The sequence below is a fragment of the Lutra lutra genome, chromosome 9 (genome assembly GCF_902655055.1).
Source record: "Lutra lutra chromosome 9, mLutLut1.2, whole genome shotgun sequence".
NCBI lineage: Eukaryota > Metazoa > Chordata > Mammalia > Carnivora > Mustelidae > Lutra > Lutra lutra.
The window spans coordinates 81,966,647-82,092,335 of NC_062286.1; the positions used below are offsets into that span (position 1 = coordinate 81,966,647).

Consider the following 125,689-nt stretch of genomic DNA (forward strand, 5'->3'; position numbering starts at 1 on the left):
GATTTCTTGGTTGACCCATTCATTGTTTAGTAGCATGCTATTTAACCTCCTTGTATTTGTACTCTCTTCAGATTTTTTCTTGTGGTTGATTTCTAGTTTCATAGTGTTGTGGTCAGAAAAGATGCATGGTATGACTTCAATCTTTTTGAATTTGTTAAGACTTGTTTTGTGCCTAATATGTGATATATTCTGGAGAATGTTCCACGTGCATTTGAAAAGAATGTGTATTTTGTAGAAGTTCTGAATATATCTGTTAAATCCATCTGGTCTGGCATATCATTCAAAACATATCATTGTTTCCTTATTGATTTTCTGTTTGGATGATCTGTCCATCCAGGTAGATTGATTATTTAAGTCCCCTACTATTATTGTGTTACTATATATTAGTTCCTTTATGTTTGTTATTAACTGTTTTATGTATTTGGGTGCTCCTATGTTGGGTATATAAATATTTATAATTGCTATGTCTTCTTGTTGGATTGTCCCCTTTCTTACTACTTAGTATCCTTCTTTTCCTCTTGTTACAGTATTTGTTTTAAAGTCCATTTTGTCTGATATAAGTAATGCTACCCGAGTTTTCTTTTGACATCATTTGCATGATATGTGTCTTTTCATCTCCTCACTTGTAGGCAACATATAGATGGGTCTTATTTATTTTATATTTTATATTTATTTTATTTATATTTTGTCTACTCTGTCATCCTATGTCTTTTGATTAGAACATTTAGTCCATTTACATCCAAAGTAATTATTGATAATATGTATTTATTCCCATCTTATTACTTGATTTGTGGTTGGTTTTATAGTTTTTCTCTGATCCTTTCTCCTCTTGCTCTCTTTCATGGTTTGTTGGCTTTCTTTAGTGATATACTTGGATTTCTTTCTCTTTATTCTTTGCATATCTATTATTGGTTTTTGATTTGTGGTTACCATTTGGTTTATATATAACATCTTCTGCAAGTTGCTTCTGTTTTATATACATATATATATATATATATATATATATATATAAAATCCATATATTACACACATATATAGGGTTATATATGGATGTATATATAATATATATATAGGTTATATATATACATATATATAGGGTTATATATGGGAGATATATATATATATATATATATATATATATATATATCTTGCAGAAGTTGTTATATATAACCCTATATATAGGTTATATGTATAAAAGGTTATATGTTGTTATATATAACCCTATATATATTATATATAACAACTTCTGCAAGTTCTGATGGTTGCTCAAGTTTGAACCCATTTCTTACTTCTCTCCCCACCCCATGTTCTAGGTGTATGGTGTCATAGTTAACATCCTTTTGTTTTATGAATTCCTTGACTGATTTTTACAGAAATACTTATTTTTACTGCTTTGGTGTTTTTTACTTCTCATACTCTCACTTATGGTCTTTCCTTTCCATTTAAAAGTCCCCTTTAATATTTCTTATAGGACTTATTTGTGGTCATGAACTCCTTTAGCTTTTGTTTGTCTTGGAAACTCTTTATGTCTCCTTCTCTTCTGATGATAGCCTTGTTGGGTAGAGTATTCTGGGCTGCAGAGTTTTTCCTTTCAGCACTCTGAATATATCATGCCAAGTTCTTCTGACCTGAAAAGTTTCTGCTGAAAAATCTGCTGACAACCTTTGGGATTTCCCCTTGTATTTAACTGTCTTTTCTCTTGCTTCCTTTAAAACTTTTTCTTTATCACTACTTTTAATTATTGTGTGTCATGTGGATCTTGTTGGGTCAAATTTTAGGGAGAATCTCTGTGCCTCCTGGATCTGGATATCTGTGTCCTTCCCCAGATTAGGAAATTTTTCAGCTATTATTTCTTCAAATGAATTTTCTACTCCCTTTTCTCTTTTCTTCTTCTTCTGGGACTCCTATAATATGAATGTTATTATGTATGATGAAATTACAAATTCCCTAAGACTATTCTCAGTTTGCATAACTCTAATTTGCTCAGATTTATTAATTTCCAATTCTCAGTCTTCCAGGTCATTAATTCATTCCTCTGTTTCATCTAGCTTTCTATTTATTTCATCAAGTGAAATAACTATCAGGCGTATTACTTATATCCTTTTCACTTTGGTCTTTTGTTGTGGTTTGGTCCTGTTTTTTCACTGGGGAGATATTCCTCTATCTTCTCATTTTGTCTAACTCTATGTCTGTTTTTCGTGTATTAGGAAAGTATGTTACATCTCTTGCCCTTGAAAGTAATAACTTTATGAAGAAAAGGTCCTGTAGTGCCCTGCAGTGCAGTGTGTCCTGTTCCCCAGGACATGGTACTTCAGAGTGATTCCTGTGTGTGTTGCTCATGCCCTACTATTTAGTCCTGGCATCTTTACCCTTCAATCCAGTTGTCTGGAGAGGCTCTCTTTGCCTGTTGTGAGCAGTGTTTGTTCCCTGGCCAAGTGGAGTACATTTTAACAAGATTTGTGCTGGTCTGCTTACAAAATGAGACCTGCTACCACTGCCACTGGAACTAAGGCCATGCCGAAATTGCAGGTGGGAAGTCAGGGTGCTGGCAAGTTTTGTGCTGCTTCTCAGGTAGGAACCCTGCAGCACCAGGACTGAGGCAAGCATGACTGGGAAGTGGGGATCTGCTGAAGCATCATGGGGGGGCTAACTTGGTGTAAGCAAGTCAGGTAGGAAATATTGGTGCCATGCTGGCTCCCACAAGTGTTTGTGCTTGTGGGCAGAGGAGGGAAATGGTGCCTGACAGTTCTTTTGTTCCTGGAGAGGTCTTCCTGTGATTCCTGCCTCTCTGGGCCACCCTCCGGGATGAGTAAACACTCTCCCTCCAGTCTGCCCATGACATTTTTTAAAACTGCTTCTTCCCTGCTGTATCTCTGCCATTTGAATGCTGTCTCCTTAACAATGGGGTCTCAGATTCTTAATGCCCTGTAGACTCACCCAGACCAAGCCCTCTGATTTTTAAAATTCTAGACTTTAAGTCCTGCTGATTATAAGAACTCATGAGATTTGGCCCCTCTCACTTTTCAAAACCAAATGTTATGGGGATTTGTTTTCCAAGTGCAGACTCCCTAGTGTGATAGTCTGTTTTGCCCTTCTCCGTGCCACCTGCTCCCTACACACCACGGACCACCACGGTCCATTTCAGTCCCAAACCATATCTTCACCTTCCTACTTTCCTTGATGTAGCCTCTTCTCTCTTTAGTTGTGGAGTTTGTTCTGCCAGCCTTCAGATCATTTTGGAGGTTATTTTGGAGTTATGTTCTATCCATGGGACAAGGTAAGTTTAGGGTCCTCTTACTTCACCATCTTCCCAACCTCTCACCCCCACCCCATCTAGTAATCTCAAGATTGTTTTTAATGTCTAGAAATTCCATTCGGTTCTTTTATATATTTTTCACTTCTTTCCTTAGTATATTAATCTATATTAATATTGTATTAACTTAAACAGAATTATAGTAGCTCTTTTAATGTACTTTAATGTCAATTCCATCATTTCTATAATTTCTGGACCTGCTTCTATTGTCTAATTTTTCTCCTAGTTATGGGTCACATTTTTCTGTTTCCTGGCATGTCTGGTAATTCTTAATTGGATGCTGGAAATTATAAATTTTATTTTGATGAGTATCTGGATTTTTGTTTGTTCTTAAATGTGTGTAGGGCATTTTTCTGATAGGTTATCTTCAACTCTTTTTGATGTTTCTTTTAAGTTTTGTCATGATTCATTTGGAGTTGCCTTTTATTTTAGGGATAGGGCAGCCTCATTTTTTTTTTTTTTTTTTTTATTTGACAGACAGAGATCACAAGTAGGCAGAGAGGCAGGCAGAGAAAGAGAGAGGAGGAAGCAGGCTCCCTGTGGAGCAGAGAGCCCGATGTGGGGCTCGATCCCAGGACCCCAGGATCATGACCTGAGCTGAAGGCAGAGGCTTTAACCCACTGAGCCACCCAGGTGCCCCAGGGCAGCCTCATTTTTTAAAAAAATATTTTTTAAAAGATTTTATTTATTTTTTTTAATTTTTATTTATTTTTTTATTTAAGGGCAGCCCTACTTCTAAGATGTGGCTCTTTTTAATGTTTCTTTTTATTTATTTATTTATTTATTTGACAGACAGAGATCATAAGTAGGCAGAGAGACAGGCAGAGAGAGAGAGAGGGAAGCAGGCTCCCCGCTGAGCAGAGAGCCCAATGCGGGGCTCGATCCCAGGACCCTGAGACCATGACCCAAGCTGAAGGCAGAGGCTTAACCCACTGAGCCACCCAGGCGCCCCTCTTTTTGAAGTTTCTATTGAATGGCTTGAATTATTAATGGTGAATTTGCATAATTTCTAGGACTGTCTAAATTTTGGGAACCATTCAGCTCATTACTCTCTGACTTTTGTCCTACCTCATGGAGTTTCATCCTGTTATTCAGGAAAGACTCAAGGAGACATCCATGCAAATTTCTGTGGCCCTTTGTCTCTTTCATTCTGTTACTCTCTTCTCTCTTGTACTCTGCCCCACAACCTCTAGTGGCCTATACTCCTATCTCTGTTTCCTAAACTCCATGAGAGTTTTCTTCTCTGTTTGGGATACCCTCCCTGTTCCATGATCCAAACAAGTAGATGGTTGGGATATTATGGGGATAAATATATACATACCTTTTGCATGAATGGAATAATACAGAATAAGCTGTCTCATATATACAATATTTACTATTGAAACAGAAACAACCCCTCTCCTATTTTAGAATCTAATTTTCTCTAAGATTTAGGTTAATCTGATGAGTAGATGAAGTAAGCCCCTAGAAGAAAGCTATTTAAGCAAACAACTTTTCTTCCCCCAGGCATTCCAGAAGAAAAGGAGGGAAAAAAAGAAACTGATATTTTAAAGTTTTCTTCAGTATCTTCACTCAGTAAGATTAATTTAAAACTATTTCAGTGTAGCATGGATGTTAAGTGAAATGACAATGCAGGAAACATGATGGGAAGATGACTAGCCTGAGAATAAAGAAACTTAGATTCTAGTTTCAATTATAAACTGTTACTCCGTGATTTATGGCTTCAATTCTCTTATCTATAAATGAGGCATTGACCAGTGTTCTGCCCAATCCCAAATTATTTTCAGGATTGAATAAGCTAGTATACACGGAAGTGCTTATAAACTATAAAGGGTCAGACTGAAAGATTATTAGAATGATCAAGATTAAATCATTTTGGGAGTAATTTAAGGCATCCATAGTGACACGTCCAGTTAGGAGAAGCCAGTCAGATTAAACATTGTGAACATGGCAAGGGTCAGTAGGTTTGACAAGGGTTTCAGAGTCTGAGCAGAGTGGTAGGCGAGTACTCCAAGGCCAGATTGTAGGTACCCCTATTTTTGTCATGATAGGACCCCTCAGAAGCCAACTTTCAGATATGTCTATTGAATCCTATCGCCTCTGTGATATATTTTTTAAAGATTTTTTATTTATTTCCTTGAGGGAGAGCATGAGAGGAGAGAGGTCAGAGGGAGAAGCAGACTCCCTGCTAAGCAGGAAGCCTGATGTGGGACTCCATCCCAGGACTCCAGGATCATGACCAGAGCAGAAGGCAGTCACTTAACCAACTGAGCCACCCAAGCACCCCTCCTCCATGTTGTTCTAAAGTCTCCTTTTGTCTCCTTTGCTACTATTGTAGCAAGCTCTGTCTTTCCCAATTAGTGCTCATGGCCCATCCCAGCTCCCTCCCACAACATCCTTGGCTGGCAGGGCTTCAGGTCCTCTCCTTGTTGTTCCGCCCCCATTAAGTATCATTCCTGGGCTGCCCACCCAACCAGTTGGCATTCTTCTGGACTGTGACAGTCAGAAACTCTAATTAACTGCTGCCTAATTATCAACCTAATTAAGGACACCTGCTAGGGAGATCGGCCCCTCTGATCCATGTTCCTGCTGTAGCTGTCACAGTTAATTTATTCCTGGATAATCAAGGGCTGACTATGGCCTTGTTTTCACCATGTTTGATTATCTGTAAATTGGCTCCCCCTTGGTAATCTGGATAATTGGGAATAGCCTATACTATAGGGAAATCAGAGTGGGGTTTCTCAAACTTTACTGCTCAGAAGGAGGGGTCTACAAAACATCATCACTGGCATCACCTGGAGTGACTTAGAAATGAAAGATCTCAGGTCCTGCCTCAGATATATTGAATCAGATTATGCATTTTAACCAGAGCTGCTGTGCTTTGAGTTTTAGAAGCTCTGTTCTAGACCAAGCCATACCCCTCAGAGAGCAGTGGGAAGTTGCCAGAGGCACCAGCAAGCATACAAGGACAGCATCTCCCACCATGTGAGAAGGAGATCAAATGGACAATGAACCACACTGGAGGAATGAAGGGGGAGACAGTTACCACCGATGTAGAGGGAAAGGCAGTGGATCACTCTCAAGGCCAGAACCAGAGGGCTCCAACTACCTGCAGAGGAAGTTCCCCTTATCAATAGTGGGGCAGTGACAGTTTGAGTAGGGCAGTCCGCCTACCCAAATAAGCTCTAAGACATATTAATATGAATAAACCCTGGTTTCTGAATAATTTTAATTTCACAACAGCAATCTAACACACTTAAACAAGATCAAAATGAGCAAGAGTGTACAGAATGAAGCAAGGATTTATACCAAAAAGCCAAGAAAGGTCAAAATCTAAGAATAAGAATACATTAAGATAGACGACAGTTACATACTCTATCGTTAAGTGTTTGTCGTCTTGGTATCAGGGAGAATAGACAAGAAGATGTCATCACAGAGGAATGGTGGGAAAATGTTGAGATAAGGAATTAAAAGATCTGGCTTTGAATTTGTTTCCACCTTAATACTTAATAGTTTCATGCCTTCAACTTTGTTGACAATCTTTGATAAAATAGGCTCAAAATACAAGTCTCAAGGGGGTGTTGTGAGAATCAGCCAGGACAGCTGCAAAACACCAGCTTTACCTGGCACCCTCATCAGTGTACAGTATATAATTCATTCCTTCATTCCTCAATGCAAGATGATGTTGCTCGTAACAGGGCATGGGGTTGGCAGCACTCCTGGGCATGGGAATGCTGCAGGACAAACTCCTGTCTCTTGTAACATCAAACAGTCTCTTTTAGAAAGGAGTCATTTTCAGGTCTTTGGGTGGAGTTCTGGTTAATGTGCCCAAGAGTAGGGACCCATCCCAGCCCTGTACTGGCCAGAAAGATCCAAGACAAAAGTGAAAATCATCTTTTCAATTTTGAAAAATATGAAACTCCCTCACTCTTCTCCAGGTATTTATATGTTTTTTGCAATATTGCTTAACATGGAGAACTTGCTTTTTCTCAACCCAAAGGGACCTAGATACATTCCTCTCAATTTTATTTTATAGCTAACTTGATCATATAAAAGGGATTCAGGTATTTCGATATATTGCAAGTCTCAGCAGAAAACCAGAAAAGAAAAGAAAAAAAAAATCAAGCGTATGAGGTGGATAGAAAATTTATATGTATTATTTTTAGTCGAGTGAAAAGGAAAGAAAAAAATAAACTGGAAGAAAAGAGGTAGATAAAATCACTGAGAGAAGTTCTGATTACAAAATAAGACTTAGGTAGCAGATTTTATAAACCTACATGCTGAGCCAGATGAATATTCATTCGTGCAGCCCATAATGCAACAACAGTGAGAGCAAGGAAGGTACAGGCCACAAATGAATGAGTCATTAATAAAACATTAAAAGCCTCTTCTCACTGGATAGTCAGTACAAGATGTGCTGAAGCATAAAAATGTGCAATTTAATAAATAGTATGGCTTAACAAGTGGGTGGAAAAAACACTCAAATCCATGTAAATCATGCTGAAGATATTGTTAAAAGATTTTATGAAATGCCTTATGAAAAAAATATGCTGATCTTCTCACAGATGTTGGTGGGCAATTTTGTACACATTTAGGGTTTTAAATTAGTTTTCCTTTTTTTTTTTTTTTTTTTTTTTTTGACAGAGAGATCACAAGCAGGCAGAGAGGCAGGCAGAGAGAGAGGAGGTAGCAGGCTCCCCAAGAGAGCAGAGAGCCCGATGCGGGGCTCGATCCCAGGACTCCGAGATCATGACCTGAGCCGAAGGCAGCGGCTTAACCCACTGAGCCACCCAGGCGCCCCTAGTTTTCCTTTTCTAAATCACTCACTTTGTTGTTTAAAAAGGGCTGGGGGAGGAATGCTCAGAAAAAAAAAAAAAGTGCACAAATGAGGAAGAAGGAAGGGGAAGAAGAGAAACTGTGGAAAAAAAAAAACAATTGGGACTTTCTTTCTATTTGAGATAACAAAAGAAAAGGATCTAGGGATCATAGTGAACCTCACACACAAAAAATTAAGGCAGTATTATGGTATACGTAGATAAAAGTTAAGTGTATTTATTGCCGTGGTTAAAAACAAGAATACAGTGTGTTTTAGAAAGAGCACTGGATAGGGGTTAGGAGTTTCTAAAAGTGACTGCCATGTACATTGTGTTCATGAGGATTTTGTGATTCTATTCAGGCTCAGTGGGAAGTAGTGCAGGACTGATTTCTGCCAGAGATTACTGGTTCATATTAGATAAACTAGTAAGTTAGTTCATATTGTTATGAAGAAACTCTGGGAATCTGCATTTTTTTCCTAATTTATTTAAGCCTAAATTTCCTCATCTATAAAGGAAGGAGAATAAATAAAATGATTCTTCCATGAGACTCAGAGGGAACCTGGGAGCATAGCTGAATTGGACAGGATACCCACTGTCAGAGCTGGGTTCTGTGGTGAAGTATTCAGAACAAGGGGCAACTCAAGTCTATCTACTTGAAATGGCCACCTTCAGGCTCTAGAAAGGCCAACATAAACACCATGTTTGAGGGATAAGGGCTAGAATTAAAGTTTGAATCTCAGGGTCAAAAATCCCAACTCAAGACTAAGTTCAGAATAATAAATTTGAGGAAAAAATAAAAAGAAGGATTTCTTATTCTGAAAGAAGGACGCAAAATTCTAATGACATCATAATTTTCTCTCTCCTTTAAATCTCCTCCTAAAAATGGATACAAAAATGAAGCCAGCAAAAGAAAATCCATGGACCACATCTTCAGTAAAACTAAGTGGCAAGATATCCCACAAGACCTAAAGTATGTATAAGTAGGACAGACCATCTGCCAAAAAGAAGGCCTTCACAGGTCCCACATGAGATACGCAGTTTGTGGAGGGGAAAGAAGAGTGCAACAATGGACCCCCACTTGTTTGGAAACCTGTACAGTGGGTCTGAAAACAATTGGCAGAATGGGAGTAGTCTCTACAGAATTAGAACAGAACAGTCTCAAAGTTCCTGAGTAAGCTCAGAGTATATTCTCTAATAGCATAGACGACAGGGGGTAGAACTGATAAATGTGAGGATAGATCCATAAAACTCTCCCAAACTAAACAGCGAAAAGTGACTCAGAAGAAGGGACAGAGTCTTACAGAATTATGAATAATAGAAGATCTGGCATTATTATCACTGGAGTCCCAAAGAGACAAGAAGGGAAGTGGAACTAAAAGAATAAAAGAAATAATCAGTGCACATTTGGTGAAAGATGCAAACTTGCAGATTCAAGAAACATAATGAATCTCAAATAAAATAAACCCAAAGAAAATGAAATCAAGACATATGGTATTAGTTTTCTATAGCTGTCATAACAAATTACCACAAATTAAAAACATAACAAGCTTATTACCTTATAGTTCTATAAGTCAGAAATCCAGTATAAATTTCATCAGACTAAAATCAGGTTGCTACGTTCTGGAGACTGGGGGAGAATGTGTTTCCTTGCCTTTTCCAGATTCTAGAGGCTGCCCAGTTACTTGGCTCCATCTTCAAAGCCAGCAATGTCACATTTCTCTGTGCCTTCTTTAGCTGTTACATTGTTCTCTGACTATAGCTTGGAAAATTTGGTTGTACTCACCCAGATAAACCAGGATAATCTTCCCACTTCAGAGACCTTAACCTAATAAATACATCTACAAAGTCCCTTTGCCATGTAAGGTAATACATTCACAGGTAATAGGCATTAGAGCCTGGATGTCTTTGGAGGTGTTATTTTGCCTACCACAGGCATTGTAATTAAACTTCTGAAAACCAAAAGCAAAGAAAAAAAGTCTTGAAAGCACAATAAATGAAGCACTTCCTACGGGGATGCACCAATTAAAATGACAGTGGGTCTCATCTGCCACCATGGAGACCAGAAGAAAGTGACACATATTTTTCAAGTGATGAAAGAAAAAAAAAAAAAAAGTCAGCTGCAAGTTCATTACCACCAGTGAGATATTCCTAAAGAATAAAGGGGAAATAAAGACATCAGATGAAGGACAACTAAAGGAATTTGTCACTAGCAAATATACTATCCAACATCAGAAAATGGCAGAATGTCTGAAAAAAAAGATTAACTATATGCTGTTTAAAAGAAATTCACTTCAAATTCAATAACATTAAGCAGGTTGACAGTAAAAGGATGTAAAAATATATCCCATGGAAACATCAATTTAAAAATTAAAGTTTAATAATTAAGATTATTAAAAATATGTGTAGTGATATCTCCTATTTCATTCTTGATATTACATTTAAATGATTAAAATTTACTTATTTTTAATTTAGAATTTTAGTTTTTTAGACAGTGGACTTTACTAATATGTGATGAAGTAGGATTGGAGCAAAGAAAATTCCCAGATACAAAGAGAGGCATTGCATAACGATAAAAGAATCAATTCACCAAAAGATGTAACTATCCTAAGTGTGAGTCAACCAAACCACAGAGCCTTAGAAGAAGTGAGACAAAAACTTAGCTAAAAAAAAAAAAAAAAAAAAGAAACTGACAAATCCACAGTTATATTTAGAAACTTTAACATCCTTCTTCAGCAACTAATAGAACTGCCAGACTAAAAATTAGCAGGGATACAGAAAATCTGAATAATGCAATCAACCAATGAATCTAATTGATATATGTATTGCATACTGTACCCAATAACAGCAGAATACACATTTCCCCCCCCCAAAACCCATGGATATTCATAATTTAGACCATAATCTTGGTCATAAAACAAATTTCAACAAACTTAAAATAAATTGCATCATAAAGAATATATTTTCTGACTATAATAGAATCAAGGTACAAATTAGAACAATAGAAAAAGTTATAAACATGAGGAAATTAAATATAGGTCGGGTAATTTTGAAGTGTGTTGTTTAATTTTTCTGTTGTTCTAATTTGTACCTTGAGTCTATTATGGTCAGAAAATATATTCTTTATGCTGCAATTTATTTTAGGTTTGTTGAATGGATAAAGAAGATGTGGTGTATATACACAATGGAATACCATGCAGCCATCAAAAGAAATGAAATCTTGCCATTTGCAATGATGTGGATGTAACTAGAGGTATTATGCTGAGTGAAATAAGTCAATCAGAGAAAGACAATTTTCATATGAGCTCCCTGATATGAGGAATTTGAGAGGCAGAGTTGGGGGCTTGGGGGTAGGAAAGGAAAAAATGAAACAAGATGGGATTGGGACGGAGACAAACCATAAGAGACTCCTAATCTCACAAAACAAACTGAGGATTGCTGGGGGGACGGGGGTAGGGATAGGGTGGTTGGGTTATGGACATTGGGAAGGGTATGTGCTATGTATGGTGGGTGCTGTGAAGTGTATAAGCCTGATGTTTCACAGACCTGTACCCCTGGGGCAAATAACACATTATATGTTAATAAAAAAATTGTTTTTAAATTACCCATAGGTCAAAGAGAAAGTCTCAAAGAAAATTTAAAATAAATATGCAGAACTGAAAATAAATTAAAACACATATCAAAATACATGGGATGCATTGAAAACAGTTCTCTCTCTTTTTTTTTTAAGATTTTATTTATTTATTTGACAGAGAGCGCAAGTAAGCAGAGTGGCAGGCAGAGGGAGAGGGAGAAGCAGGCTCCTTGGCAAGCAAGGAACACAATGTGGGGCTCAATCCCAGGACCCCGGGATCTCGACCTCAGCCAAAAGCAGATGCTTAACCAACTGAGCCACTCAGGCACCCTGGAAACAATTCTGAGAGGAAATTTCATAGTACTAAAGTGGTGACACTAGAAAAGAGTAAAGGTCTCAAATCAGTTATTTGAGTTCTTATCTCAAAAAAAACAAAGACAAAAAAAGAAAGAGGAGAAAAATAACCAGAAAATGTATAAGAAAGGCAAAAATAAAGATCAGAGTAGAAGATGATGAAATTGAAAATAGGAAAACAAGAGAAAAATCAATGAAACAAAAAATGTTTAATTTGGAAAAAGTCATTAACATTAATAAAGCTCTAGCAAGATGGACAACAATAAAAAGAAGGAAGACACACATCAGAAATTAGGTAGGGACTATCACTACAGATTCTACAGCCATTAAACAGCTAATAAGAGGGTGACATGAAGGGAAATATATAGTAAGTACCTTCAAACACTATCTTCTCCATAAAAGCAATGAGAAAACTGGCAAAAAAAAAAAAAAAAATTCAGAATCAACTCTTTTTTGGAACTTTGGCAAAGTTTTGCAGCAATCCAGGATGTATTTAAGATAAATGTTGGAATCTCAGTAAGAACAGTGAGCTCTTTGGTGTTTTAGCTTGGTCTACTCTCCTCCCTCCTTTTTTATTTAATTAATTAATTAATTAATTTTTAAGATTTTGCCTCTTTATTTGAGGGCGAGAGAGATCTCAGGCAGAGGAGGAGGCAGAGGGAAAGGGAGAATCAGGCTCCCTGCTGAGCAGGAAGCCCGACTTGGGGGTTCAATCCCAGGATGCTGAGATCATGAGCCAAACTGAAGGCAAATGCCTAACTGACTGGGCCACCAAGGTGTCCCTGGTCCCCTCTGCTCTTGTTAGCCCCAGAGTAACCTTGAAAAGCAAGAGCCCACAATCACAGTGAAACCTAGCACCCGCCAGCCATTGAAGAAGGAAGAATGGGATTAGGGAGTTCCTTTAAAGCCTTATTCACAGGGAACTGTCATTATTTGATAGTCTGATGGTTCTCTAGAAGATGCTACTTATAAGATTATCTTTATTTGACATGATTTGTAGCTCACCCAGTACAGAAAAGCCTGTCCTCTATGGGCAGTTGTAGAAAACATTTAGAAGCAATTGCTCAATTTACAGCTGCCTAAGGAAGTCAGCAGACTAACCATAAAGCCTAAAAGTAAAATCTGGCGAATGAGATATCTGTAAGGCTTAAGTACAGATACAGAAAAGATTTTTAAATTAGAAATACATATTACTTTACTTCATTAACTTTAAAAGTTGGATGAAAGAGATACATGATCATAGAAATTATCAAAGTTGGCTGAAAGTAAAGTGAAAAGTTTGTATAGACCAATAACCATAGGAAAAAAATGAAATAAAATTCAAAATGCTATTCTCCCTGCCAAAGGTTTAAGGTACATTTAGTGGTTTAGGTGTAGTTTCTGAAATCTCTGGGGAACAAAGATCTTATACAAATTATTCCAGGGCACAGAAAATAATGGGCAACATTGCTTTATGCTCAGATGAGACAAAGAAAGATAAGAAAACTATCTTTCTTGCTTTCAATCATTGGTTTAAAATATTAGCTGTCAGGGGGGCCTGGGTGGCTCAGTCAGTTAAGCGCATGACTCTTGATTTCAGCTCAGGTCATGATCTCAGGGTCGTGAGATTGAGCCCTCCATTGGGCTCCACGCTGGGCATGGAGCTTGCTTAAGATTTTCTCTCCCTCTCCCCCTGCCCCAACTCATACTCTCTCTCTCTGGCATTACTATTGATTTGTCCTATAAATATATAATTTTTTCTGTTATTGTTAGGGAATTTGGTTTCCCCTTGATTGTGCGTTTTCTTCCAAGTATCTGATGTTTCTTGATTATATACCCATTCATCGTTAGGTTCCTTATTCACATGTCAGTAGCCGCTGTTCTTGTTTACGGTACTCTGCCTCTAATAGAGGAAGGAGGAAAACTTGCTCATTGGGTTGCTGGGCAAGAAGGAAGTTGGAGAGAAATAATGAAAGAAGTGGGAAGGAGGGGTAAGTGTGTGTGCTGTCAGCCCTCTTGATCCAATCTTTATGTCTATTCTTATTTCAACTACTTTAACTTCATCCCACTACAGACTTATGGTGCTGGCATTTAAATAGCAATCCTGAGATTACTTCCTATAAGAGGTTTGACTTCTCCAAAAATATATTTGCTTAATTTTACACTTTTCTCATTTACCCAAAGGACACTGTTAGTTGATTTAGAGTGTATGTTCCCTGAAGATAGGCTCTATCACTAGATAACAAGTTCTTTGTGGATCTTATGTTGAGCGTTCCAAAATGATTCCTATTTGATGGTAACAATGGCAAGAATATTGGGATGCTCTATTCAATGCGTCCTTCTGTTTCTGATAGGGTCACTGAGCTGATAGTACTTTGGAAAGCCTATTGGTGTGTCCATTTATCAACCTTAAAGTGAAGAATGCTTTCATTATAAATTCTATAGCTTTATTATCTATTAAAGCATCCAAGGTCTTCCTGATAGTATTTTTAGCCTGTATCTCCTCTTATATACTAACACTTGAGGAAATGTCATTGGGTTTCATAGCATCACATCCCAGCATTGTAGCTGGCATTATTATTCTTACTGAAAAACAAAAACAAAAAACAAAAGGAACACACAGTGGTGAGGTAATTAATCATATGCTAATGGAGGGAAAGAAACAAAACAAGATGTTTTGTATGGCGAAACCCTTATTCTACCCAATAGACTCTGATGCCAGCCCTTGATGAGCACCGAGTATACTTGCTCCTTATTCTCACAATTATACCTACACTACAATTGTATTGCAAAAACACGCTGATGCCAAAATGAGTAGGACTCTCTATGCATTAAAGCTGAATGATGGATGAGGAATTCCTATAGGACAGTGATGTGAAAGCTGGTCAACACAGTTAACATCCCCCATCACTTCATTTATATACTGGCCCTTAGCAGATGTTTTTTGGTTTGTGTGTTGTTGTTGTTTTTTTTTTTAAATCAGGCACAGACTTTACAGGCTTCATAGAGTATAAAAATAAACTATGGGAAACATTGCAACCATCTGGGACACAGATGCACAGTGAGTAGGAGATAGTGTGGATGCCTGTAGATAGTGACCATCAGTCATTCTTCAAACTTAGAACTTGTTGCCAAAAGCGGAAACCAGCTCTCAGTGTTAATGGAGTTATTGGCTGAGCAGTAATGAGGCTATTGATTGGACAAAAACTCCGTGGCCTTTTTCTTCTTCGGAAACTCTGAGCCTGAGCTTGCACAGCGTTAAAATGGACATTTCTCTTCACAAATACTTTCCAAAATGCCCTAGCAAATCTTCTTCACAAAATAGTCTTTAAATATATAACTCGGTTTCATATGCCACCTAGCAATTGATTTCCATTCTCCAGAATCATCTGGTAAAAAACAAGCAAGTAGGCTAAGAAGAAATTAAAGGCATAAAACCATCATACCTATTCTATATTGTCTTCATTCACAGCTCTTTCTGAAAAAGCCATGTCCCCACTTCTTGGACTCACTATACACCTCTCTCCTCTTTACTTTATGGCATTAAAGGATTGTATCCACCAGGCCTCTCAGGGTGACTGCATTCACTTTCAGGTTCCCACCTACATTTTTAAAGCCACCTTCCATTAATATTGGGAAGGCAAAATCAACAGGATGCTGTGACTTCCGTGCGCAGGAAACAATTATTTTAGGTGGTGCAGGTTGAAGGTTGTCAGTGAAGTGTGTATGCAGTAACAGGGGAAGCAACACACCAGCCAATGTGTGGAGCACATAGCTTTTACAGAAGGAAAACCCCAGTGAGCACATGAAAGTAAAGCATGCATTTCCTATCTGTTTGCCAAGACTGGAACCTATAGGCCTACTGAAATGAACCTAAATTACACATAACTACAGATAGATGGATATGTGCATATGTTTACAGATAGACGCACATGCACACACAGACAAACACACAGAAAGCTTTTACTGCATATATTATTTTTACTGGTTGCTGGGCTCTTGTTAAGCAGGAAAGCCTTTCTGTAGAATGATTAGTTTAACTGTAAGTTTGAGAAGCTGTCGAATAAGAAAACTGCTCACAACTACATGCCTAACCATTCATTGCTCGGTTTCAGTTAGCTGGGTTTTATCAATGTCAGTGAGTATGCAATTGTTGACAGATATGGGGAAAGATTTCTTTTGAAACTCACACCAAAGCCTTGAGGAGTGTCTGTTTGGACAGAGGCATCTTTTTAAAGGTTGTATTTATTTATTTGACAGAGAGAGGCACAGAGAGAGAGGGAACACAAGCGGGGGGAGTTCGAAAGGGAGAAGCAGGCTTCTCGGGGAGGAGGGAGCCCGATGCGGGGCTCCATGTGGGGGGTCGATCCCGGGACTCTGGGATCATGACTTGAGCCAAAAGCAGGTCTGCTCAACCCACTGAGCCACTCAGGCGTCCCAGGCAGGGGCAGGTTGAGCCCTCCGCAGTGGACTGTCAGTTTCTCCACTGCAGTTGAAAACCAGCCTCCACAAACAGAACAGCTGCTCTGGACTCACAGTCGGTCCCCATTCCTTTCTGAACAAGACATACAGTTAGCTTGATTTGCACCAACTATCCCTGGGGTGAGCGTGAGTAAAATCACAGGGGAATCGTATGAAGACCGAAAGCAAGGGGTTCCAGATTTAAAATGAACCACTACCATTGCCTCCCCCACCCAACAACAACAACTGCAAGCTTCAGCAGTTTCTACTAAGAATAACCTCCTGAGAAGGGAAGATTCCACTCTTTGTTTCTAGAGCTTACCATTTAATGAAATAGATAAGATTTCTGTTTCCATGGCTCAGAGATTTTCCATGATCCCTCAGTTGATTTGACCTCTTATTCTCTACGGGTAATTTAGCAGAGAGAAATATGTCCATGTACATCCTGGGCCTAATTTCTGTACAGTAGTGTTTTGAACAGTCATCACTGTGCTAGAATCTTAGGAACTTCCCTGCTTACATAAAGGGAACCTAGGTTTTGGGCAGGCAGGGGCGCAGGGGATCGAGAATAGGAAACAGCGCCCCCTGGAGGAAGATGGTGAAACAAAGCTGGCGGAGAAACTGCTGGTGAATGAGGGGTGGCCCTAAAGCCCCCTTAACTTTTGCAGCCCTTGTTCTGTGATATCCCCAACTGTAAAATAGGTGTTTTCACATCAGTCTTCCTGTTCATCTTCTTATACTCGAGAGTGTAATAATACCATGCAGGTCAGAGGCTCTTGACCTTTTCCTTCTAAGGAACCACTTGCGATTTATCCAAAAATTTATGTGTTCCCATATTTGGCTGTTTTTAAGATCAGTAAGAGATACCATCAATGGGAATGCCAAAATTGTGAAACATCAGGAAATTAATGAATCATGAGGTTTCGTGCGTATATATTGGGGGAGGTGAAGCAGGTTTTCACTTCTGCCATAGCGGATTGAAGGTATTGGGGTTTCCCCCGACTTCCTGACCTACAGGGGGGTGACCACGCCTTCCTCTGGGGTGGTCCCTGGCCTGAAAGTCCACAGCTTTTGGTCACAACGGTCTAGTATCTACTGACCCACTGGAGACTGGGGAATACACCACTGCTATTTTTCTTATCATCCTTCTAGTTTCCAGATAATTTCTCAGAGCAATATGCTTACGGCTAGTTCTTTAGTCTTATTCTATTTTATCTCTTCTCTTAGAATATCAATTACATTTGCTTTTTAAACTGTTTAGCAGTTTTCCTTAAATTTGTTTGCATATACATGAATAAATAACCTAAGTCTGCCTTTAAACAGCACCATAGAGCTGCAGATACCTTTCAGGGTCTACTGATGAGCCCTTCAAAGGCATTCTTAATTTGTTACATTGTTGTGGATTCCTAGCATTTTCTTCATATTTTTCTTAGTTTCCATCTCCAAGCTTACATTACCCATCTGTTCTTTCATGGGGTCTACTTTTTTCCATTGGAGCCCTCAGTGTATTAATCAGTTGTTTTAAATTCCTTGTTTGAAAATTCCAACATCCGTGTCATATCTGAGTTTGGTGTCAATGCCCTCAGATTGTGGGTTTTTTTCCTTGTTTGTTTAGCATGCCCTGTGATTTTTTGTTAAACTCCAGCCCTAAAGGCCTATACTGTGAGAGTTTATGTTAATCTGGCTAGGAGCTGGACTGTGTTTAACTTTTGTTGTAACTGTAGGGTCAGAGGCTTCAGCTTCCTCTAGGGTCCCTGCTTGTGTGTCCTCTGTTGTTTTGGGTCTTCCCTAAGACTTCCTCCTCACAGTCTACACCTTGTTCTTTCCGCTCTTTCAGTTTTAACTCATTTACATTTGATTCCTGTTGATATGGTGGCAAGCTGTAGCGGAGTGGAAGCATTCTACAATTCTAATAATTAAATCTGTCTTTTAGGGCCTGTGTCTCTGGGCTTTGACCTTCACAAGGGATTTTTGGTATTATTACTATTATTGATGTTGTTGTTTTACCATTAAGGTGAGATAGGAAGGCTTGAGGGGGTTGGAATTGGATTAAAGCCCTTCTTCCCTGCAGGAAGTCAGGAAAGGCTCTGCTCAAGTCTCTTCCCCTAGAAAGTAGGGCTTTCTCATGGAGAATGTTTAGGGCATATCTCAAAATGGTTATCTTTCTCCTCCACCTGCCAGAGCAGGCAGGAAGTATCTATTGACTCTTTGCCTTAAGAAACTGATGGAATTCCTGGAGGTAAAACCCTTGAAACTCTGGAAAATCCCCTATGACTGTGGCCTCCAGGAGTTTCTCACACTCAGCCCACACTCAGCACCCAGTAATTTGTTAAAATTGCCATCTGAGTGATCCTGCCAGTTTGACTCAGGTAGCCTCTACCCTAGGTAAGGAGAGCTCAGCTGTGAATTTCTGTATTCACCCTTCCCTACAAATTTCACGACAGCAGTTTGTCTTGCAACCTCACATCTCTGATGAGTACAAGAAAAGGTATTGATTTTCAGGGGGGTTTTTCTTTCATTTTTTACTATTATTGTCTTAAGGGTAGGAGTGATAACTTGCAAGCTCTTTACACATTGGATCTGAAACCAGCAGTCTGGTTGTATAATCCTGCACCAGTTAACATCTCTGAATCCATTTCTCCCTTTATGAAATGGAGATAATAAACCTTTTAGGCCTACTTCATGTTATTATTTACTTTACAATGCTTTATAAATGGTAAAGCACTAAGTTACATAGGGGTTATTACCAACTTGTCAACATCCCCCACAAATTTGTGGAGTTGTCACCAGGCAATAACTATTAAGCCAGGAATAACATTTCATAGCTCCCTTGATGACATGGAGATAATAAACCTTTTAGGCCTACTTCATGTTATTATTTACTTTACAATGCTTTATAAATGGTAAAGCACTAAGTTACATAGGGGTTATTACCAACTTGTCAACATCCCCCACAAATTTGTGGAGTTGTCACCAGGCAATAACTATTAAGCCAGGAATAACATTTCCTAGCTCCCTTGAAATTGTTCTGTTCCCAAAGAATAAAGTAGGAGACATGTGCCCAATTGGTCCATAATAATGTCTCCAACGCTCCTCCATGCTCATTACCCTTCTCCTAGAAGGAGAGGATGAGACCCTGGAAATGATGGAACCATATAATGGAAGAAAAATCCCTGCCTACAAGGAAGACTATTGGTTGTTATGTGTGCAAGAAAATCATTTTATTGTCTTAAACCACTGAAATCTTGGTGTTTGTTACAAAAGCTAGTGTTATCCTATCTAATAAAGAAATTAATACCTTAATACTAGAGCTAGTTACTTATATATATGACCTACTAGTTAGGTGCTGAGTAGTGCAAAAAAAAAAAAAAAAAGATATTGTAGACTAGAAGGATTGAGACTCAGGTCACACTGTGGTACAATATTGAGTGAAACTGTCACCTGGGATAAGAATGACAAAGAGAAAATAGACTGTTTTGTTATAAAAATTGAGTGTTTAAAGATTCCAGACAATAGGAAATAAGATTCAAAAATACCTGAAACAAAGGCCCATTAAGATTTGTCAGGTAAACAGTGACTCAGCTTGAGGAGAAAGATTATGGATGTGATATTCTCATCCAAGCCTTGTTTAAGATGGCTTTAGGGTAACAACTATTGACAGGGAGACTGCCCTGGGGGCAAGGAAGCAAAGCTATACTTTCTGCTCCCTACACCTTCCCTGATCCTTCCCATACACCTGCCACTTCCACTGAAACTTTCCCCACTTACCAGGGGGCCTGTGCTGCCCTGTTCCACCACTTCCCACGCCTCTCCTCTCTTGTGAGCTTGTTGTCCTGGGTTCAGGTCTGGAACCTCACAACCCTGGTGGTAAGGCTCAGAAAATGTACCTTGAACAACTTAAATTTCATCCAGTGGGGTGGCAAGGCCTGCTTCTTCTCACATAGCCACCATCTTGATTATTCCCCTCTCCTAATCCAGGTTTCTGCTGTTTCCTGCTTCTGGAGATTCCAGCTGAACAGGACATACTGGGGTTTAGAGGGGGGAAGCAGGGGTATGGTAGGGGTGTGGGGGAGTAGGGTGAAGTGTCGAGTGTGGGGCATGGGAAACCAACATCCCTGAGAACCTTCTGGGACCCCTCCCTGGTCAGAGGCTCCTCCTCCCACACCCCTGCGTTAAAGGCTGCCTGCATGTGGTGATCTGCTGCATCTCTATGTACAGTTAGCCACTATGAAAATCAAATTTCATCTTGGCTCTCAACCCTTCACTGTAATGGTTTTTGGAGCTAAGACCAATAAAACTAAAATGTGTGAGGAGAGAAATCCAGTAAGAGAAAGCAACTTAAGATACAACCCTATTAAGTCAGCCTACGATCATTAAACTTTTAAACTTAAGATAGGGATTGCCCTTCCTATCTTAAACCACTCCTGGGACGCAGAGTGGCTTCTTACTTCTTTTAAATCCAGGCTTAATGTTCTCACCTAGACTTTCCCAGGGGCTGCCCTCTGGCTGCCCATCTCTTCCTTACCCAGAGGCAGAGGACATGCTCCCTGGCAGGTGGGGCACCCCTCTGGCCTGGCCTCGCCCCACCCCCACAGCAGTGGTGGGGTGGGGGAGTGTGGGGGGCTGCGGAGAAGGGTCCCATTGATTGGGACTGTTGGGAGAGGGAGGTCCTGGCTGTTGCCAGTAAGGACACCAGGAAAGAGGCAGTCAGGTTTGCTCCAGGTTTCTGCCATTAATCTCCCTCTGAGCAGTGTGGGGGGGATAAAGCTGCTTCAGGAGACAGAGGCATGGACACTGTCTCAGGCTCCAAAGGGAGGCAGTGAGTTCTGGAGGTGGAAGGAAGCCAGACGTCCTCAGTGAGTGGTGAGGGCTGAGGGGCTGCATAGTTCCAGGGGGCCGTGCAGGGTCAGGAGCCCTGCTGGGTAGGGAGGGCTGCAGGAATGCAGGTTTTGGACACACTGTGGAATGCCCAGGAGAGGTTGTGGTGGCAGTCTCTACTCCTTTGGCAAAATGTTAGGAAAATGAACGAAATGCTAGAGAAAAATGACCTAAATCTAAATGCCAGAAGTAGGGGGTGGGGCTGGCACCCCAGTGTCCAACCTTTTGTTTCTAAAAGGAAGTGCTATCTTTTTAAATTAGGACTGACTTTAAGGCCTTAAATTCATATGTTATTCAGACTTACGTTTCAAACAGAAAGAGGTAATCAGCTCATCAGGTATGAGATGATTTTAACAAGACTCCACTAAAACTTCCTAGAAAATAACTCCTTTACATCCTTTGTGTGTCAGTTGAGGATGAAAGGCTACCACACTGGCTGCCCTTCATCAACGCAGCCAACGGTCACACTCAAGCCATGCCTCCCCTCCACAGTCCTGTCACCAGCAGCCATCTAAGCAGCCAGAGCTGCCCCTCACTTTCGCCGGGCCTCAAGGACCACATGTAGCCACAGAGCACGTTCCCTGGAACTGCAGCACATGGCAGGTTTGGCACATATTTTTTATTTCCTTTTACTTTCACATTTACAAACTCAGGAAGCCATTTGGAGAAGGGGGAGGTTGAGGCTGCCTTAAGAAAACCTGGGCTCGTGGGCACCACACAGACTCGGGCACTCAGGACTTCTCACAGGGAAGCCTGGCCGGTCTCCCTGGAGCCCTCACTGTTCACAGACATCTGAAACAGTAGCTATGGCCTGGAAGCCTCCATGCCTGGAAGACGCCTCGGCCCGGGGTTTTATTGCTGGTGAATTTGATTATCCAACTTAAGAGTCCAGGACGATGGCCTTATCAGAAATGGGTCCAGTGGTAAGCCTTTTGAGGAGATGAAAGGAAACTGGCATGTGTACACTGCACTGATTCTGCGGTGCCGGCCTGGGGCCCAGGCTTGCCTCTGGCCTCAGAGGGCCCTGCAGATAGGCATTGTCCATCCAGAGGCGACAAAGAGGAGAATAATCAGAGTAGGCGTGCTCAATCCCACAGCAGCTGGAGCACCAGAACCCAACCAGCATTTCCTTTCCCGCTGCTACATGTCCCTTAAGGCCCCCCAAGATGTTCCCTCTCTCAGGTGGAAAGAATATACACAAGAATATACACACCCCTTTCCAAAGTTGCGTCTCTTGGGCTGAGGGGAGACAACTGTTTGGCAGGCAGTTTAGAAACATGGACTAGAGGTACCCAGGCATAGATCCTGGAAAGATGGACTGCCGAAAAGTACCCTCGGGTCACCTCTGAGTTTCACAGGAACAAAAGAGTCATGGAAAGAATGGTTTGCCTCTGTGATTACAGCAGCGCCAAGATGAAAGCAGGTGTAATTTTATTACTCAGATTTGATCCTGTATTAGCCCCCTGTGATTTTTGCAGACCATTAGCTTCTCCATCTCTCCTCAAAGTGCTGGGTGCCATTCTTGCAATCCTTCAGTGACCACTCCCTCTCCAGGGGAGCCTCTAGTGGGTCTGACAAAGGAGGGAAATGACTCCTCCACCATGTAATTTTTCTTCCTAGACTGTTGGATTGCAAACGTTTGGTCCCATTCCCCTTCTGAGGAGTAAAGGCCTAATGGCATTGATAGGGGAGGGGACCGAGGGGGGATCTGCCAGGGCCCTCAGTGCACCTTATGTCCAAACTAAGTTGTAACGGTCAGGGTCCAGCTTCATCGGCCGAGGCATGCCCAGGTCCATGGGAGGCTGCGGCGTCTCCAGAAAGAGTGGAGTGGAGGACAGGAATTTTCTGTGCTCACATCTCCCACCTGGTTAGCCTCTGGTCTAACAGATATTTGAATTCACAGTTCTATACATTAGTTTAACAAAAAATCTGGCTTCTGATACCCGAAGAGTTTAAAGTCCCCTTCAAAACGTGCATACAAGCGCCGGATGTCCCGTTTGCTGATGCCCAGGAAGTAGCGCTCCACCTTGGTTTTATTGTACACGGTAATGCCCGGAGGGATGGTGGGGTAAGACACCAGGTGGTCTATGCCGGCTTCTTTTAAGATGTAGGGGGCATCGTCCTCCAGGGTCTCATGGTGACCGATCACACTGTACTTTATCTCGCAGGGTGCGCACAGTTCAACATACGTCACCCAGTGAATGATGTGGTCCCCAAACTGAAGGTCCAGCCATCTGTGGTTTGGATCGCCCAAGTACCGTACAAAATCTTCGAACTGGATGCCCCTGGTCTCTGTGCGGTTCTTCCTGTATTTCCTGATGATGCCCGGGGCAATCTCGTGCCTGTACCATGGCTCAAAGCGGGGGTTGTGAACAAACTTATCTTTAAATGCAGAAATCAGTCTTTCGAAGGGATCTCTGACAATAAAAAACTTAAAATACGTTTTCAAGCTAAGAAGAGAAATGAAGAGAAACATGCAGTTAGGCCACTGGCTGCCAGTGGTAGCCAGGGTGAGGGGGCACGAGGACAGAGTGCCTGCTGGAGCGGCAGTGGCCGCGGCGGCCAGAACGCGCCCTCTGGTGAAGAGCGAGTTCCACGCATTTCTGAATCCACCCAGCCGCCTTCGGCAGCAGAGCCTGTTAATGGCCCACCTTATGGTGAGGAAAGAGAGGTTCAGAAACCATTAACTGTCCCAGGCTACAAGACTCATCACCCTAGAGGGCCACCGTGAAGACACTACTTAGCTCAACTGATACTCAAATATTTCAAAACTTCAAAGATGTTTGAAAGACTTGTTTTGGGGTACAGACCTGATAAGGTCAGGAACCCTGAGTGAGGTAGGAATGGTGGAGACCAGAGGAAGATACTTTAAGGGACCTCTGTGTAAACACAATTCGCAGTTGCCAGGGGAAGGGCCAGCCAGAGTAGGGGGCAGTTGAGAGGGGGAGCGGCAAGGTTGTAGCTCTAGCTAGCAGGAAGGTGGCCCAGGGCGCTGCCCACAGTGGTGGGGGTGGCGCAGAGGCAGCCGTGGGACAGGCCTGTTATGGTGCCGACAGAATAATGACAACATTGGCCACCGCCATAATTACAGTGCCTACTCTATGCCGGAAAATGGCTCATGGCCCTATACGCCTGAGCTCATCTTCTCTCACAAGAGCCCCCAAGACACCAGCGCTCACCCGGACAGACAGGCCCGCACTTAGCTGAAGACCTCTCAGATGCCGCATCTAACACCTGCGTTCTACAGGTTTTGCACAAACTGGGAAGACTAAACAACCAGCACTAGAAGTAATGAGAATCAAATAGCCAAAAAGCAAGGGAGGTCAAAGTTCCTTTGGTGCCCTGACATCGACTTGCCACTCATGGGTTCAGATCCTTCTGAGCCTTGTTCTGCAGTGTCATTTCACAGCTAATAACAAGAAATTTTCAGTTTCCTAGCTAAGTCATTTTTAACATGCCTAGTCTCTATCCTCGCTGTGATCAGTGAAGTCTGACTCTCTTTGCCTGTGTTAGGTCCAGTCCCCACCACCTGTCCTCCGGGCAGCTACCACGGAAGCAGATGCAAGGCTTCTGGAAGAAAATTAAAAAAATTAAGTGGGGTTCCCCTGTAATCCAAATCCCCTCCCTGTGACCTAAAGGTTATATTCAGTAAAGAATCCATAAAACTTAACAGAATCAAAGCAGAACAAAAATGACTATTCATTCTATTAAGAAAATTATATAACCTTTGTTTTAATGGACTGTATGAAGGTAAGGGTGGAGAAGATTTTCTGAAATTCTCACAAAGGTTTGTGAATTTAAATGCACTGAACATGGGGCATGTGCTCAGCTGCCTCTCACAAATGTAAACCAAAAGCCCCCAGCCGTCCTTGGAGCAATCTGAGGCATATGGCAAAGACAGACATGAGCCTCGGGTTTTACCCAAATTCCCCTCCCCTTAGGAACCTACTCCTACCGCTTCTGAATTTCTGCATCACTGAAGGAAGATAGACGAGGGAGGCCATTCTTCTCATGGTCATGAACCACATTTTCAGGGATCTCTTCAATGGAAGGAAAAGCTCCTGGGAAGGAAACATGGGAGAACAGGTTGGCTGCCTCAGTGCTACCCTTAAAGGAAGATGCCTGGTCTCTTACCTTGGCCCCCATGTTCCCTGCAAGCTCCCCTTAAGTCCCAGTTTAGGTCCTTTAATTCCAACTGCTTCTGCCAGCAGGATGAGAGAGTGAAGAAAAGCTTCTGGTAATCCATAAGCCAACTAGAGGAAACAGACAAGTTGGGGTGGGGAGAGCAGGAAACAAGGGGGGGGGGCGGTAAACACTGCTAATACCTACTCCTGGCAAAACACCTAAATTAGGTGAAATTGTACATTTAAAAAAAAGATCCCTGTGTGCAGAAAGGATTCCTAAAATGAGCAATACTCATTCTACTTTGAAACTGGGGGGAAATGCCAGAGCAGCAGGACCAAGAAACATACTGCTGGCTGATGCCCCCATTGGGGGCCCATCATCCCCAATGGGCTTGGGTCTCCAGCTCCACATCCCTAAGCCTAAGGTGGTTCCTAGGCAATGTCACCACATTCCAGACTACAAGTGGAAAAGCCAACTGGTGCTGGGAAAACATGGCCAATGCTGTGGGAATAGTGTGATATAGCTGAGGCAGGGGACGAGGAGGACAAAGTGTCTAGGAAGGCAGGACAGGATCAAAGCCACAGCGCCCAGGTCAGTGCTGGGGTCTTGGGTGGACCCCATCCTCAGGTTGGTGGACTGGGCGGGTTTTTCATTCTCTTACAAATAGACACAAAGCATCGATATCCACGAAGGTTCTAGCCAAGCCTCCACAAACCTTCCCATCTATCGTTGTGTTAATCCTGTCGTGTTGCAGTCTGGCAGGGAAGGATCTCTGTTGGGCCATCTACCAGCAGCCACTGGCTTGACTGTTTGATTCACCCCTCCTCCCAAGGATGTAAGCACCACTCCAGAACTCTGTGCTAAGTGCTATGGATGGCCACAAAATGAGCCAGACAAACATCTGCTCTTGAGGGGTAATGGAAGAACCAGCTCTGGACCTGCTCAAGTACTTGTCCCCATGCAGGCATCTCTAGGGATGACCGAAGAGAGCCACAAGGCCCATCTTCTATTTTATGACCTGGCAAACCTGCCCCCATTTTTTTTTTAATAAACATATATTTTTATCCCCAGGGGTACAGGTCTGTGAATCGCCAGGTTTACACACTTCACAGCACTCACCATAGCACATACCCTCCCCAATGTCCATAACCCCACCCCCCCCCACCCAACCCCCCTCCCCCCATCAACCCTCAGTTTATTTTGTGAGATTAAGAGTCACTTATGGTTTGTCTCCTTCCCAATCCCATCTTGTTTCATTTACTCTTCTCCTACCCCCTTAACCCCCCATGTATACCTGCCCCCATTTTTATCCTGTACTTCTAAATTGGTGTTTACTTCTTTAATCTAATGCTTTGAACTGTGGTGGCAGATTTATAAGACTTTTGTGTATTCATTGTTTTAAATTTGATTTGTCACCTCATTTTTTTGATATCAAAAATCCAATACACTGTCAGATTACTCAAGAAACACATTAGTTATACACCAGAAGATGAGGCAAGTATCTCCCCACCACCCACCGCCCAACAACCACAAAAAGGCCAAATGAAGCAACCAGGAAAAGGACCATGGACCACCAACTCTGAGCACAGCAGCAGGGGTGGTGGGCTGGAGGACAGAGACCACAGGGCCGCCTCCCACGGAGCTCTGAGGGCTGATCCTGGCCTGGAGTCAACTGCTGCTGAAGGGAATTATGTTCCTTTTGAGGCTGAAGTTAACAGACAGAGCCCATAATTATCTTGGACCAATGCAGGGTAATTGGGGTTTAAACAAACAAACATGGTATCTGAAAAGAGCAGTGAGTAATCAAAACCAGTAGAGTATGAGGTCACTTTTCAACGACCTAATTTGTTCCCAAATAAACATCTGATTTCCTGAAGCAAGTTGATTCAATCTTCTGAATATGGAAGCTCAGTATAAAATGGGGACCCTTCTTTCTAGCCATGTGGCACAGAATACTTCATCTGTGGTTGAAGGGGCCCCCAGGTCCACCTGGTAGGGCTCCCTTCCCAGGCATGGGTGCAGGCGCTTCCCCTACAGAGGGGCAGCCGGGAGGCCAGTGAGTGTGGAGCCTCGACGTAACAGGACAGAGCCAACCACCAGTAAGGTGCCAAGGCAGTGCACCTAAGAGAAGAAAAGTGATCAACCCAGGGGAGGGGGCTGGTGAAGGGGGATGGACAGACTGCTTGAGACAGGAATTCCACTCTGGAAAGTGAGGAAAGGAGATTCTGACCACAGATGTGGCCCTTTGAAAACCTCAGTATCTAAAACTTTCAAGCCACCAGCTTTGAAAGTGTTGGGCTGGCAGGGCTACTTAAGATGGCGAAAGTTCCCGCCACAAGACCTGAGCTCAGACAGGAGAACAAAGGCCCAAGCAGGAATCTGAGACCCCCGCCCTGGGTTCCTATGGACCAATGGGACCTCAACGAGCAGGTGAAATATCCGGATAAGGGAAACTTGCCAAAAGACCCCTGAGCTCCCCTCGAAACCCCTTAAAAGCCCCCTCCTCCCTGCCTTAGGCACGACTTCCGCCACTCTGCTTTCCAGAGTCCCGGAACCTCGCCGAGGGTGCCCACCTCCTCCCGGCGCAACTTTCCTGGCTCCCCTCCTCCTGAGCCCTGAAACTTCGCTGGAGAGTGCCTTTAATAAATCTTGCCTTGCACCCACTTTGCCTGGTGTTGTGTTTATCTCGCCGGAAAAACTTTACAGAAAGTACACCACCAACAGGGGAAACACTCCAGAGAACCATCCATAAGGTTACCAGCCCTTCCACAACTGTCCCTGCCTTTGGCCCTGCTCTGCTGCCTCCATTGCCCAGCCCCAGGCTGCTGCCTCCCAGCCCCCACACCCCCAGCCAGTCAAACCCTGCTGTCCACTGACCACAGACATCCACCCAGCCCTGCACGCACCATTTAACACGATCAACACTTTCTTCCACTGGGTGTTGCCCACTTTAGGAGTCTGGCAGAAAAGAATCTTGTGCTTGTCACAGACGAATATCCGGTCCAGGACAAACTTGGAGACCGCGGTGTGCGAGAGATTCTTCAGGGCTTCATCCCTGCAGACGTTTCTGATGAGTTCCAGGCGCTCCACATAGACGAGGGGTTGAACAAGCCGGCTGTCTGAAAGCACCTTCCCAGTGGGCTGCAGGTAACAAGGAGACAGAAGCAGCCCAAGGGCTCAGTCAAAAGCAAACAGCAGGGGCACCTGGGTGGCTCAGTCGTTAAGCGTCTGCCTTCGGCTCAGGTCATGATCCTGGGGTTCTGGGATCAAGCCCCGCATTGGGCTCCTGGCTTGGTGGGAAGCCTGCTTCTCCCTCTCTCACTCCCCCTGCTTGTGTTCCCTCTCTCGCTGTGTCTCCCTGTCAAATAAATAAATATTAAAAAAAAAAAAAAAAAAAAAGCAAACAGCAGTGAGCCCGCAGGAGCCCCCTGGGGAGGCCCTGACCCCTGACCTCATGCTGCCTGCTGAAACGCAAGGGCTAGAACCAGAGCTTGGGGGAGAGGACGGGGGAGACTCCTTCAGGGGCCTGGCATTCAGGCACCATGGATGGGCTGGACCAAAGCTCAGCCAGAGACACGAGGAGGCTCCTTCACCCTCAGCGGCTCAGACGGAGGAGGAGGAGGCGCGGCTGAGAGGTCTGCCGGCCACTTTGCTGATGGCAGGCATTAGGGCCCATAGTGGGACACAGCAGGATACTTTGCATTCCGGGATTTCAGTGAAGGCCAGGTTCCACCCCCTTCCTTCTCCCTAGCACTTCCCTCCACATAATTCTGAATGTACATGTGCGGACAGTATGTGAGGACCAGTCATCTACACAGGTGCAGTTTCAGACTCTGGTACACTGGTAGAATGGTTTATTAACTAGAGAAACACACCCTAGGTCATTCAGTACAGGTTTTCAAAATGCTGAAGCCATTATTCCATCTCCTCAGTGACAAGCACGTGGTTATGCCTCTCTGGCATGCAGTTTAAGGAGAGAGCTCTGTGTGGTAGTGGCGTCTGCTGTCCTGGAAGCATGGCCCCTGTGGGCAAGTGCTGGAGCATGCCGGCGCTGGTTTCTGCCGTGTCCTCCCACCAGGCGGGAAGTCCATGTGAGCACTGGGCAAAGACTCTGATCCAGAAACCCTGTCTCCCAGGAAAGCGGGCCTGGGAGTGAGCAGATGTCGACCACAGGGCCTGGGGGTGAGGGGCGTGGTCTCCGGCTGGGTTTGAGGTTGGGTGCACCTGCTGGGGTACACTGCTGGGGCACTACTGGGGCTGTGTTTACTCTGTGACGTCTCGATTCTGAAGTGTTTGATCACCTCGGAGTTATCTGAAATAGGTCTCTCAGAAGCTTTTCCCCTCAAAACCAGTGTAATTTTGTGTGTGTGTGTGTGTGTGTGTGTGTGTGTGTGTGTGTGTGTAGAGCTAGGATGGTTCCTCTGCAGCCTTCACACACGGAGTCATCACTCTCCCTACGTGGGCTCCAGCTGGCACCCAACACTGCAGCTGTTGTCCATAGCTCACCCTACCCACCCCTGCCTCAACTGCCACTCTTTGTGGGCAACCCATTTTTAATACCTGGGTGCTGGTCAGATTTTCTCCATAATGTTTCAGCACATTACACATTTTACCAGGATAAGTCAGTGTGGGCTTCTCTGCGGATTTGCCTGGAAGGCAGGGAGCTCTGTCTACCTGCATCCTCAGCTCAGAAAATGTCCTTTTTCCTCAGGACGCTTAGGCAGGAGTGGAGCTCACATGTGACAGTGTGTGGAAGTCATGTGAGGTTAGGAGGTAGACGGGGGCTTCTGGGTCAGAGTGTCCCGCAGCTCACACAGATTTTCCCACCTGGTAGGAGGACTCTTTAGAGCAGAAACCAGGACCAATGTGCCCCAGCATTTGCTCACATTGGCTATGCTTACATACGACGGACACTACTACTAAGTATAACCCGTCCCCTCTGATTACAAATAGTTTAAGAGGTATAATTGTGTGCTTCCTCAGGAGATGGGAGTCTTATACCATATATTTGTTATACCTCAATGAATGTCTTTAAAAAAGGAGACATACAAAAGTTCTGACGGTGGTTGAAGAGAGCTATGGATTGCAATGGGCCATAGTTGCTGTTTTTTCCTTATAATGCAGCATATTTCTTTAAAATAATGAGTATATCTTCCTTCTTCATAAAAAAAAAAACCTTGGTTTAAAAATATTGGCTGGTGGGGGAGCACCTATAAAGACTTCTACAAAGTTCTATTAAACTGTTTCAAGTCCTCTGTGAGTGATTTCTACCACATTTGGGTACTTTTTGTATCCAAAGGTGGCTCTGCAAACACATTTATGTCTCTCTTCCTTCAGCATGATCTGCAGCAACTAAAAGCCACAACTCTGCCAGAACACCCTCTGAATTTCCTTCCAGGGCTTACCTGTCCCTTTCTTAATATCCCTTTCTTCTCATCTTTCCTTCCTCCCCTTTTCTACAGAAAGACAGCCACTATTTCTAGCCACTTCCTGAAGTGCCCCATAAATCAAAGATGAGTCAGTATGGTTGGCAAGGAAAGGAGACGCAAAATGGGTTTGACTTTCCTTCTTATGAGAAAGTTGACTTAAAAAAACAAAAAAGACGAAAAAGCTCAAGTTCCAAATCATGCCAGATACACTTTGGGACTGCTTTAGAACCCAACACAGTATCTATAACAGAAAAGGGCTTTTGTTAACACTTGACTTAAAACTCTACTGCTCTGTCACTCGGCAGAATGAACTGTTTGACAAATATTTATCGAGTCTTTACTCTGTGCTTGGATGTAGTTGCAAGTGTTCTGTGGAGACAGTGGGAAAGCCTCAGCTGAGGAAGAACATGTGGCACTGTCCACATATGTGTGTGTACATGCAGAAGTGGGGGTAGGAGGTGAGGAAGACAGAGTGGTCAGCGGGAGACATGCCAGCAGTTCAGTGCCACTGTGTCCTCAGTGACTTACTAACCCCTCCCCGTTTACATTACGGTGGAATGTCTGCCCACAGAGATCTTCTGGCTTTCCAAGAAGCATCCCAAAAGGTAGTTCTGAATAAAGAGTCTGTTCCTCCAAGTCCACTCCTTTGGCCACCTCAGTCATGGCCCTTTCCCTCAGCCCTTTTCCTTGAAATGTTTCTGCTGCTGTTTATTGTCTATTCATTCCCTTTAAGTTACACAGAATTTCTTCCCAAGAATTCAAACCAGACGGTCCCCTAACTTAACTTTACTAAATGGACCTAAATGCCCTTTTGTCTGTTAAAATGCACTAGGGTTTAAAAAAAAAATGCACTAGTGTATTTAGGCAATCCATTTATGGGGCAGTTGTAAAACTAGTCCTCCCCCAGGGACTGGGTCAGTTACAAAATGGGGAGAAGAGCATGGCTGGGATAACAGAGGTTTCCACCCCTCCACCCCAGCTCCCTGGTCTTCCCTCATGGATCTGCCATAACCAAACTCCCTGACATAGTTTCTCACATGTATGACAATTTCTTGGGTTACCCTGGTGAAGGGAAGTGTCTTCCTTAGGTCAACACATTCTGGAAGTGAGGGTGGGCACCCGCAGACTTGCCTGGCTCTGATCCTTCACGGGGACCTCCCTTCCTCCCCAGGGCGCACGAGCACAAGCCTGCCACACTGGTCCCTGCCTTCCTGCTTTCATAAATGGAGTCTAATTTAACCTCATTCCCTCCTTCACCCCAACTCTTGCTCCCTTCTCTCCTCTCCTCACTCCATTCCAATTGCTTCAAACCTCAGCTCTAACCTGGATTGCGGATGATACTCAGGAGCTGTGCATCTCAGGGTACCTCCAAACAAGAACTCTTGAGAAACTGCAGAAAAATCTCCCTCATTTTCAAAGCTGTTCTTCAAGCTTAAGCATTGTATATAAAGAAAAACCATTTCTCATTCAGTTGTGCTTATAGACTGGCATGGTTTTGTTTTCTTCCTTTGCAAATATACTAAGTGAAATGCATTATATTAGTTTCAGGTATACAAACACATTGATTCGACAGCTGCACAAAATAGACTTTTAAAGGCAAGCAACACAACCTAATTACATTTATAAGTCTCCTTTCTTTTGGAAAGACAGATGCTGAGTTTAAACATCTAATGACCCCTGGTTTCAGAGAATCATGTCTGACCGCTGCTTCCTACTCTCTTTACCTTGCATCTGAGTTTCGTGAGCATCAAGGGGACAGGGAAGCAAGAACAGGGGACAGAGGACATGTAGTTGAAAGTCCCAGCCCACTACTTGCTGTCCCTGACATACTGGCTCTGTTCCTTGAGCCTCACACTTTCCAAATGCAAAATGAGAGTAAAATACTTACAGCACAGGGGTGACTGGGTGGCTCAGTTAGTTAAGCGTCTGCCTTCTGCCCAGGTCATGATCCCACGGTCCTGGGATCGAGCCCCACATGGGCTCCTTGCTCAGCTGGAAGCCTGCTTTACCCTCACCTCCCTACTCGTACTTACTCTCTCTCTCTCTATCTCTCTCTCAAATAAATAAATAAAATCTTAAAAAAAAAATACTTACAGCTCAGAGGGCTGTTTTTGAGGACCAGTAAGATTAAAACCCAGTGAAGTCTTCTGTGGACTGCAAGGCATGTTCTGGTGCAGTATTTCCAACCACGATTACTTCCGCAGGCCCACAGTCTTTGCAGGAAAAGTGCTCCTCCGTCCCTCAAGAGTGACCTCCCAGGATGGTCACTTTTGCTCTTCATGAGCCTCAGCAGCCTAGCAGCACCCTGGTCTCCGAGCACCTCATTCCTCTTGTGAAGCTCTTGCCCCACCTCCTTGTCACTACTGATCCCAGTAACTAAACATTTATTTCCTTACCTCCTTCTATTAAGGCCACCCTCCTACTTCCTACAGGTTTTTCTGGTTTCCTGTCTCTGGGGTTTATCCACTCTCTTTCCTTGTCCTGGAAAGCCTCAACCTAAAAGCAACATTCCAAGCCTGCTTCACGGAATTCTGCAGACTTAACCCATCAATCAGTGACTTGCAACCTATAAACTCCAACAGCATGTCACTCTGACCACATGCAAACTCACTAGACTTTGTTGGGTTCTAATCTGTTGTCCTTACCCTGCAAATCAAGGACGGGAACTATCTCTTTCTCTGTGGCTTAATGCTGGGCTGGTAAATGTCTTATAGCTCGATCTACCCATTTCATTCCTTTAGACATACCTGCAACCCAAACTTTCCAGACCCAGAATGGGGGGTAGTGAGCGAGAGGGGAATCTCAAGAGTGTGCCCCCCATCTCGGCTGGGGAACAATTAGGAATTTTTGTGAAAAAGGAGACTGAGGAGAAAGAGTCAGAATACCAAGGAAGGTGAGCCCTGGGTAAAAGTCAGCAGCCTTGGGCCCTGCCACTAAGTCCCACACAATTTGGAATCATTAGCCTTTTCCCCAAACCCTGTTCTCTCATCCATGACATCCAGAGGTGAGATTAGCTGCTCTTCTGTCCAAGAACCCTTCTAATTTGAAAAGTCCATGATTGTGGGTCACAGACCTTTCCCCACTCCCTTGGTTTTCTCCTGACCTAGCCCAACATCCTCCATTCCCCCACAAGGCTCCTCCGCTGGTTAGGGATTCAACACAATCAACATTTACAGAGGATCCATGATGTACAAAGCGCTGTGAGGAACATAAAAATAGATGTGACCATACCACCTCCTAAGAGAAGCTAAAAAGATGAGCGGAAATGTGCCGAAGTGACACAAGGCACAACTCCACAGCAGCAGAATGTGACAGTCAAAGGACACCAGCTGATGTGAGCATAGACAGAGGGGAGGCTAGTTCCATGTGATGGGAGTACCCACTGGGGCCACAGGGGGTGAGAAGGGGCCACCACAGCTCACTTAAGAAGCAGCAACCCTACTCCTCCCCCAACGCTGACCATGTCACAGAGGACAGTGCCCTCTGCCTTGCTGTGCCCACCTTCAGTTCCTCAGGAAAGTGCTTCTCTCCGGGCAACTTCCCCGCATCTGGCACAGCTGTCAGGAACAGGAACTCCTGTTTGGCGCTGTATGCTAAGAGACAGAGAGGTTAAAGCGTCTTCTCATGGAGGAACAGACACACAGATCAGCAGGACAGAACAAAGGCCCCAGAAATAGGCCCACACAAATATGCCCAACAGACATTTGACAAAGGTGCCAAATCAGTTCAGTGGAGGAGAGTCCTTTCAACAAATGGTGCTCCAGCAACTAGACATCTATAGAAAAAAAGAACCTTTACTTGACCTCACACTTTATTTAAGAACAAACTCAAAATGGATCATCACTTCAATGTAATAAAACTTTTTTAAAACATAGAAAATCTCTGGAAAAGATTTCCACCTTTTCTGGGTTCTCGTCAAAATCTAAAACTTATATTCTGCAAAAGACCCTATGAAGAGGACGGAAAGACAAGCTACATGCTGGGGGAAAATATTTGCAAATCAAGTATCTGACAAAGGTCTCATACCTAGAATATATAAAGAATTCTCAAACTCTACTGAAAACAATCAATCTAATTAGACCCTCTCACACTGTTGGTGGGAATCCAAGTTGGTGCAGCCACTTTGGAAAACAGCGTGGAGGTTCCTCAAAAAGTTAAAAATAGAGCTATTCCATGACCCAGCAATTGCACTACTGGGTATTTACCCCAAAGATACAGATGTAGTGAAAAGAAGGGCCATATGCACTCCAATGTTCACAGCAGCAATGGCTACAATCACTAAACTGTGGAAAGAGACAAGATGAATGGATAAAGAAGATGTGGTCCATATATACAATGGACTATTACTCAGTCATCAGAAAGGATGAATATCCAACTTTTGCATCAACATGGATGGAACTGGAGGAGATTATGTTAAGTGAAATAAGTCAAATAGAGAAAGTCAATTATCTTATGGTTTCACTTATTTGTGGAAGATAAAGAATAGCATGGAGAACATTAAGAGAAGGAAAGGAAAAATAAAGGGGGGGGGGAATCAGAGGGGGAGACGAATCATGAGAGACCACGGACTCCAGGAAACAAACTGAGGGTTTTAGAGAGGAGGGGGTTGGGGGGATGGGTTAGCCTGGTGATGGGTACAAAGGAGGGTACCTATTGCATGGAGCAATGGGTATTATAAGCAAACAATGAATCATGGAACACTACATCAAAAACTAGTGATGTACTGTATGGTGACTAACATAATAAAAAAAAAAAAATAAAGGGGCACTTGGGTGGCTCAGTGGGTTAAAGCCTCTGCCTTCAGCTCGGGTCATGATCCCAAGGTCCTGGGATTGAGCCCCACAACGGGCCCTCTGCTCAGCAGGGAGCCTGCTTCCCCCTCTCTCTCTGCCTGCCTCTCTGCCTACTTGTGATCTCTCTCTCTCTGTCAAATAAATAAATAAAATCTTTTAAAAAAATAATAAAAAAAATAAAAACAAGAAAATGGGTAAGACATGGACTGACATTTTACCAAAGAGGATCTACAGATGACAAATAAAACATGAAGAGATATTCAATGTCATTAGTCATCAGGCAAATATAAATGAAAACCACAATGAGATACTACTACACACCTATCAAAATGGCTGAAATAAAACATAGCAAAAACTCCAAATGCTAATGAAGATTCAGAGAAACTGAAGAACTTACATGGCTGGTGGAAATGTAAAATGGAATAGGCGCTCTAGAAAAGTTTGGTAGTTTCTTTAAAAACTAAGCATTTAGGGGTGCCTGGGTGGCTCAGTCCTTAAGAGTCTGCCTTTGGCTAGGGTAGTAATCCCAGGGTCCTGGGATCGAGCCCCACATCAGGTTCCCTGCTCCATGGGAAGCCTGCTTCTTCCTCTCCCATTCCCCTGCTTGTGTTCCCTCTCTCATTGTGTCTCTCTCTGTCAAATAAATAAATAAAATCTTAAAACAAACAAACAAACAAACAAACAAACAAAACCCCTAAGCCTTTAACTGCCCTATGACTTAGTAATTGCATTCCTGGGCACTTATCCCAGAAAAATGAAAACTTATATCCACATAAAAACCTATACACAAATGTGTATAGCAACTTCATTTGTAATAGCCCCAAACTGGAAAAAAACCCAAATGTCCTTCAACAGGTGAATGGATAAACAACAGTGGGACATCCATATGATGAACTACTACTCAGCAATAAAAAGGGACAAAGTATCGAGACACACAGTAATAGCTGGATGAATCTTCAGGAAATTATGTTGAATAAACAGAGCCAAGGCGAAAAGGTCATATACTGTATATAACATTCTTTTTTTTTTTTTTAAGATTTTATTTATTTTTTTGACAGACAGAAATCACAAGTAGACAGAGAGGCAGGCAGAGAGAGAGAGGGAAACAGGCTCCCTGCTGAGCAGAGAGCCCTATGCGGGGCTCGATCCCAGGACCCCAAGATCACGATCCAAGCCGAAGGCAGAGGCTTTAACCCACTAAGCCACCCAGGTGCCCCTGTATATAACATTCTTAAAAAATATATTAGGGAGAGATTAAACTAGTTGTTTCCAAGGCGAGTAGGAGCTACGGGATGGAAACAGGGAGAGGGAGGTAGATATGGCTACAGGGCACCTGGGTGGCTCATTTTGCTGCGTGTCTGTGGTTGGCTTGGGTCATGGTCCCATGGTCCTGGGATCAGGCCCCGCATGGGGCTCACTGCTCAGAGGGAGTCTGTTTCTGCCTCCCTCCTCATGCTCTCTTGCTCTCAAATAAATAAATAAATAAATCTTTAAAAAAAAAAAAAAAAGGGCAACCCAGGGCTCCTTGTGGCGATGGAGATGTTCTACATTTGACTATATTAATGTCAATACTGTGATTCCAACTCTGCACTACAGTTCTGGAACATGTTACTGCTGGGGTAAAGTGAGTAAAGGGTACATAAGATTCTGCATTCTCACAACTGCATATGACTCTACAGTAATCTCAAAATTAAAGGTGTAATTTTAAAAAACCAAGTTATGGGCTCCTTGATGGCTTAGTTGGTTAAATGTCTGACTCTTGGTTCTGGCTCAGGTCATGATCTGAGTTGTGAGATGGGCTCTGTGCTGAGAGTCTCTTCCTCTGCCCCTCCCCCACTCTTCTCTCTCTCTCTCTCTCTCTCATAAAAATCTTAAAAAAAAAAAAAACCAGAAACCCAAGTTAGCAGTCAAGTTAGTATTTACACATTAGTTTAAAAATTCATGCAAAGTGATATGAGATCAGACCAATCTCATAAAATTCTAGTCCAGAGTAATAATTTACAAAAAATTGCTTTGGGAGAAAGACTTGGGTAGAATTTGAAGATAATTTTCAGATCTCTACAACCAAAGGAACATTTACTTTGAAAATTCTGCGTGTCTAAAAACATAATTAGAAAAAGTAGGTAGCAAAAGAAAGCATAAAAAATCAGCGTAACAGAGCATGGACAAAGGCACATTTATTTCATTTAAAAAACAATCAAAACCTCCTCCTCTTGGTCATGAACACACACTGGCCTGCAGCCCTCCACCTGCACAGGTTGGGCGGCTACACCTCCCCGAGGCCCCAGCTGCATGCTGTAAGTACACACCATGGCCTGGTGTCCTCCCTGCTAAGGGAGGGTAAAGACGTCTTCCAAGTATCCGACAACAATAATAATCCCATCTCCCTGCTCATTAAATACTTTTGGGTTATCGAACTCCAATATAAACACTTGCCACACACCTTTAGCAATGCCACTAAAATCTCTGGTCTATTCTATGTCTGATTCAAAACACCATCCCAGCCAAAGCTGGACTCGGGAGCTGCGACAAGGTCAGAGAGCCCTATCTGCGGTATGAAATAGAAAAAGCATCAGTACCCTCAGGCCCCAGAGCTCCTAAATGCACTCTGAGGACTCCAAGAGACCACCCTCTATCCATTCTCCTTCCCTGCAACCTTGTCATCTTTGAGCACTCACATGCTAATGAGAAAATTCACATTCTAAGCTTGCCTGGTCACTTCGTGTTCTGACAGTGTCTTCTAAGACGAGCACTGCAATGCTTAGCTCTGCCCCAGGCCTGAATGGGTTTTGCAGAATCCTAACCTTCCTTAATAACATTTTAGATGGGACAATGTATCTTGAATTCTGAACAGCTGACTTATCAATGAGTTTCTGAACCAACCTGTTTCCAGTACTCGGGAGCACAGAGAACAGGCTTTGGCACCCGTGGAACATCTCATCTTCCAACACGACACACACCAGCCAGTCACCCACCAATTTTTACTGTTTATGATTTTGAACTTCTTGACCTTTGCTTCCCCCCTCCCCTGGGTCCTCATTCAAGTAGCTTCAAGTAAAAGTGGTAACACGGTTTACATTTGGTTTTGTTTGTTTCTGTTGCTCTGCTGACAACCATTTCTTTTCAGCTGATTCTGTTACCCCTGCTATGATCGAAAAGCAGTCTCTTTCCCCCCCTGACCCCTTAGGAGCAAGCCTCCAGCTCCAGAATCAAGGATTCTCAGCCTGTTGTTATGGCCAGGTGTCCTCAACGTTTCAGATCACTTTGTTACACTCATCGTTATATTTACAGTGTTCTATAAAATGTCTTTACATTTGCCAAGTGATGAACCACCTTGTTCCTCTAGAAGTGAACACATCTGCGAATCTCCCTAACTAGCCTGCATCAGTCCCCCAGGGTCAGTCACCTCCCCATCACATGCTTGGCAGAAGTCAGGCAAAGACATTCAAGGCATGGGCTCTGCCCTTAAGTAGCTTACAGCCAAAGTGAGGGGCTGAGTGGAGGCAAAAGATTGGATGAGGAAGTTGAACTGCGCTGAGAAGAAAAATCAGCGTCTACATATACATACCAGATTCACAACTGGATGTCGTTTTTAATTTCTAGTCTCACCATACCATGCCATCAAATTCCCATCACTGAATGGGCTTTATTTCCCTGTGATACAGTCTAGTTATAACACCCGAAACTTGGTTCCACATGACACTGAGGTTTGTTAAGCAAGGGTGAGTCGTTGCTACAAATAATTCTGTGGCTTCACTGCTGAGCTGAAGATAGACCATAACATTACGTAAAAATAAAAAATAAAAAAAGGTAAGCAAGGCTTTAAACAGCATTTCAAAACAAATCCCTTCCTATCAGTTTAAGTGGCAGGAAAATCACGAGGAACAGGTAGGTGAGAAGAAAACACACACGCACAGCGACAGACTGGAAGAGAGCCCTGCTTCCCAGAGGTCAGAGAGGCAAGAAGCAGCCCCACAGACACCGGAGTTACAATCGGCTCCCTGAAGCTGAGACCAAGATCTGCCATCTGCTTTACAGGAAATGGAACTTCACTATTTAGGAAGACTGCTGTGTTGTCAGTCTCTTCTTTGTGATGACACTTCACATTGGGCTTTTGAGTCCAAAACCAAAACATGGTGAACATGAGCGAAATAAATCCCAGCACCTGAGAAAAATCTCTTCCAAACACATGTTTACAAACATCTTTCAGTTTCCTGTATAACTCCCAGATCCACCAGGGGGCTTAAATGCTTCCCTGGACAAAGGGGGCCCCCTAAGGCTAAGTGGCTGTACCCCCGAAACCACAGCCCTAGAGGGGCAGGAGATGCCCTCTCAGACGACCTCCTCAGAGACTGTGTGTTTCACTTCTCATGGGTGCTCCATCCCTGCTCAGTCACTCAGACTGGCAACACACCCTGCATGCAAGCTCATTTCCTTCATTCAGAACTCAGCCAGTGAACAGCCATCTTCGTGATCCCCACCAGGAACTCAGGGACAATTAGATAAGTTTTGTGTGCTCAAGAAAGGCTGGGTAATGTTTTGGGCCTGACAACAAAGGGTTCTCACTCTTAAGTTTCCTGCACAGTATGGGGCTGACACTGTCCTCACTGGTAGCCGCCCTGCTTCCTGGAGGTGGGAGGGGGCAGTGGGGCAAGAGTGCACTGTCTCAAGGGTTCCTACCAGAAGCTGTCTGCATCACTGTGCTCCCATTCACTAACTCCAGGTCCACACTGAACATCCAAGGGTGCAAGAACTACTTGGTGAGCAGCACCCAAGATGGCCACAGATCTTTCCTCCAGCTTTAAAATCCTGAAGCTTTTCATCCTTCCCTGTAGGTTTCACCTTCTACCCCTTTAACTGTTTGCTCCACATGTCACAAAACCCTCTAGAGCTTCTACACTTTCCTGAAAGTGGTCAGCATAAAACTTGCCACATCCTAGCAGAATGACATGTCACTTCTCAGATACCACTGAGGAATGACATGCTCTTCAGAGGCAGTTCTGCCAGAAAACATTGTAATCCAAAGGCACACATCTCACTTAGTTATTTTTGGTTGAAGTCTCATAAAATACAATACCTATACTCCTAGTTTTTAAAACAAAGTAAACCATAAACAATATGACCTCATGACTTGCCTCTGAAATGCCTTCCTTACCAGGAAGTGACATTTAAGGGAATCATGAGGAAAACGTGTGGACTTGGGGTAACAACAAATTCATAGTCCCAGCAGCTGCAGCTTTTTCTACATTTGTGGTTCTCTAGAGCTGCACTCCTAGAGATTCTAACTCACTTGGTCTCTGGTTCAGCCAGGAGAGAAAGCTTTACGAAGTCCTGCAGATAGTTCTAAAGTGCCCTGGGGATGAGAACCACTGCTCTAACTCTTAATGAGGGATCTCCATCAGAGGTAAGTGGAACTGGACTGAAGCAGCTGGAGAAACATCTAAATGGTCAAGCTAAGATTATGGTCTCTGAGTCCAAGGACCCCCGCAGATCTGGTGCCTGCTGTTCTAACAAAGGCCCAGGTCCCTTGTGGGAGCCATCATTATCTGTGATTACCCACAATGCTCTGTGATGCTCCTGACCAACCCCTATACCTGCAGTTGACACACCCATTCCAAGGCTGTGAAAACCTTTCAGGTTCTCCCAAGAGCTCCTGGAAGGTGGGGGGGTATACCGGTCAGGCCTGTTGGGCCTGAGCATAAAGAGGCTGAGTTACTGAGTGGAAACCCTAGAGGTGATAACCACCTCTTGTGATTAATTTTAGGGCCTCCGTCTTTGGCCTACACATCTGCCTTCCAGCCCTGTTGTTCCTCTACAAACAGCGTGAGAGAGGGAGAGAGAAAGAGAATGAATGGGAGCAGGATGGGTGGGGCGCTGGGCAGCCTCGGCACAGAAGGGAGTTCTCTGGGCTGGAGTGGAGCCCAGAGCCTGAGGGCCACTCAGAGGGCACCGTTCGTGCAGCTGCTGGGAGAAAGCAGGGAAAATGGCTGGAATGGATGGATACTCTCCTGATCCCCCCTTCCTAAGGGCCATTGCCTACAGGAGGATGTGTGAAGATTGTACGGAGTGAAGATGCTGTGCACACGTCCGCAAGCATCCTCCCTACTAGGCAGAGGTGGTCAGGCCAGCCTGAAGCTGCTCATGAGTCTTTTCAACATCTCCTGTTTGCCTTGCCTCATTCTGCCATGGAAGGAGTCGCCTTGGGGTGGCAGGTGCATCTCCTTGGTACACCTGCAACCGCATAGATCAGAGAGCCTCACTGTACTCAGGTCAGTCTTGGGGCTGTCAGAGCAAGTCCATTTTGTAAGGAAAAAACCACTAACACCTAGGTAAGCAAAGGTCAAGGGCATAAACTAAAGTAAGTTCTTCTGAACCTGGGTTTGCTCTTTGGATGTCTTCATCTGACCACCTACATCATCAAGTCAAGGGGAGTTACCTCAAAGACTACCAGACACAATATTTAAATCACCTCTTCGTGAAGCGAAGGTGACTTTCAACCATGTGACTACCAGCATGCAGCACCAGCTAGAACATGGGGATGCTGGTCAATCATGGCAATATCTCATGATGATACTGAGCAGGGCAAAGTCCCAAGCCTGTGGCCCAGGAGATGACCTGGCAAATGGTACTGCAGGGAAGAGGCCACCAAAGAAGCCCACAGAGAAAGCATGCTCCACCCATCCCCAGGGGAGATGCAGGGAAGACACTTTTGTCTTTTTTCACCTCCTCTTCTGCACCTCTGTAACATGAAGGATTTGGACACCATGACCTTCGAGGTCACTTCTGGCATTAATGTTCTTTCGATTCTGTGACAAAGGTCATCTGTGCCTGTACCCAGGAACAATACCACAGCATTGTCTGGATTAGCTGAAATCCATTCCATGAGGAAGCATACCTACCATCAGGGTCTTTAAAGGTCAATGTGATAAATTTGCTAGCCACCATGAACATGAAAATCACCCAAAAGCATGCGGCCAACAGAAGCCACTGGTGGTGCATGTTGTCAAATGTCAGCCATTCAGTAATTCTTCCTGGAAAACAAAAGTGAGATGACCCTGGTGCTTATAAATAAATCAATTAAACAAAAAGTAATAAAAAGAATAGGTGACTTTAGTTAACAGCTTCAGTACAAATATTTGAAATAATTTTTCTATTGATACAGGGGTATTTTGACTGAGTATTTAAATTTTATTCTTAATAATATGAAGCCATCAATCTGATAATTCAAGCAAATTTAAAACACTCTAGTGGAAAGGAGCCATTTCTGTTTGTTTTTGGAATACACGGTAAGATTTTGCTTTTGCAGATTTGCCTTGGAACTCCTTTCTGGCCCAAGCTGACATCAAAGCATACTCTCAGTACCCAGCAATAGCCAGCACCTGGAAGCAGGAGGGCAGGAGTCTGCCAAGGGTCGGACCTTTGCTGTGGTAATTTGCAGAGGGCAGAAGCCATACTGAGACAATTACAAGCAGGCCTTGTGTAAAATCCTGACATGTTGACAAGATAGATGTAGCCACACCCAGAATCTCTACAACAGTGAAAATCAACACCAGAGCATCTCTGTCTCCATTCACTTGCCTGCAAGAGTCTGCGCAGAACCCTGGGGGTGGGTGTTTTTCATGCTGTCACTGCCCGGGAGTGAGGCACGGCGCGCCAATCCTCAGCAGGTCATGCTGCAGGAGACACAAAAAGACCCGGGAAGTCAGTCATTTCTTGGCAAGAGAGACAAAAAAAAGGGTTTCATTTCACCTTTAACACAGTGCTTCTCCAAGTCAAACCAAACCACTTAAAGAGACCATGCTGGGCTGGGCTGGTTTCCACTAGCCAACTGAGGCCACCATAACTCCTGGGCAGCAGGGAGAATTGGTCCTCTCAACGAGGTGCTGATGACGATTTCAGAAAGCTTCTGAATGCTAGATGGGACAGAGCGCAGTGGGGACCCAGGCAAGCAACTCTCCTCCTTGTCTCAACAACATTTACCTCCTAGAATCTCACTGGAACCAGGCATCTGAAACCTGAATTCCCTCCACCAAGTGGTTATCCACCTAGACTTGAATATATCCTGTAGTGGGGAGCTTACCACCTGAGATGCAGCCTGTACATTTACTGGGTGGTTTGGGAACCACCCTGGCACCCTTATGTGCCACACATTAGACCCAGAGTGTTTCCTGGGGTCTGCAAACAGGGTTGCCAGATTAACTGCATAAAAATGTAGGATACTGGTTAGCTTTGAATGTCAGATAAATACAGTAGCTTCCCTTTATCCAGTGGAGATACTTTCCAAGACCCCCAGTGGATGCCTGAAACTGCAGAATAGTACCGAACCCTGTATATTCTGTTTTTTTCCTATACATACATGCCTATGGGAAAGTTTAATTTATAAATGAGGCACAGTAAGAGTTTAACAATGATACCCAAAAATAAAACAGAATAATTACATCAATATACCATAAGGAAAGTAACATGAATGTGGACTCTCTAAATCTCTTATTGTGCTGTACTTACTCTCCTCCTGTGATGATGTAAGGTGGTAAACTGCTTATGAGATGAGAGGCAGTGAGAAGAAGGACGTGGGCACAGTGATGTAGCATTAGGCTACTACTACTGACCTTCTGACCATTCGTCAGAAGGAGGATCATCTGCTTCCAGACTGTGGCTGACCACAGGTAACTGAAACTATGGAGAGTGAAATCGCAGATAAGTGGGGACTACTGTGAATAATGTCTTAGTAGAAGTATGTCCCAAATATTTATGGGATATACTTACACTTTAAAGAGTGACTTGTTGTCTCTCTTGAGTTTCCAATTTTACTGGGAGTCCCAGATTCTCTCTGGCTGTAGTGCCCAACACGGGGCATGCCCACCCCTCTCTAGCTGCCTGAGGCCAGCCTGCCTGAGTTGAGTCTCCCTTCCTCCCTCAGTCCTGCTCCTCTGAGGCAGCAGGGCACAAAGGAGAGCGCCTAGAGCGCCCCACCACTCACCAGTTCTGTGACTCAGGAAGTCACTTAACCTCCCTAAGCCTTGATTTCCCACCTCTGAGACAAGGCCCTCCTCCTTCTAGGGTGGTTGTGAGGATTAAATGGCCTGTATCTGTGCCACTAGGAACAGAAACTGACCCTCTCTGACTTTCCAATTTGATCTGCAAAACAGCCTTCTAAGTGTAGTGGCGAGAAATTAATGTGACAGTGTAGTTTGCCCCAAGAAGAGGGGAAAAGAAAGCCAGACTCATTCCAGGGGACTCAGGTTCCTAATTTTTCTCTTCCAGAGATAAGTGAGGCACAGACTGTGCCCAGCAGCATAGGGCACTGCAGTCCTTTCCCTAAAAGACAGTGATACTCAGAGGGGTCCATCCCTATGGATCACAGTGGGAGCACTCCATTGAGAAACCCGAAATGCAGGCCTTTTCTTAACAAAAGGGCAGGGGGTAAAGGAGCCAGTGTGGACTGGAATGGGGAAAAAAGAGAAAGGAGGCAAGTACCAGGCAGGAGGTAGGCAACCAGAACACAGGGGTATTGTTCCCTTGTACCAGTTTTCGGGAAGCCTTAGAGGCTGAGGAACACTCTGGGTGCTGAGTAGCCTGGGGCTTGCAACCCATGCTTTGTTACAAGAAGTGCTGTGGACCAGCAAATACAGATGAGGGGAACCACCTGGGGCTGCCTCCCTCACACCCACTTACTCTGCAGAGCAAGAGAGCCTCCTGGCATTGCTGGCTCACGGTGCCCTGCTCTGCTCAGACCTAGACATCCGGCCCTTGAGCACCCCCCTGGGCATCAAGCCAGCACCTGGGAGGTATTTATCGCTTAAGAATCTAATCTTTCCAGTGGGAGCTAGTCCTCTGAAGGGATCTGAGTGTGCCCACTGAGCTCACCTCCACATAAAAGTAGGGATACCATGAATAAACAGATTTACATGAAAATGAAGGGTCATATCAACTGCTCTTCAGGAAGCCAAGCGGCTCAGGGATAGGATTTCTACATCTGGGCTCCGTTGAGATGTAAGATCTGCATCACGCTGAGGCCATGCCTGCCTTCCTAAGGCTTGGATTCTAATTTCAAGCCAGGAATGCTTTACTCTTTCACCCAGACCAGGGGTTGGGGGTGAGGAGGGTCTAATTCTCTTCTCCCAGAAAATCTGCCCAATTTTCACATCTGTAAGGATAAAACCACTGTATACCTACCTACCAGTGTGTTGTGAGGCCCCCATGAAAGAGATCCTGCCCAAGTACCTCCTCTACAACTTACAGTCCATCAAGCACATGTCTTCTTTCCGATGGGGAATTTTACTTCAAACACATTCAACTTTGAAAGTGAATTCAAGTAAACCCCTACTAAACTAGGACATCTAGAGTGCCCTTTCCTGCTCTGTGCCTGGCCGCTGCACTGAGTCAGGAGAAGGGAGGTCTGCAAGGGCCCCCACCTCCCTTTCATCCCTGTCACAGCCCCCCCGGGACAGGGCAGAGACAGCCCAAGACATCTGGGGCCCCTGATAATGGCAGCAGATGAGGAAAGGATCATGTGCATAAGCCCTAGCCCCTGCCAAAAAATGTTCTCTTGACAAGAGGACTATAAAGTCACAGGCCCTGACCAGTGTCTCGGGTAGGATTGCCCAGACTAGACAGAAGTCTGAAAATGACTCTGTGCCCTGTTGCCTGAGAGTGGTCACTGTGAAAGGCAGCTAGAGAGGGAGTGCTCTGTGCTGGCCAGCAGGCTTCTGTAAATGGGAAGTAAGCAAGGCCCACCCCTGCGCAGCACAGGAAGATGCAGCTCTCTCTACCGCCCACTCTGTTGGAACCCCCAAAGCCTCTCTCCATCACCCTACCTAGTTTCACATCCTGCACTGTACCTACCACAGCCTGTTTTCACTTGTTCACTTGTTCACTTGTTCACCATCTGTGCCCTCACCACCCCCCTAGAATGTTAAATGCCCCCGAGTCCACCAAGGACTAAAATAGTGCCCGGAACTCATTAAAACAACCATTATTTGCTGAATGCCTATATCCACCTAGAAACTTATTAGGAAAACTCAGGAGAGCTGAAAGGTACTTCTGAAGGCACCTTTTCCAACCTTCTATCTGAGAGTTCCCAAACTCTTTAAAGGATGAGGCCCCCAATTTCAACAACCTCAAAATATTTCTCCAGTATCCACATGAAAGTAGTTACATATTTAATACCTATTATCTGAGAATAGAAAACAATTAAAAGCTACTAGGACTTCAGTATTACTTGGAAATAAAATTACATTTTATAAATCACAGCACTTAACATGCATTTGAACAGATATACAACTGAAATATACTGACTGGAGGGGTGGTTAAGAAATCTCACTGGAGTCCAAAAAAATTTTTTTTTAATTTTAAATAAAACCATGTGCTGAAGGGCAAGCCAATTACAGAGATCCAAAATGTCAACTTATATCCATAAACGAAAAGGGCAACTTGCAAAATTGGACATATGAGCCTCTCTGTAAAAGTTATATTTGTGAATGTATGTGATTATATACATATCCATACACATACATGCATATAATGCACAGAATAAAATCTTGAGACAATGAAAGCAGTTATTTTTTTTTTTAAAGATTTTATTTATTTATTTGACAGAGAGAAATCACAAGTAAGCAGAGAGGCAGGCAGAGAGAGAGGAGGAAGCAGGCTCCCTGCTGAGCAGTAAGCCCGATGTGGGGCTCGAACCCAGGACCTGGGATCATGACCTGAGCCGAAGGCAGCGGCTTAACCCACTGAGCCACCCAGGCGCCCCGAAAGCAGTTATTTTTTGCTTTGTACACTTACATATTAAAAAAAATTTGCAACAAACATGTTTCCATTTTATAGTAGAAACTAATAAAATATAAAAGATGCCACTCATATACATGTCCCCTGGTGTTTTATTTATGCTGTTTATTTTTCCTACCTGATCACTACCGACTGCAGTTTCCTTACCACTTGGTAAAGTATGGGAAAGGATGGTAAATACTTTCCTAGCTGGGAGAAAATGTGGTTAAGTGACAAAATCAACATGTATCTGAATATTTAGTAAACACATCTCTGTCTTCATTAGTTTTTTTTTTTTTTTTTAAGATTTTATTTATTTGAGAGAGAGGGAAAGAGAGGGAGAATACAAGCAGGGTGAGAGGCTGAGGGAGAAGTAGACCTCCAACTGAGCAGGGAGCCCGATTTCTGGCTTGATCCCCAGGATCATGACCTGAGCCAAAGGCAGCTGCTTAACCAACTGAGCCACCCAGGCACCCCTGTCTTCATTAGTTTTTATTTAGCTTTTAAAAATAATCTAACATTTAAAACATAAAGTGCAGAGACTACTGTAACAAAAACAGATTCTTGGCTCAATAGTTTTGCTGTACTTACTTGAGTGATTTTTTTAAAGGAAAGGAAGTGTTAAGAAAAGAAGGTTGGAGCCCCTCTCTGCCCCCACCTGGCTCTAATCTCCTTGCACCCCAGACCTACTCCTCCATAAAGGCTTTTCACTTTGTCAGACTCAAGTCCTCTGACAGAAGCAGCAGCAGGGGTTTGGAAGATGGTCTTCCCTGCAGAGAGAAAGGCAGGGCCAGCTGCAGAAGCTGGGAAAGCATGTTCACCCAGGGCCTGGGTGCTTTCTAGGAGGCTCCTGCTGGGCGAAGAAAGCCTGGGGTGGAGAGATGCACTATTTTTAAGTGCCTACCTTTTCCCCCTCATGGTCTATAGTGAAAAAATTCACACATTACACAGAGAATTAAGAGAAAAAAGCTGCTGAGGCCAAATTTTAGATAAACCAGGACTTGTTCACGGAGTCATGTACTACGTGCCCCAACCAGAACCAGCAAGAATAAAGCCTGGTCCCTCTCAAGTACCCCTCCCCTTAGGCCCAATATCGCTACAGTTCATAACATATGACACACAAACACAAGTAGATGTATATCTGCATATACTTTTAAGGACACAATTAAAAAATAATTATTTGCCAAATTCATCATGAAAAGGTATATTCATCCACCACACAAAACAGGTGCCAGGGATATGACCCTGTTCCAAACCAAACACATATGCAGTTTATGTCCTTACAGAGCCTGCTATCTGACAGAGAGAACCCACATGCATCAAAGAGTCTATCCCAGAAGTGGTGTGAGGTGGACACATGGCTCTATGAGAGGGAAGAAAGGACAGAACCTGGGTGGAGAGGTCAGGGACAGCAGTTATGTAAGGAGGTACCCAGACCAGGGGACCAGCAGGGAATGGAGGCCTGGGTGTTGGGCAGGAGAAGTCAGGGGCCCTTGAGTAACCAAAGAAATCCCCAGTGGCTGGAGTTTCCAGGTCAACGTCAGAGATGAGCCAAAGCAGCTCTGGTCAGAAAACACTGATTCCTATAGGGCATTTATGGAGTTTGGTTTCACCTTGTGAGCAATAGAAAGCCAGTGAAGAGTTTTCTGTGAGAAGAGCGGTAGTAGTGTCATGATTCTGATTTAAATTTTGAAGGTATTTTTCCAACAGCACAGTCAAAAATGTAAAGCACTATCCACTTGGCCATTCCCCAGCCTCAACATCATTTCCATTAGTGCAGCAGGAGTGTTCTAACACAGCTAAGTGTTCCACATCACCACCTGGACCTAACCTCCTGGATGATGACAACCACCACCACCACTGCCACTCATCATCATCATCATCATCATCATCTCCATCAAGGTCTCTAAAAATTAGCATGTAAACTTGTAAGATCCACAATATCTGACAAGTTGGGTTTTCACAAATCCTGAGGACTAGGGGTTCCAGTTAGCCATAGCATGCTTCTGCTTTATAAATTCATGTACTCTGAACCTAGGTATCTACCTAACAGTGGCTAACTTTATGTGTAGGCCCGTGGTTCCAGCCCTGGGTGTACATTAGAATCACCTGGGGAGCTTTAAAAAAATATAGCAATGTGCTGGGCCCCAAGAACTCTGAACCCAAGACAACACATATCGCTGGAGATGGATCCAGGGCTTGTTTTATAAGCTCTGCACAGGATTCTTAATGAGCAGCCAGGGCTGAGAACTGCTGGTCCAAGCCCCCAGCCCTTTAAAATGCAGATTCTAGGCCTTCTGACATAGGAACCATTCTCCTTCCACCTCCTTCCTTTATAAGAATGAAAACTAGTAGCAAAAGAGTATCTGTCAAGGAGCGTCCTTTGATGCTATGATAAAACAGGTTAAGGAGGTTTAATTAGAATCAAAGACCTCCATCACCATTCCTACTTACTCTTCTTTCTAGCCCTCCTACCTATAGGTAACTAGATTCTGTAGAATTAGGATTTGGTCTGACTTGGAAAAATCATAATAATTTGCCCTATTTATTTGAACAAAATGAAAGGCATTTCAAATTCCCTTAGGCCCAGCCCCTCTAAACCCACCCCACTAACTGCGTTGTTTGCCTGAATATACCAGTTCTCCATGGGGTTTGCCTCCTATACAAAGATGACACCCTCAAGGCTCATGATTTCTGTGTGCAGAGACTGGGGCCTGAAATGAACAGTCCTTCCAACATGGCTCTGCCAAGGGCCACTGCTCTCCCTGCAGCCCAGTGACAAATGGCCTTTAAAAAGCTTGATATTTTCTGTAATTAACTCTCCTTTGTTCAAGGAGCCAAGACAACTCCCAAGTTGATACTTGCAGCTAATGGTGGCAAACCTGAGTGTGCCCCAGGCCCCCTGTTGGTCACGGTGTGCTGCCCTGAACTGAGCCCCTGGGGCCCCCAGGAGACAGCATACCCGTCTTCTGAGCTTTCCTATTTCCAGTCATTAAATGAGATTTTTCACTTGGAGATGTCAGGTTCTGAAACCAAGCCAGAGGGCTGGACTCTTAGAAAACCCACAAGTCAGAAATGATGGTTAAGGTGGTTTCCCTTCTTACGGGGAAAGCAGGGTTAGGGAAGCAAAAACATAGCTGAACCTACCAGAAATCTCAGTCTTTTTTTTTTTTTTTTTTGGTCCTCTAAACTAAAAGAAAGACAGCACACATTTTCATGTTTGTAATGACTACCAATGGGTTTAGTTTGGTATTGTTACCATCTTCTGGTGCAAATTCTCTCTCCTCTACATTTTCAAAAAGATGCTTGTAAATCCACTTTGGTCAGCTGCCAATAATATTTCTGGCAGTGGCTTTTCCTTGTGTTTGAGCTGTCCTCCAAAAGCACAAAACAAAACCTTTTTGGGTTTTTGCTGAAGAGCTTGACTTCCACCTGCCTTGTTCTACTTTTGCTATGCATACTCACTTATTAAAGGTTCTGCAAAGTTCTGCGGTAAATAAGCTCATTTAATTGTTTAAATAGCTTTTCTCCAAATGTCTGTCATTCATTCAGCATTATTGACCAAGGGCCCACTTTAAGCTAGGAGTTGTTCTAGGCCCTGGGGATATGGCAACATATATACGCCCTGCTCTCATGGTACTTCTATAGAGGCAGACAGGGAAATAAACAGAGCTGTTAATATATAAGATTACACAAAGTGAGAAGGGCCACGGTTAAGGGGAATCTTGAGAAGAGACGGAACAGAGTGAGGGAAATCATGCAGCAGCTTGGTCTGTGTCCCAGGGTCCCAAAAGCAGCAAGGAGACAGTGACCCTCATGCCGAGTAGCCCAGATAAAGAATCCTGTCAAGGGTCCTTTACTGAGTTGGAAACTCCTGGATCCCCCACCCCTACACATACATAACCCAGGGAAAGGACCACGTGTCTGGTGTTCAGTTTTTAATATTCATTCAAAATACAGCCAGGCACTAAAGGAAACTTCACAAAAAAAGCCTGGTAATGCACAAGGAGTTGGTAGCCCTGGGGTGGGGGATTAACAAGAAGGGAAACTTGGTAGTTAAGGGCTAGAGCAACCAGAGACATTCTACAATCAAACTTTCCGTATCTTTGGATTTTGAACTAAAATGTTACCACCTAATCAATAAAATTACTAAATTACAACGTGATAGAACACTGCATGTGAATTTATAAAATATGTAAAGTGCTATGACACTCGTGGTGATTTTTAAATTCATAGGGTTTCTGCGATCTAAGTTCAGGAACTTCGTCTACTTGGTCATAATCATTACAACTTACTGTCTTAGAATAACTGATCCTCCTTAGTTATCAGCATGGAAACATACTCCTTACTCTGTCCAGCTGAAGGATGTATCTGAGATTAAGACACATTCTCATGCAAGTGCCTGGGTGGCTCAGTTGGTTGAGCCTCTGCCTTCAGCTCAGGTCATGATCTCAGGGGCCTTGGGTCAGGATCCGTGCTCAGTGGGGAGTCTCCTTGTCCCTCTCCTACTGCCCCCCCCAACTCATGTTCTCTGTCTCTCTTTCTGCTCTCTCTCTCTCTCTCAAATGAATAAATAAAATCTTAAAAAAAAAAAAAAGATTTCATGAGTAACAATAATGAAGAATAATAAACTTCCCGGGGTAATCTACATGTCAGGTGCTGCTCTTAGCAAACCAAAGACACCTAATCCCCAGCCTGGGAGGATGCTTCTACTATTATATTTAAGAAAACATTTCTAAGTATAAGTGTACACACTCCTATTTAAGAATTTTAAATTTCATAAAATCTCCTTAAGAGCAAGAGGCAATGAGATCAGTAAATGACATGAATCTCAAATAACTAGTGAGCTCACATTCTCCTTCACATACCTTCTGAGGCCTGGGATCCACATTTGCTTGCAGTATTTGCTTTGCCTGAGATTCCTAGTTCCTCCTGTCACTGTACAGGAAAATTAAAAAAAAAAAAAAGCACCATTAGAAGTGATAAGATTGACCTACTTAGTACAACTTGGTTTATACTTGGGAAATAGTATAAGTGGTTTTTACCACTTATAATAGTATAAATGGTTAACTAACCACTTTGATTATTCAAGTGCATTTTGCACAACAGGTCTCTTACAGAGGTGGGTTATACCTAGAATTCCTGGCAAATGAATAAGTATTCTAAAAGTGCCAAAAGAGATACATGTTTAAAAGACTGTTCCCTGTAACTTCAAAGGAAAAATAAGTTTTGTAGCAAAAAGAATCAAATATGTTTGACATTGGGTAAAGAATTCCTGTACAGGATGATGGGATGATGAAATCTTCCAATGCAAGATGTTCTCTGGATTTTGAATTTCTTTAGGCTGTAACACCCTGGCAAATTCTAGCCAAATGACACATCATGAATGAATAACTGGAAACAAGCCGAACTTGTGGAATTAGAGAGATTACAGATTTAATAGAGTCGGCTGGCAAAATAAACATACAACTCATTTAACACATAATATAGCCCAAACTGCCTGGGATACATGTAGCACAGTCTAGCTGTGTTTCCTTTTACTCTGAAGAGCTCAGTGTTAAAACTAAAAGCAATTTCATGTTATGCAAATGGAAAGATTAAGCTTTATGTACTCAACATTCAGATTCTTCCAGACCTGTATCAGAAGAAAAGACTCTTCATTTCTGCAGTCTTGAAGGTCCTGAATTCATCCCTCTCGTTTCTATTCTGGCTCTCTCCCACCTTTTTATTGTCTAACCTCAAGCATTTGAATACTGATCTGAATATACCTGCAAACTGCCTGAGAGATTGCCTGATTCATTCTCTCCTTTGTTCAATTTTGCAAACCCTCCAGTTTTCATCTTGGGCAAGGAAAGGATTTTTCTCTCAGGTATTTCTTTGAGATTCTCTTCTTTGGGGTCAAGAGCAAAGATGGAAAGATTTTTCTTTCCATCTTGAAATTCCAATTTTGAGCCAAGATGGACTCATCATTACAGTGGTAGAAAAGAGAGAAGACTATTTTCTCTCCTTGTATCTTTTCTTTTTCACCCTGACCCTGAAAATTTCAGAGCGAATAGATACTGGAGATCAGCAAGGGGACCGAAACTGAGCTGCCTAATTTTAAGAATGTCTGAGACATTTCTCATCCTGGCAGTTAAAACTGACCAATACCCAACTCTTCATGGCCCAAAGCACCAGACTCTCTGGGTGTTTCAGACAAAAAAACCCTTTATGACAGTCCTCCCCCTTAGCTAACCAGACAGAACCTGGCTGCACTGCTTTCTATTCACTGCCCGGGCCCTTTCCTGCCTTCAGAGACTTGGAAAACAAAAACGACAGCTTTTGGAAAACCTGGTTCATCTTCCCAGCCAGAAGTGCAGAAATTTATACTTGAACCTCCAACTTCTGACCAGCCTCTCGACTGTCAAAATCAGGGCTGAGGGCACTTTGCAGCCTATCTGGCAGGAAACAAGTATTTCCGACCATCCTTTCCCCTGTCACCCACCAAAGACATACTTAACAGTGCACTTAGGAAAGGGTGTACACGTTCCTTCTTCCCTGCCCTCTCTCTCTCTCTGCATGTTCTTTGCCCCCAAGGGGAACATTTTCTTCCTCTCTGCACCCAATCACAAATGCAAATTCTCAGCCAAAAATGAAAGAAGTAAATTACAGATCACCAAGTACCTATCATTTCACCGGTCACACCACCCCGCAACAAGGACGCCGCCTTATTGCATAATTAACGTGATGGAGGTTCTTCTCATTAATCCCACCAACTAGAGAGGGGCTCAAGTCACCAAAACACACAGGGATGGTGCTCACAAAGAAACGCTGGTTCGCCCCGTTTTCCCATCCACCCGGGATGGGGTGGGGGCCGGGGCCCCGGGGTCCACGAAACCCACACCCGCCAATCCCAGAGCTCACCCACTGCGGAGCCCGAGCTCGCCGGGGTCCTCTAGCCCTTCCGCGCCGCTGGCGGCGAAGCTCAGCCAGGACCTCGCGGGCCCGGGGGCGAAGCGCGCGGGGTCCTGGCGTCCCGGGAGCGCTGGAGGCCCGCCCCGCCGCCCGGAGGCCTGGGCGCCGCCACCGGCGGCCTCCGCGCCGCGGCCCGCCCGGCCCGGGATGTGGCGGCGGCGCGCCGGAAGGAGAAAGCCCGGCGCGCGAGGTCCCCTCGGGGTGGAGGGGGCCGGGCCCGCCGCCGCCCCACGCGGCCCCCGCCCGCCGGCCAGCGCGCGCCCCCGCCGGGTGTGCGCGCCCCCGTCCCCGCCGCCGTCCTCCGCCCCCTTCCCCCACCGCGCGCGCGCCGCCCGAGGCCGCGCGGGGAGACGCGGCCCAGGGGCTCCAGGACCCGCTTTACCCCCGCGCGTATCCGCGGTCGATCGTGCGCCCAGTCCTTGTGCCTCTCGTCTTCCCCGCGGGAAAGAAATTCCATCCCGGAAAATTAGAGATGTGCGGCCGAACCAGATCCCGCCGGGGCTCCATTCAGAACACAGGTATGATGTTTGAGAAGAAGAAGAAGAAAAAAAAAAAAAAAAAAAAAAAAGCCGAACTTGGAAAAATGAAAAAAAAAAAAAAAAAAAAAATCCAAACTTGGAAAAAGACAAAACTGCTTGAGTTTGGGGTACATCCCAGCATTTTCTGATCACCCTTCCTAGTAAAAGCAGGACCTTCTGTTCTTTGCAGACCCCCCCTCAGCTGACAGTCTAGGGGATGTTAACTGTTGTCTGGGTCTGTAGTTAGTTAATGCACAGCTGAGAGAGGCCAGAGCAGTCCCCTGCCCTATAGCGCTGTGCCTTCTTAACCTGCAGAAGTAAGGCGTTGAGGTTTTAGAGCCTGGTAGAGAAGGCGGTCCCAAAGCTGGTTGCGGTGGCGCGGGGGGGAAGAGGTTATTGCCCTGGAAAAGGTAAACTAGTTTTGTTTTGATCTAACCTGCATGCTTGTTAACTCCCTAGTTGTATCCATTTAGCAAACGAAGTAGTATAGATATGTGAATGCACACATAAAACTTGTCAAGCTTTCAAGGTACCAGGTGTTTTTGTTTTCTGGGGTGTGTGTGTGTGTGTGTGTGTGTGTGTGGTGTGTGTGTGTGTGTGTGTGGTGTGTTGTTTTTTGCCTACCCTGTTGGTTCCCTTCTCAAGAAGTTAAACGTACTATGGATGGGGCACCCCATTTCAGAATTTCACTTTTAACATGGTTACTGACCCTTGTGGCTTCAGGATGGCAAGGTGGTTTACTTGGTCTTTTGCTCATTCATCCCGGTATTTATTCAGCCCTTTCTCTGGGCGCTATGGTGACATGAGACCGTTTCCTTTTTCCTTGAGGATTTGAACGGACACACAGACACGGGAGAAACATAATTAGTAAGTTTGGAGCTCAGATGAGACAGAACATAATGCAGGGTTGAAGGGTCCAGGCTCTGGGAATTAGGCCTTGCAGATTCAAATCTTTACTGCACCAAATACAGATTGTGACCCTGTCAAGTTCTTTTATTGTTCTTTGCCCCATTTTCTTCAGCTATGAAGTGAGGATATGGTACTAGAGAATATTGGAGATAATGCATTGAAAAATGCATAGCATAGTTCTCTCCCAATGGTAAATATTATGATAAACTACTTTTATTATTATTTATTTATTGCATTCCTAAGGTGCTGTTCAAATATTAAAAAATACAGTTCTTTTTAGGGCTTCCATATTGGTGACTAAAGTAACTGAGTATTTTTCTCTCTCTTTTTAAAAAGATTTTATTTGTTTATTTGACTCAGCGCAAGCACAAGCAGGGGGAGAGGCAGGCAGGGGAGAAGCAGGCTCCCTGCTGAGCAAGGAGCTCAGGACCCTGGGATCATGACCTGAGTGGAAGGCAGCTCCTTAACTGACTGAGCCACTCAGGCACCCCTAACTGAGTATTTTTCTTAGGGTATTTCCCAAATTATTTTAGTTTTTTGTTTGTTTGTTTCTATAAATGGACTTCAGGAAAGTATTAATATTTAGTCTTTATTACCGGAGGATAGTTTGTAATGTAGTGGTTCTCAGAGTGTGATCCTTGGACCCTTTGGTCTATAATGTCAAGACTGTTTTCCCAGTAATGCTATGACCTTGGTTGTCTTCACTATTTAGACATTTGTCCTGATGGCACAAAACTAATGGTGGGTGAAATTGATGACAGTTAACATGAATCTAGGCAATGGAATAAAATGGGATTGGTGGGCATTGCATTTGTCACCACCAAACACTTACAATAAAAACAAACAAAAAATGTCACTGAAGAATGTCCTCCATGAAGCAGTCATACCCTTTGGAACAGGATGGGAAGTACATACAAGGCCTCCTGCTGCATACCAAAAGTCTGGTGGTTGTCTGGAGGCAGAGCTCTTGGGTGATGGTTTGCAATGCCTTTTTTTTTTTTTTTTTCATGGAACACCATTTTTTCTTGAAAGAAGAACTGACAGACAAACTGTGGTTACACAGACTTGGGTATTTGGCAGACATTTTCTCCAAAATGAATTAAATGAGCCTGTCACTTCAGCAAAACAACTGATGGTATCTGTTACCAGTGATAAAATTCAGGCTTTCAAGTGAAAATTCAAGCTTTTGGAAAACCTGTGTCCGCCACTAGGAGTTTGACAGCATCCCAATATTTAACAGTTTTTCTGATAAAATCAGTGGTGATGCTAACAACCTTTTCTTTCATTCTTTTTTTCTTTCTTTCTTGGTATATTGTATGCTGGTAGATTGTGGCTCAGTAAGAAATATTTGTCCTTTTCCAGGGTTCCTGAGGCAGAGCTCCTGAAACTTGTAATTTCCTGAATGATGGAGTGAAAGGAGCATTTTTTGTTGTAATAGGTAGCCTTTGTTTCTGGTTCCTGACGCAAAGCTCCTAAAATTCTTGGAATTTCCTGGGTGATAGGAGCATCTTTTGTTCTAATGAGGCAACTCTAGCTAGCTGCAGATGGGGACTGGTCACTGCAAGGACCAAACCTTGATTAGAAGCCAAGGACTTTCAGCCCCACCTTCCCCAACCTGTGGGAAGAGGTGAGGGGCTGGAGAATAAGTTAATAATCGATCCTGCTGATGTGATGAAACCTCCATAAAAACACTTAAATGACAGGATTTAGAGAGCTTCCACATTGGTAAGCTCATTGAGGTGCTGGAAGGGTGGCCATATAGAAAGGGCCTGGAAGCTCTGTGCTCACAGCCCTCCATGACCTGACCTAGGAATCTCTTCCATTTGGCTGTTCCTGAGTTGTGTCCTTTATAATAAATCAGTAATAATAAGTAAACAATTCCCCTGTGTTTTGTGAGCCATTCTAGTATAATCAAAAGTGAGAAGAGGGTGTTGTGGGAACCTCTGATTTGTAGTCCTAAATTGGGGACCCAATATTTGTGACTAGCGTCTGAAATGGGAACATTCTTGTGGGACTGAGTCCTTAATCTTGTGGAGTTTGACGCTAACTCCAGGGAGTATCTGAATAGAATTGAATTGTAGGACATTCAGTTAGTGTCTGGAGAATCAGAGAATTGGTTTTTGGTGTTAGAAAACACCTAGGCTGATGAATTTTAATGTCACAGAGTGTGAAAGTTCATTGACAGGGTTTTAGATTCCACATCATAGCTGAACTTTAAGAAACTATGACTTGCTGAGTTCAGGTTTAGTATTAAAAACACTCAAAATTATCTGAAAGATTAAAATACTTCTTCTGGGGCGCCTGGGTGGCTCAGTGGGTTAAGCCGCTGCCTTCGGCTCAGGTCATGATCTCAGGGTCCTGGGATCGAGTCCCACATCGGGCTCTCTGCTCAGCAGGGAGCCTGCTTCCTCCCCTCTCTCTCTCTGCCTGCCTCTCTGCCTACTTGTGATCTCTCTCTCTCTCTCTGTCAAATAAATTAAAAAAAATAATAAATAAAGTCAAAGCTGGAGATGATACTATGAAATAAGGGACGTTAACCACTGACCCAAAATATTGCCATCTGTTTGAATCAAATCAGTGAAATAAGCAAATAGATAGATCTAGAGAAACCTAGGTGTCCTTGTTGGGATACGGGTTATATAGGAAGAAACATCCTATGAAAGTAAGAATTTGCCAGTTCCTCTAAGCATTCTATGGTAATAAGATTTTATAAATTTCTCTCCAGTACTTTGTTTTGGCCTAAGCACAAGTGGACTTGGGGTCCAAATGTCAGGTACATTGTTTTTCTTCTTACCACTTTCCCGTCTTCTCACTATGCCACAGGCATTGTCCATGTCAGCCCAGGCAGGAGACAGTTCCCACAATACTGGCTGTCCCCTTCCTGAGCTCTTATCTCAGTGTTCACAACTGACACCAGCCACTCACAGGCTTCCTGGGATTTTCTTTTAAAGAATGTGTTTGGATATTCTTTCTCAGCCACCCTGGACTGTAAAGACAATGAAAAATTGCACTTGGCTCCTTGGTGGGTATATGAGGAGAGTCAAAATGAGATTTTTTTAAATGGAGTCGAAGTGAGATTTTTTCCCCCCAGGCTGAGGCTTTAGAAGAGCTGTAGTGGCCACAACCAGGCATCTCTATGTAGCCCTAGAACTGCGAAATGTTCAATTACTTAGAGGGTTCTTCTCAGTAGACATGTTGCAGAGAGGTAGGGATTATACAGACCCCCAGAAGTTGGTGTCCCTTTCCAATTTATAGATGGCCCTGTAATTCAAAGGTTTTTCATTCGTTCGTCTGTTTACCAGGAGGCAGTGGAGTGAAATAGGCTGGATTCCATGCTCTGACCCTCAGAAAACCTCCAGTGAGCTTATTACAGTCTTTATGGGGGGTTGTTTTGTCTTGTTAATAGTTTCTCCTAAATTAGCTAAAATATGATAGGGCTTCCCGTTAGGAAAAATTTGCCAGGAGGATTTATTTCATATTTTAATTCTGAGGCATTTTTAAGACCTACATTTTGAATTATTGAAAATATATTTAAATATGATTAAAATGAGGAAAGCCAAAGAGATGCTGGACTCTTGAGAAGGGAAGGCACACAATGTTAGACTACATTCTCCATGTAATTGGCTAAAGGATAGGAGATTACATTGTAAGTAAGGTGGCCACCCAGAGTAGGTTTGGGCCCTGGACTAGGCCAACAGGATGTACACAGAAGTGATCTAAGCCACCATCTTAGGGCTCACCATTAAGAACATGCCAGGCGATCCTGAAGTTTTCTTCCCCTAACATGTGCCCCAGAAGGCAGGCACGCAAAATAGAAGCAGCTGTGATCCCTGAGTCACCATTTGGAGGAGAGCTGCAGTACCTGAATAGAATAAGATGAGCACAAAATCAGTATTCATTGTGGTAAGCCAAGAATAGCTCAGGGTATATGCCTTATGTAGCACAGCCTATCCTAACACAATATTCTGGTTAAGTGATGAGGACACTGAACTGAAAGTTAGGAGACTTCAGTTGTGTGAGGTTGAACTATGAGAAATTGCTGGTAATTGTTCGTTTTTGATGTTCAAGAATGGCAGTTTCACATGATTCACCCTAGTATTTCCACCTCTGTGATCAGGTAGACATGCAACATTGAGTAATCCATTAATACCTTCTGTATCTCATTTTTCTCATCAAACATCAGACCTCATAGACATCTATGAAACACTCCACCCAATAACAGCAGAATATGCACTTGTCTCAAGGATACACAAAACATGCTCCAGGATATATATGCTGAATGCTAAGCTATAAAATAATCCTTAATAAATTTAAAAGGGTTGAATTTATACAAAGAAAGTTCTCTAACCACGGTGGAATTAAATTAGAAGCCAATAACAGGAGGAAATTTGAGAAATACACAAAATTAAATAATACAATAATGAATGGGTCAAAGAAGAAATTAGAAAATACTTTCAAATGAATGAAAACAGAAGCACAGCATACCCAAACTTATGGGAATACAAAGGAAGCAATACTCGGAAATTTATAACTATAAATGAGAACATTAAAACAGAGAAAAGATCTCAAATTTAATCTTTCACCTTGTGAAACTAGCAAAAGAACAGCACACTAAACCCAAAGCAAGAAAAAGGAGGGGGATAATAAATATTACAGTAAAAATAAATGAAAGGGAAAATAGAAAAATAATGGAGAAAATAAAACAAAACAAAAAATTAGTTTCTTTGAAAAGAAAACAAAATTGATACACCTTTTTCTAGACTGACCAAGAAAAAAAGAGAGGAATAAAATCACTAAAATCAGGAAGAGAGGGAGAACGTTACTACCAAACTTATAGAAATATAAATGATTGTAAGTGAATATTTGAACAATTGTAAGTCAACAAATTAGATAAACTAACATAATGGACAGATTCCTAGAGAGACACAAACTACCTAGAATTGACTCAAGAAGAAAATCTGAATGGATTCAATCTCTTCTGAGATTGAATTAGTAGTTTTAAAACTTCCTGCAAAGAAAAATCCAAGCCCAGGTGATTTTACTGTTGAATTCTACATTTAAAGAAAAATTAATGCCAATTCTTCACAATTTCTTCCAAAAAATAGAAGAGGACGGAATCCATCTCAACTCATTCTGTGAGGCCAGTATTACCCTGATACCAAAACTGGACATAGGCATCACAATAAAACTACACACCAATATCTCTTATAACTATAGACACACAAATCCTCAACAAAATAAAAGCAAGCTGAATCCAGCAACATATATAAAGGATTATACACCATGACCAAGTGGGATATAGCTCAGGAATGCACGATCACTTCAACATCTGAAAGTGAATTAATGTAATGCAACCATGTCAATAGAATAAAGACAGATCACATGACTAATTAGAAGCAGAAAAAGCATTTAACAAAATTCAATTCCCATTTATGAGAAAGGCATGCACTAAATTAGGGAGAGAAGGGAACTTCTTTAGCCTGATAAATGGCATCTACAAAGCCCCACAGATAGCATCATACTTATGGTGAAAGACTGAAAGCTTTCCCCCAAGATCAGGAACAATACAAGATGTTTTTATTATTTCTTTTATTATTTCTACTCAACATTTTAGGTAGGACAGTTAGCCAAGAAAAAGGCATAGAAGTATCCATATTGGAAAGGGATAAGCAAAGCTATTTCTATTTTAGATGACACACTCTTGCATACAGAAAATCCTAACAATTTCACTGAACTATTAGAACTAATAAATGAGTTGAACAGAGTTACAGCATGTAAGACTAACCTACAAAATCAATTGTATTTTTATAGATTAGCAATGAACAATCCGAAAATGAAATTAAGAAAACAATTCCATTTATAATAGCATCAAAAGTAATGCGGTTCTTACAGACAAATTTAACAAAGGAGGTATAAAACTAAAGCTCTGAAAACTATGAACATTTCTGAAAGGAATTAAGAAGACCTAAATAAGTGTAGAAACATCCCATGTTCAGGTATCAGAAGATTTAATACTGTTAAGATGGCAATACTCTCCAAATTGACCTGTAGATTCATCGCAATCCTCATCAAATTTCCAGCTGGCTTATTTGCAGAAATTGGCACTGTGATCCTAAAATTCTCCCGGAAATTCAAGAAACTCAGAGTAGTCAAAACAATCTTAAAACATCAGATCAAAGTCAGAGGAATCACTTCCCAATCTTAAAACTTACTACAAAGCTACAGTAATCAAGAGAGTGTGCTACAAGCATAAGAAGAGACATAAAGATCAATGGAATAGAACTGAGAGTACAGAAATAAACTCTCACATTTATGGTCAATAGATTTATGACAAAGTTGCTGACAATTAATGAACACAGAATTGTCTTTTCTACCAATGGTGTCAGGATGACTGGGTATCCGTATGCAAAAGAATGGATTTAAACCCCTCCATCATAACATACTCAAAAATTAACTCAAAATGGACGATAGACTGCAAGAACTAAAACTAAAAATCAAGCAGAAAAATAGGCATAAATCTTTGTAACCTTGAGTTAAATGATGGTTTCTTAGTTATGACACCAAGAGCACAAGGTCAAAAAAAGAATAGCTAAGTTGCATTTCATCAAAATTGAAAAATGTTGTGCTTTAAAGAACACTATCAAGAAAGTGAAAAGACAGTCCGTAGAATGAGAGGAAGTTTTTTGCAAATCAGGTATCTGATAAGGGGCTAGTATCTAGAATATATACAGAACTTCTCCAAATCCATAACAATAAGATAAAAAACTCAATAAAAATGGGCAAAGGATCTGAATAGACATCTCTCCAAGGAAGATATGCAAATGGCCAATAAACACATGGAAAGTTTTTCCATATCATTACTCAGTAGGGAAATGAAAATCAAAGTCACAAGGAGATACTGCTAGAATGGCTAAAATCAAAAAAGATGAAAACAGAGTTGTGGAGAAATACAGCACTCGTACATTGCTGGTAAGAGTATAAAATTGTGCTGTCGTAGAAAACTTGCCAGTTCCTGAAATGTTAGATGAGAGGTTACCATATAATGTAGCAATTTTGTTCTGAGGTGTATACCTGAGAGAAATGAAGACTTTTAAGTGTACACAAAAACTTGTATGTAAATGTTCACATCGCTATTTATAATAGCCTAAGAGTGGAAACAAATGTCCATCAAATGATGAATAAACAAAATGTAGTGTATCTATACAGTACAATATGACTTAGAAAAAAAAAAAAAGAATGACACGGATGGACCTTGAAAACATTATGCTAATTGAAAGAAGCCAGATACAAAGGACCACACATCCTATGTCCAAAATAGGCAAGTCTATAGTGACAGAAAGTAGAATCGTGGTTGCCTGGGGGCTGGAGTAGAGGTCAGGAATTGGGAGTGATTATTAATAGAAACAGGGGATAAAAATAATCTGAAATTAGATTGTGATTGCTGCACAACTCTGTGAACATACCAAAAGCCATTGAATATTAATGGGTGAGTTTTAGGGTATGTGAATTATAGCTCAATAAAAATGTTAATTAAAAATGTGGATATGTAATGATTTAGAAAAATATATTTTTCACATATATTGAAGTTTGCTTCATTGTATGTATCTGTTGAACAGAATGGTAGGTGGAAAAATGCTCAGCTAATACTTAGATGTGATTTCCAGTCTGGCTTTCGTGTAGTCTGGTAAATCACTTAACTTCTGAGCCCCAGTTTTCTAATAGGAAATCAGAATGTTATTTTGAGTGACTGCTCTGTTCCCCTCCAGCTCTAATAGCCAATTATTCTATGGAAGCCAGATCTGAATCTGTGCAGAGTTGTTGTGGGGGATGTACATTTATATCTGGGTTTAAGTCCTGTAACGAAAATAGCAAAGTGTGGAAGGAAAAATGTCAGAAACATTCATCTAAGAAGAAAATAATATGGAAAAATAAGGAGATTAAAAAAACAAGTAAGTAAATTTTTTGTGTATGTGGCATACGGTTACATAATTAACTATCCATCCAGCTGGTTGAAAATATAATTACTATTTTCTTTTCAGTCATGGCAAGATGGGACCTACTTTTACGTCTCTTACTTATGATAAGAAACTGCCAGTAAAAATAAAGTTACTGTTCTCTTTTTTTATACAGGCAATGCTTCTCAGAAGGCAACATGGTAAGTAATGTAGTGCTAGGGCGGCCCTTTGAAAAACTGGTCCTCACTTCTGACACTGAACTCACAAAGCATGGAAAAATGTATCATTCTCAGATAAGATGTGTTAATAACAGAGCATGCATAGGCTGAGAATATCAAGAAGTAACAAACTCCTGAAGTCTTATGACTAAAGATTGTTTTAGGATTGTTATCAGAAAAACTCTACATCAGGTGGAAAGTTGGAAATTCACCACACATCTGCTTTATTTTCATTACCATCCAAATCTTCCATTAGTAATAAGTTAGGGAGGTGCATTGATTCTTCAGACCAGGAGAGCACTACTTGGTTCCCATCTACTATTGATTCTCAGATCTTGCTGATCATCAGGAAAATGTGTAAAGATGATATAGGTCAGTGGCTCTATTCCCTAGAGATTCTTTCTCAATAGGTCCAGGTAAAAAGCCTAGAGACCCTAATTTTTTTTTTAAGATTTTATTTATTCATTTGACAGAGAGAGAAAGAGAGCATGAGCAGTGGGGAGGAACAAGAGGGGGCAGGAAGAAGCAGACTCCCAGCCGAGCAGGGAGCCCCATGTGGGGCTCGATCCCAGGACCCTGAAATCACGACCTGAGCCAAAGGCAGACGCTTAACCGACTAAGCCATCCAGTTACCCCTGGAGACCTTAATTATTAAAAGCTTCTCAGATGACTATGAGCAATCAAGTTTGGGAATACTTGTCAAATCAAGGCCTTGAACTACTGGGTATCCTTAGTACTCAGAGTCCACAGACCGTAAAATACTATTGATGGAGGACTTCAACCACCTTCATTTTGACCTCAGTCTGTACTTTCTAATTGATTAAGTTCTTCCTTCCAGCTTATCTCTTAATTCAGGCAAAAGACCTAGCAGGCAAAGCATCCCATGATGGGAATGGAAACTACAGCTGTAGCAATAGATACTGCTCTGTTGCCAGCAAGACCCCATGTATTTGACTCCAAAAGATGATGATCAACCTGACTTTTATTGCCCCAGCATGTACCTGCTGACCTTTGTCCCACATTTTCCTTATGTAAACCTCAAAGTATTTTCAGAACTTTGGAGGAGGTCTTTGAGATGATAGTCCAATGTCTTCCTAGTGTTGGCCTCACTGAGATAAATTCCTTCCTTCTTCCACTGCCACTCATCTCTCTGCCTTTGGATTTTATCAGTTGCGAGTGGGCTGAACCTGGTCCATTCGGGAGCTAGGTGCTACTGCATCCTTGTACCCCAGTTACACTATGTTAATTTCTATTTAATTTTGGGTACAGGACAGAGAAACACTGTATTAATTGTACCAAAACTCTTTATGAAGTGAAAATAGTAATCATGCACCCATACAATTACATACCCTTCCTTTTTTAGCACCACATTCAAAGTTTTAGCCTAAATTCTGTTTCCAGAGTCTTAAGAGTCTACTGATTCCCTGGAAATGATAGCAGCATGGAAACAAGCTGCCATTATTAACCTATACTCCTGTTCTTGATTGCTTGAAAACTCTTAGAATTGAGTGATTCAAAACACACTGAAGAATACTAGTGTTTTATTTATATTTTCCATTTGGTCAAAATCTGTCTTGTTTCCTCTTCCCTTAATTGACTCACTCATGACTGGATGTTTAAATGTTCCTCTTCAAAGTTTTTGACAGAGGGCAGTTCAAGGCATTGGAATAGACTATTGCAATATGTGTGTTGCTTACAATTAACTTACCAAGCTTTGAAAATTCTCTGATCTGAGAGGTTTGATAATTCCCTCTGTCTTGAATTCACTTGCTTTGTATACCTAAAGACCCAGTTTCAATACTACATCATCGTGGTAAGCCTTTTCTTTGTTAACGGAAATTGGTAATCCAAATTCAAGTTAGAATTCAGCCACATTTGGGGCCATCAAAGTAACTTACTGGAGCTGACAATGGGGTGAACAGATGCCTTGTCTGTGTGAATTTGTACAAGCACAGCCAATGACAACCTCCTTTTCATTCAAATGGCTGGCAAATTTCTTTTGCTATTAGTTATAAGAGGCAGATATAGATGTTGGTGATACCCTAGTTCCTAGTAGAAGTTAAGACATTCTTCTTAAGAGGGGCTACTATTCCCAACTCTCTATTGAGACCACTCTCTTAAAGGCCACTAATAACAAAATTAATTCATTTACAGACATTTATCAGATGCTTACTATGTGCCAGGTATTACTGAAGATCCCTAGATGAATAATAATAGTAATCATAGCAAATATTTATGTAGTGACTACCACATGCAAGCACTACTCTTCCGACTACACATAGCAACCTATTAGTGGGTCACAAAATCAATTTAGTGCTTCAGAACCATCATTTAAAAGAACAGAAGATAATTGAAATAACAGGGTGGTTCCCTCATATTAAGATGATAGGTCTTACTGCCAGCTGCACCCAAATGGGCCATTTTGGCATGAACGTTATTTTGAGTTAAAAGCAATCAAAACCCAGCAGATTCAGGAAAATTTCTCTATCTCCTCATTTACCGCCTGCTAGTAGAAGGAAGAGAGCTATCAGCATAGAGTCTTCTTTACCTAAGAAAATTATTTGCCTGGCAGGGCACCTATGAAGGGCGTCTGGGTGGCCCAGCAGGTTGAGCCTCTGCCTTTGGCTCGGGTCATGTTCTCAGGGTCCTGAGATCAAGCCCTGTGTCCAGCTGTCTGCTCAGTTGGGAGCCTGCTTCCTCCCTCCCCTCTGCCTGCCTCTCTGCCTACTTGTGATCTCTCTTTCTCTGTCAAATAAATAAATCTTAAAAAAAAAAACAACAATGAAAAAACAGGACACCTTTGTTTTCCAAACATCTCCTTCCTGCTAATGGTTTTTCTCTCTTTGTATTCTAAGACACTTTCCCCTCTCCTCAGCTCATATAAGTGTCATGTTGCCTCATTGTCTTTGGAATTTCCATATCTGTGTAGATTCCCCATGTGTACACTACTAAATTTGATTTTTTCCTGTTAATCTGTGTCAAATCAACTTGATTCTTAGTCCAGGTAGAAGGATCTTGAAGGGCAGAGGAAATTCTTCCTTCTCAACAACAGTAAGAATTGGTTTCATAAAACTTTTATTTCATAAATGTAAGGGCCTATTTAGGCAGAGCGGCCCCACCTCGGTTGAACAGCCATTTTGTTGTTTATGCAGTAAAACTTAAATTGACCCTGCATCCCCCCACCAGGGGAACTTATTTCAAAGCAAGTCCGGGAAACCAGTCCCAGGTAACAAAGCCCAAATACAAGGGTGGGTCAGGTCAGGTAGAGATTACAGCCCCCATGCGGGGATGAGTCGGGTCAGGTGGAGACATCCAATCAGTAAAGCATGCAAACTGTCTCCCTAGCTACCAAGGAGTGTGGGCCCCACCCTTTGGGCACCAATTCTCACCAAGGTGATACGCTAGTTCAAATGTCTACTGTAGGGTAAATTGTAATTCAATTGGTCACTTGTGTGTGACCTAGCATGACTGTGCAGTTTTCTCTGTGTGTTACAATCTTATTAGCCACCTGTGTATGGCCAGGCCCAACCACATGGCCTTTGCTCTATAAAAATTAGTCTGTGAGGCATGGAGCGGTCGAGCTCTCTGTAAGAGGTGTGGCCCCGGCTGGTCGGTTTGATTCTTGATGCTTGGGGCGAAATAAAGCTTTTCTTGACCTTCGCTTTGTATCGGTCCAGCTAGTTTAATCACGGACCCATTATTGGGGGACCCACCATTGGGGACCCAACAATAAACATATACACACATGCATCTATGTCCAGTGGGTCACAATATAAAATGTATTTCCTATTGTTTTGGTCAAAACAGTCATAAAGCCACTGATCTAAAACATTATTACTAGAAGCATTAATATGCATTATTTATAGGTTCAGTATTTAAACAGACATAAGACTATTCAGAATTTTTGTTTTATTTTGTGTAGGTTGGTTGAGTTTGAGTAAGTTGGTCTTTTGGTTGGTTGCGTTTAGGGGGGGATTTTCCATTTCATCTAAATTTTCAAATTTTTTTGCATGAAGTTATCCATAGTACCTTATCTTGTCTTAATATATGTGGAATCTACATTAATGTCTCCCTTTTCATTACTGATACTGGTCGTTTGTGTTTTCTTTTTTTTTTCTTGCCCAGTCTTGCTAATGTTTATAATTTATTATTAATTTCTAAACATGTGTTGATTTATTGATATTGATTTTCTTGATTTTTCTCTCTTGCATGTCTGCTTTCTATTTTATTGATTTCTGCTTTTATCTTTTTTCTTATCTATTTGTTTGCTGTTCTTTTTAAGATAGAAGCTTAAATCATTTATTTTCAACCTTTGTCTTTTCTAATATTTATATTTAAAGGTATAAATATCCCTCTAAATACAACTTTGGTTACACTCTGTAAGTTTTGCATGTGTAAATATTCCAGGTCATAATGAGACAGGGAAACTGAAAGACTCCATTAAAAAACCAAGTTTTGTAGCAACATGGACGGGACTGGAAGAGATTATGCTGAGTGAAATAAGTCAAGCAGAGAGAGTCAATTATCATATGGTTTCACTTATTTGTGGAGCATAACAAATAGCATGGAGGACAAGGGGAGATGGAGAGGAGAGGGGAGTTGAGGGAAATTGGAAGGGGAGGTGAACCATGAGAGACTATGGACTCTGAAAAACGATCTGGGAATTTTGAAGGGGTGGGGGATGGGAGGTTGGGGGCACCAGGTGGTGGGTATTGTGGAGGGCACGGATTGCATGGAGCACTGGGTGTGGTGCAAAAATAATGAATACTGTTATGCTGAAAAAATAAAAAAATTAAAAAAAAAATAAAAAAAAAACCAAAAAAAAAAAACCTACTTTTTGCTCCTTTTCCTGCTTCTGTTCCTGCTAGGACCTGCACCCTCATTTTACACATGCCTCATCATGCAAATAGTGTATGTCCTTTTTGTAAGGGACAAGGAGTTAATGATTTCTATAGAATAGATAACATCCAAGGAAGGGCCAGGTGAGAATGACTGGACAAGACCACTTGTATTGTGTATTCTAGACCACCAGGTGCAAGACATCTCAACGGTAAGGCCTCCTGTCTCCAAGAAGTAACACTTGGGCCCCTGTTTTTGTTCTAACCAGGTCTGGGATGCTTGAGAGGACACATAAACCAGACTACAATCTTCAGTTAAAAAACCCCAGACCCAAACAAAGATCAGACTGATGTTCCTTTCCTTTGCAAGTCTCCTGGATGCTTCATCTATATCTGCTCTCTCTGTATGTTCAATAAACTCTGCTCTCACTTCCTGCTTGCTCGTGTTTGATTATCTACCCTTTGTGAAGCCAAGGACCCTGCAGGTTGGTCTGGCAGGAACCCCTCTGGGTCCCTGTACCTGGCCTTCTAGCGTCAATAATCCAATGCTTGTTCTGTTTGATTTGTTCTGTTTAATTTCTTTCATTTTTTACTCAAAATATATCTAACAAAACAAATTTTGACATTGAATCGTAGGAAATGGCTTTGATCGGGAAAGTGTGGGATGACCTGAGTAGATGGAGGCCAGTAGCACAGGCAGTGAAAGAATTCACCCAAGGTAGAAATAAAGATAGAGAGGCTTATTGAATACCTTGTAAGGGAGCAGTGGGCAGGACCACAAAGAAGAGACGATCTACCAGGAAGCAGTGGTAGAGGGGCTGTAGTTACTGGAGGGAGTGAGGAGGTTTGGGAACATACGGAATTTTATGTTTTTGGTAACTATGCCCGGTTGTAAGTAACCCATTGGTCAGCTAGGGTGTATGGCTTTTTTAAGGTGGGTCACCTAATGAGACTGTTGGCATTCAGCTTAGTGGTCACTGTGGGCCCATTTCCAGTGCTCAAGCCTGCTGCCTAAAAGTAGCCTCTACAAAGAGCATATTTTGATTCTTCCCTGCTTCTCTAAAATCTGTGAGAAATAGCATCTCAAACTTGTTTAAAAATATGAACTATTAAGTGTTGCTTCTTCTTAACCTCTTAGGGCAAATAAGGACATGACAATGATCCTCTTTTGTCTTAACTAATAAAACAACATATTTAAACTTCCCAGAAAATGAAAATGCTAAATATTATAGTCTGGGCAAAACGTGAAGATATCCCATTGGAATTAGAGTTTTTTATATAAAAGCTTACCTTCGTGGTAACAACTTCTGAAGTCCAGTAACATCTGTAAGAATAGCTTTAAAATATATATATTTGAGAGAGGGAGTGTATGTGTATGGGGGGGCAGAGGGAGAGAGAATCCTTAGCAGACTCCCTGCTGAGCGAGGAGCTGACCCTGGGGCTGGATCCCAGGACCCTGAGATTATGATCTGCGCCAAAATAAGAGTCAGATGCTTAACCAATTGGCCACCAAGCACCCCTGTAAGAATAGTTAAAGAATCTGTTTACCCAGAGGTGGGAGACAAACAAGATGCTTTCTTCTTTTCTTCCTGCGATGCCTCTCACCCACAGCTAGAAGGGCCTGCATTCTCAAGGCTAAACACTGGAATTGTATTAGCACTGAGAGAAAAAGGCAACCCTTGGAGACTCAAAATTTATAATATGAAAAGAGGGTAGAATAGGATTATTAACAAATGGAATGTGGAGCTGGTTTGTTTTGTCTCAATAATTCTGAGTCATTATTTCATATATGGAATGCCTGGTAAAGAACAGTTTTACCCTCTGATAAAGATAATAGAGGATAGTCGGAAGAAAGACAGGCAGGGCAAGGAGCGCCCTGTCCTAAGAGGAGGCTACCCTTAAAAGGAAAAAGACCCCATCCTGTTAGTCTGCCACCCTGAAAGGAGCCCTCCACCCTTTCCCACATGAACAACTACCTCTAGGTAGATGAGCTTGTGGACAAATCCTGATTGGGTGACAGATGATGGAGGGTTAATCAGATTAAAACAGCCCGCCAACAATCTCATAAAAACCCTGGACTTAGAAACTCTAAGCAACAATCCTTTAGGGTCCCCTCCCTCGTCTGGAACCTTTTACTATCCCTCAATAAACTTTCCATTGCTGTCTACCACTCTTCATCTGGTCTGCCTCTTCATTCTTCAAAGCATAGTCACCAAGAACCATGGGCACTAAAGGAAATCCTGAAACAGACACTTGCCTCAACTCACCAGTGGGATAAAAACTGGCCCAGTTAATTGCAGTAAAAAGTTTTTAGGAAGGAGCAGCACATGATCTTGGTTGTTGGGAGTCAGAGTATTTGCTTCAGAAGACAACATTTTGCAGTTCCTTGATTCAGTAATTCCATATCTAGGAAGAATTTGGTCTAAGGAAATAACTATTTATGTGTGTGAAGATTTAACTATAAGGGTGTCCATGATAATGTGGCTTAGAATTCTATAAAAACTGTAAAAAGCCTAGGTATTCTCAATTAGGTAATAGAAATTTGTCATATTGGAATATAATAAAGCCAAAAATGATGCTTCTGTTAAATATTTCGTTATATAGATAACATTCATACTATATTTTAAAGAGAAAAATATTATATATGATGTAATTCAATTTTTATTTTTTTTTAAAGGGCACATGGTATATTATATGCTGTAAGCATTGACAAAATACGAGAAGGAATAGATATCTGATGTTGACAGTGGTTATCTCTCAGAGTGGGGAGTATAGGTGATTATATTGTCTTTTGGGTTCTCTGCAGCTTAAAATAACTTCTAAAAAAAAAGTCCATGCTTTATGTTTGTGATATGGAAAAACAGAAGCTATTGCTTTATAAATTGCTTTAGAGCAATTGAGAGATGAATGAATATGGACCCTTGCTGTGAGAATTTCCTGGTATCTGAGTGACATTTAAAAAAGTGTTTAATTCCTTTTTTTTTTTTTTTTTTTTTTCTTTTAGAGAGAGAGAGTGCAGCATAAGCTGGGGGAAAGGGAGCAGAAAGAGAGGGACAAGCAGACTCCAAGCTGAGCCCAGAGACCCATTTGGGGCTCAATTTCATGACCCTGAGATCATGACCTGAGCCCAAACCAAGAGCTGGACTTAACTGCCTGAGGCACCTAGGCACCCCAAGTGTTTAATTCTTTTTGAATTACCTTGTCTGAAGGCCTAGATAAGAAGGTATTTGACAGATTGTTAATCATAATTGTAAGGGCCTGTTTAGCCAGAGCGATTCCATCTGGTTAAGCAATGACCTTGTTGTTTATGCAGTGAAACTTAAACTGTCCCTGCCCCCCTTCCCCCAGGGGACTTACTTAAAACAAGTCCTGGAAACCATTCCCAGGTAACAAAGCCCAAAAACAAGGGTGGGTCAGACCAGGTGGAGGTATTCAATCCGGGGGGCTCATACCTAGTCTACCTCGCTACCAAGGAGTATGGGCCCCGCCCTTTGGGTGCCTTTTGGGCGCCAATTCTTTTTTTTTTTTTTTTTTAAGATTTTATTTATTTGACAGACAGAGATCACAAGTAGGCAGAGAGGCAGGCAGAGAGAGAGGAAGGGAAGGAGGCTCCCTGCTGAGCAGAGAGCCCAATGCAGGGCTCGATCCCAGGACCTTGGGATCATGACCTGAGCCGAAGGCAGAGGCTTTAACCCACTGAGCCACCCAGGCGCCCCTGGGCGCCAATTCTGACCAAGGTGATAGGCTAGTTCAAATATCTACTATAGGGTCAATTGTAACTCAATTGGTCACTTATGTGTGACCTAGCAGGACTGTGCAGCTTTCTCCGTGTTACAATCTCATTGGTCACCTGTGCGTGGCCAGGCCCAACCACATGGCCTTTGCCCTTAAAAGCTAGTCTGTAGGGCAGAGAGAGGTCGCCTCTTTGCAAGAGATGGCCCTGGCCAGTCAGTTTGATTCTCGATGCTTGGCATGAAATAAAGCTTTGCTTGACCTTTGCTTTGTATCAGTCTTGCTCCTTTGACCATGGACCCAACAATAATTATGGTTATGGAAGGTGGGAAAATCTGGATATTTCCATCAGAGTCCAATCAGAGCAGCACAGCAGTAGGAGTGATAGAGAATATAGGATTTATTATAGGAATTTGGCCTTACACCATTGTGGGAGCTAATTAATATACAGAGGTTGCCTGGGCCTCATGTCAGTAGGGAAGGCTGTGAGGAAAGAGAGAGCATGAAATGAGAGAGAGCAGGAACAAACAAACCTGCAAGAATGAACTAAAACCTGTATCAGCCTCTCACTGCCTTCATTCCTCTGACTTCAGTGACGACCTGAAGAAGATACTCGTGCATGTTGTCACAAAGCTAATGTGCACCTGGCAGGAGGGAGTACACCCAGAAGTCTAAGGAGGAGTGCAGCTGGAGCTGGAAGAGCTGAGGGTCTGGCTGCTTCCTCACACCAAGGTGGGGGGCAGAACCGCAGTCTCAGTCATGGTCTGCAACCACACCCGACTCTCTACAAACGAGGTAGAGACACACAGTTGACCCTTGAACAACATGAGTTTGAACTGCATGAGTCTACTTGCATGTGAATTTTTTTACAATACAAAACTGTAAATGTATTTTCCCTTCCTTATGATTATCTTAATAACATTTTCTTTTCTCTAGCTTACTTTATTATAAGAATACAGTATATAATACACATAACATACAAAATATGTACTAATCAGTGGTTTATGTTATCCGTAAATGCTTCTGGTCAACTATTCGTAGTTGATTATTAGTAGTTACGTTTTGGGGGAGTCAAAAGTTATGCAGATTTTTAAAAAAGATTTTATTCATTCATTTGACACAGAGAGAGAGAGAGCGATCGCAAGCAGGCAGAGGAAGAGGGGGAAGCAGTCTCCCCGCCGAGCAGAGAACCCGATGCAGGACCCGATCCCAGGACCCCGAGACCATGACCCAAGCTGAAGGCAGAGGCTCAACCCACTGAGCCACCCAGGTGCCCTGGTTATGTGGAATTTTGACCACATGGGAGGTGGGGGAGTGTCAGTGCCCCGATCCCTGTGTTCAAGGGTCAACTGGTACACCCAACTGGAGTAGAAGTACACTTCTGAGTACAGAGAAACATGACTTCTGCTTTACTTCCAGCCCCACACAAAACTGTCCTGTGCCACACAGGAAGTCTAGCCACATAGCTAAACTCAGTTGTTATAGGACAAGCTACTGTGTCCTGTATTTGCTACTAACCCACTGGAGGGCCATGAACAAGTTGTCTATCCTGTATGGCTCTCCAGACTTCTCCTAGTCTCCAGACACTAGCCCCTTTTTGCTTTGGATGTATATAGGGGTAAAGATGAGACAGACTAGACATAAAAATATTGGGTGAATGTTAGGATTAATTTTGTATCATCATTTTAAGTTGTTTTATGTTCACTTTTCTCTGACATAGACCTTTCCTATGGATATACTGCTCACTGTTAAGCATAAAATATTATGCTGCTCAAACTAGTCAAAGAAGATAAAGCCCAACTCAATATTATGGATATACTGCTCACTGTTAAAATGCATAAAATATTAAGGTCTGATACACAGGAGCATACATATATAAGCCGAGAATAGCTCATAAGGGTATGTCAGTAGTCCTAACAAGCAAATGAATACCTTGAAGTTTTCTCCCCAGTGGGAAACAGTGATAATATGTCTCTTATCTGTGTACTAAAAGAATAACTCACAACTCTCTCCTCCACTGAGCTGCAAATATATAGCAAGCAAACATCCTTTTACAGTAATGCTGCTCACTGAGCCTAAGTCCTACCTGTTGTCATGTATTGAATCACTACTCTGTGTCATCCCCTGTCCAAATGGCTTTAATACATATTATTTCATTGTCTCCCTAACTCTGCAAGATAAGTCTACATGTTTGTATCTTAAAGATGAGGTAATGAAGACTCAGAAAAGTTAAATGATTTTCCCAAGGCCACAAAACTCGTCAGTTGTATAGCTGGAATTTGGACAGTTTTGTCTGGTGCCCAAACCTAGGCTTTATCTTCGGGACTCAAGTGTGGTCCGCACACCAGCTGTACCAGCATCCAAGAGCTGCTGGAAATGTGGAATCTTAGGTCCTATCTAGACCTACTGGATCAAAATATACAATTCAACAAGATCAGCAGGTAATTTGCATGCACCTTAAAGTTTGAGAAGTGCTGTTATGCATACAACACTATTCTGCTCTATAATGGTGTTGGGAGACCAAGTACGCTTATATTCAGTGTTGAAACTAATTATTTGCTAAGCTAGATAGGAAGGTGGCTTTGTTGATTTTCGGTGATTAGCCTAAGCTTCCAGTACAGCATCTGTTTCTCCTGTGTGCTTGGAGTAGCACACCTATTACCCAAATTTATGTTGAGGTTACATGATTGAAAGCTCCACAGACATAAGCAACATGGTGATTGAATTCCTTTTAGAGAGCTGTCTGTGATCCTTTTCTTACCTGTTAATATGATGTATTATCTAAGAACTTGCAAATGGAACAGGCCACTAGAAAAAAAAATTAGTCAAAGAAGATAAAACCCACCTCAAGAAATTATTTAACCTATCATCCCTCCAATCCCCAAATCCTGAGGGTATTTGAATTTTAAAAGAGGAGCTTGGAAATCAAGTGAATCTATAACAGGGTGATTATTGGCTGCAGCATATATTTCTTGAGAAGATGGATACATATTCTTTGTGTCCTTAGCTTGCCTCTATTAGCTCCAGGCTCTGTATTTTTATCTGCATTTTTAGCCTAGTAGGACAATAGTATCCACGATTGACACCTCTCTTCTCAAGTCTAAGAGTAGCCTAAGAGTAGAAGACCCATTTAGTTTGCTACTGTGGAATAGTTACCAAAGGAAGTTATTTTCATACATAACCAACATAGATCATGCCAACTTTCATCCAAGGAGCACATTTCCAACTAATATTTGTACAGTCCTCCAGGCCCTGGCTCCCTCGTATCTTTACAGTCTCACTCGGTTCAGCATTTCCTTGTCATTTTCCTTTTCATCCTGGCTGCACCAGCCCAAATGAATCCTCTCCACTGTACTAATTCCAAGGCTTGCTTCTGATTCTCTTTCCACCTGAAATGTCTTCTCTCCCACATTTCCTTTTGCCCCAGAACTACTCATTCTTTATGTCAGATGTCAGCCATGACACATCTTTCTTGGTCCATGTTGGCTAGAAACTCTGAAACCCAAAGGGTTTATTTTCTCTCCAATGGGACACTTACCACTTTCTGTCTTTACATAATATTTCTCTGAGACTTTCCCTGGCGTGGTAGACTGTAAAGACCCTGAAAGAAGGATCCTTGTCTTAGTGCCCAAGATTTCCCCACAAATGCCTCATACAATACCTAACACACCAGTCCTCAATAAATGGTTCCTTTCTTCCTTCCTGGCTGATGAGGTTAAATACCTTTCATGTGCTTAACTGCCATCTGTATACCCTCTTCATCGAAATGACTCTTCAAATCCTTCACCCATTTTCTAACTGGATTTTTTTGTTGTTGAGTTTTGAGTACTCTATTTATATGTTAGATCTTTTGTTAAATAGTCTCACAGATCCCTGAGGCTCTGCTCTTTTTTTTTTTTTTTTCCAGTCTATTTTCTTTCTGTTGTTCTGATTGGATAATTTCTATTGTCTTTTTTCTGTTCACTGATTATTTCCTTTCTCCCCTCTATCCACTGAGTTTTCAATTTTGGTTATCACGTTTTTCAGTTCTAAAATTTCTATTTGCTTCCTATATATATCTTCTATTTCTTTTTTGAGACTTTCTGTTTCTTTATTGAGGCTCTGTTTTTTTTTTATTTGTTTCAAGTGTGCTAACTATTATTAATTCATAGCATATATATTAATTTGTAGTTGGATATAAATTCCCATCCATTCCATTATAAATATGTTCTCTCTGACATGGCTTGTCTTTAAATTTAATTTATTTTATTTATTTATTTTTTTAAATGATTTTATTTATTTATTTGTGAGAGAGAATGAGAGAGAGCATGAGAGAAGAGAGAGATCAGCGGGAGAAGCAGACTCCCCGCCAAGCAAGGAGTCCGATGTGGGACTCGATCCCAGGACTCCAGGATCATGACCCGAGCCGAAGGCAGTTGCCCAACCAACTGAGCCACCCAGGCGCCCCTTAAATTTAATTTATAACGCATTTTATCATATAGGAGTTTAACATTTTTATTTTAGTTTAGTTTAACATTTTTGTAACAATATAAATATTTTCTGCCATCTTTTTAAAAAAAAGATTTATTTATTTATTTTAGAGAGAGAGAGTATGTGTGCATGATTGGCGGGGAGGGGCAGAAGGAGAGGGAAAAGGAAAACAGGTTCCCCACTGAGCGGGAGCCCAGCGTAGGTGCCCTATCTCCTGACCTGAGTCAAAACCAAGAGTCAGATGCTGAATTGACTGAGCCAGCTAGGCACCCCATCCACTGTCTTTATAAAGAAATCATCTTTCTGTCACATAATAAAATGTTATGACATACTTTCTTTCATTTGTTTTAAAATTTCTAAATTTCACATTTAGATATTTAACCTCCCTGGGGTTTATTTTAATATGGTGTCAGGAAGTATACAACTAATTTGTTTCCTTGTAGAAAGCTGAGCAAGGCCAGACCACCGTTGCTGGTATAGGACAGGTGAGAACGGTGATCTCACTTAGCTTGGGTTACTTTCTCTCTTGTTTATTACTGAGCCAGTCAACAATCAGGACAAAGGGACACAGAGGTTAAGGACATGCTTTTGAGGAAATAGCTCTCCAAAATCTCCTTTGTCAGTGTGGAAGTGCATCTGAATATTTGGGGGTCTCAGCAGCCTGCAGGGAGGGAAAAGTGCCAGAGGCTATAGAATCAAGGCAGCTTGCCTTTTATATCACCTTGGAAATTGAGAGGGCTTTGGTGGGGAGTGTCACATCAACACTTAAGGATGACCCTGTGGTCTCATAAAGATATTGGTACAACGTGAACCTTCTATTCCATTTCGAATTGGGTGTCCTTGAGATTACAGTGCTAGGAGACAACCCCCAGCTCCATTTATTGACCAGTCCTTCCCCATGATTAGTAACATTTTCCACACCAAATACCCCTTATAGACAATGTCTGTGAATACAATAGATAAGTAATATAACATAATGTAATATAATATAATATAATATAATATAATATAATACAATAGCTAACAGACAACTTCAGATATTGGCCATCTTGATTTTGGTTTGTGGATTCTAAACATCCAATATCCAAATGCTTCAGAGTTGAAGTGAAAGGAAACTAAATCCTCATTTTTCTTTTGATGACATATTCCAGGTTTTAAAGATTCATAACACCATCCAAAGCCTTTTTATACAGATGCCTAATGGTATGACATGGGCTTAGGACTTGGATTTGTGCCTTCTGATAAATATAGTGGTGTCACATATTACAGTGGGTAATTATAATTGCAATAATTCTGTAGCCTTCCCACAGTAGGGAACTAAGTCAGTCCATGACTTGGTCACCAAACTCTCCACAAAGAAAATTATTAACATGGGTAGTGGAGGGATCAATGTGTGGTTATAATCCAGTTTAATTTCCTATGAACTGATTGCTTCCTTAGTAATGGTCAACAGGTCCCTTAGTGCCTTTTGGGAAGCATGCTGCTATGGAGTCATGATGGATAATAAAAACAAAGAATCCTGAGAAAGAGCATCATTACAGGGTATTAAAATATGGCTATGGGATGAAAAAAAAAAACCACCTGTGACATCTAATAGGGAGATGGAGCATCGTGAGAATTATTCATAGTAGGTCATAAAATGGAAAGGCCAGGATACCCACCAAGCAGAGCAGCCAGCAATATTCAGGTATTGTTTGCATACTGCTTCTCTAAATGACAAATTGTACTCATCAAAGGCTTCTCAAAACTTTCCATTCACCAGGGCTGCTTAGGCAAGTGCACAAATGATATTTTTACATGTACAGATGGCTATGCACAGGTCATATGGATGCCAGCAGCTGTGAGGGGACCAGGCTGTGGCACGGATCACCCAAGACAGTCCATGTGGCTTCTGGGGAGTCCTCTATTACTCATTTATTTGGGGTATAAGATTTATCTTTGTAAGTGTTTCTCAAGAACCAATATACAAATACCTTTAGGTGTCCGTAGGTCTCTAAGGTGATGGAGAGAGGAGAGTCCAGGAACATGCTGGCTAGAGACAACACAGAAAGAGCCCCAACTGGGCTGAGAATGAGCTGTTGAGCAAATGCGAAAATGCCTAATTCTGCTGAACTGAGATTCTCCACCTAGAGTCTAAACCCATAGGTAGGAGTTCTCAAACTCAGATTGTGCAGAATCCCCTGGGAAGTTTGCTTACAATGAAGATTCCTATGCCCCACTCCCAGGGATTCAGACTCAGAGAGTCTGAGTGGGATCCAGAAACCTGTGCATGCCAGGTGTTTCTGAAGCATGTGGTCTGGAGACTATATTCAGAGGAAACCCTCTGCTGCTTGTGGGTGGTTGTGGTGGAGGTTCATGAAAAAGGACTATGGAAAAGAATCATACACCTGACCCTCCCAAAATGCTGTGAAAACTTGGCATCTAGATATGCCTGTGCATTTTTAAGAGATGAAAATCCATACCTTTCCTCACATATTCAGAAGGATCCATGTCCCCTCAGAAGTTACATATCATGATAGCATACAGTGTCCACGAAGCTAATGATCTGATCTCTATTTCCACAGAAGGTATTTAACTTCTCTCCACCTTCAACCTCAGGTAACTCCCCCAGAACCATCCAGCATCTCACAGAATTATGAACATACTTGGCCCTGAGAGGGTTCTGGTCAGAGAGAATGGGCAGGTCTCTGTGACTCTGTTGTCACTATTGGGAAAGTGACTCAAAGGGGCATCCTACTGAGATGGATAGGCAGCTTGTCTCTGCAAACAAAGTTAGCATTTCAGTTCTCTGCACCAGACTGCCTTGCTAATAGCTTCCAAAGATAAGAGGAACAAGGATCTCCCCTAGGAGCTGGTTCTCCTCAGTCAGGGCCTGGGAAAGAACCCTCAGAGTCAAAGTTCTGATTAGAAAAGAGGTCTTTCTAGTCCTGTGACTTCAGTTCCAGAGCCCCCTCCACAGCTCCTTGAGCTTCCAGAACCTTTCTTTCCTGTCCCTCAGACTATGTAAAACTGCAAAGAACAGCCCACAGTTACACAGGGTATCCCTATTGACCATGCTCACCTTAAGTTTGCCTTTAGACTTTTTTTTTTTCATTTACCACATGACTTCTTAAGCATTTATTACTGTTAATTTACATGAATTATTCTTTTGAACTTTGTTTAAACAAGATAAAAGAATCATAGAATTAATTTTGTTATTATTATTATCATTATTATATTCTTACCTTTGCACAAATGAGAGACGTGCAGACCCTCTTCTGACTCAGGAGACTCACAAATATGTATGCTTTCAGAAAAACATGTCTCAAATGGAACATTACCAGAGCCACACATTTTAAAACAGGACCTCTGAGGATTATCACCTTCCTGGAAGCGACAGCAACATCTTCAAGTCATAGCAACAAACTCTGAAATTCAGGTGTTTTTTACTCTTTTTTTTTTTTAAAGATTTTATTTATTTATTTGACAGAGAGAGAGCACAAGTAAGCAGAGCAGCAGGCAGAGGGAGAGAGAGAAGCAGGCTCTCAGCTAAGCAGGGAGCCTGATGCGGGGCTCGATCCCAGGATCGAGGATCCCAGGTTAAGCAGCCGCTTAACCAACTGAGCCACCCAGGCGCCCTGGGTTTTTTACTCTTGAGTTAGAAATAACAATGACAAGCGTAGTTAAAGATGTCAAAGGATAATTTCTTTGTGTTTTCGTTTGGTTTTGTTTGTTTCAGCTACAAGATATATTTTCTTCTTAACTAGCTGAGATTTCTCTCCCCCACAATTTGAAGGGTCTGTTATTCCAGGACTTTGATTTCCTTTACTTAACTCTGTGAGAAATAATACAGACCTACTTTATTAATATATTTAAAAACTTAAAATATAGGGGCGCCTGGGTGGCTCAGTCAGTTAAGCATCTGCCTTCAGCTCAGGTCATGATCCCAGGGTCCTGGGATAGTGACTGTCCTCCATTGGGCTCCCCTGCTCAGCAGGGAATTTGCTTCCTCCCTCTGTCCCTCCTCCAGCTCATGCTCTCTCTCTCTCTTTCTCTCAAATAAATAAATAAAGTCTATTAAAACAAAACAAAACCTTAAAACACAGAGCAGGAAAAAGAAAGAATTTAACGAATTGGTTCTGGAGTATGTGAAGTTGAGCAGCTAGCTTACCCTTTCTAGCTCCCCATTTCTTCCTGCCAGCCTCCAACCAGGTAACTTAGCCTCTTCTTTACAAAGAAAGGAGAAGTTCCCCATCAGGTGACCTGCTCAGATTCCTTCCTACCATCCCCAGATCTGCTTGTGTCTTTACCTTCCTTCCTCCTGTTTCAGGGGTAGAAGACTCATCCTTCCTCTTGGCTTGTGATTATATCCCTCGTAATTACTCCATGACTTTGGCTCCTTAGTTTCCTTTCTCTTTCCTGTGTGCCCCCTTCCTCTCCTTTGCCTGTCTGCATGTTCACATCTCCCTCATCCTGTGTTTATTACAAAGCCTCCCTCATTCCCAAGCCCTTCACTTTCTGTCCTTCCTGAAAGGCTGATCTCTTTCTGCCTTCTCTGCACACCCTCTACCTGGCCCCTACTAGTGCTGCTCACCAGGGACATCCTAACCACTAAATCCACTTCTCTCCTATAGGGGGCTTTCCCTGACAGTTGCCTCTTGGCTTCTGCTCAAGCATGGATATTCACCAGGGTCTCATGTTCCTTTACTCCCTTCATTCTCCCAAAGCGATCTCATCTTCTCTAATGACATCAGCCACCACACACATGCTCCTGATGATTAAATCTACACACGTGACTTCAGTTTCCTTCTTAAACATGAGCCACTCATCTCCAGCTACATCCTGGACACCTCCATTCTCAGTCTCTATGAAGACGGCCACTCTCTGTTCTTGCGTCATAGAACTGACCCCTTGGAGGCCTCTCCAGCTCCTTCCTTTCCTTTAGCCTCCAGATAATCATCCCCTATTCTTGCCAGTTCTCCAGTTAAAATGTCTGAGTCCGCCCCCTCCTTTCTGTTCCTGCTGACACTACCTTGGGTCTGGTGCTCACTACTTTTCACTTGCAGATGCTTCCTGATAGATTTCCACGTAAGCGTCTCTCTGTAACCACAGCTGGGTCAGATCCCACAACCCCTGCTTTTAACCCTTGATGACTTCCTGAGATATACACTGTACAGCCCACTCCTGAAATGGCATATTGGGCTCTCCAGTACAGCATTCCATGTCTCTAACCAGTGTGATTCTCTCCTTCTCACTTCCATTCTCCATCAGAAGTGAGGCCAAGTTCTAATATCAGAGGTACCCAGCTGGTAGTAGGCACTCTGCTTGCAGAGGGGAAAGTTAGCTTATAAAAATGACACCATTCATTTCCTACTCTCTCTACAAGTCTGCAACCTGACAACCTGTTTTAGTTCGCCCTTCCTTCTGTTTCCCTTAATATCTTTGTCATTGTCGTAAGAACCTTCCAAAAGATGCCACAGCTATCTCTCCTCCTACTCTAGCTACCAACCATGCTTCTGTCCCAGCCCCTGGAAACACCAAACTTCACTTTTGTCTGATATTTTCCCACCTATGTACCTATGATACTCCCCCCTCTTCTGTCTGCTCTGCTTGGCAAACTCTCTCGGCCTTCAAACCCCCTGTCAAAGCCAACTCCACTGTGGCGTCTTCTCTGCTTCCCCTGTAAAGGATACCCTTCTCTAAGGTTCTCCTAGGGAATTATTGATGTGTTTGCCTTTGCTGCTATGCCATGACCTCCTTGAGTTCAGTCTTTCTCACTCATCTTCCTATCCCTGGTACCTGGCATAGAGTTGGAGCTCAGGAAATGCGTAAAGAAAAGAATGAATGAGTGAGTGAGTGAGTGACTCTCATTGTCCCAGGTGCCATTGACAAACAAGGCAGTGGGATCAACTAATAAATTGTGTGGTTAAGAGGAGGCACTGTTTCAGGTTGCTCCATGTTCCAAACAAGAGCCATCCCTTCTTTCCCGCTCTGGTAGTCCTCCCTTCTCCAGCTCCTGAATCATCAGGCTAGATGGACCTGTGTGCCTGCCCACAGCAAACTGACTCATCCCACCCACCCATCCCAGGCACCTGTGCAGAAGACACAGGCTGGGGGAGCCACTAGAGCCAGGGAATATGTCACCATCAGATCTACTGTTCTGATCTCCTGAGGTTGCGCTGGGACATGTGGGCTGCTTGTTTATGTTTTCTTGTATTCAGTTATTTTAATTGGCCCCCATGAAACCCCGCCTTCTTATTCAAATCTGTCCTTATATAGAGCTCCACTCAACATAAGCTATTGTCTTTTCTATTGATTGCCATTCCTAGTTACCCTCTCTTGCTTGCTAAATTTTTGATTCTCATCTATACTCTTCCACTATTTGGTCTCTATTTCTAAACACTAGCAATTTACTCTTCTTTGTTAAATGTTTCCCATCCAGTACCTCTGGACCTTCCCCCTATGTGTTTGCTAGAGATTCTTTCTTGCTTCCCTCCTGTGCCTACACCTCAAAAAGAGCCTTCATATGCTCACTTCATCCTAGTCTCTGCCTGCCTAGACATTATACTTGATTTTTCATCCTTTCATAGTCCTGAGAGCTTTCCTCTCAATAAGTTTTTCATTCATTCATTCATCTAATACATATTGAGTGTTGAGTCACTTCATTTTTATATTGAACTAGCATCCAACTAGGAAAAAAAAGAAATCACTATAAGTATCATAAACAGAGGAAGTTAATTTAGGGAGTTGGTTACAAAAGTGTTGGGAGGAGTAGAATGGCTAAAGTTAAAAATAGTAACCATATCAAGGGTTGACAAGGATCTAGAGCAACTGGAATTCTCATGTACTGCTGGTGGAAATGAAAATAATACGACTATGGAAATTACTTAGCTCTTTCTCTCTTTCTTTCTTTCCTTCTTTCTTTCTTTCTTCCATTCTTTCTTTTTTTTTTACTTTGCTATTTCTTAAAGAGTGAGACTTATTACTACCCTATAATCTAGTCATTCCACACTTAGGTATTTCCCTAAGAGAAATGAAAGCAGATATTCGTACACAGACTCGTACACAAATGATCATAGCAGCTTTATTTATTTTAGTAATAGCTCAAAATAGCTTTATTTTTAGTAATAGCTCAAAACTGGAAACAAACAAATGTCCATCAAAAGGTGAATGAAGGGATGCCTGGGTAGCTCAGTCCGTTGAGTGTCCAACTCTTGATTTCAGCTCAGGTCATGATCTTTGGGTCATGAGATTGAGCCCCATATGTGGCTCCATGCTGGGTGTGGAACCTGCTTAAGATTTTCTCTCTCTTTCTCCTTCTGCCCCCACCTCTGCAGGTACATGCTCTCTTCCTTGGAAAAAAAAATGGTGAATGGAAATACAAACTGTGATACATATATACAACAGAATAAACAGAATACTATCCAGCAACAAAAAATGAATGAATGATTAAATATGCAACATGGGTCAGTTTAATTATGCTGATTAAAAAATTGAAATTAAAAAGAAGCATATAGTATGAATCCATTTATATAAAATTCTAGAAAACACAAACTATGATGACAGAAGGCAGATCTGTGGTGGGGTAAGAAGAGGGAGAGACTACAAAGGAGCATGAGAAACTTTTGGAGCATGAGAAATAATGTGTTATTTTTATTGTGATGATGGTATCACAGCATATACTTATATTAAAGTTCATCAGATGATACAGTTTAAATACATGTGATATAGCTCAATAAAACTAAATAAATAATCTCAAAAGGAGGCTGGAATTGAAAAGTGGCAACATTACCCAGAGATTAGCAACTGCAGAGAGCCCCCGTTTGCCCCTAGGGTTGGAGTAACACAAAGAAAAATGGTGTTCATAGAACCTATGTTCCTTGGTTACTAAGACTAATGGGGTCTCTACTAGAACTGCTGTTTCAATTATCACCTCTCCTTCTCTCCAGGAAGCCAGGGGCACACACTCTCATTACACCACAGGACCATGGGAGTGTGAAGTCATGTGTAAGTGCTGCTGCTTGTGGGTTCTTGTGGAACCCTGGAGAGCTGTCTCTGCTGGGAGCATCACCCAAAGCAGAAAAAAAAAAAATGGCTCTCCCTTCCATCTTCCAAGCTTCTCCCATCCTCTAAACTACCAGGAAGCCAGCTGGGAAGAGTTTATTTTGTAGGTTTCTAACTCTCTAGGCAAAGGAAAATATACAGTAAGTAAAGCTATGGTTCTTACTTTCACGCATCTTGTATGGTAGCATATCCTGGTTCTCCTGAGTTTACACAGCTCTCCCATCCCCTGCCTCCACTAAGTAACCCACCAGAAAAGCACATGTAAAAGCCAAGAGAAAAGCACAGGATACAGGCTCAGAAGCTGGGAGGACAAGAGAGGGTACATTCAGATGAGTGGGAACAGTGCTAACAGATCTGGGAGGCTGGCCTTTTCTGTCACCAGACAGCTTTTTGGGAATTTAACAGCCAGCCCCTCAAATACACCTGTCACTACTTTCTGTGAAACCCTGCTAGGGATAGAAGCCCTCAAACATTAACCTGCCTACCTGCATCTTCACTTGCTGTAGACTTAGAGGGTTCTTGAAGGACGTTGGAATCCACTGAAGAATTCAGGAAGTTATGCTTTGAACACAGAAACTTATAATCAATTTTGAAATTACATTTCTTCAAAATAGCCTACAGATTAAAGTCTAGTTCCTTAAAACTCTGCTGAGTTTTTTTGTAATAACCATTTACAAAGCGGGAGCTAATTTGATGTGGGAAGGAGGAGGAATTTTTAGTGTAATTCTTGGCCTTCAGTTCTGTTTCAAATGGTGTGGGAGCTCCCCATGGTGGGTTCATGTATTAAAAAAAAAAAAAAAGATACCTCATTAAATTGGCTTGGAAGTGACAAATCCGCCGGTTGCAACCTTTTCAATAATGCCTAACAAAGGACACACTTTGGAAAAATAAATGTAATGAAATAAAGAAAGAACCATGAGAGACTATGGACTCCAGGAAATAAACTGAGGGTTTCAGAAGGCGGGGGGGGGGGGGGGGGTTGCGGGATGAGTTAGGCCGGTGGTGGGTATTAAGGAGGGCATGGATTGCATGGAGCACTGGGTGTTATACCCAGACAACGAATCATGGAACACTACCTCAAAAATCAATGATGTACTGTTATGGTGACTAACATAACACAATAAAAATAATTAAAAGAAAGTTGCTTTTTCATATATGTAAGTTCTGAAGTTTAAATATGAAATCATATAATAGTGTTTGGAGTTTATTATATTTTTATTTTTTTTAAGATTTTATTTATTTGATAGACAGAGATCACAAGTAGGCAGAGAATCAAGCAGAGGGGCGGGGGGGAAGCAGGCTCCCTGCTGAGCAGAGAGCCTGATTCCATGCAAGGCTCATCCCAGGACCCTGAGATCTCAACCTGAGCTGAAGGCAGAGGCTTAACCCACTGAGCCACCCAGGTGCCCCAAAGTTTATTATATTTTTAAAATTTAGTTTTACTCATACAGGTAATTCACAGATAGCCAGTGTGATAATTCAAAAGTGCAGATAATGTAAAAGGTTTTTATGACCCCCTCACAATCCCATTTCTCTAGAGCCACTGCTATTTGTGTGTCTGTGTGACATCCTAACCCGTTTTCTTTGTGTTACCAACATATGCATTCGTGGAATTGCATGGGCTATTTTGAAAAACATGTGTACGGAAGTGGAGATCTGTAGATTGCAAAATTGGCTGTATACTTTTCAGCTATGTTCATTGAGAGATGGAGTTTTTTTCCCCCACCCCTTGAATCCAGCTAGCCCTGTGACTTGCTTTGACCAATATTACGCAGATGTGATGTTTTGTTAGTTCCAAACCCAGAGGCTTCATAGCTTCTACTGTCACTGTCTTGGAACTCAGAAACCAGCATGGGAACAAACCTGGACTAGCCGTCTGGAGACCAGAAGACCACATGGAAAGAGGTCCCAGATGCTCTAGTCTATCTACCAGATGAATGTAAGGGTCTAAGTGAGCCCACCGTAAGAATTACCTAGCTGGGTCTAGTCCAAATTACTGACCTGCGTAATTTTGAGCTAAATAAATGGTTGTTCTAAACAACTAAGTGTGGAGACTGGCTGTATTATGAGCAGAAGCAAACTGATACTAGACCATATAGTATGTAGTTCTAATAATTTTTTTCTTTACTCACTATGTTACAAAAAGTTTGGCTTGTCAATGCATAAAGATCCATCTTCTTCTTTTTAAGAGTTACATGAATTTCTATATTATGGATATTCTACAGTTTAACATTTGCTCTATGCCAGACATTTAGGTTGTGCCTGCCTCCTTCCTTCTCTCCATCTCCCCTCTATTACTGTATTGTAAGTATCTCTATAGTTGCTGTATACTTCCCCTACTCTGTCTTTTCTCGGCTAATAAGGGCGATCTTTTTCATAGACATTTAAAAAATATAATTAAATGTATCACTCTTTTTCTTAATGGCTTCTCTATTCTAAATTTTGCTCAAGAGCAGTTTCCCAACCATAAATATACTCTCTTTCTAATACGGAATTTTATGTAAGTATCTATATGTATGTGTGGGTGTGTTAGGTTTAATTCATTAATCCTCTGAAATTTATTTGTCTTTATAGTGTGAAATTGTGAATATTTTTGTCGACTGGATGGCCAAATGTTCTAAACACAATTTAGGGTAGTTAAATCATTTTGCACTGATTTGAAATACCACCTCCACTCCGCATTTAGACGATCTGCCTCAAAACTCTATTCTGTTCCATTGATCTACTTATTAGCCTGTTAGCAGATCAGTAACAAAATGACCACTACAATGTAACATACTGCATTATAGTACGTTTTGATATTGTCAAAGTATATTTTTCAAAAAATGTCTTAAATATTCTTCAGTATTTTCTCTCTCAAAATAATTTCAGAGTCAGTTAAAATTCCATGAAAAAGTCATTCTGGAATTTTCATAAGGCTTACATTAACTTTATAGATTAATTTGCCACCAGTTGAACTTCTAACAAACTTGACTGTTGTTGTCAATGATCATGATATGCCTTTTCACTTATTTCCTATGTCCTTTGGTAAAATGTTATGGTTTTCTTTTTTAATATATTGCATTCTTATTCTTTGACTTAGTTCTCTGAACTACATGGTTTTTAAAGCTATTTACATTTTCTAATACATTTTTTTAATTTATAAAATTTTTTTATAAACATATCATGTATTATTAGCCCCAGGGGTACAGGTCTGTGAATCGCCAGGTTTACATACTTCACAGCACTCACCATAGCACATACCCTCCCCCAATGTCCATAACCCCACCACCCTCTCTCTACCCTTCTTCTCCCGTCTAAACATTTTAAAATTTATTTTTGCTCATGTTTGAGAAAATTAATCCTGAAAATCGTTTTCTTTAAATTTGACCATTTTGGCAAACTCATTCATTCTAAGAATTTGCCACTTGATTCCTTTGGATTTTCTGGGTAGATAATCATATCATTTAATATCATGAGAGTTTCTTATTTTTATTTTACCTTTCATTTCATTATTTTACTTTTTTGTTTCTGATACTGAATTTGCTAAAACCCACTGTATATTCATATTAGCCCATGCTGTCATAACTGAAGACTACAGTCTGGGTGGCTTAAACAACAAAATATATTTTCTCATAGTTTGGAGTCTGGAAGTCCCAGATGAAGGTGCCAGCAAGATTGTTTCTTTTCTTTTTTTTTTTTTTTTAAGATTTTATTTATTTGACAGAGAGAGATCACAAGCGGGCAGAGAGGCAAGCAGAGAGAGAGGAAGAAGCAGGCTCCCTGCAGAGGGGAAAGCCCGATTCGGGACTCGATCCCAGGACCCTGAGATCATGACCTGAGCCGAAGGCAGAGGCTTAACCACTGAGCCACCCAGGTGCCCCAGCAAGATTGTTTCTGATGAGACCTCACTCCTCAGCTTACAGACAATGCCTTCTCATCGTCCTCTCCTTGCTCTTTCTCTGTGTGCGCTCAGAGAGCGAGCTCAGCTATTTCTCTTCCTCTTCTTACAAAGACAGGAGTCCTCACAGAGTAGTCCCATGCTTATGCTTCATTTAACCTTAATTATCTCCTTAAAGGAGATATTTAAAGGAGATATTAATTATCTCCTTAAAGGCCAAATCTCCAAATACAGTCACATGGGGGATCCGGGCTTCAACATATTCCATTTCTGGGATATCATTATAATCCCATTTCTGAATTAGCATTAAAAATAATATTTTTAGGGGTGACTGGCCAGCTTAGTCAGTGGTGAGGCATGTGACTCTTGATCTTGGGGTTGTGAGTTTGAGCCCCACGTTGAATGTAGGGATTACTTAGAAAAAAAAAAATCTTCTGAAAAATGGTTTAGGGCGCCTGGGTGGCTCAGTGGGTTAAAGCCTCTGCCTTTGGCTCAGGTCATGATCCCAGGGTCCTGGGATCGAGTCCCGCATCGGGCTCTTTCCTCAGCGGGGAGCCTGCTTCCTCCTCTCTGCCTGTCTCTCTGCCTGCTTGTGATCTCTGTCTGTCAAATAAATTTAAAAAAAAAATCTTTAAAAAATGGTTTAAAAAATAATTTTTTATTTTCTGTTCTGAATATCTGAGAAATAATGTGTGCAAAATGTGCAAAAGAAACAAAATCAATTTGATGTAAATAAGAGCTATCACATAGGTTTATTCGAAAAAGATATGTTTGTGCATAGAGTACCTAGTTCATGGTAGAGACAGACCAAAATTAAAAAATACTTATTGATTGACAGTAAAAGTGCCACAAACCTTTGTTATTATGTGTGTGTTGTGTCTAAAATGTCCATAAGTAATTGTGTTTAATACCATACAGATAGGTGGTTTATGTTAAAAAAGCAGTCATTCATGTTTTCCTATTCATTTAGTAAAGATTTGCAGTTGGACAGCAATACAAACACATCATCTCTTCCTGGTATTTGAAGACCTTAGGTTATTCTCCTTGAACTAAAGTGGTAAATACTGTAATAAGCAAATCTCAGTTTCTTGCTATCTCAAGGAAATAGACAAAATATTATGGTGATACAGTAGTTTTTAATTCCTACTCCCTTATGAATTAGAATTTTTTGGCAAAATACCACATTTTAAGTCACAAACAATCTACTCTGAGCAATTCCCACTGAAAATTATTCTTAAAACTTTCATTCATTGAAAAAAATGATATAAGATGACTTAGGTAAAGGATTAACATGTTTTAAGCACATTGTAAACTTTCAACAATTGTTAGTTACCTCCTAATCCTTAAAAGAGCAAAAATTAAAGATACGCATGATGATAAAAGGATACTTGATATATGCCTTATATAGGTTACCCTTTCTGCAAGAAAGAAGACTTCATTCTTTCTCCTTCTTTCTAATCCATATCCAATCACAAGGAGGCTCTTTAAAACTTCTTTATTATTGAAGTAGAGTTGACACACAATATTATATTAGTTTCAGGTATACAACATAGTGAATTGACAGCTTTATACCTTACACAATGTTCACTATGGTACTATGGTACCATCTGTCACCATATGACATCATTATAATATGTTATTACATAATATTTATATTATGTAATATAAATATTAATTATAATATTATGTATCATGTATTATGTAAAATATTATGTAATATAATATTAATTATAATATCATTATATAATATTATAATATTATTCCCTGTATTCCTTATGCTATACTTTTTATCCTATGACTTATTTGTTTTGTAACTGGAAGTTTGTGCCTCTTAATTCTCTTTTATTGCTTCACCCTCCTTCCTTCTGGCAACCCCAGGTTGTTCTCTGTATTTATGTCTATCTGTTTCTGGGTTTTGTTGTTGTTGTTGTTTGTTTGTTTTGTTTTATAAATTTCAGATATAAGTGAAATTATGTAGTCTTTATCTATGTCTAATTTATTTCACTTAGCATAATACCCTATTGTTAAAATGTCCAAACCATGCAAAGTGATCTATAGATTGAGTGAATTCTCTGTCAAGGAAAGTCTTACTACAAAAAAATGAACACATTGACTAAAATCCCAGACTTTTACAGACATGACTGGGCTCAGATACCCTTGCGTCTAAATCCCTGCTCTGCTCCTTTATGGCTTGGTGACCTTGGCAAGTTCCTTGTTGTCTCTCATCCTCAATTTTCCCATTCATAAATTTAGGATAATAATACATTCCTTATGGATTTTCTGTGAGAAGTACATAAAATAACTTATATGAAATCCTAAATAGGAACTCAGTAGATGAAATATTATTATTTCTAATAAACACTGTCATATTTTCTTGCATACTGATATAATTTGAAATATTTAACTTGTTCATGGAAATGAGTCTGCCTCAAGGAGTCTAATTTCCAACCATGATTTTTAAAAAATCTATGTGAACGTTTGAGTTTCTTGTAATATTATATCTAGGACTCCAAATTTTGTTCTCAGATGAACCAAAGACTAAAATATCCTTTGTTAATGGTGGAAAATAAACAGCTTCTTAGGAAATAAGACTTCATCATGCAAGAGTATATAGATTTATGTCCAGTTCTTTGATTAAAAAAAGAGAAAAAGCCTTTCCGGCTTTTTCTCAAACCACTATAGAATAACAATTATGACTCTCCACTTTTTATTTTTATTGCTGGATTGAAAAAGATGATTCTGTACAATGCCTACACCAGGAGGATATTATTCTACAAATAAGGGCCCAGCGTGACATTTATGAGAAAGCCAGGGTCCTTCTGTGCAAAACTGATTGGTGCTCAGCCAATGGGCTCCAAGGCATTGCAAATAAAGGTACCTTTTCCACTGGGCCTGATCAGAAGCAGGGCAGAGTGTTGCTTCTGCCTATGAAACTTCAGGAAATGCTCCAACTCCTGTCCTAGCAGACTACTTCTGAGGTCAACAAAGAGAAACTGGGCTTTGAAGATGAAGCACTTTGTTCCTCAATTCCCTTCCATCTTGGCCATCTATTGCTTCTGCATGGTACAGATTCCCTCTTCAGGTAAGGGGACCCCTTCATCAGACTCCCATCTAGCCTGAGCTCTCAGGAAGACTGAGACAGACCTTGATCCTTCAGGGCAGTTCTGGAGGGAGTCAAACGTAATCCCCTCACCTACCCCCATTTCCACCCTTTTGAAATGGCTTCTCATTTGTCTCTAATCTTTAAGAAAGGGTGGACAGAATTAGATGCTGCAGCCTTTTACCAAAAGAGACAACTTTCCCTTGTGGAACTTTCTTTAAACAATTCTTGATTCAGGGCTGTCCCAAAGATGTGCCACTGAAACTGTGAGGGATATGATTTGGGACCCCAATGTCTTAGCCATCTATACTCTGGGAATTCTGACGAGAGGAGAACAGAGACAGTGAAACTGTATTTACAGACCCAAAGACTGAGGAGTGAGGGACAGTTGGAAAGGGGTGGGGAGGAAGCAGAAACAGGGGAAAAAGGAATATTTTCATAGCCTTTCTGTGGGCTCTCAGGAGGCAGGATCCCAGACAGACCTTCAGAGACCCCAAATCTTCCTGGGTGTGGGCGCTGTCCGAGGTGCTGACTGGACAGCGCTGTTGCTTCATTAACTTCTGAGAATCAGTATGATTGCAGGGGACGAGGGAGGAGTGGGGTGTGGGGTCAGTTGTCGGAATGTGCTACCCATTTCAAGGTAATTTGCCAAATGATGCAGGGAAGCATGTAATGGTAGCTCCAACTGGAAGCTGGAACTATTTCAAAATTTCAGATTTTGCCATTAGAAATTTGATCTAGGGGTGTAGAAAATCTTTGAAAATATATTCAAACAGAAAATATATTTTTGAACAGTATGTTTGTTTTGCTATGTTCTGTAGTGTAATCACAAAACCTAGGCATTGTAAAGAACCTTGGAAGTCATTTAACCTTTCACGGAGAGCAGAGATCTATGATTTCCCTATTTGATTACTTTCTGTGATACCCAACTCACTACCAAACTAAGAGAACAAGTAGCTGCCTCTTCTGGGGTCCAGTAAAATCTGTTTGTGTTACACTTTTGGGAATTTGTTATTACTTTTTATCTGTCTATATATTTATATCCACTTCCCCCTTTTCCTACTTGATTTTATGTTTCCCAAGAGTAGGTCCCTATGGTCTTTATCATTGTACTGTTAACACAGAACCTCTTAATAAATCTTTATAAGATTCGTTCAAATTACTTTGCATTTTTGAATGGCTCTAGTCATCAAAATTTTCTTTACACTAAACTAAAATCTGAGCATATGTAACCTCTAACCATTAGCCCTAGTTCTATCCTTTGGGAATACAGAAGAGTACTAATATCTTGTATTTATGACAGTTCTCAAAATAACTGAAGGCAGTTAGCATACATGTCCTAATTTTCCTCTTTGCCAAAGAGGACTATTCTTAGTACCTCTAACTCAACTACAAATTCTATCATTTCAAGTAGGATTATCACCTTTCAAAGCTTGGACACTATTACTTCTGTATAGCACAAGATTGCCTCAGCTTTTTCTTGGCTCCTAGAGAGATTTCAAGAAGTAAAATATCAGTATTTTAGATCTATACTACTCTTGAGCCATATATTCCCTGTCCTACATTTAAAAAATCTAAGTTCAGGGTTTTGCATTTATCCCATTTAATTTCATCTATCCAGTTGATTCCTTCAATTGCTGTATTAGCTATTCTCCAAGTGTTGTGTCATGCACCAATGAGATGAAGACTTCATTTAAGTCAGCTAAAGATTGACTGGCATAGAGTGCTGCTGCGTGCTGGTAACACTCTTACCCAGAACCTACCCCTGAAGAGTCTGATGAGGCAAAGAGATGAGTATCTGTATTTCTTAAAAGTTCCAAGAGTGATTTTGATGCACATACTTTCTTTTTTTTCTTAAGATTTTATTTATTTATTTATTTGACAGAGAGAGATCACAAGTAGGCAGAGAGGCAGCAGAGAGGTGGGGGGGCAGCAGGCTCCCCGCTGAGCAGAGAGCCCAATGTGGGGCTCGATTCCAGGACCCTGAGATCATGACCTGAGCCGAAGGCAGAGGCCCAACCCACTGAGCCCACCCAGGCACCCACATTTCCTGATAGTCTATCTTCAAAAATTGCATCAAAATACAAATTATATTGTACCCAGGTGTCTTTTCCCTTTTTCTGGAGTTACTAACTCTTATACTGCTAACTCCTGATAAATAAAAAAACAATTTTTCATTAATTTTGGTACAAATCTCAATTTACTGTTGGTAGGTAAAAGTGTGTTTTTTTTGTAAATCCTTTTAAAAATACTGTATTTTTAGGGCGCCTGGGTGGCTCGGTGGGTTAAAGCCTCTGCCTTCGGCTCGGGACATGGTCCTGGGGTCCTGGGATTGAGTCCCGCATTGGGCTCTCTGCTCGGCGGGGAGCCTGCTTCCTCCTCTCTCTCTCTCTGCCTGCCTCTCTGCCTACCTGTGATCTCTGTCTGTCAAAGAAATGAATGAAATCTTTAAAAAAAATACTGTATTTTTAGAATCTCTATAGGTTTTTCATGATAAAGATTTAAAAACTAATGCTATGACTTCCCCCCCATTAATATTTTTATGATTTCTCGCAATAGGATTTCCTCGACCTCTAGCTGATCCCCCAGATGGCTTGGATATCATGCAGCTTGAGGTACACTGCTGTTTAGTAATGTTTTATTTAGTCTTGGCCTTGAGAATATCTTGTGGATAATGTTCACTTGAAATGATTTTAGGATCAGATTCTTGGATGCAGCAGGAACTCATGTTGCCATTTTCATGACCTCACTTAAGGCATCCTGAGAGTTGTGTTGAAATTCACTGCCATTGTATGAGAAGATATTGCAAAGTTCATAAATGGGACAATTTTAGAATTTTATGTGTGTTTTAATAGATTGCTATTGACTAAAGAATTTATACTGACCTTTAATTCATTCTTTGTATTTTTCTTTAGCGGCTGGCATATTGGGCAGCTCTTTCTAGGCAACCTAAGGTAAAAGAAAAATAACATATATGTAATAATTCTTTTCTTTTTATCTTTATTTTTTTTAAAGATTTTATTTATTTGAGAGAGAGACAGTGAGAGAGAGCATGAGCAAGGAGAAGGTCAGAGGGAGATGCAGACTCCCCATGGAGCTGGGAGCCCGATGTGGGACTCGATCCCGGGACCCCGGGATCATGACCTGAGCCGAAGGCAGTCGTCCAACCAACTGAGCCACCCAGGCGTCCCTTTTTATCTTTATTTTAATAAAAGATTTATTTATTTATTTGGGAGAGAAAGAGAGAGAGAGAGAGAGTCAGCACCCCTGTTAATAGGGGGTGCTGAGATCATGACCTGAGCTAAAATTAAGAGTCAGGCACTTAACTGACTGAGAAACCCAGGTGCCCCCATGTAATAATTCTTTTAGTTATAAGTGTACATGTTTATACTATAATTGATATCTGTAATAAAAGCACACTTTTGCTGCCTACAGGAGAAATCTGTGTGTGTGTCTAAGTAAGTGGGTAAGAATGCAGTTTTAGTAAATAACAAGTAAATCTCTCAAATACAAAATACTATAAACTATGGGTAGTTCGTGTATATTCTTACAATTATCATTATAATGTATACATGTGTAATTACATTAATTATGTATATTGTGACATATCGTGACATACGTTACAGATTGGTACTCTATAATATACTAGTTCTTCAAAAACAGTAGATCTCATGTAAAGGACCTAACAGTGATAGTAACCACAACAGAAATGTTTCCATGGATACAAAGTCGATACAAAAATCAACAAAAATGTTGATTCAATCAAAAGTGCAAGAGGGTGGTGTTAGGGTGGAGTCCATGATTCTGAAGCATAAACCGAATGTTTTCATGTTTCTCATGTTTTCACCTTGAGCTATATCTTTTCTTTCTCCTTCCCCTCTCCCAAGCCACAGCATACTGCATCCTGGCCACATTGAACTTTTCATTATTCCCCAAATGCACCAGACCCTTTGAACTGTGCACAGGCTTTTCCGTAGCCAAAAATACCTTTGCAGGCTGTGTTAGGAGCTCAGATTCTAAAACCAAAGTACTTGGGTTCAAAACCTCTATCTCCTTAGCTTTGGCAAGTTTCTTAATCTCTCTGTGTCTTGGTTTCCCCATTTGTCCTATGGGAATAATTGTTATACTAGCCTCATAATGTCATTGTGGAGTTTGAGTGCTTGAATTTCTGTGGAGAGTTTTCAACAGTGTCTAGAACACAGTAAATGAAAGCACTCAAGTACCAGCTGCTACCATTGTCCCTGATGCAACTAATGGCCATTTCTCTAGACTCGAACATTACTTTCTCTCTCTTTTTAAATTTTTTGAAAGATTTTATTTATTTATTTGAGAGAGACTGAGAGAGCACAAGCAGGGGGAGCAGCAGAAGGAAAGGAAGAAGCAGGCTGCCCACTGAGCCAGGAGCCTGATGCAGGGCTCGATCCCATGAGCCTGGCTGGGATCATGACCTGAGCTTAATGGACTGAGTTGCCCAGGTGCCCCTACTTTCTCTCTTCAACCTCATAAGTATATCATGCCTATTTCTTCTTATTTTCAGTTTATCCTTATGCACCTGTCTGAAGAGAATTGTCATCTCTTATCTTTAAAACTAATCTTTACAGCCTTGCTACCCAGAGCAAAACTTTAGGGCAAAGATTCAAAGTTTTCCATCTCCTTGCTACTGCCTTTTCACATCACACAGGATAGGCTTCCCTGTCCCTCACATGAAGGCTGGGAGGGTGTCCCCTGCAAAGCAGAAGAAGTGTCACATGTGGGTTTCCCCAAGTGCAAGGGCTCACCTGAAATGAATTTCTTTCCACTTTTTCCATTTTCCCAAAGCTGGTCCTCTTTATCATTTTCAGTTATAGAAGAGCAAAAGGTTGTTCAGTGAACAAAACTATCAATATTTTACATCAATGAATAGAGACATTGTGGCTCTTCCTTGTCTTGCCGCTGCATGAAAATAGGGCATTTGTCCTGTCACTTCCTCTCCTGGAACTCTGGTTCCCTCATCTATCCCTCGTCCAGATGAGCTACCTGGGTTCTAAGTCCACTTCCCATTCTGGGATCCAGAAAAGCCAGGTTTGTGCCTCCAGGGCACTTTTATCTTTAAGCAATTCAGAAAGCAGAGTTACGTTCTACAAATAATGGCACCTGCAAAAAGTCTTCTGTTTTGTGTTTCTGGTGAGATCAGAACTTTAGATAGGAAAGGGAGCAATAGATTCTTTCAATGCAGTTCTACTATTTTTCTGTTCAAAGATAAATACTTACTGAGAGCATGCCATGTGTTCAGTGCTAAAGGTTCAGTGCTGAACGTAACAGACAAAACTACCTGCTCTCATGAAACTTAAGTTCTGTTGGGAAAGTAGATAATAAATTAGATAGGTAAGTACATTTTGAAATATTGTTTTTTCTCTGTAAAAAGAAAAAAACTGAAGCAAGGAAGATGCATATGAAATGTGGAGTTTGAGCACCTGGAAAATCATCTTCATATTCCTTGTTATTTTTTGACTTGAAACATAACAGTATAAAGCTGATGAATATGGTACATAAAATCAATTGTTTGCCCAATACATGTCCAGAAAACACACATACACTCACACACACATGACAGGGCAGGTGTGTGTGCGTGTGTGTGTGTGTGTGTAGTATACATAAGCATGGGCTGCTTCCCATGTAGAAACTTCACATTTTGTAAGATGATGTAATTGTATCAACAGCCACAAATTAAAAATGTTATTAACAATTTCATTTCTGTCTTGATTGAAGTATGAGCTGATTCAAAAATGTTTCAGTGTGATTGAGATGTGAATGATCTATATTAGCCAGATCAGCATATTTAAAATATCTTTCACAATAATCATCTCAAGTAATTTTACAAAATGTGGACATGGAAACCTGATTTATTGTTTTGTAAGATGCCTTCTTCACAATAGGATCCTGGAGTAGAATATGCTGCAAATACAACCATCCCCACCTGTCATCTGTGCAAACAAGGGCGAGATGGTGCTCTAAAAAGGATTTAGAAAGGAAGAGTTGGGCTTTCTACAAAAAGAGTGGAGGTTCATGTAGAAAGCTTTTTTTTGCAGGGGGAGACTTTGGTCGATTTGAGCCAACCCTTAAAAAAAAACCAAACAAACCTGAATTCTAGAGTACACCCAGGAAAAAATTAAAAATTGCTATCATTAATTTTATTCCCACTCTTTGATGGTTATCTGGGAATTGCTTATGGGATTGCTTCTATGCACTACAGAGCATGTTTTTCTCCCCAAGATTAGAAAGGTAAAATGAGATTGAGTCTGAAAATAATGATGTATTGCTGGCAACTTGCTCTTTGGTAAGACCCAGCATCAACTATAGTCTTATTAAGTTTGGATTTCGTTTTAGACTGCCAATTTATTTCATAATATTCGATTAAATTCAGTAAGGTCCATGGTGTAACTTGTATTGAAAACCTCATCAGTTGCCTGCCTCAGTAAAATTCCATGTAACTTACCCTCACAATTCTCTTTCTAGGATGATCAAGACATATACAAAAGGGTGAGTACCACGCAGTCCTCTGGCAATGCAGGCATGTGAATTTCATGTTGATAACAAGTAATGTTGTGCTAAACTCAACTTTTTTTTTTTTTTTACTCAGTTTTTATTTCACTACTCCAGAACTCAGAAGCCGATACATCCAGTTAAAAGTGGGGTCAGTATTTTACTATACTCATCCTTCTGTAAATGTGACTCTTGTCTGCTTGTCTTTTATCCTGTCTTAATTAATATGTGCGAATAAGTAGAAAAGCCGGGGGCTTGCAGACACTGTCTGTGTAATAGCTTTCTAAGAGCTTTTTCCTGGGGCTTCAGGGATTCTCTCTCTCCCAGTCTGGGCTGGAGGTGGTAAGAGGCTGACAGATCTGAAAAGTTAGAGAATATATTCCAGAAAAGGAAAAATAAGTGAGGAGTAACTTTTTATTATGCACTTTAACAGATGTTTGAAAAAGACCTGATAAATACTGAGCTCAATTTACATTTATTGTATTACCTTATTTTTATTTTAAAAAGTGCTTTGTGATGTGTAAAGTGCCCTATCCCAGATAGTGATCCACGCAAGGGCACCTTCTGTAGCCATCACTGTGTATATGTGCTATGGGAATAATGTGGGTCGCCTTGTTGTTATTAGAAACTTGAGTTACTCTCAGAAGTAGGTTGTGTAAGTGAATTTCTGCAGGGTATGACTTGAGGAATATTAGGAAGGTCACAAAATAATATTTTTTAATTCAGGAGCTCTGTTGCAGTAACTGAAATTCTACCATTCGAAAGTCACTTATTTATATAATCTAGGCTTTCCAAGTCTTCAAGAACACCTTTAAAAAAATACTAGTAAAGTGTTTTTTTTCCCTAAGAGGCATAGTCTCATCTGTAGTGTAGGTTTAGGAATGAGGATTCCAAGTGAGGATGAGGATAGTATCAGGAAGGGCCAAGGACACTATAAAGGGAGAAAAGGCAATGGAAGGAAAAAGATAAACTCCGTGACACAAATGAACCTTTACTCCGAGCCAAAATACTCAGGGAGGATTCACATAAACTGGAAATAAGACACAGGTATGTATATCTGAATGTGTGCCACAGTCACAGACAAGGACAGGAAAAGCAAACACCTTAGGGAAAGCACATTCGGGGTGCTGTCCTTCCACTTCCTCCCCTGGACTAGGAGAGAGGCCTGGAGCGAAAAAGGACGGTGCACTCCACCCTAAAAGGACAGAATACTTGGTGAGAAGGCAAAGAAAAATCTGATTCACTCTAAGGGAATATTTGCAGTGATGTGTTGGAATTGTAACCTGCTATAAAGGCAAGCAGATCTTTAGTGAAAACCTAAAAGTTTCAAGTTTAGGCATGGACATGGATTTTATTCTGGACATCAAATCCGTCTAAGGGAGGGCATGGAGAGGACAGCCTAGCCTGGGCTGCGTCTGGGCGGGCGTCCAAACCCCCCCCTCCCCGCCCCTCTGTTGCAGTTTCCTCCTGTGCACCCGTTAATGCGCATGGCTGCGCAGCTCGCCAACCGGAAGGTGAAAAGATTTCTGCAACAGCACGTAGGTGCTTTCTCTTGGGCCCTCTTTTTATGCCACCGCAAGTTCACTTTACGTGGTAAATGCGTGTGGGCGCTGGGTGCTGGGGGAGCGGGGAACAGAGATGGGGGCGGGGGGACGGGGCGGGGGTGCTTACTTGCACGCTGTCTTTGAATCTCAGCCTCCACCTTGGGAAGGAGAGCTGGCCCAGCCTTGGGCCACAGTTCCCTACCTTGAATCCCACAGAGTGGCTGCAGGGCCCGGGAAGGCCCCTAGGATAAAGACGTCCTCTTCTCTTCCGCTCTCATCTTCCATTCATTTCCTTTTAGTTTCCATACTGTTTTTTCACTTTCCCCGACCATTTCTCTTCCTCTTGACATGGACATTGCCTTGGTGATCCCCTGGGCTCTCCGTTGTTCCTCCACCTGCCCTTTTGTCCTATCTCAGAACTTTGTTTCTTTTAAATATAGCTCTTGTTTGTTTGTTTGTTTTGTTTTTGGGTTTTAGAAATTACCAGCTTCAGTAATAAGTATAGTTGTTGGAAATGCCCATCGAAGTTTTATTACATTGTAGCCAAAAAGGGAAGGAAGGAAGGAAGGAAGGAAGGAAGGAAAGAGTATTTCTTAGAGAAAAGAGCATTTCTTCCACCAAATGCTGAAACTCGTCCCAGTTTGCCCAGAACATTCCTGGTTTTAGCTCTGAAAATCGCCAGACCCCACCCAGGAAACTGCTCAGTTCCTGGAAAATAGGTTGGTCATTTTAAGCACCTGCAGCCGTGTGTCTTGTCTGATCCAGCTGCTGCCTGCAGCCTTCCAGATTGAGTCTGATCCATTGTTAGGAAGCTGCCAGGACATACCCTTGGACTGGGGCATCAATCTCAAGTTGACACTGTTGGGAAGAGCAAGCCAATGTGTCCTTGTCCTGGACACAAATGGTACCTCAATCAAGAGAATGTGCCTGTCTTCCAGAACAGGCAGTTATAATTGGCTACATGGTTAGTCCTTCCCTAACTGCTTTTTTGCATCCGATTTCTGCTACCAGGAGGCATGGGGTCACAGCCAACTGACGGTAAGCCTGGGGGATGCGGTTCCTGTTACATTAACCTGTGCCACATTCACTCACAGGATTCGGGGACTGCTGCAGTGGATTTCACCAAGAAGGTATGGAAGACCTGTGGAGAACCCAACTCCAACTCTTGCAGATCTGCAAGAGAAGTGCTTGGAGCTGGGCAATCTTGTCACCCCTTTAGATCACTTCTGGAAAGAACTGGTATCACAGTAAGCCCCCTGAAAATCTTCTCTGAGGCTGAGCGTTTACTTGCAGGTTTTCCTGAGCTTGTCCTGAGGCAGTGAGGACTCACTGGACAATGCTTCTGGCTGTTCATATTTCATCTCCAGCCTTGCAGATGAGTCACCTGGACCCATCTGTTGCTGAGGATTTGCTTTATGTGACTCAGGGGCCCACATGGCCGTTGTACAAACTTGGGGAGAGGTACTGCAAGTGCATAAGCCCCATCTACCAGCAATTGACTCTCCAAGTTGACCATGAGTCATCCATACCTCAGGACGTTTTAAAAATTCAGATGGCTGGGCCCCAACTCCAGGTAGTCAGTAGAGACCTGAGAATTTGCATTTTTAACCAAGTCTCAGGTGTCACTGATGTTTTTGGTTGGGGACCACAGTTTGAAACCTGTGGTCATGACATCTTCAGAAGACCTTGAGCACAAAGTGGTTGTATAATGGTTTGTGTTTTTATGTTGCAGGATCACACTGCCACCGGGGGACGACCATTTTTCCTTTTCAGGGTATAGTATTCCTTTTTCTCTGTTTTTAACTCCAATTCCCTTCTGCCATGCAATTATGGATTCCTCCAGAATGAGCACAGTCCAGCACCCCACGGCAAGCTGGTAAATGATTATGGAGACTTTCTCATCCTTTCCTTAGGGGTGACTTTCAAAGTCTCCTCCTAGAAACTTGATGTTTATAAAAGAAAGGGTTCAGAAGGACATAGGCTGAGAGAACTAGAGTTCTGTGAGCATGACTGGGTGACAGGAATGCTGCTGTTGGACAGACATGGGGGCCAACCAGAATTGGTGTCTGTGTCCCTGAGCGTGAAGGCCCAAGATACCCTCAAATAGTATAGGCACCACCCTCTCCTCCTCCCTTTGTGTCCTCAAGCAAAGGTCAAAGAATCAGAAACTGTCTTAGTTTGTGATCTACCACTCACTAGCTATGCTTTATCCCCTAAGAGCCTTAAGGGTTTGCATCCAAAAAATCAGACTATGAATTAGATGGACTCCTGCCTCTCAAACTATATTCTGCAGGTCACTGGTGCTAAGAGATTATTCTGCAAAGATCAGACAAGTTTGGGAAACAGTGCACCCAACACTCTTGAAGATTCACAGTACACACCAGCATGTGTGAGAAAGCTGTGAGAAACATAGTTCCCTCCATGTCTGATCATGGAAGTTCTTCCACCTCCCTGCCTCCTGTGTGACTTATTAGTGGTTGTTCTCTAGAAAGTACTTTGAGAAATAGTGAGTCTCCACGATGTCTTCAGGGTGAGAAGTCCTGTAATAAATGGTTTGAAGACCATAGTGCCACATAAACAGAGGCTGGGGGGTGGAGGGGTGGGGGAGGGGACAGTGTCAGGGCTGGAGGAGCAGCAAGGGTTCTGGGTTTCTGCCACAGGGAACCTACATACTACCCCTGGGCGAGGGCTTCCCAGGTGAACTCCCAAGGACGCTGCTGACATCCCAGCTGGGAGAACGAGATCTTAGGGCCCAGTTGAGGAAGGATCTGAAACCCAGAAGCAGGTTCCAGGCAATTTTGTCTCAGTATCTGTAAGTTGCTCCTTTTTTTTTTTTCCTCCCCAGCCAAGGAACGGAAGAAACACTGAAGATAACACTCAGTAGGACAGTCCGAGGTCAGCGCCATTGCAACTGTTCTCCAAGCAAACATGTCTGACCGAGGGGGAGTGAGAGGCAGCCAGAGGGGTGGCAGTTCAAAAGGAGGAGGGCCACGTGGAATGTCAGGGGCCCTCCATCCCCTCCCTTCCCTGCTCCACACCACAGAGACCCCCACCGCAGTCTGGTAGAAGCTGTCCTGAGCACACCAAAGCAGCCTTTGCCCGCTTGCTGGCTCTTTGCAGGGGTCTCCGGCAGGAGCTATGAGGGAATAAGAGCCCCATGTGGCCCAGCTGATCCTCAGGATGTCTCACCTGACCCTTCTGATGAGGGAAAAGCACACCCCCTCTCCTGGGCAGGCTTGGCAGAGGAGGGGCAATACCTTAGAGTGGGAACATCTCTGAGGCAAGGCTACTCCCTCCATTCAAAAGTGTTCTGAGACCCAGAGTTTAAATCTGCAGAGATTCTTGGTCTTCAGGCCTATGGAGGTGAAGTCCATGTACAAGGGCAGCTCTGGGGCTCCACTCCCTCTCATGATGGTGTGGTCCCAGGGACATGAAGTGGCTGTCCTTTGGAGGTGTCACTGCCTCTCTCCTGGAGCCTGATCCTAACCAGCCGGGGCCTGGGCAGGCCAGGGTACCTGAGAAAGCTGTCCAGATGCTGGGAGACAGAGCTCCCCAGCTGAAAGCAGGGGAAGAGGTTCCCTGAGGCCATGGCACTCAGCCTAAATGGCCCAGTTAGATACTGCAAAATAAATAAGTATCAATTTGGGGCATTTATGACTTGTCAGACTGAGGCATAATTTTAAAATATGTTGTACAATAACATGCCCACAGGCCTCTTCTTGATTCTGATAATGATTTGATCCAAGCATTGCATTTTTCTCTTCTTTTTCAGAATTCAGTGACAAAGAGAAACTGGATCAGATAAAGAAATTGGGCAATTATTTTGAACACATGTCAACTTTCTGTGAGAGATAAAAGATAATTCTCTTGCTCTATATTCACTAGAATATTCAGTTGTATAAAAAATAAAGCAGCATGGACACAATATTTTCATTTCTTATTGGGAAGTCTTGTGGGAGGGAGAATATATATTTAATATATATATTGATTAAATGTGCTGTGTTGAATTGTTTTACAATGCCCCAGATATCTTGTTGTTATTGAGAATTGAGAGCCCAGGCTAGGGAGAGGCTGGCAGGCTTCATGTTCTGATCCTTTCACCTTTTAGCTGGGGGACTGTGGGCTGGTCACTTCCCATCCCAGTGCCTCATTCTCCTCTACGGTAAAATAGAGTTGATAATAATAGTGCCTTCACATAATTTTTGTGATGATGGAGGAGACCATCTATGAAAGGGCTTAGCAGGGTTGTACACAGCGAGTGCTCCATAAGCATTGGCTGTAATGACACTTCAAAGATGATTTTTATGACACAAATTGTACCAGAGCAACTTGCCCTAATGACAGCTGCTTCTAGTTCACCGACCAGGGACTTGAGGTTACAATACCAAATTAACATATAACAATTACAGACCCCCTAGGAAACAGGGCAGCTTGGGCCACCTGGCGCATCCTAGGGCCTAGAAGCACAGACCGCCTTGAGTCAACCTCACACTTCTGTAATGGTGTAAGCAGAGCACAGCCCTGGTGTGCAGCGCTCCAGCACAAGTCTCCAGGAACAATCTCGATCTTTTGAAGTGGCCAAGGATGGCTGTTTCTACCCCAAACCAAGCCCCAGGATCCTCTTCACTCAATCAGTTAAAATTGATTACACCCCAGTGGAGGATCATACACTTGGCACAGGCCTGCCATGGGCCAGCCTGGAAGATGATGGTTATGGGGGCGAGGGGTGGGCAAAGAGGGCCACAGCTTCTAAGGAACACTGTTTGAGCTAAAAATTCTTCCTCTGCCAAGCCAGACTCCCATGATGGGAGATGGAGACAGTCTCTGCAATCTCAGTCATCACCTCGTTCCTTTCCCCCACAGTAGTGACTGGTGACACTCCACCAGTGCCAATAAATCCAGAGAGGAAAGCAGACTGTGATTTAAGCTTCAGCTTCCACACTGTGACAACTTGTTCTCCCTGTGTACAGGGCTGGGCTATTTTTAGCCTGGTGTCCTATGAAAAGGAAACATGATATCAGTCTATCCAGGTGTCCCATCAAATAAGACTGAGTCCTAGGCCCAATGTTGGTTTCTAGAGGGAGAATGCCTGCCATCTTAGCCCTGATGGTCACTTTATAGGGAGAGGCCATGCCTCAGCCCACTGCCCAGGCTCCTGAGAGCCTCAGGAAGGCCAGGGGTCTGAGGCAAGCCAGAACAGAATTTGAAAGGAACTCTCAGAACCTTGGAGTGGGCAGAGGCCTCGCTGATCATTCAGGCCCACCTTCTTGTGAGTTGCGAAGGAAAACAGCCCAGAGAGTCCAAGTGACTTATTCATGGCTACAAGGCTACTGTCAAGCATGTCCAGAACAAAGTTCACATTTTTCAATTAAAGACTAATTGCTGGGGCACCTGGTGGCTCAGTTTGTTAAGCATCCTCCTTTGGCTCAGGTCATAATCCCAGAGTCCTGGGGTCAAGCCCCGCATCTCCTTCTGCCCTGCTTGTGCTCTCTCTTTCTCTCTCTCTCAGATAAATAAATAAAATATATTTAAAAAAGTAAAGCCTAGGGGCGCCTGGGTGGCTCAGTGGGTTAAAGCCTCTGCCTTCGGCTCAGGTCATGATCTCAGGGTCCTGGGATCGAGCCCCGCATTGGGCTCTCTGCTCAGCAGGGAGCCTGCTTCCCTCTCTCTCTCTCTCTGTGCCTGCCTCTCTGCCTACTTGTGATCTCTGTCTGTCAAATAAATAAATAAAATCTTTAAAAAAAAAAAGCCTAATTGCTTTGACTACTATCTCATATCTCTAATTGCTCTGACTACTATCTCATATTAATTTTCTAGGACCTCCATAACAAATTTTCTCAAGCTTATTGACTTCAAGCAACAGAAATATATTCCCTTATAGTTCTGGAGGCCAAAAGTCCAACATAAGTGGATCATTAGGGCCATGTTCCCTCTGAAGACCTTAGTGGAGAATTCTTTCTCAACTTTTCTAGCCTCTGGTGGCTCCAGATGTTTCTCTTGGTTGTGCAGCTTAACTCTAATCGCTACCTCTGTCATTGTGTGCCCTGTCTGCCTTGTCTTCTCCCTTCCTTTTCTCTTACACAAATACTCTTTAAACACTGATAATGGCACACAATTTGTTACTCTTTTTTCTCAAGTCACACTTATATTAGTTCTTTTCACTGTAATCTATAAGTCTTCCATATTGTTCTATGAGTCTGGTATGCATTTTGGATATTTTCTTCTGATCTATCTTCCAGTTCACTTAATTTCTGTTAAGCTGTGTCTCTTATATTATTAAAGCCACCAGCTGAGTTCTTAATTTTGGTTATTATATTTTTCAGTTCTAGAATTTATATTTGCTAATTTCTTTATTTTCCAGCTTTCTGATGAGATTCTCAATCTTGTCACTTTTCTCCTTTAACGTAGTAAGAATAGATTTTTTTTTAGAATCTTTCTTGTGAGTAAATTGTCTAGGTTCCCTTTGTGTCTATTTCTCTGTTCACTATTATCTCAATTTTTGCTTGTTATTCACCCTTACTCTTTTTTTAAATACTTTTTTTTAATTATGTTATGTTAGTCACCATATAGTACATCATTCATTTTTGATGTAGTATTCCATGATTCACTGTTTGCATATAATACCCAGTGCCCCATGCAATATGTGCCCTCCTTAATATTCATCACTGGGCTCAGCCATCCCACATGGCTTCTCTCCCCTCTAAAACCCTCAGTTTGATTTCTGGAGTCCATAGTCTTTCAGGGTTCATCTCTACCTCTGATCAGCCCCCCTTCATTTTTTCCCTTCCTTCTCCTAATGTTCTCCATACTATCCCTTATGTTCCACAAATAAGTGAAACCATATGATAATTGTCTTTCTCCATTTGACTTATTTCACTCAGCATAATCTCTTCCAGTCCCATCCATGTTGATGCAAAAGCTGGGTATTCATTCTTTCTGATGGTTTGGTAATATTCCCTTGCATATATGGACCACATCTTCTTTATCCGCTCATCTGTTGAAGGGCATCTTGACTCCTTTCACAGTTTGGCTATTGTGGACATTGCTACCATGAACATTGGGGTGCATGTGGAACTTCTTTTCACTACATCTATAGAGTTCTTTGGAGCCCTGATGAAATTGCTGAAAGTTTTTCATGGGATCCTCCATTGCACAGCCTTGACTCCAATGATGACTAACATTGCTGTCCAGTTTTTCAGTTTCATATCTGCCTTCCTGAAGCCTTCAGATATTCATATAAGAAATACACTAGCCCCAATGTTTATTTCACCCTTCTGGATTTACGTCTTAATCAGCTCTTGGGCCTATAAGTCTTAACTGCCACGTTGTCCTTCCTGATACTTATTTAACAGAGAAAGTCTTCAAAGTCCACAAGGACACAGATATGAGTGATCACATGATTTCTTAGAGCAAAAGAGTTGGAAAGAACCCAGATGTGCATTAACAAGAGAAGAAAGAGATATTATAATATTCATATAAATGACATTTATATAGCAACAAAGATGAATGAACCACTTGCATAAAGTTAGAAAAGTCTTAAAAATCATGATGTTGAATGAAACAAGTGGGACGTTTTTTATAGCAATGCAACATTTATGTAAGTTGAATACTGTGGTGAGAACAAATAACAAATTTAGGAGACTAGTAATTCCTGAGGGTAGGAAGACTGACACAAACAAGGAGAGCCACAGTGGGGCTTCAACTGTATTGATAATCTTTCTGTTGGGTATTAATTATTTAAAAAGTAATAATTTATAAATGAATTTATGTGGAAGAGATTTTTTGTGTCCAGGAAAATCAAGGAGAGAGGTGGTTCTTGAATTGGTTCTTGAAGCATCTGTAGGATTTCTCTAAATGGCAATGGAAAAGAACATCCCTGATAGAAAGAATAACAGACATGGGTGGGAAAGTGCGTGTTCAAGGGACTGCAAGTAGCAGGATGGTATCTTCCTGCTTTCCCACCCCTGCCCACACACACATGTACAACCTTCCCATTAGGCTAGATATCACTTGTTGAAGCTGGGGTGAGATGAGATTTCAACACCTGGGAGATCAGGCTATGGCCCATGTTGAGGAGCTATGACAAGCCACAGCTGAGTTATACGGACAGTGTGCATGGCCTGGCAGCCACTGCCTGGGTTCAAATTCTACCTCTGACTCTCTTTGTGTAGCCATGGCTCATTACCTCACCATTCTGTGCCTCAGTTTCCTTACCATTAATGCGAGCACAAAAATAGAACCTATCCTGTATGGTGGTTCTGAGTATTAACAGAGGAAATACTTGTAAAGAATTTAGAACACTGCCTGACATATCATAGGTATTCTGTTGGTATTTGTTATTTATCTTCATGGTTATTATTATAGCACAAGCAAAGGAGACTGTCCGAGGCCCGTTGCAGGGAAGTCATCCTGACTGGGCTCTAAACTCTTTCTCTCTCTCCTACATCAAATTAGTGATTAGGCTTTATGTACCCTATAGATTTCTCCTTTCTGAATTTAAAAAAAATAGAGTAACTGAAACTGGGCTAAGAGCTCAGCTCTGTCATTGGCTACACCCTGTGTATAATACCTTCTTACCATCTTTGATAACTTACTTAACTTCTCAGAGCATTAGCTTATTCAGCTGTAAAATGGGACAAATGATAGACTCTATTATATAATAGTGCTGTTATGCTTAACCATAGGAATGAATGTAAGTTCTTAGTAAGTGTGTTGCATGCACAATTTACAAACACGTATCTACATGCTAATGTTATATCATAGATACTGTGCAGTACCTTTCCATTTGTGGAGACCTGAAATAGTTACATTTCCTGAGTAAGCACCCTTTTGGGCATTGTGGTGAGTACTTTATATTACTTTATATTATATTGCAAAGTAATGTATTAGAGAAATGCTAGTTACTTCCACAAAAAGATCTTATACTCTTGGTGGCCTAATCCAGTAGAATTTCATTTGCAACTCTTGCATAGTCCACTGCAAGTGCTCCTTCTTATTGGACTCTTCCGGCTTTCTCCTCCATTATAGTCTCTGTTTATGAGCTCAGGGGCCTCCAGGTCTATTCCGTGGGTAGATGTGGAAAGCTAGGAGGCTCTCAGGTGGGACAATTTTTAAGGGCCAGACCACTCCGTTTAGTAGAACTCTGACATGTGACCATGCCTGAAAGGAATCTGAAAAGGAGTCTGGAAATGTAACCTAGCTTAGTGGCCTGGAAGAGGGAGAGGCGGATTTGGTAAACAGCTACACAGTTTCTGCTGTAGTAAAAGCATTATCTGTAGGGCATGAGAAAACTGATACTCACAAATATTAAATACTTGGCCAAGGTCTTTGACTAAATGGCAGAGTAAGAATTCAAACCTAGAGGTAACTGGCTCCAGTATCTACTCATCATTGCTTGCTGTCTCCCACGGACACAGTATTAGACCCTGACTGGGTGCAGGAGTGGGGTGGGTTTAGGGTAGAGGGTTTAGTTGTACATGAAGTTACAAAGCTATAATCGCTGCTACCTCAGCCCTTGACTTGTTAGGTAGAGGTGATGTGCCTCGTGCAAGAATGGAATGAAGCAATAGTTCACGCAGCCAAGTAATTCCAGGACCATGTCCGATTAGGGGCCAAGGGAGGGATCTGGATGAACTGAGGGAGGTCAAGCTGGGACCTCCCCACCTCAGCCTGGGCTCTCAAATTCTTTCCCAATTCATGATGGTTAGAGATGCTGGCTTTATTAGTTTTTATAAAGTTATTTTTCTTGTGTATCTCAATCCCTGAAAGAAACAGATGTGCCTGGTCCAAACAAACCCCTTAAGAGAGTTGGAAAAATTCCACTTCTGGACAATTTTATTTTATTTTTTGTTCAATTCTCTGATCTCTTTGCTGACTCTTGGCATTTCAGTTTAATATTAAAACCATCAATTTGCCTCAAGAGATTAAGTCACAATCAATAGAAACCCTGAAGGAGAAGGTAATAGGACTTACATTATTTATACGCTTAGTCTTTGTCTTCCAGACATTGGTGAAATGGAACTGAGGAAATTGATATAATAAAGCAGAGCCCAGGAGAAGAGGCTTGCCTTACAAAGCAGCTACAGCGATGCTGGATGCTAGCTACAGGACTCAGTGGGCAGCAGATGATGTGGCTGCAGACTCAGAAAGAGAGGTGGCCAAAGAGAAAACTTACCACTTGTCACAGGGAAAACTCATCATGACCTCAAGAAGTGGAAGAAGTGTGAGGAACATTTGTGGGAAGGAGAGCCACAAGAGAGGAGATTTTATGCTTGCTTGGTGCTTCAATGATGGATAGTCCTGCAAAATTTACCTTTATATCAGAGGATAGGGACCCCTCCCACTGACCTAGAAAACAGGGACCTCTGGGTAAGGAGACTTATTTTACTTAGAGTGAGAGACCCAACAATATAGTGATTTGAAGAACAAGTAAGATTTTCTCTCTAGCTTATAGTCTCAAAGTGGGTGACACAGACCTGTGGAGCAGCTCTGTTCTGCTAGCCATTCAGAGATACAGGGCCCTGAAAATCACTGCCCCACTATCCCGTGCCTTGTCAAAGCTGAGTTGCCACCAGTCTGTGCTCCAGCTTGGCGAGGTGCTTTACAGTGTGTTAAGGGAATGACAAACACCACTTCCCTCCCTTGGAGAGAAATCAGCAACAGGGCCACACTCAGGGGATGTGGTCTGAACCTGGGTGGCCATGGCCTACTACAACCCTGCTGCCTTAGATTTAGAAGAAGAGAAGAAAGGCGCCTGGTGGGCAAGCAGCTGACTAACACCTGACCCAACATTGAGGAAAGGGAAGTGATTCTTTTAGCAAAGTACTCATGCTGTGATATGTGAGGGGAAAGAGGATATCAATAGTGTAAAAGTCTGTCCCAGCTTGGTAGACGCTCTACCAGCAGGATCCAACATGCCCTCTCCTCCACCTCATCTGAGAGGAATTTGATGAACTTAATGGCTGTCTACTGAAATTGGAGGTCAAGGAGAAGAGGTGGGATTCTGCAGACCAGACCACTCAGAAGAGAGAAGAGAGAGGATGTGAAGGGGAGGGGTCAGTGACCCAGTGGCTACAAGAAGGGATGGATATGTGGAGCTGCCCCAGAAGTGAAGTGAAAGCTGTATCTGTTGAAGAGATACCCGGTAAGAGAAGGTAAGTGGGATGGTAAGAAGATTCTATTCCTGAATATTTCTGTGAATATTCTCTCAAAGAATGAGAAAGCATGACTGGAACTTGAAGTGAAAAACTGAAATCCTTCTGGATTCTGAGTGACTTGTTGAGGGTGGACTGTTCCACTCTCTTCTACTGTGGTGGGGGTGGGAGGAGCATAGTGCAGGGCTATCCTTTTCCAGCTTAGAGAGAAATTTCTTTACAGGGACCCTGTTTGCCCACACAAGGCATATTTTCCTTGACATTCTCCTCTTGTGCTTCCCCCTTGAACCACTCATAATTCCCAATTTAATGTGTCTTTTCATTCAGATATAAAACACCATGAGGCCACAAAGGCCTGAGGGAATGGACCCCAACTACCTAGGTCCATGCTATACGTACAGTCCAAATACATGCTCAACACATAGTAGCTGCTCAATTAATAACTGAACTGAATTTCTTCCAGGCCCTATGGCTTGTTGCCAAACAGGAGAACTACAGTTTAATGGAGAGACTATAGTTTAATGCAGTTGAGATCCCTCCCAGGGATTCAGAGCCACCTCTGGCATCTGCCTACATCAACCTCAGGACAATAGACAGGGTACTTGATCTACTAGGGCCTTGAGCACCCACCTAGGCCAGTCATTGCTAACTGCTCATGACTGCTCAGCCCAGTGTCTCAGGCATTAGGGTCTCTCAAAGCAGGCCAACCTAATGGACCCCTTCACTCCCCACATACGTAGTCTCTGCACATGTTGCCAGCAGCTACAGCCTTCACAGAAGAGGAGACAAGTTTCATGCCATCTTGGAATTTTCTCTTAGGCATCTTCCCATTGCCTCCCTGTCCCCCAGGGCCATTGCTCCCTCTGGGCTTTTTGGACATTTGCACCAGGATAAAAATCCCTCTTTATTCACAATCTCCTCTGTGAATTCTGTACTTCTACTTCCTTTCTCTTCCCTGAGGACTTCTGGGCAGGGGTTGGGGTGGGAGAGGCTGCTTAGTGTCCAACACCAGGTTTTCCAGGATACCTCTAGAGGAGGTCCTCCTCACTACCTTAAGAATTCCATACCAGTCATCCTCCGTCCTCCCCTAAAACTCAGCACTTCCTAGCAGCTCATTTCTTCCAGCTGAGTCATCCCACCCCTCCTCAGTTCTGTCATCTACAGATACCCTGGCTGCACTTTTCTCTTCCTTTGAGGGATATAGGAATTTGTTCATGGTCCCTCACCACCTCTTGTCCTATGTCATCCTCAAAGCCCCAGTGAACATATGACACTCAGGACTTAGGTTTTTTGATCCCCTCATCCACAGAGCTGGTAATATTAGATCTTTGTGTGGGACTGTTACAAGAAAATACTAATGATACGGAGAGGCAGAGGAGGGGTCTCATCTGAAATGTGATGAGATGTCATCATGGACAATTTCTGTCCTTTGGCTTCCTTTCTGTGACCTGGATCTAAAATTGGGAATGTCAAATCAAACAAACAAACAAACAAACAAACAAACATATATCACCACCACCTCCTTCCTCAAATCGAGGGCCAAGGGGCCATTTTTCTTCTATGAAAGCTTCAGCAGACAAAGACCTCCAGGGACAAGCCAACAAAATCGGATTTATCAACCTGATGCAGTAAGGGTGGTAATTCAGTGGAGCTGTAAAATCTGCTCAATAGGAAGGGTGACGTATGTAAGGTTAAGGCTCCTACTAGAGGATCTGAGGAGAGTCTAAAGGAAGTGGCGAGCATGTCTGTGCTGGTTGTAGTCTCTGAGGCAGTTAGGAGAAAGTAGAATTAATCAGGGTTTGGTTACCATGATGAGCAAGGATGGCTTGGCGTCTGGATATCCCTAGTAAAAGACAGGTGTAATAGAGCAGGTCTGGGGGCATCGCTGGTAAGAAAGCTGTGGCCATTCAAAGCAAGGGGTTTTTTGTTTTGTTTTGTTTTTAGATTTTATTTATTTATTTGACAGACAGAGATCACAAGCAGGCAGAGAAGCAGGCAGAGAGAGAGGAGGAAGCAGGCTCCCTGCTGAGCAGAGAGCCCGATGCGGGGCTCGATCCCTGGACCCTAGGACCATGACCTGAGCCGAAGGCAGAGGCCTTAACGCGCTGAGCCACCCAGGCGCCCCCAAAGCAAGGGTTTTATGGCATATTACGCCACAGCCAGACTTTGGAAGAAATGTGGTTTTCTGTGAACTTTGCCTTTGGTTTTGTCTGGGTCTGCTCCGCCAGCCTAGAGAACAGCAGAGCAACTTGTGTTCTTTTTCAGTCTGAGCTTATCTTCTTTGTTTTAGGCCTGGATGCGTTTTAACTCCTTCAGTTAATTGGATTTTGCCCACTGAAATATTATCTTTTAAATCATGCTAAAATCAGATATCCACATTTCCCTCTGCCACAATGACCACCAACCACACACAGGATGAAAGGCCCCCCAAAACCTGATGCGGCCGTGTGCGGGGCAACTGCAGGATGGTTCATTAAAAACAACTGGAGTCAAATAAAACTCAGGCTCAAATCAGAGGACTTACTCCCAGCAAAAAATTGAGCAAGCTCTCTGCTTGCTGTAGCATGACCAACTTCCTGTGACTGGTGTCTAGGGACGGTTATCTCTAATAAGGCCCTAAAGCATTTGCTGAGAGAAAGTGCTTATTAGCTCATTATCTCTCACTTCTTTAAAAAAAAAAAAAAAAAAAGGTTGGGGGAGGAAGGAAAGCCATTTAGAATCTGGACACGAGATGAGCCCAGCTATCGTGGCTTATGAAAAACAACTCATTCTCTCGTGGTCTTAGACTTTAATGTGCTTCAGAATCACCTGTGGGCTTGCTGAAGCCCAAATTGCAGAGATCCTGATTCAATAGGGCCCAAGAATTCACATTGTTAACAGGCTCCCAGGTGAAACTGATGGTGCTGGTGCAGGACCACATTTGAGAACCACTTCTCTCCCCCAGAGCTTCCTTTATACTTCCACCTTCCACACTTTTGCACTTTCTGTTTTTCCTGCTTGAAATGCCTTTCCTACTCTCCACCCAACTGATTGCTTGTCTTGACTTGTTATAACGCCTTCTTGGACATTGCTATTAGTTATCTATTGCTGCATGACAAATGACCCCATTGAGGACCTCTGGAATGGTAGTATGAGGTGCTCAGGGCAACTATTCCCCAACAGAGACCCTTATTAAGCTGATCAAAATTAATATAGGCAATTGTTCAAAATCTCTGGAGATGGCGGGGTTTACAACAAATGGAGAAACACTAATTCAACAAAATCTGTGGAAACTTAGCAGGAATGGTAGCAGTCCATGGTATTCGAGCCCATCTTCCCACAGCTTTGCCTTACGGAAGAACTGTTCCAGTGAGGTCAGCAATCACATGGCATTCACATCTCCCCCAGCTCTCTGGGTTGGAACAGATATTCCCAGTGTTTTTGGCAGACAATGAACATGGGCAGATTCCATTTTCTATATTTCTATGCTGTAGAAGGACTACAGCAAGTTGAGTGGTGGCAGTTAGGTGGCATTCATTTCCTTACCCACAACTTCCACTATGTAGAGAAGATTCTGGAAGGGAAGCTACTGAAAGGTAAAACCTGCCTTTCCAACACAGCTCTATGTTGCAGAAGAGATGCTTTGGTGGGCTCGGCAGATGAACAATAGCTCCCATCTTCCTAGCTTCCCAGGGCAGAAGACTTATTCTGGGTAGATTTGGGAACCAGTAAATTTCAGATCTCATCCTTTTTGGACATGTGTTGCAGAAGATCCATACTGGGGACAAACTTGGGAGTGGCAGCAGCCTAGCATGGGACCACCTTCCAGCACTCACTCCCCACCACACAGCTCCTGCTCCATAAGGAGGATCCAGATAGAGCAGTCAGTCAAGAGTGAGTTCCCTGATAGCAGGATCTGAAACACCTTTTTAAATTGCCCATAGAACACTCACCAAGATTTATCATATCCTGGATCATAAAGCAACCCTTAACAAATTTTTTTAAGTTTTTTTTTTTTTTTTAATTCATTTGACAGACAGAGATCACAAATAGGCAGAGAGGCAGGAAGAGAGAGAGAGGAGGAAGCAGGCTCCCCGCTGAGCAGAGAGCCCGATGTGACTCAATCCCAGGACCCTGGGATCATGACCCAAGCCGAAGGCAGAGGCTTTAACCCACTGAGCCACCCAGGCGCCCCACCCTTGACAAATTCTAAAAATCTGAAATTATCCAGAGTATATTCTGTCCATAATGGAATCAAAACTAAAAATGAATAATAAAAAGGCAATTAAAAAATCTCCAAACACTTGAAAAATTAATAGCCCATGTTTATCAAACTCAACTTTGTCTGTGCACTTGATGTAAGTAAGGCAATGTCTGAGATACCAGTTTTGAAGCAAAGAAAGATTTACTATCAGAAGAGCAGCCCAATGAGAAGGCAGGGAATTATCCCCAAAGCTGCCTTGCCCTGTTGAGCCTGTGGACAGCTTATGTACATGATAGAAAGATAGGGGATTTCTTTAAACTGGGGATGAGGGGAGCAGTTTGAAACAGTCTCTGGGTAAGCATTCTTTTGGACAATGGGGTACTACCTGGGACGTGGTTCAATCAGATATGTCAAGACAAATGCTACCATTCTGTTCCCATTAGTTTTCTGTAACCACTGGGTAAATAAGTAGGAGTAATGATTTATCAAGCATAAGGTTAAAAGGTGCATAAAACATAAGCAGGGAATAAAACAGAACATGGAGCTAAGTAAATAATACAACAAATACAACCATAGTTCTTCTTATGATTTCTAAACAGGTCCAGGAACCAAGAGTCTGACCTCAACATTTTTTAATCATCAGTGGGTGAGGTGTCTGGTTGGTTCAGTGAGTGCAGCATGAAACTCTTGATTTTAGGGTCATGAGTTTAGGCCCCAGGTTGGGCATGTAGCCTACTTAAAAAAAATTGGGGCCCCTGGGTGGGTCAGTCAGTTAAGCATCTGCCTTCAGCTTGGGCCATGATCCCAGGGTCCTAGGATGGAGACCGAGTCAGGCTCCCTGCTCAGTGGGAGTCTGCTTCTCCCTCTCCCTCTGCTCTCCCCTGCTCCTGCTCTCTCACTCACTTTCTCTCTATTTATCTCAAATAAATAAATAAAATCTTTAAAAAATTAAAAAAAATAATTAGTTGGTCAAAGAGGAAGTTGTAGAAGAAATAAAGTACATAGAACCAAATGAAATTGAAAACAACACATCAAAATTTCTTAAGATGCATTTAAGCAAAACTAGCAGGAAAATTTGAAATATTAAATACTTAGATTAGAAGACAGAAAGGCCTCAAATCAGTAATTTAAGTATCTACTTTAAGAAACTAGGAAAATAGTGAAAGAAGAGAAAAATAAGCTAAAAATTGAGCAGAAAGAAGAAAATGATAAAGGATAGATATCAGAACTGAAAACAGAAAGATAGAGAAAATTAATGAAACAAAAAGCTGGTTCTTTTTAAAAAAAAATCATTGCCATTGATGAATTTCTAGAATTACTGAAAAAAAAATCTAGCCTGGGAATTGGAATTTTTAAAAATTTCTCAGGGGAGTCAATGTGCTCTCAGGGTTGAAAACCACAGGTAAAGGAGTTCAGGTCAGCTTCCATTGGCTCTTTGGGCTGATGAAAGAGGAGACTAGGGTGCAGAAAAAACACTCTACATAACCAATAGCTCCACCCTTGCTGAAATACCGAGCCTTCTCCATGACCATGACACTAGTTAAATCTGAGATATGCTCACAGCTCATCCCTCTCTGGGCCTCCCTTTTCTTGCTGTAAAATGGAGATAATCATCCTTATCTTGAAGGATTATTGAGGACTTAAATTATATGATGTATACAAAGTATCCAGTCCAGTGCTTGACAGATAAACACTTCTGGCTGTCCAGTAGCAGAAAACCCAATACAAGGACATTTATTGTCTCACAGAAGAGCAGTCTAAAGGCTAACCTCAAGGACCAGGATCTTTGGCTTCTTCCCTCCTTGGTGTGTTGAGACTTATCTTTTGGGTTTACAAGATGGCATCAAAAGCAGATAGGACAATGTTGAGCTAAGGAACAGTCTTTCCTCCCCTGTGTTGTGAACACCAAAATCCTACCATGAACCACTCAGCTCTTTGTATCTCGTGGCTAGAATGGAAGCCTACCTTGTGTCCAGATCAATCTCTGGGAAGGGAGATGACATCACCACAAACAGCATAGACAAGGGGGGAGGTGGATATAAAAACAGAAACACAAAAAGGATATGTGGGTCCTACTCCCAGAGGTTGAGTAAACTGGTTGGGGATGAGCCTGAGCATAGGTGGATTTTCCATGCTCTGATGTGACTTCAATATGTAGTCATTCCTGAGAACCACTGGTTTTGACTCCCCTGTGGATAATGCCATCATTCATTTGGTGAGAACCTCCAGTGAATACTGGTTGCCATAGTCACTTTGTGTGATCCTTCTCTCCTGAAGGAGTGGAGATTGGCTCCGCAATCAGAGTCTGCAATTTAACAGGATCCCTAAGTGAGTCTCATGACCATTTAAGTGTGAGAAATGCTGGTATAAAAGACAATTCTGCATGATCTCCCTGTCTGAAACCTGCAGCTGCATCTCCAACTCTTTCTACAGTCTACCCTCCAGCTCCTCCCTGGGTTCATGGAAGCATGGCTTCCAATGTCTTGCTACCTGGGGACAGACACTCCTGTCTCGCTTTGCCAGATAGACTGAGTCTTTAGAGCATCTGCGGTGAGACTCCAACAGGTGATAGACTATAGGTGAGAATAATGTTGTTATTGTCTTGATAAACACATGACATTTCCTTCCACAGGTCAAGGCCCTTCTGGGGAGCTTTGAGGAATCAGAACTGAATAATGCATGGCCTTTCTCATGAAGCTTGCAAAGTAGAAGGGTCAAATGATAAAAGCACAACAACAATAAATGCATTTACAAAACTTTGAACCTGCAAGTTGGCTTTACATTTATATGTTCCTTGCAAAAACAAGCTTTAAGAGGGTGCCTCTTTGTTCAAGTCCATACATCTAGGTGAGTGGCAAGTTTGGCTCTGAGAATCACGACTTTTGGCTCCATACCAGGATTGCCAGTAAAATACAGTGCACCCAGTTAAATTTTAATTTCAATGAATAATTTTTAGGGTAAGTATGTCACATGCAATGTTAGAGACATTCTCATTCCAAAAAAAATTTATCCGAAATTCAAATTTAAGTAAGCATCTTATATTTTTATCTGGAAACTTTATTTCACAACCGTCTTTCCTCTATATAGCAGAATGTGATAGGTGCTAGTTACTTGCATCTACCAAATTCCTTTCCTTCCTCCATGATCCTAATACTTAGGAAAGCCATTATAGTATATTATAGAAGTAGCTAAGGCATGAGGTAGCGGCGATTACCAGCCTGAAGTTGTGAAATAGAAGGTCTGTAGGGCCTTTCAATGTGACACCCCTCCTCTTTGTCCTTGGGGCATCATCATGAGGAAAGTCCCCAAGACTGGAGACCACAGTGGGCTTTCACTGACGCTCCAGACCCAGGCCTGTAAAACAGTTAAGAGCATGATGGTTCCTGTTGAGGGAACATAGGTCAACATAAACTTTTCTCTATTTCCCTCAAAAGTTCTGAACCAATTAAGAGAAAGGCAGACACAGAAGTTAAAAAGATGGAGGTCAAAATAATCATCTTGAACACACACTTAGCATTTGCCATTCTGTGTTCAGTTGGGGGATGCTAAAGGTGTGAATCCAAGGGACTGATTTCTGAAACAACCCACTGTGGACCTGACATTTTAACCTGACATTAACATTTTAATAATCAAGCCCTTTAGAAGTTATTTTGTGCCTTAGCCATCTCTTAGGATCATCATGCTCGCTAGTTCATTAGCAGTTGTTTTACTCTATTTTAGCCTGTAGTCCAAACTCCCTGCCTCATCTGCCTTAAGACTTGTTTCAGTAACACCACTTACTTCCTCAAAAAACTTCAATGCCTCTCTGTTTTCGATTCCTTACATCTCAGTTCTGCCTGCCCCTTCAAAGCTCCCCATCATCGGTCCTAATCCCACACCCGACTCCCACTCCCTTCCATGCCCCTCTGCCCTACGCTCCCACTCACTGAGCTCACCCCCACTTTAAACCATTCCACTTACACTTCTCCCTTGGATGGCCTCTTTTCTCGAACTTCTGCAACTTCCCTGTCTCTGAAAACTCAGCTCCAGTCCATTGACATTTTTTTTTTCTGTTTTAAACCCCAATACAAGTTTCCACTCTGAGAAATATATCAGCCTTTTTGTGTCATCATTTATCACTCACTGTTTCTCCCCCAGTAAATCTCCCAGAGTAGACACCACATCTACTGAAACTTCTATATCCCCCATCGCACAAGCCCACAGTGGAGAGCTTCTAGAGATCCCTGACTTGCTTGTTGATTATCCAAAACCTTGTCTCTCCAAGCTCAGGATGAGGATTTGATGTGGATTTGATGAACACACCTAGATTCTCCCTATTCCTTTCTTCCTGATACATAAACTTTTGTCTTAACATCATACAGTTTTAATGAATGCTGCTATCATTTATTTGTGTCAACTATGTACTAGAACCATGCTGGGCACTCTAAATTTATTGATTCCTGAGGACACACTGCTATTAAGCAGCAGAATCTGACCTGAACCCAGATACACCTGCCCCATAGTCCATAATTTTAACCATGAGGTATATTTGCAGTCATTATTACAGTGTCAAGAGACTAGTCTCTGTGGTGCATCATATCTTAAAGTGTAACTTTTGGGATCCTAAGATTTTTATGTGAAACCAAGATTCCATTGATAAATCAATTTGGCAAGTACTGCATAGAACAAGAGTGGTTTCTTTTATTAAAGAAGAGCTTTGGGGGTGCCTGGGTGGCTCAGTGGGTTGAAGCCTCTGCCTTCGGCTCGGGTCGTGATCCCGGGGTCCTGGGATCGAGCCCCACATCGGGCTCTTTGCTCCGCAGGGAGCCTGCTTCCTCCTCTCTCTGTCTGCCTCTCTGCCTACTTGTGATCTCTGCCTGTCAAATAAATAAAAAAAAAAAAAAAAGAAGAAGAGCTTTGCACCTTTGACACACTGATATACATTATGAATAGTCAGAAAAAGAATATGGTCTACATGGTTCCAGTTGTATTTGACTTGGGATTTTTTTTTTTTAAACAGCATCTCAAAGGACCAGTGCATTCTGGAATATGCTTTGGAAATGTGGCTTGACAACATACTTATATGTCAGCTTGTTTCCCTTTTTTGGATTCACTTTATTTCCGTGATGTTTCTTTGAAGGGGAGTACCCAGCTCCCCATTAAGCATTTCTATTATTAAGGTTTTGACCATGGTAGGATGACAAGTATCTCTGATTTTTAATATCTTTCTGTGATAGACATAGTGTCAATTATTGACCTGTTGGGACCACTTGCACACTTGGGGTCAAAGTCATTGGACAACATGAATCTCCAGCTACCACTCCCAGTCATCTCTGGTGCGCTATACTCATTTTCCCCTGATTTCTGTGTACCTAAAGGAGCTGGGGCTGGGATGTGCAAGGGGACATGATGTCTGCAGCAGAGCAGCAGAACACAGACAGCAGGTCATTCTGCCTGTGACGAGCAGTGAGACAAGGTGAACAAACTGCTGGGGAAGGAAACTAGAAAGGCTTTAAGGGCGAGATCAGCATTTATTTATTCTAAATCAATTAAGTTATTCTTGCTTCAGTTGAAACTCCTTGGGTAATTTTTTTTTTAAGATTTCATTTATTTATTTGACAGACAGAGATCACGAGTAGGCAGAGAGGCAGGCAGAGAGAGAAAGAATGGGGAGAGGGCTCCCTGCTGAGCAGAGAGCCCGATGTAGGGCTCGATCCCAGGACCCCGGGACCATGACCTGAGCCGAAGGCAGAGGCTTTAACACACTGAGCCACCCAGGCACCCCTCCTTGGATAATTTTATGTGCACTTACTCAGTCTCAGTTTTTCCTAGAAGAACAGTTGGAGCACTGGACCCTAACTGTTTCCTGGGGACTCGGTTCCTGAGAAGACATATCTTCAGAACCTTAGATAGCTCCTGACTTATTTGTCCTGAGGGTCAGACAGATTCCCATCCAGAAATAAAACCATGTTGATTCCTTCTTGATTGACATTTTTGAAAGAGCTTTGATGTCTAGCTTTGGAGTAGACTTACTCATGTATTTAGTCATTTATTCAAAATATTTACTGAACACCTATTCCATGCCAAGCTCTATGCTTTGTATTTGAAGAACAAACAGAAGCCCAGACTTGTCCCAAATTAATTCCCATTGTAGTGTGGGAGACAGGTGCACACTATATTGCAATGATGCAGAGATAAGATGTGCACTCAAATAGAGGGAAACACAGTCTCGACTTGAGTGGAAGCCTCTGGAAGAGTGGACCAATTGGATAGGAGTTGGCCAAGCAAAGGTGGAGAAGGTGAGCATCCAGGGCTATGGGAGCTGAGGAAAAGATTCCTGATAGAAGGGTCAAAAATGAGCCCACTGTGGAGCTGAAAAATAGAACAGAGTGCATACAGACTCATTCAGCTTTAGTAAGTCATTTACAGCTCCTACACACATACACTTTTTTAAGGAAAAGCTGGAAGTAGAGAGATGGACGACAAGCATTGCGTATCTTCTGTTGCCCCTATCTATTTTCTGGGTCTTAACTATCAAGAGATAATCACAGTGTCCCCAGTGATCTTGCAGTGTTCTCAGGTCCCATGACGGATTTTTTTTCCCTCCTCAACTCACAGATTAATGCAGCCTCAGAGCTGAGTTCAGACTACTTCTGTGGTTAACACTGGGGAGAAGGTCTCATTTCAGCAGTTAGGAACAACAGTATCATTTTTCAGAGCCAAAAGCTTGAGTTAGAACAAGGTGCCTCCATTAATAAAATAAGTCTCAGCAGCCTAAAAAATGCTTCTCCAACTTCAGGAAATGCTAGGCAATGAAATATGCCCACTGCATTAGCCAGGGCAGAGTTAATACATTTATTTTTTCTTTCAGATGTTAAATGGTAAGCACTAGCCCTGTGTTTTCTCCAGTGTTCTTAAGAAGGAACAACTCTTCCACAGAAAGGTCAAGTTGCTTCATAAAAATCATATTCCTTTTCTTTGATGCTAATAGAATCACAGTTCTTCCACAATTCTGAGAAATTGCCAGACACAATGTAGATCTGAGTATATGTGTTGCAAATACAGAAATAAAACATAGCTAATCATGGTTCCAAATCCTGTAATCTATAATTTTAAGTAGTGTTAGAGTTGATGAGAAATCCTTTCTGCTAAACACGAATTAAATTAACTATTTCTGGACCCTAGCACATTTAGGTACCAAAGGAAAGGTAGGATGGTAGAAGGACAAGGGCCCATATTTTTTGTTGTATGTTTTCCCAGCTTGATTGAGATATAATTGAAATATAACACTGTGTAAGCTTAAGGTGTTAATGTGATGATTTAGTACATGCAACAATAACCTGACAGAATTGCTACTTTGTTGTCGTTATGGTAAGAACATTTAAACAATACTATCCTAGCAACTTTAAAATATACAGCACCATATTGTTAACTATAGTCACCATGCAATACATGTGGTCCCTGGAACTTATTCATTTTATAGTTAAAAGTTATTGCCCTTTGACCAATGTCTCCCTATTTCCCCCACCCCTCAGTCCCTGGCAACCACCATTCTACCCTGCTTCTAGATCCCACATATAAGTGAGATCATACAGGATTTGTCTTTCCTCAACAGACTTACTTAACTTAGCATAATGCCCTCAAGGTCCGTCTACATTGTTGTAAATGGCAGGACTATTTCTATGGTTGAATAATATTCCATTATATATATCACATTTCCTTTTGCCATTCATTTGTTGATGGACACTTAGTTTGTTTCCATGTCTTGGCTATTATGAATAATGCTGCAGTGAATATGAGGGTATAGATATCTCTTTCAGATAGTGATTTCATTAAGTGGGATTAATGACATGGGACAATGGAACCCATTGTTTTAACCTCAGAAAGCATGGACTGGAAACACAGATCTGCTTAGCCATGGTGTGACCTACAGGTGTCATTTGACAGTTTCTTTATAGGCAAAGGAAGGATAAGATCACCTGTTTTTGTACAATAACTTTGATAGTTTAAAGATACTTATAAAACACATAGAATGATACTTGGCAGATACTCAATCTTAAATAAGGGAAGCAGCTCGTTCCTAAATTAGGACTGCATCCCTAAGTATCTAAAGCATGTAACTCCTTTTAGTTGACTTGTGAAATGGCTCTGCCTCCAGCTCACTCTTGTGTCTTTAAGTTATGAGCTCTGAACTTTTATTTTACCCGTAGCTGCATCTAATTCCCCAATGGTGTCTTTGGCAATAAATAGCTTGCTTTATTTTAATTCCTAGGAGATTTTTACCGAGGTTCTCTGTACATTAAGACAAAATGAATCTTCATCCCTCATTCATTTTAGAGAATAAAATGACTTCGCTAAGGCTGTAGGATGGGAGGAAGATGAAAATAAATGATACGTGAATTTGACCAGTCATTGAGCAACTTGCAGAAGCTGTCTCTCCAAACATAATGCTGAGCAGCCCTTTCCAAGTTATGTCATGCTCTTTTGAGTTCAGGAGCTTTATTTCTCTGGAGAAGAAGCACAAGGAGTTCAACCATTATTCCTTTAACATGATTTTCTAATTCCAGTTTATGTATCCCTGGGGCCCCTCAGGCAGAGTTCTCCAGGTGTCTCTTGCTGGATGGATATTTCTCTGGTCTGATTTCTTCTAGAGATGGATGATATCTCAGCCCCATTCCTAGGCTTGCTGTGGGCAGAGGGGACCTCGGATTAAAGCTTTGCTCTGAAAATTGTAAATGTCCCTGGAAGATAATTAGCCTTATCCTTCACATACAACTTAGTAAAAGGGATTTTATTTGGGGCGGGGTGCAAATATGAAAACATGAAGTCCCTGGAAGAAAGATCATGATGAAGAGACTGAAAGGATGTTCCAAAGGACCAGAATTAGAGGAAGTAAACTCACCCCACTGAGAATATTTATGTGGCTGGGGAAAATGTTCAGAATCCCCCATCTTCCATCTAGCCATTAACCACAAAGAGTTGTTATCACAAAGAGACTCCTTAGCTAACCAGCCTAAGGAGGGTCCTGCCTTGCTCAATTTAATCCCTATGTTTTTGATATGCAAAATTGGAAGGAAGCAAGGATGAAAAAGACAAAAAGTCTAAAAGCGAGGCTGGGTAGGCTGTTTTCCGTGCTACTTTGAAAAGAGAGTTGTGGGTGCATCTACAAAAGTATAGCAGTTGATGGGATAGAAAATGGGGTTTTTAGGGGTGGCTCAGTGGGTTAAGCCTCTGCCTTCAGCTCAGGTCATGATCTCAGGGTCCTGGGATGGAGACCCACATCAGGCTCTCTGCTCAGCAGGGAGTCTGCTTCCTCCTGTGTCTCTGCCTGCCTCTCTGCCTACTTGCGATCTCTCCTTCTCTCTCTGTCAAATAAATAAAGTCTTTAAAAAAAGAAAAGAAAATGGGGTTTTTATGTCTCCCGGTGGTCCACAGGGCAAGACGAAAAAGGCCAAAGTCATTTTGGATTTTCTTTTTGGTATACTGACTCTGTTTTTTGGATTATAACACTTCTCCAAGACTAGAGCACTTAGGTGATGACTTTATAAAGTGACTAAAGACCAAGTGGTTTTATTGTAGAAGTAGCAAGATTTGAAACAGGAGGCTAGTCCTGACTTAGTTACATGAAGGAGGAAAGAATCCCCTTTACTTGTTCAGTTACTTTTGTAGCAACAGCGACAACCAACATTCTTTGTTCTCATGTTGGCTGAGAAATCGGCTAATCAGTCTGTTGCCTCCTAATTCAAAATCAAAAGGTCTGGGCTTTTGGTAAACATGAAATTTTGAACTTGTATGTTTAGTGCCCCTTCCTTTAAGTACTGTGCTGGTGAAGGACAAATAAATGGGGATAAACTACAAAGAAAGAGAAGAGATTGAGCATCATATGTAGAGAAATGGAGTGACCTAGAAGAGATAAAAAGACCAAGGTCAAATTTCGGGGGATGAAAACTACAATACCTAAGAAGAAAAATACACTGGATGAGGTTAATAAGAGATCGGTGTTGCAGAATAAAAGATGAGTAAAGCTAAAGACATAGGGGGAGAAACTATCCAAAGTGAAACAGAGGGAAAAAGGAGATCAAGAATTTTCCAAAATTAATGATAGATCTAGGAAGCTCAGAGAACAGTACGCAGGTTACACACACACACACATACACGATTTGATTATGTAGCAAAAAACTGGTTTTCTCTAGCATAGTGAA

General features: G+C 42.1%; 2 protein-coding genes across 6 annotated transcripts; one reads left to right on the forward strand and one right to left on the reverse strand.

Moving 5' to 3' along the window:
• Positions 1 to 21,977: 21,977 nt before the first annotated feature.
• On the reverse strand, positions 21,978 to 54,579 carry CHST10 (carbohydrate sulfotransferase 10). 3 transcript variants are annotated; one of them, XM_047744910.1, is made up of 8 exons: positions 54,393 to 54,579; positions 52,358 to 52,427; positions 43,299 to 43,393; positions 42,620 to 42,751; positions 34,429 to 34,520; positions 28,405 to 28,639; positions 25,329 to 25,434; positions 21,978 to 23,823 (listed from the first exon to the last, which is right to left on the reverse strand). In XM_047744910.1, the coding sequence occupies exons 3-8, from the start codon at positions 43,339 to 43,341 to the stop codon at positions 23,286 to 23,288; spliced, it is 1,146 nt and encodes a 381-aa protein (XP_047600866.1). In that variant the 5' UTR covers positions 43,342 to 43,393; positions 52,358 to 52,427; positions 54,393 to 54,579; the 3' UTR covers positions 21,978 to 23,285. The 3 variants fall into 3 exon arrangements, with proteins under 3 accessions (XP_047600866.1, XP_047600867.1, XP_047600869.1); XM_047744911.1 differs by having other exon boundaries at positions 43,299 to 43,432; XM_047744913.1 differs by lacking the exons at positions 43,299 to 43,393; positions 52,358 to 52,427; positions 54,393 to 54,579 and adding an exon at positions 41,330 to 41,403 and having other exon boundaries at positions 42,620 to 42,757.
• A 127-nt stretch (positions 54,580 to 54,706) lies between these two features.
• Positions 54,707 to 104,121, forward strand: NMS (neuromedin S). Of its 3 annotated transcripts, XM_047744914.1 has the most exons (16): positions 54,707 to 54,961; positions 64,001 to 64,025; positions 69,151 to 69,366; positions 73,207 to 73,408; positions 74,818 to 75,054; positions 85,012 to 85,266; positions 91,973 to 92,088; positions 94,666 to 94,721; positions 95,022 to 95,060; positions 98,602 to 98,625; positions 98,726 to 98,779; positions 100,089 to 100,166; positions 101,184 to 101,302; positions 101,905 to 101,946; positions 103,018 to 103,067; positions 103,945 to 104,121. In XM_047744914.1, exons 7-16 carry the CDS (start codon positions 92,013 to 92,015, stop codon positions 104,025 to 104,027), a joined length of 621 nt encoding a protein of 206 aa, XP_047600870.1. In that variant the 5' UTR covers positions 54,707 to 54,961; positions 64,001 to 64,025; positions 69,151 to 69,366; positions 73,207 to 73,408; positions 74,818 to 75,054; positions 85,012 to 85,266; positions 91,973 to 92,012; the 3' UTR covers positions 104,028 to 104,121. The 3 variants fall into 3 exon arrangements, with proteins under 3 accessions (XP_047600870.1, XP_047600871.1, XP_047600872.1); XM_047744915.1 differs by lacking the exons at positions 85,012 to 85,266; positions 91,973 to 92,088; XM_047744916.1 differs by lacking the exons at positions 54,707 to 54,961; positions 64,001 to 64,025; positions 69,151 to 69,366; ... (2 more) ...; positions 85,012 to 85,266; positions 91,973 to 92,088 and adding an exon at positions 92,100 to 93,888.
• Positions 104,122 to 125,689: the final 21,568 nt, after the last annotated feature.

Coding starts and splice junctions, on each gene's coding strand:
- CHST10 (XM_047744910.1), bottom strand. CDS start 43,341: ATGAAAAACACCCACCCCCAGGGTTCTGCGCAGACTCTTGCAG. Junction 42,752..43,298: donor TTCTGCGCAGACTCTTGCAG/GCAAGTGAATGG, acceptor TTTGTTTTCCAG/GAAGAATTACTGAATGGCTG. Junction 23,824..25,328: donor GATGCAGAAATTCAGAAGCG/GTAGGAGTAGGT, acceptor TTCTCTTCTTAG/CTTGAAAACGTATTTTAAGT.
- NMS (XM_047744914.1), top strand. CDS start 92,013: ATGAAGCACTTTGTTCCTCAATTCCCTTCCATCTTGGCCATCTATTGC. Junction 98,626..98,725: donor ATCAAGACATATACAAAAGG/GTGAGTACCACG, acceptor TTTTTTACTCAG/TTTTTATTTCACTACTCCAG. Junction 101,303..101,904: donor CAGTGGATTTCACCAAGAAG/GTATGGAAGACC, acceptor TTTATGTTGCAG/GATCACACTGCCACCGGGGG.